Source organism: Macaca mulatta, chromosome 1 (assembly GCF_049350105.2).
Source record: "Macaca mulatta isolate MMU2019108-1 chromosome 1, T2T-MMU8v2.0, whole genome shotgun sequence".
NCBI classification, from domain to species: Eukaryota; Metazoa; Chordata; class Mammalia; order Primates; family Cercopithecidae; genus Macaca; species Macaca mulatta.
In genome coordinates this window covers 231,846,146-231,950,846 of record NC_133406.1, presented here as the reverse complement: position 1 = coordinate 231,950,846, position 104,701 = coordinate 231,846,146, and the positions used below count along the sequence as shown (strand labels likewise).

General features: G+C 48.7%; 1 protein-coding gene, 1 long non-coding RNA gene and 2 pseudogenes across 7 annotated transcripts; 1 reads left to right on the top strand and 3 right to left on the bottom strand.

Annotated features, from left to right (window-relative positions):
- Positions 1–32,622: 32,622 nt before the first annotated feature.
- On the bottom strand, positions 32,623–50,019 carry ENO1 (enolase 1). Of its 6 annotated transcripts, XM_077989848.1 has the most exons (13): positions 49,305–49,443; positions 46,579–46,672; positions 43,831–43,833; positions 43,618–43,713; positions 42,179–42,237; positions 39,725–39,794; positions 38,711–38,844; positions 37,878–38,100; positions 36,913–37,110; positions 35,588–35,789; positions 34,927–35,035; positions 34,578–34,636; positions 32,623–33,055 (listed from the first exon to the last, which is right to left on the bottom strand). In XM_077989848.1, exons 2-13 carry the CDS (start codon positions 46,661–46,663, stop codon positions 32,986–32,988), a joined length of 1,308 nt encoding a protein of 435 aa, XP_077845974.1. In that variant the 5' UTR covers positions 46,664–46,672; positions 49,305–49,443; the 3' UTR covers positions 32,623–32,985.
- A 4,165-nt stretch (positions 50,020–54,184) lies between these two features.
- LOC114674845 (U6 spliceosomal RNA) lies at positions 54,185–54,298 on the bottom strand (annotated as a pseudogene).
- Positions 54,299–58,153: 3,855 nt separating this feature from the next.
- Positions 58,154–87,339, top strand: LOC722141 (large ribosomal subunit protein uL11 pseudogene; annotated as a pseudogene).
- A 5,300-nt stretch (positions 87,340–92,639) lies between these two features.
- On the bottom strand, positions 92,640–96,268 carry LOC144336625 (uncharacterized). The gene is made up of 2 exons (XR_013408606.1): positions 94,692–96,268; positions 92,640–93,350 (listed from the first exon to the last, which is right to left on the bottom strand). It is a non-coding gene; the product is annotated as an uncharacterized LOC144336625 (long non-coding RNA).
- Between the last annotated feature and the right edge of the window lie 8,433 nt (positions 96,269–104,701).

Here is a 104,701-nt window from a genome sequence, read left to right as displayed (position 1 = left end):
GAGATGAGATTGCACCATTGTACATCAGCCTGGGTGACAGAGTGAGATGCTGTCTCAAAAAAAAAAATAAAATAAAATAAAATAAGGCCGGGCGCAGTGGCTCATGCCAGTAATCCTAGCGCTTTGGGAGGCTGAGGCGGGCAGGTTGCCTGAGCTCAGGAGTTCAAGACCAGCCTGGGCAACATGGTGAAACCCTGTCTCTACTAAAATACAAAAAATTAGCCAGGCATGGCAGCGTGCATCTGTAGTCCCAGCTACTCAGGAGGCTGAGGCAGGAGAATTGCTTAAACCCAAGAGGAGGAGGTTGCAGTGAGCCGAGATTGAGCCACTTCACTCCAGCCTGGGCGACAGAGTGAGACTCTGTCTCCAAAAAAATAAATAAATAAAAAATTTAAATTAAAAAAAGTTTTTAAGAGAGATGAAAAATGACATTGGTCAGAAACTCAGAAACGCACGAAGAAAGGATGAACATTAGAAAAGGATTAAGTGAAGATAAAATAATTTTACATGAAGTGACACAAAAAATCTAAGGAATAAATATATGTTGAAGGAGAAAGTTAACACACAAAAAGACATTTATGGAATGGCACCATTCATATGAATTATAAAAACATACTAAACAGGCTGGGCCCGGGGGCTCACGCCTGTAATCCCAGCACTTTGGGAGGCCGAGACAGGAGGATCACGAGGTCAGGAGATCGACACCATCCTGGCTAACACGGTGAAACCCTGTCTCCACTAAAAAATACAAAAAACTAGCTGGACGAGGGGCGGGCGCCTGTAGTTCCAGCTACTTGGGAGGCTGAGGCAGGAGAATGGCGTAAAAACCCGGGAGGCGGAGCTTGCAGAGCTGAGATCTGGCCACTGCACTCCAGCCTGGGCAACAGAGCAAGACTCTGTCTCAAAAAAAAAAATACAAAAATACAAAAATACAAAAAATTAGCCGGGCATGGTGGTGGGCGCCTGTAGTCCCAGCTACTCGGGAGGCTGAGGCAGGAGACTGGCGTGAACCCAGGAGGCGGAGCTTGCAGTGAGCCAAGATGGTGCCACCGCACTCTAGCCTGGGTGACAGAGCGAGACTCCGTCTCAAAAAAAAAAAAAGATGGCTGTGGCCTAGCATGGTGGTATGGGCCTGTGGTTCCAGCTACTCAGGAGGCTGAGGCAGGAGGATTGCTTGAACCCAAGAGGTCGAGGCTGCAGTGAGCTGTGATCGTGCCACTGCACTCCAGCCTGAGCGACAGAGTGAGACCGCGTCTCTAAAAAATAAATAAATAGGCTGTGCGCAGTGGCTCATGACTGTAATCCCAGCATTTTAGGAGGCCAAGGTTGGCAGATTGCTTGAGCCCAGGAGTTCAAGACCAGCCTGGGCAACATGGCAAGACCCTGCCTTTACAAAAAATACAAAAATTAGCCCAGCTTAGTGGCAAACGCCTGCAGTCCTAAGTACTGGGGAGGCTGAGTTGGGAGGATCACTTGAAGCCCAGGAGACAGAAGTTGCAGTGAGCCGAGATTGTGCCACTGTAGTCTAGCCTGGGCAACAGAGTGAGACTCTGTCTCAAAAAAAAAAAAAAAAGTGAAAAAGGCAGATAATATATTAGTATTATGAAATTAGTTTTGACCTCACAGACCCTGAGAAAGGGTCCCCAAACCTCACTTGAGAACTATTGATTAATCCAAATCAAGCTCAACAATGGGAAGTCGTCCTTCCAGTTGGGGCCTAATTGAAGTCCTGGCTTCCTGACTTGGTTGTGAGGTTCCTAGAATCATAGAGCCACAAAGCCACAGAGCCACAGAACGAATGTTTAGGGAACAGCAGGGCAAGTAACTAACATGAAACCAACTAGTGAGTCTCAACTACACACTGCTATAGACCGTGTGACATCATTAAGCACAGGTCTTTTTTATTGGCTTGCGCACTGCATTTTTTTTTTTTTGAGACAGAATCTTTCTCTGTCACCAGGCTGGAGTCATCTTGGCTCACTGCAACCTCCACCTCCCGGGTTCAAGAGATTCCTCTGCCTCAGCCTTCCTAGTAGCTGGGACTACAAGCACATGCCATCATGCCCGGCTAATTTTTGTATTTTATTTTATTTTATTTTATTTGAGGCCGATTCTCACTGTTGCCCAGGCTGGAGTGCAGTGGTCCGATCTCGGCTCACTGCAAGCTCCGCCTCCCAGGTTCACGCCATTCTCTTGCCTCAGCCTCCTGAGTAGCTGGGACTACAGGTGCCTGCCACCACGCCTGGCTAATTTTTTTGTATTGTTAGTAGAGACGGGGTTTCACTGTGTTAGCCACAATGGTCTCGATCTCCTGATCTCGTGATCCACCCACCTCGGCCTCCCAAAGTGCTGGGATTACAGGCTTGAGCCACCACGCCTGGCCAATTTTTGTATTTTAAGTAGAGATGGAGTTTCACCGTGTTGGCCAGGATGGTCTCAATCTCTTTTTTTTTTTTTTTTTTTTTTTTTGAGACGGAGTCTCGCTCTGTCACCCAGGCTGGAGTGCAGTGGCCGGATCTCAGCTCACTGCAAGCTCCTCCTCTCGGGTTCACGCCATTCTCCTGCCTCAGCCTCCCGAGTAGCTGGGACTACAGGCACCCGCCACTTCGCCCGGCTAGTTTTTTTTTTTTTTTTTTTTTTTTTTTTTTTTTTTTTTTTTTTTTGAGACGGAGTCTGGCTCTGTCGCCCAGGCTGGAGTGCAGTGGCGCGATCTCGGCTCACTGCAAGCTCCGCCTCCCGGGTTCACGCCATTCTCCTGCCTCAGCCTCCCGAGTAGCTGGGACTACAGGCGCCCACAACCGCGCCCGGCTAATTTTTTTTGTATTTTTAGTAGAGACGGGGTTTCACCGTGGTCTCGATCTCCTGACCTTGTGATCCGCCCGCCTCGGCCTCCCAAAGTGCTGGGATTACAGGCGTGAGCCACCGCGCCCGGCCTAGTTTTTTGTATTTTTTAGTAGAGACGGGGTTTCACCGGCTTGAGCCACCGTGCCCGGCTCACACTCTTTAAATGACTTTTTAAAATAAAAAAATGCGGCCGGGCGCGGTGTTTTCCCAGCACTTTGGGAGGCCAAGGCAGACAGATCACGAGGTCAAGAGATTGAGACCGGCCGGGCGCGGTGGCTCAAGCCTGTAATCTCAGCACTTTGGGAGGCCGAGATGGGCGGATCATGAGGTCAGGAGATCGAGACCATCCTGGCTAACACGGTGAAACCCCGTCTCTACTAAAAAATACAAAAAGCTAGCCGGGCGAGGTGGCGGGCGCCTGTAGTCCCAGCTACTCGGGAGGCTGAGGCAGGAGAATGGCGTGAACCCGGGAGGCGGAGCTTGCAGTGAGCTGAGATCCGGCCACTGCACTCCAGCCCGGGTGACAGAGCGAGACTCCGTCCCAAAAAAAAAAAAAAAAAAAAAAAAAACTAGCCGGGCGAGGTGGCGGGCGCCTGTGGTCCCAGCTACTCCGGAGGCTGAGGTAGGAGAATGGCGTAAACCCGGGAGGCGGAGCTTGCAGTGAGCTGAGATCCGGCCACTGCACTCCAGCCTGGGCGACAGAGCCAGACTCAGTCTCAAAAAAAAAAAAAAAAAAAAGAGTGTGATGTGGCCAGGTGCAGTGGCTCATGCCTGTAATCCCAGATTTTTAGAGGCCACGGCAGAAAAATCACTTGAGGCCAGCAGTTTGAGACCAGCCTGGGCGACAGAGTGAAACTCAGTCTCTATGAAAAATTTTTAAAAATTTTCCAGGCACAAGTGGCTCATGCCTGTAATCCCAGCACTTTGGGAGGCCAAGGTGGGTGGATTACCTGAGGTCAGAAGTTCAAGACCAGCCTGGCCAACATGGTGAAACCCCATCTCTACTAAAAATACAAAATTAGCCAGGCGTGGTGGTGGGTGCCTGTAGTCCCACCTACTTGGGAGACTGAGGCAGGAGAATCACTTGAACCTGGGAGGCGGAGGTTGCAGTGAACTGATATCGTGCCATTGCACAACAGCCTAGGTGACAAGAGCAAAACTTCTCAAAAAAAATTTTTTTTTTTTTTTTTTTTTTAATTAGCCATGTGTGGTGGTACATGCCTGTGATCCTAGCTACTAGGGAGGTGGAAGTGGGAGGATCACTTGAGCCCAGCGGTTTACGGCTGACGTGAGCCCTGATCTTGCCACTGCACTCCAGCCTGGGTGACAGAGCGAGACTCCATCTCAAAAAAAAAAAAAAAAAAAAAAAAAGAGTGTTGTCCACAGTTTATTTTATTTTTATTTTTATTTTTATTTTTAGGTTTTTTGAGACGGAGTCTCGCTCTGTTGCCCAGGCTGGAGTGCAGTGGTGCGATCTCGGCTCACTGCAAGCTCCCCCTCCCTGGTTCACACCATTCTCCGCCTCAGCCTGCGGAGTAGCTGGGACTACAGGCGCCCGCCACCACGCCCGGCTAATTTCTTGCATCTTTATTTTTTTTTTATTTTTATTTTTTTTTTTGAGACGGAGTCTCGCTCTGTCACCCAGGCTGGAGTGCAGTGGCCGGATCTCAGCTCACTGCAAGCTCCGCCTCCCGGGTTCACGCCATTCTCCTGCCTCAGCCTCCCGAGTAGCTGGGACTACAGGCGCCTGCCACCTCGCCCGGCTAAGTTTTTGTATTTTTAGCTGGGACTATGGGACTGCATCTTTAATAGAGACGAGGTTTCACCGTGGTCTCGATCTCCTGATCTCGTGATCCGCCCGCCTCGGCCTCTCGAAGTGCTGGGATTACAGGAGTGAGCCACTGCACCCGGCCTATTTTAATTTTTTTTTTTTTTTTTTTTTTTTTGAGACGGAGTCTCGCTGTGTCTCCCAGGCTGGAGTGCAGTGGCGTGATCTCAGCTCACTGCAAACTCCGCCTCCCGGGTTCACGCCATTCTCCCGCCTCAGCCTCCCAAGTAGCTGAGACTACAGGCGCCCGCCACCACGCCCGGCTAGTTTTTTGTATTTTTAGTAGAGACGGGGTTTCACCATGTTAGCCAGGATAGTCTCGATCTCCTGACCTCGTGATCCACCCGCCTCGGCCTCCCAAAGTGCTGGGATTACAGGCTTGAGCCACCGCGCCCGGCCTTTTTTTTTTTTTTTTTTTTGAGACGGAGTTTCACTCTTGTTGCCCAGGCTGGAGTGGAATGGTAAGATCTCAGCTCACTGCCGCCTCCGCCTCCTGGGTTCAAGCGATTCTCTTGCCTCAGCCTCCCGAGTAGCTGGGATTATAAGGCGCCCATCACCACTCCCAGCTATTGTTTTGTATTTTTAGTAGAGACAGGGTTTCATCATGTTGGCCAGGCTAGTCTCAAACTCCTGACCTTGGGTGATCCACCCGCCTCGGCCTCCCGAAGTGCTGGGATTATCCGCGTGAGCCACCACGCCTGGCCTTTTAAAAAAAATTTTAACACACAGGGTCTCACTGTGTTGTTCAGGCTTGAGTGGTGCATTTTTTTTTTCTTTTTTTTTCTTTTTTTTTGAGACGGAGTCTTGCTCAGTCGCCCAGGCTGGAGTGCAGTGGCACGATCTCAGCTCACTGCAAGCTCCCCCTCCCGGGTTCACGCCATTCTCCTGCCTCAGCCTCCTGAGTAGCTGGGACTACAGGCGCCCCTCACCACGCCCGGCTAATTTTTTTTTTTTTTTGTATTTTCAGTAGAGACGGGGTTTCACCGTGTTAGCCAGGATGGTCTCGATCTCCTGACCTCGTGACCTGTCCGCCTCGGCCTCCCAAAGTGGTGGGATTACAGGCGTGAGCCACCGCGCCCGGCCGAGTGGTGCACATTTGAAGAGAAAAAGGCATAAACAACTTTGTTTCCCAACATCTAAGGCAAGGTTTCTGATTCCAAGGATTCCTCGAGTGCCCAAAACCCCTGGAATTACATAAAGGGAATGCGAGGGTGTCGATGTATATCTGTGTATGTGTGTGCACGTGCGTGTGAGCAGCTGACACGTACATTTTTGGGGGAGGCAGAGCCACAGCACTTGATGGGGTTTCAAAGGGAGTCCATGTCTCAGAAGATGGCTACAAACCACTGCTCTGAAGGCAAGGTCATCCAGGGAACGGCTGCTTAGAGCTTTCCTCTCTCCACTGCGTGCGGGCTGGGGAATCTGGCCGCTGCTTTTTCTGCTCGCAGGCTGTCTTTCTGCACGCTCTCCACTGGTGCGAGGGTGGAGACTTCTCTCAGCTCGAGCCGTTTGCTCCACTGTCTCATGACACGAAAACAGATGCGCACGAAACAGCCCATTCATTAAAAGAATCACGTGAAGAATGACCTCCACCTGCGGAAGTCATCAAATAACAGAATAATTCAGGGCTGGAGGGGCAGGGAGGGGACATCTAGATGCGGAGAGCTCATTTGTCTTTTTGTTCTCGCAGTTTGGCTAAGAATGACCAAATGTTCATAGAAATATGAACCCTGTAAACATAGCATTTGAAACTCCAAATATTTTAATCCTTGAACATATATAGGATGGATAGTGTTGGACTAACTTCAGATCTGGGTAGCTAAAGATTTCTCTAATTGGGCCGGGCGCGGTGTCTCACGCCTGTAATCCCAGCACTTTGGGAGGCTGAGGCAGGAGGATCACAAGGTCAGGAAATCGAGACCATCCTGGCTAACACGGTGAAACCCCGTCTCCACTAAAAATACAAAAAATTAGCCAGGCGTGGTGGCGGGCACCTGTAGTCCCAGCTACTTGGGAGGCTGAGGCAGAAGAATGGCGTGAACCTGGGAGGCAGAGCTTGCAGTGAGCTGAGATCGCGCCACTGCACTCCAGCCTGGGCGATAGAGCGAGACTCGGTCTCTAAAAAAAAAAAAAAAAAAAAAAAAAGATTTCTCTAATTGGAAATAAATAGTAAAAGAAATTATATTTGAGACCAGGTGCTGCGGTGGCTCACACCTGTAATCCCAGCACTTTGGGAGGCCGAGGTGGGCAGATCACTTGAGGTCAGGATTTTGAGACCAGCCTGGCCAACATGGTGAAACCCCATCTCTACTAAAAATACAAAAATTAGCTGGGCTTGGTGGCAGGCGCCTGTAGTCCCAGCTGCTCAGGAGGCTGAGGCAGGACAATCACTTGAACCTGGAAGGCAGAGGCTGCAGTGAGCTGAGAACGTGCCACTGCACTCCAGCCTGGGCAACAGAGCAAGACTCTGCCAAAAAAAAAAAAGAGAGAGAGAAAAGAAAGAAATTATATTTCAGAAAAATAAAATCTCGTCTTTTTTCCTCTAACCATCTAAAGTTCAATACCATGATAACCAAGTTCTTTCATTCAGTTGTCTTTGCAGGTTCATGTTTATTAATCAGCTGTACTTTCCAAAATCATATTATTAGTGGAGGATTCTGAGTAGTGAAAATTAGTAGCTTGATGTCTCATCTAAATGCCAAAAATATGCAGCCGAAATACAGTTAAAAATAACTTTAATTGAACAAATGTTTGAAATAACTCATCATTTATTTTTGTATATTTCGTGACACAATGAAAAGATGTCATGGCCATTTCTGGAAAAAGAGATTTATCTGCCAAGAGGCATGTGTGCTGACCTTCAAATTCACAAGTGCTGAAACTGCTAATGACCAACGAAAGTGTTTCCTCTGAGTGGGATTCCATATCCCCCCAGACCTCTACTGCTGTATTCTGTTTTTACCTTGCAGCAATAAAAAGTAGCTCATTCTTGGTTTTTATCTGGCAAAATATCACAATTTAATTAAATTATTTTGGTCTGAGTCCAAAACAGTCTCTCCACAGTGTCCCGAAAGTTATAGGTTTTCTGACGGATGCCAAGACCATTAAGCCCACTTTATGATGATTGTACACCCATGTATCATGTTCATCTATATTTTACAGTTCATTATTTAACAGTGCTTATTTCAAAGGGTAAAGTCTTTATAGGATCATTTGGCTGATTCTTAACTTGGCTAATTTACAAATAATTTCACAAATATCTTTTTGTCACTGTTATTTGTCCACAAAGATCTGATCGAGAGTATGGAATCTTTACATTATAAATGCTTCACTGCTTTACCCAGATGCCCCTTATGGTTTCCTTATGACAAATAATGACCACTCTGTCAAATAAATGCAATACACATTCATAATGTGGTGAACTGATTTTTTAAACAACTCTTCCTTCTTTATACCTTTCAGAAATCAATAATCTAAGTTGTATTTCCTGCTCATTAATGCACAATAAAAGCCATCATATAAAAAAAGAAAGCTAAAAAAATGGAAAAAATAACAAAAGATCTTTTTCATAATAAAACATTTTGGGTTACTAATGAAACTAAAAGTATGAAAATTCTAAAAGTTTCATATACATGCAATAAATTATCCTAAAGACTGAAATGCATGTAATGTTTATAAGGCTGTTTTCTGGGCTGGGGAAATACACTAGGGACACTAGCCAGATCACTGGAATTCTAGCCAATGCCTCTTTTCATTTTTTATAGAGAAACACAAGTCGATTTTTGATGCTTATTAAAAAAAAAAAAAGTGATTCCTTGATTCACATCTTAAGTGAAAAATATAATTTATTAACAAAGGGTAAGAACATCAGAACTATCCATAATAATTGGTCTATCACACAAATATTTGTTCCCTTCCTACACAGGACTGTTTTCTGGGAGCAGAGAATCACTGTGGATTTAGCAAGGGCCTTGGAAGCCCCCAGGATGCTTTACACTGGATTTCATTAGCTACCTGGTATCTCTTTGTGGTTGATAAGTAAACTGCTGCATTTCTTTTTTTTCTTTCTCTTTTTTTTTTTTTTTTTTTTTTGAGACGGAGTCTCGCTCTGTCGCCCAGGCTGGAGTGCAGTGGCCCGGATCTCAGCTCACTGCAAGCTCCGCCTCCCGGGTTCCCGCCATTCTCCTGCCTCAGCCTCCCGAGTAGCTGGGACTACTTTTGCTGGGACTACTTTTGCTGGGACTACAGGTGCCCGCCACCTCGCCCGGCTAGTTTTTTGTATTTTTTAGTAGAGACGGGGTTTCACCGTGTTAGCCAGGATGGTCTCGATCTCCTGACCTCGTGATCCGCCCGTCTCGGCCTCCCAAAGTGCTGGGATTACAGGCTTGAGCCACCGCGCCCGGCCAAACTGCTGCATTTCTAACTAGAATCGACTGGGTCATCCCGAATTACTTCAGTCTAGTACTGCAGTTTTCCCAACAAAGACATGGAGGCACAGCAGAGGGTGAATCCACAGTTATCAAGCTGGGGATTAGACCAGGAAGGCTCCTTCCAGATAAAGTAGCTATCTGCCATGACTGTGGTGGGAGGGGCAGGTTAATGTAGAATATCACTTATCGCGGTACACAAAACTTCAGTTACTTGAAGAGTTAAATAGGCTGGGCACAGTGGCTCGCGCCTGTAATCCCAAGACTTTGGGAGGCTGAGGCGAGCAGATCTCTTGAGGTCAGGAGTTTGAGACCAGCCTGGGCAACACAGTTTTAAAATTCTACAAAAACATTTTAAAAATTTAGCCAGGTGTCGTAGTTCACACCTGTCATCCCAGCACTTTGGGAGGCCGACATGGGCAGATCTCTTGAGGCCCGGAGTTTGAGACCAGCCTGGCCAACATGGAGAAACCCCATCTCTATTTTAAAAAACACAGAACTAGCTGGGCATGGTGGCGCATGCCTGTAATCCCAGCTACTCAGGAGGCTGAGGCCGGAGAATCATTTGAACCTGGGAGTCAGAGGTAGTGAGATAAAATTGAGCCACTGCACTCTAGCCTGGGTGACATAGCAAGACCATGTTTCAAAAAAAATTTTTTTTAATTAAAAAATTAGCCAGGTGTAAGGGCACATGCCTATAGTCTCAGCTACTCAGAAGGCTGAGGTGGGAGGATCTGCCTGAGCCTAGGAGGTCAAAGCTGCAGTGAGCTATGATTGTGCCACTAGCCTCCAGCCTCAGAAGCCTATAATCTGGGAGGCCAAGGCTGGCAGATCACTTGAGGTCAGGAGTTCAAGACCAGCCTGGCCAACATGCTGAAACCCCGTCTCTACTAAAAATACAAAAATTAGCTGGGTATGGTGGTATACCTGTAATCCCAGCTATTCCAGAGTCTGAAGGAGGAGAATTGCCTGAAAGGTGGAGGTTGCAGTAAGCTGAGGCTGCACTCCAGCCTGAGCAACGGAGCCAGATTCCATCTCAAAACAAAACAAAACAAAACAAAAAAACAACAAACAGTTAAATATAACAAAATCTCTAAACATGGGTGAAATTTAGGTGACTGCTTACCTTCTCAGTCTTCCAACTGCCAAAGGTTGGAATGGCCCTGGGCCCAGTCCTCAGCTTTCTTTTCTTTCTCTACACTTGCAACTTGGATGCCAAATTCATACTTATGACTTTAAATAAAGCTATATACTGAAACTCCCAAGTATATATCTCTAGCCTTCTTCCTCAAACTCCAGATTCATGGATCTACATGCCTACATATAAGTCTGATGGACGTCTGATATGGTTTGACTGTGTCCCCACTCAAATCTCATGTTGAATTGTAGCTCCCATAATCCCCTATGTCATGGGAGGGACCTGGTGGGAGGTAATTGATTCATGGGGTTGGGTTTTTCCCGTGCTGTTCTCGTGACACTGAATAAGTCTCACGAGATCTGGTTTTATAAAGGGGGGTTCCCTGCACACGCCCTCTTGCCTGCCACCATGTAAGACATGACTTTGCTCCTCCTGCACTTTCTACCATGGTTGTGAGGCCTCCTCAGCCATGTGGAACTGTGAGCCCATTAAACCTCTTTTTCTTTATAAATAATCCAGTCTTGGGTATTTCTTGTAGCAGTGTGAGAACAGACTAATACAGCATCTTAAATTGATTAGGGCTAAAACCAAAGCCCAGCTTTCCCTCTCTCAAACCTGCTCCTTCCCTGGGTTTCTCCATCTTGGTGGATGGCAGCTCCCTCCTTCCAGTTGATGGAGTTGTTCCACAACCTCATCATCATTGTCGATCCCCCTCTTTTATACAGCCTGCATCCGAGCCATCCGCAAACCCCACCTTAAAAATAGGTCCAGGCCGGGCTCGGTGGCTCAAGCCTGTAATCCCAGCACTTTGGGAGGCTGAGACGGGCGGATCATGAGGTCAGGAGATCAAGACCATCCTGGGTAACACAGTGAAACCCCGTCTCTACTAAAAATACAAAAACTTAGCCGGGCGAGGTGGCAGGCGCCTGTAGTCCCAGCTACTCGGGAGGCTGAGGCAGGAGAATGGCGTGAACCCGGGAGGCGGAGCTTGCAGTGAGCTGAGATCCGGCCACTGCACTCCAGCCTGGGTGACAGAAGCGAGACTCCGTCTCAAAAAAAAAAAAAAAAAAATAGGTCCAGACCCTGACTACTCCTGATCACCTCGGGGGCCACTGCCCTGGTTCAGATCGCTATGGTCTCTCACCCAGCTTACAGCACCTGCTTCCTCATCTGTCTTCCCACCCTCCCACCAGCTGTTCTCACCAGGGATAGCAATTATTTTCCAACTTAGGCCTGGGCCCAGTGGCTCATGCCTGTAATCCCAGCACTTTGGAGGCCAAGGTGGGCAGATCACCTGATGTCAGGAGTTTGAGACCAGCCTGGCCAGGGAGGCAGGGAGATGACCCAACGCTCCTGATTCCCGTTGACTCTAAGCTGGTTTGCCTCAAGCTATGCATAAAGCCCCAGGTCCCTCCAACCTGGTGAAACCTCATCTCTATTAAAAATACAAAAATTAGCGGGGCGTGGTGGTGCTCACCTATAATCCCAGCTACTTGGGAGGCTGAGGCAGGAGAATTGCTTGAACATGGGAGATCGAGGTTGCAGTAAGCCAAGATTGCACCACTGCACTCCAGCCTAGGCAACAGAACAAGACTGTGTCAAAAACAAACAAACAAAAAAAACAATCAAAAAAATGAGAAAATGACAACTGAGGTCACATTTTGCCCTCCTCACTTCAGAGTCCTCCATTGGCTCCCATCTCATTCAGGGAAAACCCAGGGACGTCACCAGGGACCCACAGAGCCCTATGTGATGCGGTCCTATATGTGTTTTCTCCAACCTCATTCCCCACTGATCGTGTCCTGACCCACTGTGCTCCAGCCTCATTGATCTCCTGGTGTTATTCACATAAACCTTGCCTGGACTGAGCACCCCAGGACGTTGGCATTACCAGCCTCTGCCTGATGGCCCTGCTGTGTGTTGAACTGTGTCCCCTACCAAAGCTATGTCCAAGTCATAGCCTTATTTGGTGCTGTGGTCTGAATGTTTAGTCCTCAAAATTCAGATGTTGAGACTGAATCCCCAGTGTGATAGTATGAAGCGGTGGGACCTTTAGGAAGTGACAGGTCATGAGGGCTCCACCCTTGGGAATGGGATTCGTGTCATCATAAAAGAGGCCAGAGGTGGGAAGATTGCTTGAGCCCAGGAGTTTGAGACTACAGTGAGCTAAGATTGTGCCACTGCACTTCAGCCTGGGTGACAGAGCAAGAAAGTTCTTGTCTCAAAAAAAAAAAAGTGGGGGATGGGAGGGAGAGCATTAAGATAAATACCTAATGCATGTGGGGCTTAAAACCTGCATGATATGTTGATAGGTGCAGCAAATCACCATGGCACATACATACCTGTGTAACAAACCTGCATGTTCTGCACATGTATCCCAGAACTTAAAATAAAAGTTAAAAATTAAATGTAAAAGAAAAAAGAGGCACCAAGAAACCTGTGTGCCCCCTCCTCCACCATGTGAGGATGCATAGAAGGTGCCATCTATCAGGAGCAGACTCTTACCAGACTCTTAATCTGCTAGTGTTATGATCTTGGACTTTCCAGCCTCCAGAACTGTGAGCATTAAATGTATGTTGTCTATAGTTACCCAGTCTAAGGTATGGTTTTTTTTTTTTTTTTGAGACGGAGTCTTGCTCTATCGCCCAGGATGGAGTGCAGTGGCCGGATCTCAGCTCACTGCAAGCTCCGCCTCCCAGGTTCACGCCATTTTCCTGCCTCAGCCTCCCGGGTAGCTGGGACTACAGGTGCCTGCCACCATGCCCAGCTAGTTTTTTGTATTTTTTTAGTAGAGACGGGGTTTCACCGTGTTAGCCAAGATGGTCTCGATCTCCTGACCTCGTGATCCGCCTGTCTCGGCCTCCCAAAGTGCTGGGATTACAGGCTTGAGCCACCGCGCCCTTCCCGGTATGTTGTTATAGCAGCATGAATGGACTAAGACTTTTTTATTTTTTTGGGATGGAGTCTGGCTCTGTCACCCAGGCTGGAGTGCAGTGGTGCAATCTCAGCTCACTGAAACCTCTGACTCCTGGGTTCAAGCGATTCTCCTGCCTTAGCTTCCCAAGTAGCTGGGATTGCAGGCACATGCCACCACGTCCAACTAACTTATTTTTTGTTTTGTTTTGTTTTTGAGATAGAGTCTCGGTCTGTTGCTCGGGCTGGCATGCAGTGGCGTGATCTCAACTCACTGCTACCTCCACCTCCTAGGTTCAAGCGATTCTCCTGCCTCAGCCTCCCGAGTAACTGGGACTACAGACACATGCCACCATGCTGGGCTAATTTTCTGTATTTTTATTAGAGATGGGGTTTCACCGTTTAGCCAGGATGGTCTTGAACTCCTGACCCGCCTCAGCCTTCCAAAGTGCTGGGATTACAGTCATGAGCCACTGCACCCAGCCAACTTATTGTATTTTTAGTAGAGAAGGGGTTTCACCATGTTGGCCAGGCGGGTCTCGAACTCCTGACCTCAGGTGGTCTACCCGCCTCAGCCTCCCAAAGTGCTGGGATTACAGGTGGTGTGAGCCACCATGCCTGGCCTGGACTAAGACATTTTGGAATAAGGCTTTTGCAAATGTAATCAAGTTAAGAGGAGTCATACTGGATTAGCGTGAGCTTTCAATCCAATGATGATGATCTACTAAGGAGAGAGATTGAGAAACACGGAAGAGATGCACAGAAAAGAAGGCCACGAACTGATGGAGGTGGAGATTGGGGTGATGCAGCTGTAACCCTAAGGCAAGTGACCCTAAGGATGGCCAGCAGCTACCAGAGGCTGGAAGAGGCAAGAAAGATCCTCCGAGAGCCTTCAGCGCCTGCTGATGCCTTGATTTCAGACCGCTAGGCTCTAGGGCTGTGAGAGGGTGACTTCTGGTTTTTGTTGTTGTTGTTTATTTGTTTGAGGCGGTGTCTCACTCTGTTGCCCAAGCTGGAGTGCAGTGGCGTGAACTTGGCTCACTGCAACCTCTGCCTCCCAGGTTCAAGTGATTCTCGTGCCTCAGCCTACCCAAGTAGTTAAGATGACAAGCAGGCACCACCACGCCCGGCTAATTTTTGTATTTTTAGTACAGACAGGGTTTTGCTATGTTGGCCAGGCTGGTCTCGAACTCCTGGCCTCAGGTGATCCGCCCACCTTGGCCCCCCAAAATGCTGGGATTACAGGCGTGAGCCACCACACCTGGCCTGATTTCTGTTGTTTTATGACATCCAGTCTGTGGTCATTTGTTACAACAGCCACAATAAACTAATAGAGGTCTCCCCTCAATGTCAGATACTTCCTACTGCCACTTGGAGGGGGCTTGCGGGGAGGGCTGTGTGTCTCTGCTCCACACCTTTCTCTCAGGTCACCACAGCCCCAGCTGAGAGGACTCTCCCACAGTCTGGGCAGGGCCACAGGGTGATGTCCTCCTTCCCAGTTCTCTTTCCAATTCTCTCAGTGTCACATAGACTCCGCTGCTTCCCTAGGCTTTCCTTGTTGAGTTGTGAAAAAAGCAGATATTGCTTCTTGACCCCCTTACGTTCTATTATTATTTTTTCTTTCTTCCTTTTTTTTTTTTTTTTTTTGAGACGGTTTCCCTCTATTGCCCAGGCTGGAGTGCACTGACATGGACTCAGCTCACTTCAACCTCCATCTCCTGGGTTCAAGTGATTTTCCTGCTTCCACCTCCTGAGTAGCTGGGATTACAGGCGCCTGCCACCACGCCTGGCTAATTTTGTATTTTCAGTAGAGACAGAGTTTCGCCACATTGGCCAGGCTTGTCTTTAACTCCTGGCCTCAAGTGGTGATCCACCCACCTCGCCCTCCCAAAGTGCTGGAATTACCCACTGCGCCTGGCCAACTTTGAGTATACTTTGAGTATAAATCTTTGTAGGAAACCTTAAGAAGCATAACAACAAAGAAACCCTCCTACAAATGTTTCCAGGAAGAAAAAGCAGTGGTTGGAGGGACCTGGGGCTTTATGCATAGCTTGAGGCAAACCAGCTTAGAGTCCCCGAGAATCAGGAGCGTTGGGTCATCTCCCTGCCTCCCTGGTCACTGGTAGAGACATGGAGGAGGAAGGCTACCCACAAAGAGGCCAGATCGCAGCTGCACACAGGCTAGTGTCCGGGAGCTCACCCAGGGCTGCAGGGGAAGTGGCTTCGTCTCAAGCTGTGCTTAGGGCCCAGCTGTGGCTGTTCCCCGAAATCAACATGCTACCTTGACCAGATGATGCAACAATATGTCCAGACCCCTTTGCTCAGGTCTACACAGCAAGAACACAGGGCCAGATGGCAGTGCCAGCTCCCATTTGCACTCAGCATCGACTGCTCTGAGGCCCCAGCGGGAGAACATATGGCTCCAACACAAATGAAGACTGGCCAGGACCTCAGCCTTCTCCTGCCCGTGCCCTTGAACTGGTGCTGCTCCTCCTAGGAGCTCCACATCCCCCTTCCCTTTGCTGAGAACTTTCAAGGAGAGATAAGGGGAAGAGAATCCCAAAAGGTTTACCTTTGCCAAAATAATTGTTTGCCAGGAACAGCCTCTGCTTCTAAGGGCCAAGGCAACTGAGTTCTTAATAAGTCACCTTGTAATCTACTCTAACGAAACCTCCAGATACAGTAGGAACCCCAGAACACCGCCAACCTCTCCTGTTTTTACAAAGAAAGGAACCATTAAGACTGAACCATGTTGTGTTTCCAACTGAGGCTCAGAGAAGTTAAGTGACCTGGCCAAAGCCACACAGCCAGTGGCGGCAGGAATCAGTGCTCTGAGCAGTCACCCTTTCTCTAGTCGCAGCATATCATTCTTCTGGTGGGAAACACCAACCTCCCAGTCTCAGTCCGTGCTGTCAGGCGAGGAGCTATCCCCAGAATCTGAGGGTGACCATGTGACCCAGGCCTAATCAATCAGTGATTCCATCTCCCTTGGCCATAGTGATTGGTTCAAGGATACACACGTAACCCATTTTGAGCCTATGAGAGTCCGGCTTAGGGTTTTTTTTGGAACAATTGAGAGAAAGAAACTAGGGGTGCTGAGCTGAACCTACAGAGGTGCTGGGGCCACCAACCAGAGAGATGGATTGAGGCTGAGTCCTGATGTCATCGTCTCAGTCTCTGGACCCAGCTGTGCCTGAAGCCACATGTCCTTTTTGGTTTAAACTTCCTTGAATTGGTCACTGCTGTTGGTTCAGCAAATGAAAGATGCTGAACCAACTGGACCCCAAACTCACGCCCTCTTCCGACACTAAGTTGCCATCAGCCCAGGTCCACCAGACGAGGTTCGCCATCCCTGTTCCCCACGGGGAGCAGACGAACACATGGCCATGGCTTTGCTGTTGTTTTCGCCTTTGGATCAAACTAGCTCCAGGGACTTGGGAAGCACAGCAGAGCCCAGGGAGCTCTCCGCAGCACTCCCTCTGTGTCCGTCCCAGTCACCTGCTATAGCACAGCAGAGCCCAGGGAGCTCTCCGCAGCACTCCCTCTGCGCCCTTCCCAGTCACCTGCTGTATCTTCCCTCCTTTCCAGGAAGGAGGCAATTAGAGACCAGCGAAATGTAAGCTTCCATCCACCATGTCAAAGGAGACAGGAACATGGATCAGGACCCAAACGTGACACTTGATAAGCTTTGTATCTGGCATACTTTTGTTATTCTTGTCATCCCAGGGATGCTTTCTCATGGTGTCCAGGTAAAAAAAAGAAAGCCCTCATGAAGAAAAGAGAGCCAAAGTGGGGAGCCTGCCTATGCCAGCCTCTGCATGGATTTCCAGCATCACCGCTGGTTTGACAAATGCAGCTGCTCTGCCCCGGCTCATGTGTGACAATGTTTTTGGAAAGAGCTGCATCCCAAGGTCTCAAGTGCGGTCTGACGACACATCACCGTGTGTGGTTCCTGAGGGACTTTGCTCTCCAAACCTCATGTACCAATAACCCTGAGGAGACCTGGTCCCCATCCTGCCATGTGAGTGGGACTTAGGTACAGGCAAGATTTAATAAGTAGGCTGTCACTGTTATTTTGCAGGGATCAGTTAGAACAAAGGATACCCAGGCAGGCCAGGGCACACTTTTTTGGGGACTCATACATTTGAGGTCAGCAGTTAATTTCTAAGCCAACTCCCGGGTTCAAGTGATTCTCCTGCCTCAGCTTCCTGAGCAGCTGGGACTACAGGCGCCCACCACCACATCCGGGTAATTTTTTTTTTTTTTGGAGACAAAGTCTCAATCTTTCACCCAGGCTGGAGTGCAGTGGTGTGATCTCGGTTCACTGCAACCTCCGCCTCCTGGGTTCAAGTGATTCTCGTGTCTCAGCCTCCTGAATAGCTGGGATCACAGGCACCTGCCACCATGCCCAGCTAATTTTTTTGTGTTTTTAGTAGAGACAGGGTTTTACCATGTCAGCCAGGTTGGTCTTGAACTCCTGATCTCAAGTGATCCGCCTGACTCAGCCTCCCAAAGAGCTGGGATTACAGGCGTGAGTCACTGTGTCTAGTCTTAATTTTTTTGTTGTTTGTTTAGTAGAGACAGGGTTCCATCATGTTGGCCAGACTGGTCTTGAACTCCTGACCTCAAATGAGCCTTCGCCTCCCAAAGTTCTGGATTACAGAGTTGAGCCACTGTGCCAGCCCTAGGTCTTGATACTTCCGGGTTGGGGTGACATTAGTGTGGAGACATCACCTCTGTTTATCGGTGAAGTAAACTGAGAGTGGCCTTCTTTTAGGAGGAGGGGGCCACCGCCTACTTTGAGAGATGCCCCAATACATAGCTTCCCCTTAGGTCAGAGTAGGTTTGGTCAAACCTTTGTTTTTTCAGCAATTGCCTCTCTGCTCTGGAAGTCATATTTCTCTAGTACGAGGCGTATTTCTGCAGTGTCTAGGCCCTAGGAAGGTGTTGGCTAGAGACTTACAAAGGTCTTTTAACACTGCAAGCTCTTTCTGCCAAATACTGCAGCCCGTTTCTTACGGAGGTTGGCTGGCTGGCTTTGATGTTGGACGAGATGAGGCCCAACGTTCCATAAAAGCAGGGAAAAGGTGTGACCAAGATGACCAAGAGGAGAGACCCAAGGATCTGATCACTCCTGACCCCGCCTCGGGATGCCCTTCCCCAGACCAGGCACCCAGGGCCCCCGCCTTGTGTGGAGTCACTGATTCTCCCCGAATGGCCCTAGAGCACTCCCTCAAACAGGTGCTGTCACTCAGAGTGACAGAAGTCACTGCAGGACACCTGTGCAAATTCTCCCCTGAAGTCGCAGCCTGACCACAGGTGCCCTCCAAATGCACACTTAGCATAGAAGTGTGGTTCCCTTGGCCGGGCGCGGTGGCTCAAGCCTGTAATCCCAGCACTTTGGGAGGCCGAGACGGGCGGATCACTAGGTCAGGAGATCGAGACCATCCTGGCTAACACGGTGAAACCCCGTCTCTACTAAAAAATACAAAAAACTAGCCGGGCGAGGTGGCGGGCGCCTGTAGTCCCAGCTACTCAGGAGGCTGAGACAGGAGAATGGCCCGAACCCGGGAGGCGGAGCTTGCAGTGAGCTGAGATCCGGCCACTGCACTCCAGCCTGGGCGACAGAGCGAGACTCCATCTCAAAAAAAAAACAAAAAACAAACAAACAAAAAAAACAGAAGTGTGGTTCCCTTTAAAGCAGGTGCACGTTAACTTGGGCACTCACCCTGTGGCTGACTCTGCCATGCTCATTTCCAAAGTGGCCCCCGGGACTGGTCCCAGGAAGTCCCGTTCCCAGCCCTGGTTTGCTGGTTTTTCTGGCTCGTGGCTGGCCATGCCATACACAGCTGCACCTTCCCCGCAGCTTTGCTTCCCGGTGAGGCAGAGGCAGATACCAGGTGTTGCTGCTGAAGATCAGAGTTCGGTGCTAGGGCAGCCAGAGAGGGAGGGGAGCTGTGGCCAAGCAGAGAGGCAGGCAGGCACAGCAGCCGCTCTTCCCACACCTATTTCCTCCTCTGTCCTTTCATTCGCTGAAAGTCTGAACAAAAGACCTCAACACACAAGAAATCTGAGGGAAGGAGATGGTACCCAAAAGGTTCAGAAATCAAAGTGGGAGGCCGGGTGTGGTGGCTCCCAGCACTTTGGGAGGCTAAGGCGAGAGGATCACCTGAGGTCAGGAGTTTGAGACCAGCCTGGGCAACATGGTGAAACGCCGTCTCTACTAAAAATACAAAAATTAGCCAGGTGTGGTGACAGGTGCCTGTAATCCCAGCTACTTGGGAGGCTGAGGTAGGAGAATCACTTGAATGTGGGATGTGGAGGTTGCAGTGTGCTGAGATCGTGCCACTGCACTCCAGCCTGGGCGACAAAGCTAGACTCCATCTCAACAAGAACAACAACAAAGAAATCAAAGTGGGCCAAGGAAGAAGTCTGGCTTTGACCAGGTTCCATGGCCTCTGCTGTGCCTTATCCCAGCATCTGCGGTGACACAGGAGAGAGTGTTGACAAGGACGTGCTGTCCAGGAATCTCCCTTTATCCAGTGACAGCTCCATTCATCTCGCCCAACTTTGCCCAGAGCTCTGGGCTGGCTTCACTCTGGCTCTGAGTCCCTGTGAGCCACAGGGTACGGTCCACTTGCAACAGTAAACCTGTGCCAGCCAGCTGGGGCTGGAGAGCAGGAAGGGCTGGGATGATAGCCAGCCCAGCTGGGCAGCAGGGAGGCCATGGAGGCCCAGGGTCTCAGGGCAGCCCCACTGCGCCCCCTGGCGGCTGAGGAAAGCTCCTGGGCGCGCCTGGACCACCAGCTGACCTTCTGCACAGTTAAGGAGTAGCTGTGACTTGGCTTTCATATGCAGAAATAAATAAATAAATAAACAAATAAATAAATAAACAGAGTAGCCAGGAGGAGTAGCTAGGGTGAGGGCCTTGACCAGGGCTCCTTACATATCACCCCACCCCTAGCAGGCGGATACAGGGGCACCCTGCTCTCATGGCAGGGAAAGCCAAGCTGCACCTGCAGAAAGTTGGGGGAAGGATTACCCCCCTCGAATCCCCCGTAGAGAAAAGCTCCTCTCCAGCCCCGTGGCCCTCAGCCCTCAGGCATTGTATGTTCTGGCCAGGAGTCCTGGTTGTACACCGGCCGACCTAGAGCTTCCATTTTCACAGCCCTAGCCTAGCCTGGTGTAAGCTCGGGGAAGGCGGCAGTTGTAACAGTACTAACTGCACAGCGGTGCCCTTTCTTAATAATAACAAGAAGGACAGCTGGGGGTGGGTGTGTACTGGGAGTGGCCACGACCTTTGAGCACACTGTCTGAAAACACCACAATTTCAACAGTTGTTTTGTTTTTGTTTTTGTTTTTGTTTTGAGACAGAGCCTCACTCTGTCACCCAGGCTGGAGTGCAAAGGTGCGATTTCTGCTCACTGCAACCTCTGCTTCCCGGGTTCAGGCGATTCTCGTGCCTCAGACTCCTAAGTAGCTGGGGATTTCAGGCGCACGCCACCACGCCCAGTTAATTTTTGCATTTTTAGTAGAGATGGGGTTTCACTGTGTTGGCCAGGCTGGTTTCAAACTCCTGACCTCAGGTGATCCGCCCACCTCAGCCTCCTAAAGTGCTGGGATTACAGGCGTGAGCCACAGTGCCCGACCTTCAACAGTTTTTAAGGTGATCTGTTGGCAGCTAAGACTTAGAATTTTTTTTTTTTAAAGACATCTTTTCAACAAACAGTACTGGGACAACTGGATATCCACATGCAACCTTATATAAAAATGAACTCAAATGGCTCATAGACCTGAATGAAAGACCTAAAACTATTAGACTCGTAGAAGGAATCACAGGTGCAAACCTTTTGGAGCTTGGATTAGGCAATGGTTTCTTAAATACAACACCAAAAGCACAGCAACAACAACAAAATAGACAAGGTGGACCTCATCAAAAGTAAACACTCTTGTGCATCACAGGACACTATTGGCTGGGCATGGTGGCTCACGTCTGTAATCCCAACACCTTGGGAGGCCAAGGCAGGAGGACAGCTTGAGCTCAAGAGTTCAGGACCAGCCTGGGCAACATAGTGAGCCCTCATCTCTACAAAAAAATTTTGAAAAATTAGCTGGATGTGGTCCCAGCTACTTGGGGGGCTGAGTGAGAGGATCACTTGAGCCCAGGAGTCTGAGGTTGCAGTGAGCTATGACTGTTCCACTGCAAAAAATAAATAAATAAAAGTAAATTAAAAGTTAAATAAGACGCTATCAAGAAAGTGAAAAGACAACCTACAGAATGGGAGAAAATGTTTGCAAATCATGTAACTGATAGAATTCTACAACTCAACAAAAAAATACAAGCAACTCAATTCAAAAATGGGCAAAGGGCTGTGTGCAGTGGCTCATGCCTGTAATCCCAGCACTTTGGGAGGCCAACGCGAGCAGATCACCTGAGGTCAGGGGTTCTTGACCAGCCTGGCCAACATGGTGAAAGCCTGTCTCTACTAAAAATACAAAAAATTAGCTGGGCGTGGTGGTGGGCGCCTGTAATCCCAGCTACTCAGAAGGCTGAGGCAGGAGAATTGCTTGAGCCTGGGAGGTGGAGGTTGCAGTGAGCCGAGATCGTGCCACTGCGCTCCAGCCTGGGTGACAGAGTGAGACTCTGTCTCACACACACACACACACACACACACACACACACACACAAAGCAAAGGGCTAGGTTCAGTGGCTCATGCCTATAGTCCCAACACGTTGGAAGCCAAGGCAGGAGGATTGCTTGAACCTAGGAATCTGAGACCAGCAGCTGGGGCAACATTGTGAGACCCTCGATTCCATAGGAAAAAAAAAAAAAAATTAGCTGAGTGTAGTGGCACATGCTTGTAGTCCCAGCTACTTGGGAGGCTGAGGTGGGAGATCAAGGCTGCAATGAGCTACAAGTGTGCCACCGCACTCCAGCCTGGGCAACAGAGTGAGACCCTGTCTCAAAAAAAGGACTTGAATAGTCATGTCTCCAAGATTACAAATTGATGGCCAGGCACAGTGGCTCGCACTGGGAGACTGAGATTGGAAGACTGCTTGAGCTCAGGAGTTTGAGACCAGCCTGGGCAACATGACAAAACCCCGTCTCTACCAAAAAAATACAAAAAAATTAGCTGGGCATGGTGGCGCTCGCCTGGAGTCTCAGTTACTTGGGGGACTGAGGTAGGAGGATTGCTTGAGCCCAGGAGGTCGAGGCTTCAGTGAGCCCTAATCAAGCCACTGCACTCCAGCCTGGGTGACAGAGAGAAGCCCTGTCTCAAAAACAACACGAGCAACAAAAACAAACTGACAGTAAGCACATGAAAAGATGTTCAACGTCATTAGCCATTAGGGAAATGTAAATCAAACCCACAATGAGATACCCCTTCACAACCATTAGGATGGAATTTAAAAACACAGAAAACAGCTGGGCGCGGTGGCTCACGCCTGTAATCCCAGCACTTTGGGAGGCCAAGGTGGGCAGATCACCTGAGGTCAGGAGTTCGAGACCAGCCTGGCCAACATGGTGAAACCTACAAAATTTACTAAAACTATAAAACTACAAAAATTACTAAAACTTTACTAGAACTAAAACTTTAAAACTACAAATCTTTTTTTTTTTTTTTTTTTTTTTTTTTGAGACGGAGTCTCGCTCTGCCGCCCAGGCTGGAGTGCAGTGGCCGGATCTCAGCTCACTGCAAGCTCCGCCTCCCGGGTTCACGCCATTCTCCTGCCTCAGCCTCCCGAGTAGTTGGGACTACAGGCGCCCACCACCGCGCCCGGCTAGTTTTTTTTTGTAATTTTTTTTTAGTAGAGACGGGGTTTCACCGTGTTAGCCAGGATGGTCTCGATCTCCTGACCTCGTGATCCGCCCGTCTCGGCCTCCCAAAGTGCTGGGATTACAGGCTTGAGCCACCGCGCCCGGCCAAAACTACAAATCTTTACTAAAACTACAAAAATTAGCCGGGTGTGGTGGTGCACACCTGTACTCCCAGCTACTCAGGAGCCTGAGGCAGGAGAATCGCTTGATCCCAGGAGGCAGAGCCTGCAGTGAGCCAAGATCGCATCAATGCACTCCAGCCTGGGCGACAGCGTGAGACTCTGTCTAAAAAAATAAAAAATAAGGCTGGGCGCAGTGGCTCACGCCTGTAATCCCAGCACTTTGGGAGGCCGAGGTGGGCGGATCACGAGATCAGGAGATCGAGACCACCCTAGCTAACATGGTGAAACCCATCTCTACTAAAAATACAAAAAATTAGCCAGGTGTAGTGGCAGGCACCTGTAGTCCCAGCTACTCCAGAGGCTGAGGCAGGAGAATGGCGTGAACCCGGGAGGCGGAGCTTGCAGTGAGCCGAGATCGCGCCACTGCACTCCAGCCTGGGCAACAGAGTGTAACTCCGTCTCCCCCGCTCCGCCAAAAATAAAAAATAAAAAATAAAAAGTAAAAAATAAAAAATAAAAAATAAAAAAACCCAGAAAATAACCATTGTTGGTGAGGATGTGGAAACTTGGACTCCGTGAACACTGCTGGTGGAAAAGTAACATGGTAAACCCATTTTGGAAAACAGTTCAGCAGCTGAAATATAGAGTTGCCATATGCCCAGCAATTCCACACCTAGGTGTAGACCCATGAGAACTGAAGCCGTATGTTCACACACAAATTTATACACAAGTGTTCACGGGAGCATTATTCATAACATCCCTAAAATGAGAACAACACAGATGTCCATAGAACTGAACGGTGGCATGTGCCCGTAATCCTAGCTACTCTGGAGGCTGAGGCCTGAGGATGCCTTTGGCCCAGGAGTTCGAGGCTGCAGTGAGCTATGATTATCACTGCACTCCAGCCTGGATGACAGAGTGAAACTCCCTCTCCAAAAAAAAAAAAAAAAAAAAAAAAGCGATCATGCCATCTCAGAAAAAAAACAAAAAACATAACTTCTCTCCTTTTTTGTTTTAATTTTCTTTTTTATTTTTGAGGCAGAGTCTCTGTCACCCAGGCTGCATTTCAGCGGTAATCATAGCTCTCTGCAGCCTCGAACTCCTGGGCTCAAGGCGTCCTCCAGCCTCGGCTCCTAAAGTGTTGGGATTACAGGTGTCAGCCATCATGCCTGGCCTCCTCTTCATCCTGAGCACCAAAACGTCGGAACTCAGAGGTAGGTTGCTGTGTGCCTTATGTGAGGTACACTAAAACCACACGGTGTGGACCATGGGGCTCATTCATGTCTGGGGCACCTGTTGTGTACCAGGCACCTTTCTTGGTGCAGGATTCACTGCGGTCAGCAAAATAAAGTCTAATGGAGCTTACAGTATAATTAAGGAAGAAAAAATAAAAAGCAGATATATAACATTTCAGGTGGTGTTAAGTACCTTGCAGAAAATAAAACAGGGTATGGGGTAGAGCATTGGCTGGAGAAGGGCTGGGGTGTATGTACGTGCATTTTCAGGAGATGGTAGCACCGCTTTGCCTTGAAAGTGTTTCTCAAAGCCTCAAAGCCCCAGCATCCTAATAGTCTGGAAACCCATTAACCAGCAGATACACTTAAACTCTGCAGAAGTCAAGACCTCCCTAGCATTGTGGCTGAGCCAAAGTCAAAGCCAAACAGCTGCAGGGTCTCCTTTTTAATAAGGTACCACTTCACACCTACTAGGTTGGCCATAACTGACACATGCAAAATAGCAAGTAATGAGAATGTGAGGAAACTGGAACCCTGCTATATTACTCGTGGGAATGGAAAATGGTGCAGCCGCTGCGGAAGGCAGGTTGGTGGTTCCTCAAAATGTTAAACATAGAATCCCCACAAGACCCAACAACTCTACTCATAGGTATTGACCCTGAAGAACTGAAAGCAGGGGCCAGGTGCAGTGGCTCGTGCCTGTAATCCCAGCGCCTTGAGAGGCTGAGGCGGGAGGATCCCTTGAGCCCAGGAGTTCTAGACCAGCCTGGGCAACATAGAGAGACCCTGTCTCTATAAAATATTAAAAAATTAGCGAGGTGATCGCGCCACTGAACTCCAGCCTGGGCGATAGATCGAGACTCCATCTCAAAAAGAAAAAAATAAAAGTTAAAATGATAAATCTCGTCTTATTTTACTACAATTAAGAAAAAAGACAAGGACATTGTCTTGCTCAGTAACCTTTCCATAACAGCATCAGGAACCTGGCGAAAGGCTGAGATGGTGGCGGGGCTGTGGTCTTTCCTTAAAAAGGTGCAGTCATGGTGGCAGTCGGGTGGCCAGGAGACAGCCTGGAAGTAACCGTCTTCAGTTAGCGCCAGTCTCAGAAGTGGTGACTGTGCACGGGTGACGATGGAGGGTTTTTAATTGCTCCTGAATTAATGTGCTTACTTCTCACCCCTGGGGCGCCTGGGTTTAATTACTGTCTTAGGTCACATATGCAAATGAGTCTGCTATCACTCCTGGTCCCGGTGGACAGCAGCCCGCATTACCCAGCCCTTGCACATTGCAGCAAGACCAGCGGGAAGAAGCTGCAGTGCCCCTGGCCAGGCTGGCCTGTTAGAGCTGAATCCGATGAAGGTGATGTGATGCCTGCCCCCTGTGCTGGGTCTAGATGAACTGAAGAGTTCAAGGTTGCCAGGGGAATCCTTGATCCTTAAAGCACGGGGAGACCAGCTGTCAATGGTGGAGAAACCCCGGAAGCCCTGAATTCATGAGTACCTGGGTAGGGAGGAGTTTTACACAAAAGGTAAGAACTGGGAAGGCAGCAACCTGAAGAAGAGGCCATGGATGAGGGGTGCAGACCCAAAAACCTTGGGGGCTGGGCAGAGAGGGAAGAGAAGCAGGCAGGAGGGACCCCAGCTGCCTAAGGGGGTGGCCACCTGCTGCCTTCTGGGAATGCAGTGTCGTCCATTTTCCAATCTCTCAGAACCCAGAAACTAGGGCCAGGCACGGTGGCTTATGCCTGTAATCCCCGTACTTTGGGAGGCAGGAGGATTGCTTAAGCCCAGGAGTTGGAGACCAGCCTGAGTAATACAGCAAGACCTTGTCTCTAAACAAAAAGTTTTAAAATTATCCAGGCATTGGCTGGGCAAGGTGGCTCACGCCTGTAATTCCAGCACTTTGGGAGGCCGAGGCGGGCGGATCAAAAGGTCGGGAGTTTGAGACCAGCCTGGTCAACATGGCGAAACGCTGTCTCTACTAAAAATACAAAAATTAGCCGGGTGTGGTGGCGGGTGCCTGTAATCCCAGGTACTCAGGAGGCTGAGGCAGGAGAATCGCTTGAACCCAGGAGGCGGAGGTTGCAGTGAGCCAAGATTGTGCCATTGCACTCCAGCCTGGGTGACAAGAGCAAGACTCTTGTCTCAAAAAAATAAAATAAAATAAAATAAGCCAGGCATGGTGGCTTGTGCCTGTAGTCACAGCTGCTCAAAAGACTGAGGTGGGAGGATCGCTTGAGCCCAGGAGGCGGAAGATGCCGTGAGTCCTGATAAGCCGCAGCACTCACTGTGACACAGTGAAAAAACCGCCAGAAATTGACAATTTTACATGAAGTCAGTTTTTTTTTTTTTTAGATATTGGCAATTAATTAAAATAAACCACACACACAGAGTAGGCTGCCTGGGGAAGGGATTGGGTGGGGATTGAGTGGGAAGGGACCCAACGAACTTTTGGAAGTGCTAGAAATATTCTGGTTACCCAAGTGTATTTGTTAAAATATGTCACACTGATATGGTTAGGCTTTGTGTCCCCACCCAAATCTCATCATAATTCTCACAATCCCCACGTGTCGAGGGAGAGACCAGGTGGAGGTAATTAATCATGGAGCCAGTTTCCCCCATGCTGTTCTCCTGAGAGTGAGTTCTCACAAGATCTGATGGTGTTTAAAATTTTTTATTATTATTATTATTTTTGAGATGGAGTCTTGCTGTGTCGCCCAGGCTGGAGTGCAATGGCATGATCTCGGCTCACTGCAGCCTCCACCTCCCTGGTTAAAGCAGTTCTCCTGCCTCAGCCTCCTGAGTAGCTGGGATTACAGGCACCTGCCACCACGCCCGGCTAACTTTTTAGTAGAGATGGGGTTTCACCATGTTGGTCAGGGTGGTCTTGAATTCCTGATCTCCGGTGATCCGCCCACCTCGGCCTCCCAAAGTGCTGGAATTACAGGCGTGAGCCACCGCGCCCAGCAGATCTGATGGTTTTTTAAGAGGCTTTTCCCCCTTTGCTGGGCACTTCTCCTTCCTGCCGCCATGTGAAGAAGGTGCCTGTGCCCTTTGCCTTCCACCATGATTCCTGAGGCCTCCCCAGCCATGCTAAACTGAGTCAATTAAACTTCTTTCCTTTATAAGTTACCCAGTCGGCCGGGCGCGGTGGCTCAAGCCTGTAATCCCAGCACTTTGGGAGGCCGAGACGGGCGGATCACAAGGTCAGGAGATCGAGACCATCCTGGCTAACATGGTGAAACCCCGTCTCTACTAAAAATACAAAGAACTAGCCGGGCGAGGTGGCGGGCGCCTGTAGTCCCAGCTACTCGGGAGGCTGAGGCAGGAGAATGGCGTAAACCCGGGAAGCGGAGCTTGCAGTGAGCTGAGATCCAGCCACTGCACTCCAGCCTGGGCGACAGAGCGAGACTCCGTCTCAAAAAAAAAAAAAAAAAAAGTTACCCAGTCTTGGGCAGTTCTTTATAGCAGTATGAAAACAGACTAATACACACACCATACACTTCAAATGGACATCTGTTACTGAATGTCAACGATACCTCAATAAAGCTAATTAAACAGAAAAGGGAATTGGGAATGGGAAACTCACAGAAGCCCAAGGAGAAGTGTTGGGACCTAGAATCAATTTACAAGGGTTTTTTGTTTTTTTTTTTTGGAGTCAGGGTCTCACTCTATCGCCCGGGCTGGAGTGCAATGGCACGATCTTGGCTCACTGCAACCTCCACTTCCCAGGTTCAAGTGATTCTCGTGCCTCAGCCTCCTAAGTAGCTGGGATTACAGGCGCACACCACCACACCCATCTAATTTTTATACTTCTAGTAAAGATGGGGTTTTGCCATGTTGGCCAGGCTGGTCTCGAATTCCTGGCCTCAAGTGATCCACCCACCTCAGCCTCCCAAAGTGCTGGGATTACAGGCCGAAACACCTTCCTCCCCTTCCCTATGTCCTGCACCTCTTCTTATCTAAGTATATCGGCACCTGACTGTTCAGCTGAATCATTGTATTCCACACGGGAGCCCGAGTTAGTGTGATCATTTATAGTACTATGCGTGCTCATCCTTGAGTGGTCGTACCGTTGTGTTTTTAGCCCCCTTTTATGGCTGGAGAAACTGAAGCACAGTCGGGGGAAAAGCCAGAATCCAGAGTCACACAGCCTGGCTCTGTGTTCTCTGACACTGCTGCCTGCACCGTGGCTGCTATCGGGGAGCGGGTGCTGGGAACCTGCTGCTTCGGGGACAGCTGGTGTGGATGCATCTACAGGCCCTAGTAGGGAACACATTGCTAAGAAGCAGGCTCCTACAACAGCCCCGTGGACTGTGTTGGTGGCATTCAGAGGCCACCTTCCTGCCTCGGCTGCATTCATTCAAATGAAAATTACCAGGACTTTGGGCTTTTTAGGGAAAGCCTGGCTGCCTCTCATTGTGTCCTTGAAAGCTTGGCATTCTAGCCCTGCCCGGTTATCACCACCTCTGAAATTCATTTACTTGTTACACCAGTGGTTCTCAAGTCTGGCTGCACACCGGAGTCCGCTGGGGGTTCTCTAAAAAATACTGATGCTTTGGGTTCCACCCAGAGGTTCTGAATTAATTGACCTGGGGCGAGTCCTGCTATAGAAGCTTCAGAAGCCTCCCAGGTGATTCTAATGTGACCACGTTTCAGAATCATTGCTTTAAACTTTCAATTTACCTTTTTTTTGAAGACAGGCTCTCGCTTTGCTGCCCAGGCTGGAGTGATCACAGTTCACAACTCCTGGGCCCAAGCAGTCTCTCCACCTCAGCCTCCTGAGTAGCCGAGACTACAGGGGCCATGTCACCACGCCCAGCTACTCTTTTACTATTATTTTCAGCTGGGCGCAGTGGCGCACGCCTGTAATCCCAGCACTTTGGGAGACCAAGGCGGGCAGATCACCTGAGGTCGGGAGTTCAAGACCAGCCTGGCCAACATGGTGAAACCCTGTCTCTACTAAAAATACAAAAATTAGCTGGGCGTGGTGGTGCAGGCCTGTAATCCCAGCTACTCTGGAGGCTGAGGCACGGGAATCACTTGAATCCAGGAGGTGGAGGTTGCAGTGAGCTGAGATCATGCCACTGTACTCTAGCCTGGATGACAGAGTGAGATGCTGTCTCAGAAAAAACAAAATAAAACAAAACCAAACTCTATATATATAAATAGTTTTTTTTTTTTTTTCCAGCCCAGGCTAACTCCAGACCTATCTTAAATGTTTCACTGAGAATGGCTTTCTCGAAACGTATTCATGCTGCCTGTCCTGCTTCAGACGGGCTCCACAGGAAAGGACCCAGAGGTCTGCACTTCTGCTCGGCTCACATCTGCCAGTCAGCGTCAGGAATGTGCTTCGTTTCTGCTGGGTCAGGAAGTTTAGTCACAGTTGGCTTTCCTTATTTGGGGCCTCTGTGTCTCCGGGGTCAATGTGGTAAACCGCTCAGTCCAGCCTGCAATGGAAATAGCTCCAACCCCAGTCCAGCAGCCTCCTTTCAGGGTGGTGCCGACTGGAAGGGGTCCTGTCTACCTGTGTTTGCCATCTAACCTCAAGAGTGATAAATGAGGTTTACCTCACAGTCAGGAAATGTTGACATTAAACCAAACTGAAAAATACTCATGCAAACTCGAGGCCTTCGAGTTGAGATAAACAAGATGTAGAACATGCCAGTAACTGTGAGACCCAGTTCCATGATTTACTTCCTTCCGGGATCAGTTCTCAGATACCGGTCATGAAAACCTGGAAAGGGTTAGTGTCTGGGGTTTTATGTGGGATGATTGCATTAAGTTAGGCAGGAGAATGACTTTGTTACGGTCATCATCTGGCGATTAAGTATAGTTTAAGGAAATGTATATGGGTGTAGAGCTGACAAGGGGGGAACCACGATGGCTTTGATATGTCAATTTCACAAGTCACCAGTTATTCAATCAAATACTAATCCAGGTATTACTGTGAAGCTATGCTGCAGAAGTAATCAAAGTTACTAATAAGTAGATGCTGAGGAATTATCCTAATTACTCTAGATCTGCCCAACTCCATAAACGAGGTGTTTTTTATTTTTTTTTGAGACAGTTTCACTCCATCACCCAGGCTAGAGTGCAGTGGCGCAATCTCAGCTCACTGCAACCTCCACCTCCCAGGTTCAAGCAATTCTCCTATCTCAGCCTCCCAAGTAGCTAGGACCACAGGCACACACTACTCCAGGCTAATTTTTCTGGTATTTTTAGTAGAGACTGTTTTGCCATCTTGGCCAGGCTGGTCACAAACTCCTGACCTTAGGTGATCCACCCACCTCAGCTTCCCAAAGTGCTGAGATTACAGGTGTAATCCACTGTGCCCGGCCAGTGAGGTGGTCTTCAAAGCCGAGGTTTCAAGACAGAAATTTCACCTGTGAAATGGTAGCTTCACCCAAGCCCCTGGAGTTCCAGCCCGCTGCTGGCCATCATCCCTTCCCAACGGGCAGCCCTGTGAATTTCAGACATGCTTACCCAGGCTCCACAATCACAGAAGCCAGTTATTATCTTTGAGAAAGGCTCTCACTCTGTCACCCAGACTGGAGTGCAGTGGTGCGATTTTGGCTCACGGCAGCCTTGACCTCCTGGGCTCAAGCAATCCTCTGGCCTCAGCCTTCTGAGTAGCTGGGACCACGCCGACATGCCCGGCTAACTTTTCTATTTTTTGAAGAGTCAGGGTCTTGCCATGTTGCACATGGCCAGTCTTGAACTCCTGAGCTCAAGTGATCCTCCTGCCTCAGCCTCCCCAAGTGTTGGGATTACAGGCATGAACCACTCACTGCACCAGGCCATCAATTCTTAATATCCGTACCTCCCCTTACTGGTTCTGTTTCTCAGGTTAAATCCTGAGATAAAAAATGAACAAGAATGTCCACAAGAGGGCTCCCCAGATCCCTGACTGTGCATTGGAACGTGCAACTTAAGATACTTGTTTTAAGGAGAAAAATCAAGTAATAGAATGAGACCTCTTCAAGGTGCAGATGGCAACCAGTTTCTCACCTCTTTTATTTTTATTTTTTTGAGATGGAGTCTCACTCTGTTGCCCAGGGTGAAGTACAGTGGTGTGATCTTGGCTCACTGCAACCTCCATGTCCTGGGTTGAAGCGATTCTCATGCGTCAGCCTCCTGAGTAGCTAGAATTACAGGCACATGCCACTGCACCCGGCTAATTTTTTCTTTTCTTTTGAAACGGAGTCTTGTTCTGTCACCTAGGCTGGAATGCAGTGGCGCAATCTCGGCTCACGGCAACTGCCACCTCCTGGGTTCAAGTGATTCTCCTGCTTCAGCCTCATGAGTAAATGGGACTACAGGCGTCTGCCACCATGCCTGGCTAATTTTTGTATTTTTTAGTAGAGACAAGGTTTCACCATATTGGCCAGGCTGGTCTCGAACTCCTGACCTTGTGATCCAGCAGCCTCAGCCTCCCAAAGTGCTGGGATTACAGGTGCGAGCCACTGCACCCAGCCTCATTTTTGTATTTTTAGCACAAGCGGGGTTTTGCCATATTGGCCAGGCTGGTCTTGAACTTCTGACCTCAGGAGATCCGTCTGCCCTGGCCTCCCAAAGTGCTGGGATTATAGGCATGAGCCACCCACCACACCTGGCTTTATCTCTCTCACTTTTAAATAAACGTATTCTCCGCACCCTGTGTTCAGCATTACCCTAGAACAGTACTTTCTCCAACATGCAAGTTTTCCATCTGCATAATCCAATGCAGCAGCACCAGCTACAAATGACAGCTTCGGAGCACCTGAAACCCGAAGCTCGAGAAACCGAGGAGTGGAATTCACTCATTCAAATCAGGTCCTGGGGTCTTCTCGATGCCCTTCTACCTTCCTGCCCAGAGTTCCCTTTTAATCCTTCTTTCACCTGCTTTCCCCAGGAAGAGACCCTATGCCAGCTCTTCCCAGGATGGTCACCTTCACCCTGGAGTCTTTCTGGTCTGAACAATATGGCTGTGTAACCTAGCAGCTACCATCCTTAAGATAATCTACAAATAGGCCTGCATTTGAAGTTTCTTCCAAACAAGGTGTCTCGCTCTGCCTCCCAGCTTAGACTCCCTGTTGTGACCCCACTACCCTAGAGGGACCGCGTATGTCTCTTTTCTTGCCTTTGCCTCTAGTTCCCTTCCCAAGGACCCAGGAAAATGTCCTCAATGGATCCTCATCCCTTGCTGTTACGACACCAAACCTTAGTTCTCAAAGGCCAACACCCTTTCGCCAGGCCCCCTGAACATGAAGGACAGACCCAGATTGTTCCAAACATACACAGGCACACGGAGTATTCTCATGGGTCACTGAGGCTTTTTATTTTAAGCACAAAACCACCAGGCATCTTGCCTGTGGCCACCCCGGAGATGACACGAGGCTCACATGACTCCAGACACTTGGTGGAAAGTAAGGCGAGAAAAACAGTGATTTGGGCCAATTACACGACGGCAAAGCTAGAGCTGCCAAACAGGGCTCCGGGGAGCTCGGTTCTGTAGAAGTTCTAAGGAAGCGGCACGGACTCCACGGCGGCGGGTGAGGGGCGCTAACTAGCAGGGACCCCTGCAAGCGTTGGTCGGGGCCTCAAGCTGCCCGAGCTGACACAAGGGGAGGGGTCTATTTAGCCAACAGGTGACCGAAGGGCTTGCCTGCCCACAGCTTACTTGGCCAGGGGGTTTCTGAAGTTCCTGCCGGCAAACTTAGCCTTGCTGCCCAGCTCCTCTTCAATTCTTGGGAAGGAGAAAGATAAAAAGATGGGGAGGAAAAAAGAAAAGTCAGACCTCAAGTTGTAAGTTTTCCCATCCTAGATGTGGTCAGACACAGCCCCACTCCTGGGAAGTTGAGAACACAGAATCTGTCCACCTTCTTCAAACCCTCTAAACTTGTGCTTCTCTGAGAAGCCAGATTTGGGAGGCCAAGGTGGGAGGATCACCTGTGGTCAGCCTGACCAATATGGTGAAACCCCGTCTCTACTAAACATTCAAAAAAGATTAGGCAGGCATGGTGGTGGGCACCTGTGATCCCAGCTACTTCGGAGGCTCAGACAGGAGAACTGCTTGAACCTGGGAGGCAGAGGTTGCAGTGAGCCAAGATTGCACCGCTGCACTCCAGCCTGGGCGACAGAGCGAGATCCGTCTCAAAAAAATACAAATAAATAAAATTCCGCAGCAAAAAAGAATGGAAGTCTGAAGCTATGACTGCCCCACTGCACTCCAGCCTGAGTGACATGGCAAGACCCTGTCTCAAACAAACAAAATAACAAAAAAGCCCTGTGTCTACTGTTCACCTGCTTCTTTGTGTGTGTATGAAAATTCCCAGGATACAGTTTTAATGAAGGGGTAATAGGGGAGAACTTAGGAAATGGGTGTTCTGTTTCCCTACAAGTCCAGAAAATAACTAAAAAGGGGGTTTGTATCCCAGTGGTGCCTGAGTCAGTGGGGGAGTGGTATATTATATTATTGGCCGGGTACAGTGGCTCACGCCTGTAATCCCAGCACTTTGGGAGGCTGAAGTGGGCGGATCACCCAAGGTCAGGAGTTCGGGACCAGCCTGGCCAACATGGTGAAGCCCCATCTCTACTAAAAATTACAAAAATTAGCTGGGTGTGGTGGTACGCCTGTAATTGCAGCTACTCGGGAGGCTGAGGTGGGAGAATTGCTTGAACCTGGGAAGCGGAGGCTGCAGTGAGCCGAGGTCGCACCATCGCACTCCAGACTAGGCAACAGAGCGAGACCTCATCTCAAAAACACAAAAACAAAAACAAAAAGTGGGTGGCGGGGGGACCGGGGGACAGGGGGACAAGTCTGGTGTTCAGGGGCTTCTCAAGGACACAGACAGGAAAGGGAGACCAGAACAGCCCCACAGCACTGAGAAGTGGAAACCCAGCCATGTGCCCTTTGACTTTTTCCTCCTCTCTCCAAGCCCTGGCTCCATATCCAAAACGGTTAAATGTGCTGAAACAGATCATGAAGGGGCTCTCTGAAAGCTCTAAGAAAGTCATGGATCAGCTGTCAAAGGGGGTCCCAATCTCTCTTACGGGAAGAGGGCAGCACTGTGCGGAGGAGGTTTCTGCCTCTGATGGCACTGCAGGGGTTGGGGTCTAGGCCTGCTCAGGGCCTGGCTGGCTGCACTGTGCGCCTGCCCCTGTACCTGTTCCCAGAGCCAGGAGCTCCTGGGGGAGGGCAGTGCCTACACTGAGTGCAGCCCCAGCGGGTGAACCACAGGCCCCTTGTTCTCCAGAGCCCTCCTTACCTGAGGAGCTGGTTGTACTTGGCCAAGCGCTCAGATCGGCAAGGGGCACCAGTCTTGATCTAGGAGAAAAGAAAAGCCATTTGCTTATAGTGGACAGGCTTTGCAGGCATTTCTGGCAGGGAGAGGGTGTGATGTCAGAGAGAGAATTTCTAGAGGATCTGAGCCTAGGAAAGGAGGGGCTACAACATACAAGCAGGGCCCTCATGCCCCCATTCTGTTCAGGCTCAGAAACCAGGACAACAACTCAGCGGACATGAGCAAAACAGGGACAGACACGGATCTTCACTGGTTTTGGGTCTTCCAGCAAGTTGAGGTCAGAGAGAAGAAAGGAGGAGACGCTCATTCTTACCTGCCCAGTGCACAGCCCCACAACCAGGTCAGCAATGAAGGTATCTTCAGTCTCCCCAGAACGATGAGACACCATGACGCCCCAACCATTGGCCTGGGCCAACTTGCACCTAGAAGCCAAGAGACAACCTGGATGGCATGACCCCATTTTCTGGTGCCACAAACCCCAATGCCATTACCCCTCGGTGCCAGCAGGAAAGCAGTGGAGGGGCTGTTAATGGCTAAGGCTCTCCATGCCTGGGCTCTGTCAAGAGCACAGAGGACAACCCTCACCCTCCTCTGAACTCTTCCACCCCCAGGACCTTCTTAGCCCTCTTCATAGTTGAAACACTGGGTTCAGCCTCCCTTGATGGGAGAAAGACTAGTGTTCTCTGACTGAGCTCTTCACAGAATACATCTGCTTGCTATGTTGCCCAGGCTGGTCTTGAGCTCCTGAGCTCAAGTGATCCTCCTGCCTTGGCCTCCCAAAACGTTGGGATTACAGGTCCAACATTTTGGGCCTGTAATTTAAAAGGGTCCCGAGTTCAAACACAAAACCTGTTAAAATCCCAAGGTGTCCTACATTCTGGCCAGCAGGATTCCCCATCGACAGAACAAAAGGGCCCTTTTCTGATTCACAAGCCGTAGCTGCGGGAAAGCTGCTTGCCTGGGAAGACACTTACGCCTGAAGCGACTCGGTCACGGAGCCAATCTGGTTGACTTTGAGCAGGAGGCAGTTGCAGGACTTCTCGTTCACGGCCTTGGCAATCCTCTTTGGGTTGGTCACTGTGAGATCATCCCCGACTACCTGGATTCCTGCACTGGCCGTGAACTTCTGCCAAGCTCCCCAGTCATCCTGGTCAAAGGGATCTTCGATAGACACCACTAAGGAGAGGAGGTACACGCCTCATCAGTGTGATCCTCCCAGTGTGCTCCTCTGCAACGCCCAGCCTTGCTTCCCCCTAGACTTGCTGCTCGCCTGGCCTCACACTGCCCAAAATTATAGGACAGGGATGGCTCCCCAACTGATCCTTGAAACAATGTGCCCCACCAACCTACTCCTGCAGCAGGGGACAAGTCACCCACAATCCTGGGTCAATAGATCTAAAACAAAAAATCTCACTGTCACCCAGGCTTGAGTGCAGAGGTGCAATCATAGCTAACTGTAGCTGCGAAATCCCGGGATCAAATGATTCTCCCACCTCAGCCTCCTGAGTCGCTGGGACTACAGGGGTTTCCCACCCATTCAGCTACTTATTTTAATTTTTTTGCAGAAATGAAGTCTTGCTATGTTCACTAGGCTGATCTCAAACTCCTGGGGTTCAAGTGATGCCGTTTTAGTCTCTCCAAGCGCTGGGATTCCAGGCGTAAGCCACTATATGCCCAATCTCAAAAAAACTTTTTAAGACCTATATAAGAAGAGAACACTTATTTGTCTAGGGTGGTTTGAGTTTAGTGCCACTGAAAATCAGAATGGAGCCAAAGACTCAGAAGTGAAAAGACCTGAGTTTGGGTCTTGGCTCAACCTTGACTAAGTTGTTTAGGGTAGTGGTTAAATGCACAGACTCTGCAGTCAGATTTCCTGGTCTGAATTCTTGCCCCACTATTTGCTGTGTGCTCTCGGGCAGATTATTCAACCAGCCCATCAGTTTCCTCTCCTGTAGAAGTCACAGTCCCTATCCTGTGTACACACAGAGCCTAAAATGAATATTCCCAGCTCACAGGAAGCATAATACATCTCTAACAAGTGGCTATTCTAATTCTGAAGGCTTGGTTCCCTCGCCTGTCTAATGGAGCACAGACCGCTGCTGGCACCTGAGCTCCTTAGCTACACAAGAACCTCTGTGAAGCCCTGTGTACGTACAACTGGGGGGAAGCCCCCTGATGAATCCCCCACGGGAGCCAGAGGTTCAGACACACCCTCCCCATCCCCAGCCAGCCAGATGCTCCAGCTGCCATGCTACAGGTCAGTGGCAGGAAAGGAAGATGGCACTCCAGGAACACTCACCTGGGTAGTCCTTGATGAAGGACTTGTACAGGTCAGCCAGCTGATCAGGTGAGATGTACCTGCTGGGGTCATCGGGAGACTTGAAGTCCAGGTCATACTTCCCAGACCTGAAGAACTCGGAGGCTGCTACGTCCATGCCAATGACCACCTTATCAGTGTAGCCAGCTTTCCCAATGGCAGTCTTCAGCAGCTCCAGGCCTGGGAAGAGATGGTGGCAACAGGTTTGGAAAACAGGTAGGTTCCCTTCAACAGCTGTTACACATGGACTGTAACACAAAGGTCAAGAGGTGTTCAGGCCCCAACCAGTAGTTTCAACAACGTCAGTTACTTTTTTTCTGCTTTGGGGCAAGAAACCATGGGCCAGAGCTCCTGGTGTAGACTAAATGGGAAATTCAGCACAGCTTCCAAGAAAGTAGCCTTTCTCCCTGACAAATGCTCCCAAATTTAGTGCCCAGGAACAGCTGTCCTGGCCAAGATACAGTTACAGTAACCAGCTGAGATCAGCTGTCTCAAGACACAGGCCTTAAATAGAGCTGAAGCGGGATCCAAGAGAAAGCCCAGTGGAGGCAGCCCTGGGTGGCAGGATCCTCCTGCCAGGCTGTGCTGTTGAGAGTTCAGGCTCAGGGTCTGCCATCCATGGCTAAGCTGTCCTGCCAGCAGGACAGATGGACAGACACCTGGCTCCCCAAGCTATTAGGTATTGCTTGAGCCCAGGAGGCAGAAATTGCGCCACTGCACTCCAGCCCAGGCGACAGAGACTCCGTCTCAAAGAAAGAAAAAAATAAGTAAAATCAAATGAAGCTCCCCTTTCCCTCCTTAAAACCCTGTTTGAAGGGTCTTGATCTTTACAAACTACAGGTGGAATGAAAACCTTTTCCACAGAGGCAGGTGTGGACAACCCCTGCACAGAGGGAGTTGGTGCTGCAGGGCTGGGTGGGTGGGTGGGGATTCCCCAGAGCCTTTACCTTCTTTATTCTCCAGGATATTGGGAGCAAACCCGCCTTCATCCCCCACATTGGTGGCATCTTTCCCGTATTTCTCCTTGATGACATTCTTCAGGTTGTGGTAAACCTCCGCTCCAATGCGCATGGCTTCCCTGAAGTTTGCTGCACCGACTGGGAGGATCATGAACTCCTGCATGGCCAGCTTGTTGCCGGCATGAGAACCGCCATTGATGACATTGAAAGCCTGGGGAGAGAACAGAGAAGCATGGCACCGGGCCCAGAGAGCCCCACAGGGCAACAGGCCCCTCTGGTCCTACCATCCCCATCTAGTTCACAGATGAGCCCAAGACTTGCTCCTTGAGGAGCATCAGTGGGGTCAGGGTGGCCATGAAATGCTCACCAGGTCTCTGACTCATGTTTTTAGAGACAGGATCTGACTATACTGGTCTTGCCCAGGCTGGTCTCAAACTCTTGGGCTCAAGTGATCCTCCTGCCTCAGCCTCTTGATTAGCTGGGACTACAGGTGTGCACTACTGCAACCAGTTCATACCAGGTCTATTTTGATAACTGCAAATTCATGATCATCAGGAGAAACGCTAGTGACTATGTCAGCTAATGCTCACAGCCTAGCAAGGAAAGTACTGCTGTCATTTCCTACCCGAGCCTCCACTGCAAATGAAGGACCTGGGGCACAGGCAAGTTGAATTACCTGCTCAAGGTCACACTTAACAAGGGGCAGAGCTGTGCTGGGAGAGTCACATGTGTTAAGAGATCAAGGCACAGGAGGTCTTGGTCCCCAAGAGCAAGCTGAAACCCCCAACTCCTTGCTTGGGAAGTTCCAATAAACCACTCACCGGGACTGGCAGGATGACTTCAGAGTTGCCAGCCAAGTCAGCGATGTGGCGGTACAGGGGGACCCCCTTCTCAACAGCACCAGCTTTGCAGACGGCGAGGGACACCCCCAGAATGGCGTTCGCACCAAACTTAGCTAGAACAGAAGAGAACCGAGTGGAATGAAGTAATTTCTGACTCACCGGCTTTTCTCCTGCCATCTCCTCCCCCATCACACTGTTACTAGAAATGCAAATAGCATTCCCTGTGGACTCACCACTGCTTTTCCCCTCTAAGAGAGAGCCCAGCTCTGGCCAACTATAGGAACTGCTGAATTCATTATAAGGAGCAAAGCTGTTCCGAGTAACCGAACTGACAGGCTATTATCACCTGGTTTTGCTCCTGATACTCGAAAGTGTGATTTCTCTTTTTTTTGTTTGAGATGGAGTCTTGCTCTGTTGCCCAGGCTGGAGTGCAGTTGCGTGATATCGTCTCCCCCATTCATGCCCTTCTCCTGCCTCAGCCTCCCGAGTAGCTGGGACTACAGGCGCCCGCCACAAGGCCACAAGGCCTGTATAATTTTTTTTTTTTTTTTTGAGACGGAGTCTCGCTCTGTCGCCCAGGCTGGAGTGCAGTGGCTAGATCTCAGCTCACTGCAAACTCTGTCTCCCGGGTTTACGCCATTCTCTTGCCTCAGCCTCCTGAGTAGCCAGGACTACAGGCGCCCGCCACCTCGCCCGGCTAGTTTTTTTGTATTTTTTAGTAGAGTCGGGGTTTCATCATGTTAGCCAGGATGGTCTCGATCTCCTGACCTCGTGATCCGCCCATCTCGGCCTCTCTAAGTGCTGGGATTACAGGCGTGAGCCACCGCGCCTGGCCAAAAGTGTGATTTCTTAAGAGTGACGCAAAGAAATGGGAGGAGACGACAGGCTCATTTAGCTTGTCACTAAGATCATGGACCTCTTCCTGAAAGTTGTTAAAGTCTTTAGGAGACTTCATGATCTTCCCCAGTAAAGATGCCTCCTCGGGCCACTCACATTTATTTTCTGTTCCGTCCATCTCGATCATCAGTTTGTCAATCTTCTCTTGTTCTGTGACGTTCAGTTTCTAAGAGGGAGAGGAGAGAATGAGGGGTTGGTGTCACTCTTATCTGCACAGCCTTTGCTCCCCTACCATGGAATCTGACTTTGGAACTATGTAAAATAAAAATCAATTCTGTGATGTTTGTTTTATAAGCAAAAAAAGTGGAGGACAAAAATCAATGGTGAGACAAAAAACTGCCTTCTGCTTGCTTTGATGGTGTTTCATTCACCCAACAATGAAACAGAGATGGACGCTCTCAGACACAATGCTTGTGTCACAAAGGTAATGGTCTACCCAGGGAGTCCAAAGTGACTTTACACCCAAGAGAATTGTCAGGTATGTGCTATGTAAACCACCGCTACGAAGGAACATGGCTTTCATGGGCAATAAATAAGCAAAGCTCATTGTTCACTCAAGCAGGCTGAGCCCTTGAAAGGTGGGCTCTGCTGCTCACTCTTGGCTAACCTCAAAGATTGCAAATCTCCATCCTCTGATGGGAGGCATGATTTCTGCAGGTAGTCTGAAATCACTTAGCCAAGTGTCTAATAATGGATCAAAATGAGTTAAAGTAACAAAACTGATGTACTAAGAACTGGCTCAAAAGTAATCCAATAAAAACCAGCATTACTTTTTAATTTTTTTTTTAACTTTTTGAGACAGAGTCTCCCTCTGTTGCCTAGGCAGGAATGCAGTGTCACGATCTCAGCTCACTGCAACCTCCACCTCCTAGGCTCAAATGATCCTGCAACCTCAGCTGGGACTATAGGCATGCGCCACCATGCCTGGCTAAGTTTTGTACTTTTTTTTTTTTTTTTTGCAGAGATGGGCTTCGCCATGTTGCCCAGGCTGGTCTTAAACTTCTGGCCTCAAGGAATCTGCCCATCTAAAGTGTTGGGATTACCGGCGTAAGCCACTGCACCCAACCAAAAATCAGCATTCCATTTTAAACTTACTAATATATTAACAAGGCATTATTTTTATCTATAATATTCTTGATATAAAAAAAAAATGCAAAGAAAATCAGCTTTGATCCCATCATGCTGTGCTAGCAACTTGGTGTCTTTTGCAGCTTTGTCAAGGCATCGCTGGAACAGGCAGGCAGTTACCCAGGCACAGCCTCAGAGGCCAGTTCTCACCAACAGTTTGGTATGGTATGTTTCTCCCAGGGGGAAGAAAATGCCGGGGGATGTCCTGCTCATCATGTGAGTCACACTATGTAGGGATATGAAGGGACAGAGAACAAGGTATATGTGGAGTTTCCAGGAGACTGGCAGAGGGTGTTGCAGGCAAAACAGTAACAAGAAATTTCGTCTGGGGGCCGGTCAGGCAGGGAGTAATTACAGAGAGTGCCACAAAACCCAGGCTTAAACCAACAAGTGGGGGACAGAGACAACAAAGGAGCTCCTCCTCTTCCCTGTACAGAATGAATTCATGGAGGAGAGGAACTAGATTCAAGAACAGATGGAGGCTGTGGCTGGGCTTGGACTGGGCCTAGAGAGTTTTGTTATTTTTATTTTTTGAGACAGAGTCTCACTCTGTTGCCCAGGCTGCAGTGCAGTGGCGCAATCTCTGCTCACTGCAACCTCCGCCTCCCAGCTTCAAGTGTTTCTCATGTCTCAGCCTCCCAAGTAGCTGGGACTACAGGGGTGCGCCACCACGCCGGGCTAATTTTTGTACTTATAGTAGAGATGGGGTTTCACCATGTTGGCTAGACTGGTCTCCAACTCCAGACCTCAAGTAATCCACACACCTCGGCTTCCCAAAGTGCTTGGATTACAGGTGTGAGTCACTGTACCTCGCCCAGAGCATTTTTAGACAGGGCTTTTCAAACCAGTCCCATCTGATGAGTGCCACAGGAATTACGGAGGGACGGGCCGAAGGGAGGGTAAATGATAATAAAAACCTGCTGAGTCAGGTGGGTTGCTAGGTCCCCAGCCCTACTTCACCTCCAGCAGCTCTACTTTTATGTTTGACATATTGAGGTTTCCAGGATGATTTTACTTAACAGGAAGGAACTCCACTGCTAAAGTCAGTAGAACTATAGTAAATAATTCCAACATCCATGAGAAATTAGTCACCGTGGACACTACCACAAACACCCCTGAGAAAGCACTCTTAAAATCTGGATCTTAATTTCCCCAAAGGTCCAGAGAGTTGCAGAGGCGAAAAACCTCAGGGCTCTAAGTGTCTCACTCTTCTGATGCAATTCCATCTGCTCCCAGAAGTGGACTGTGAGGCAGCAGGCAGGTTAGACTTATGTCATGCACGGATTGTTCTCATGCATGACAGGGAATCCAATCGGCTTCTGTAGCTCTCAGAATAAGCTCTTCCATAAACAGGAAAGCCCCTGGGATTGGGAGACGCTCTGGTGGCATTAGACACATTAGTTATCAGGAGGCAGGTCCTACCTTGCTAACCAGGGCAGGCGCAATAGTTTTATTGATGTGCTCAACAGCCTTTGAGACACCTAGAAGGAACAATCAAATCAAATTACTTGACATTAATTTTAAAACCAGGCTTGAGCAGCATTGCTAGAGAGAGCCACTGTTAAGGCTGACCCGGAAGCCCACCAAGGGACCTTCCATGGGACCTCTTACCCCTCTCCCCTTCCCCCCAGAATCGGAGGACTTTCCGGCCTAGTCTGAGTGCTCCTACCTAGGACCCCAGAGGGTTAGAGCCACACAAACAGCAGCTGGCTCAGAGCGATCTGACCGGTTAGTTTGCAAGACCATGCACTGGAAACACCAGCCGCAGACTAAAGGCTGTCCAATCAGTTACCTGAGTGCACAGGGCTGGTGCCAGGAACTCATTAATATACTTAACAGGTCTGGAGACGCCTGCCCAGCAGAGGAGGATGAAGAAGGAAAAATGAGAGAGACTCAGAAGAGAACCAGTGATTAAGGACTGCGAGTGAGAGACAGCAAGGGAACAGGAAAGCAGAGGAGAGCATTTAGGGGGTCATGAGTTCAATCTTCCACAAATGCTGACTTACTGAGCACTCATTACCATCAAGGCACAGCACCATCCTGCTCTGGGTAAGTCCCCACACAGGCCATTAAACAACGGTGACATGGTAACATGTTGGTGTGTGGACACTGCTTCTTATAGCATTAAAGCAGGACTGAACACCCAGCACCACCACTGCGACACCAGCCCAGTGTTTCGCAACCTGATTTCATCATTGTCCCTCCCCTGCAGCCTCTCTGGAGTTTTCCGGGTCCCCCACGGAGAATGTGTGATCTAGCCCTGTGTGCTTTTCTGTAATTTGGCCACATGTTCTATCTCTAGAAAGGTCAATGTTGCACACACACTAAGTCAATTTGAATACAGCCAGAGGCTGGCTCTGCCACAGAGAGGACTCCTGTGAGTCAGTCAACAGGAAAATCAGACTAAATGACACATCTGCAGCTCACCATTAAGGGTAAGCCATTGGCTAGACCTTCCCTGGATACTTTCTTGCCCTTGAAGAGGCTGATGATCTGAAGGGCCCACAGAAACCCCCTGGGAGATGGGGAAACTTTTCTTTAGTTAACAGGCCCTGTTCTCATCCTTGGGTTCCTGTCCTAATCATGAAGGAGTATTTCACAGACTGGGGACAAACTGCAATAGAAACAAGCATTGAAACTCTCGACCCAGAGCATGCAGGCTCAGGAACCCTGTAATCCACACACCAACTTTCCTGTCCACGTGGTGGTGCACTGCTTCCATCAACATCATGGGTTACGGTAGGTTTACCTGCCATAAACCTGCAAATGCAAGCCCCACCCAGAGAGAAGGACAGGACTGGGCAAGGCCAGGAGTGGGGCTGGAGGCAGGGAGGCCATGGGCTGTGGGTTCTAAGGCTTACCCTTCCCCATATAGCGAGTCTTATCATTGTCCCGGAGTTCTAGGGCCTCATAGATACCAGTTGAAGCACCACTGGGCACAGCAGCTCTGAAGAGACCTGGATGAGAAGAAAAAAAGTCATAGTAGCAATTCAGAAATCCAGTTCCAGCACAATCCCAAGTCCCCTCCCGCCCACAAATGCATTTGTCATCAGGGAGCTGTTTCTTCCTCCTACCACCTGCGTGAATTAAACACTCTGGTCTGTTCTTCGTGCCTCTCACATATTTATGATCCTGTACTGCAGACTTTACTGCAAAGATGACTGATTCCTCTAGCAGAAAGAAAGTGCTCTATGGCAAAGCCTACATGCCAGCTGGGGGTCTTGTTAAAATGTAGATTCCGACCCAGGAAAATATGTGTACCTCACAAGCTCGCGTTGGTGCCCTGTGGATTACCCCAGCAGCACTGCCCAAGAGAAATCCAATGCAAGTCACACAGGGAACTGAAGATGTTCTGGTATTTTTTTTTTTTTTTTTAGAGTCTCGCTGTATCCCCCAGGCTGGAGTGCATGGGGTGATCTCGGCTTACTGCAACCTCCATCTCCTGGGTTCAAGCAATTCTCCTTCATCAGCCTCCCCAGTAGCTGGGATTATAGGAGCATGCCACCACGCCCGCCTAATTTTTGTATTTTCAGTAGAGAGAGCGTTTCACCATGTTGGCCAGGCTGGTCTTGAACTCCTGACCTCAAGTATCTGCCCATCTCGGTCTCCCAAAATGCTGGGTTTACAGGCGTGAGCATCACACCCAGGCAGGTACTATATTGATGTTAAGCATAAAATCAAGGGAATTTAACTGGTTCAGGAAGAGTATCTAGCTCATTTGCTTCAGTTTGGACAATGCTAAATCCTATTTTGGGAGTTCTATGCCCAACTGGAAACTGGCAAACAGGATAGATGTGGGGGGAAGGAATAAACATAATAAAATGCAGTTTAATAAATGTAAGAAAGTTCCATTCATTTCAATTTCAAAATGTCCGCCTCCCAACAATCTTTTAGCGTCTGGGGTCTTTTGTTGCTTTAAAGTTCATTAGGCCGGGTGCGGTGGCTCAAGCCTGTAATCCCAGCACTTTGGGAGGCCGAGACGGGCGGATCACGAGGTCAGGAGATCGAGACCATCCTGGCTAACATGGTGAAACCCCATCTCTACTAAAAAATACAAAAAACAACTAGCCGGGCGAGGTGGCGGGCGCCTGTAGTCCCAGCTACTCGGGAGGCTGAGGCAGGAGAATGACGTAAACCCAGGAGGCGGAGCTTGCAGTGAGCTGAGATCCGGCCACTGCACCCCAGCCTGGGCGACAGAGCGAGACTCCCTCTCAAAAAAAAAAAAAAAAAAAAAAAAGTTCATTAATTTCTAAGCAGAAAGTTCCACCCATTCACTAAGCAAACCAATCTTATTGGATGAAGGGAATTCTCAGCATCCTGTGAGAGCCCTCAGGATTCCCCATAAAGCGAGTGTCCTGGAGAAAACCCACTGTGCTTGAGAGCCACACAGCAAGCAGCCAAAGGCAGAACACAGGCATTCTTCAGAAGCCCAATGAAGTCGGGCCTCAAGGATCCTTTCTTCCTGAGGGGTAGGGGAGGTGCAAGGGGAAGGGAAGGGCTGGGGTTCCACTGCCAGGCCTGTGACTCACAGACGATGACTCAGCTCCGACTGGCAGTTCTCTGGGAGTTTAGCACCACTGAGTGATTCTGCCTGAAGCTCCTTTGCCAACCTCACCCACTCTGTCCATCGCACCATGTGCTGAAAGTAACACAGGGCTACAGAGGCACTGGATTTTCTTCTTAAAAGAAGGAGTTTAGGCCGGGCGCGGTGGCTCAAGCCTGTAATCCCAGCACTTTGGGAGGCCGAGACGGGCGGATCACGAGGTCGGGAGATCGAGACCATCCTGGCTAACATGGTGAAACCCCGTCTCTACTAAAAATACAAAAAACTAGCTGGGTGAGGTGGCGGCGCCTGTAGTCCCAGCTACTGGGGAGGCTGAGGCAGGAGAATGGCGGAAACCCGGGAGGCGGAGCTTGCAGTGAGCTGAGATCCGGCCACTGCACTCCAGCCTGGGCGGCAAAGCGAGACTCCGTCTCAAAAAAAAAAAAAAAAAAAAAAAAAAGAAGGAGTTTCACCATTCTGTTATTTTTTCATAAGAAAACTCCTCCTATGGGGACTGACAGCCAAGCAAAAATGAGAGCCTCTGCACTATTCCAGAGCCCACAGGTAAAAACTGTCCTTGATCCTTGCTAAAGAGTGATTTCTAGACACAGAGATAAGGGTGCTACATTCATGTCTACTGGCCCTCCCTTCATCTCTTTCCCTCATGGTATCACCTTACTTCATGAGGGAAAAGTATGGTAATACCTTACTTCAGTGAGCTATCACCTCAACTGACTTAGGAGTCAACTTATGTGGTTTTAAGCCAAGAAGCTGGCAGGGTCAGACGTGGTGGCTCACACCTATAATCCCAGCACTTTGGGAGACTGAGGCGGGCGGATCACCTGGGGTCAGGAGTTCGAGACCAGCCTGACCACTATGGTGAAACCCCGTCTCTACCAAAAATGCAAAAATTGCCGGGCGTGGTGGTGCACGCCTGTAGTCCCAGCTACTTGGGAGGCTGAGACAGAAGAATTGCTTGAACCCGGGAGGCGGAGGTTGCAGTGAGCTGAAATCATGCCACCACACTCCAGCCTGGGTGACAGAGCAAGACATCTCAAAAAACAAACAAAAAGCCAGGAAGCAGCAAGACACTGGCTCCATGCCTGAAAATCCCCCAACCCTCACAGTCAGGAATCACAACCTACTAGCATATGCAGATACAAAAAAAGCTTATATATATATATATATTTTTTTTTTTTGCCTAAGGCTCCAGCATTTGTAGAAAATTTGTAAAATGAAGCGAGGTAGAAGCAACTCTGGAAACGAAGGTGGCACATACCTTTTGAGGTGAAGAGATCAACCTCAACAGTGGGATTCCCACGAGAGTCAAAGATTTCCCTGGCATGGACCTTGAGAATAGACATGGTGAATTTCTGTAGGAGAAACACACAGTTCATGTTTTCCATAAGCCATAATGCTGTATTTGCTCACTCATTCAAGGAATCACTTCTGAGGTTCATGGACTACAAACAATCGGCATTGGACTAAATACTGGATGTAGGAAAGTTGATTAGGGTGGGGGAAAAAGCCTGCTGGAAAGCAGTGGGAATTCTCCTAAGTAAGTAGTTAGGGCCGAGCTCCGAAAGGCCTTAACCTATTTATGCCTAGTGTTCCATTACTGGAACGCTAAGTGTGTGGAGTTATTTTTATCTGACTGCTCAAGTCATCACCAAGGCCTGATTTTTCACAAAAAAGATTTGCAACCTCCGGCATAAATGGGTTAAACCACAGCAACTGAGGTCTTGTTCTGTAAGCAAAAAGGAAAAAAAAAAAGAGAGAGGGAGAGAAAGCCCACAAATGTGTATGCCCAGGGAGAATCAAATCCAAATAGATGAATGTGTTGCTGGATGCAGAGCAGCCAAAGAGCTGTCTGAAACTGGCTATTGTCATGAGTGAACAATGAGGCCTGGCATGGGAATGGAAAGGAACCAAGAACAGACATGAAGGTCACAAGCAAAACCACCTAGGGCGAGGCCAAAAAGAGGGTGGGGGGATGAGGGGAAAATCTGGCTTGTAGCAGAATTAAAACAAAATAGCGAATTAAGTTTGGACATAATTCTTCTGATTAAATTTGAAGTAGCAGCACAATATTCACTTAGTAGGTATTTAATAATCAGAAATTCTGAGTTTGGAAGTCAGGAATAATAAAGTCCTTGGACCATGAGATCTTGGCTACCGCCACTTCCTGGGACTTTCCAATTTCACAGTACTCCGGACTTCAGTATTGTTATGTCATTAATGACAACATCTTTATTTTAATTACTTTTTTAAGAGATGGGGGTCTCACTATGTTGCCCAGGTTGGTGTCAAACTCCTGGGTTCAAGTGATCCTCCCCTGCCTTGGCCTCCCAAAGCATGCTAGGATGATTATAGGGGTGAGCCACCAGGAGCAGCCAATAAGACATCTAAGTTTGGGCAGATTTTTAACTTGCAAAATTATTTACTGAAGTCACTTCTGTGGCTTTGTTGTCTTCGTAACAATGGAGTTTTATTCATTAGCCAAGAAAAAGGTACTTAGTTTTTATCTATTAGGTTCCAAAAAGGCAAATTTGTTTAAACATATTTAAGTTGGCCAGGCGCGGTGGCTCAAGCCTGTAATCCCAGCACTTTGGGAGGCCGAGACGGGCGGATCGCGAGGTCAGCAGATCGAGACCATCCTGGTTAACACGGTGAAACCCCGTCTCTACTAAAAAATACGAAAAACTAGCCGGGGGAGGCCGAGACGGGTGGATCACGAGGTCAGGAGATGGAGACCATCCTGGCTAACACGGTGAAACCCCGTCTCTACTAAAAAATACAAAAAACTAGCCGGGCGAAGTGGCGGGCGCCTGTAGTCCCAGCTACTCCGGAGGCTGAGGCAGGAGAATGGCGTGAACCCGGGAGGCGGAGCTTGCAGTGAGCTGAGATCCGGCCACTGCACTCCAGCCTGGGCGACAGAGCAAGAGCGAGACTCCGTTTCAAAAAAAAAAAAAAAAAAAAATCCTTCTTGGCCGGGTGCGGTGGCTCACGCCTGTAATCCCAGCACTTTGGGAGGCCGAAGCGGGCGGATCACCTGAGGTCGGGAGTTGAAGACCAGCCTGACCAACATGGTGAAACACCGCCTCTAATTAAAAAAAAAATTATACACACACACACACACACACACACACACACACAAAATTAGCCGGGCGTGGTGGCGTATGCCTGTAATCCCAGCTACTCGGGAGGCTGAGGTAGGCGAATCGCTTGAACCCAGGAGGCGGAGGTTGCAGTGAGCCGAGGAGATCAGGCCATTGCACTCCAGCCTGGGAAACAAGAGCAAAAAAAAAAAAAAGGAAATCCTTCTCAGATCAGGGCCCGACGTCTGATGGCCAGCCGGGGAGCCGCTCTTGCCCAACTTGGGCGAGGTCGCCTGGAGGGCTTGCCAATGATCTAACGGCTCTGCGGCAGATTCCTCAAGAAGAGGTGCCTTCTCGAAATGAGTCACCGCTTACTGGGCCGAAGCGCGGGCCGCGAGTGCAGGAGAGAGGCGGGGGCTGCCGGTGGGGGAGGGGGTTGCAGCCTCGTGGGCATCTCCTCTCTCGCCGCCCTCCTCCATTTTAGGGAGGGCCTGGCCTCAGTGGGCACCACCGCTATGTCTGCGTCCATCCCAAAAACCTTACACTTGGCTACGATGGAAAAGCAACTTCCACTCCCAACTCCCGCTGTGCTAAGCGGCTCGCGTGTGCAGCTCCCGACCTTCCCCGACGGTGATCCTGCCCCGCAGTCTGTAATCACGTGTTGATCTGCACTTTCCCCTCCAAAGAAATCGGGACCCAGCACGTGCACCTCGCCTTGTGCCCCCGTCCCGGGCCTCGGGGTGAGCGGGGGTGCCACTTCCCACCCAGGGAGTCGGCTCGCACGCGCCCCCGACCCCGCCACGCCGGGCCTGTTGGCGCGCAGCCTCCCTCTGAGGGGAAAGAGCCCCGCAAGCCCAGAAAAGCCCTGCGCCGCCTGCCCGTTGCTCAGCCCTTCCCTAATCGTTACCTAGCCGCTGGGTCTCGTGGCCTAGGAGAAGAAGCGGCGGGTGCAGCAGACACCGAGGTGAGTGTGAAGCCGGCGAGGTCTGCAAGGTCTATGCGCTCCGGCTCCCCACACCTACTGTCCGCGCCGCACTCGGACTTCCTGCCCAGCTAAGGCGGGCCCCACCCACTTCCCGCCTTCCAGACACGCCTCCTCAGGGCCGCCTCGCCATTGGTCGGGAAAGCCGTCACTCGTGCTCTCACCTCCCGGAAAGGGGTGAGACTGCGGCGGCTGCAGCCGGGAAAGGGGGGGTGACGACCCGCGGACGTGAGGCGGGCGGAGTTAGGGTGCCCCGACTACCCAGCGGCCCTGTGGTGGTGCGAGCGAAACTCTAGCCCCAGATAGGACCCGTAAGCCGAACTGAGGTGTGCGGAGCCGGGGCCCCGGGTGAGAGCCTGGGGCGGCGTGGCGGGCATGAGAGCTCGGGGCTCCGTCACGTACTGCGAGTCCCGCACGCACTCAGCGTCGCTCCGGGGCCGCGCGTCCGGTCCTCGACCTTGCTGACGACTTTGGCAGCCCGCGCCTGCCCCGGCTCTCCTGCCCCGCCCCTCTTGTCCTGCGCCGCGATCCGGGAGACCCCGTTGGCGTCGAGTCGTTGAGAGGCTACGCGCCTCGGCCCCACTCCGGCGTTGTGTCGCGGGCCCGGCCGCAGCGGTGCGCCTCCGGGGCCACGTGCGCCGCCTGCGCCTGCGCGCTGCCCCCCAGCCGCGCCCGTCCGGCCGGGCTCCGCCTGGCACCCGCCAAGGTGACCCTGTCCCTTTCTCCTTGCTGCGGTGAGAATCAGGCCGAGATAGCCAAAGGAAGGTTCACTTTCCTTTAATTCTACCTCCTATTTCTTGAGTGCCTCCTAGGTGTCTGGCGCGCCACCACATGCTTCCCCAGTGTTAATTCATTCTCTAGCCCATGTTAATGTTGCATCTGAAATTTCACATCCCCCTCAGTCCCATCTAGGGAACTAGATCAAACCTACCTGGATTCTTGTGAACCATTCATGTAAATTATTTGGAACTGGAATTTCACATAGACCCGGGGAATTTCTCAAAGTTCAAGACGGGTCATATTCCATGGAATATGGAAGGAGTTGGTGGAGTGATTTCACCTTTTTGATCGAGAACTGATAGCCATTAAAACTCAGCTCCGCAATAGATCCCCCCGACTCCAAGGGAGGGCTGAAATGATCACTTCGTTTTCTGTTACGGTGACTTTTATATTTTTCAACATTATTGCTGGTCACTAAGAGAACTAAAACATCTCCTGATTTTCCTCATTTCCTTGCAAAGAGATGTTCAAATATGTACTTGAATTTAATTATTTCTTCTGGTCCGCTGCAAAAACTACTTTTCTTTCTTAACCCCTAGCGTTTTTGTCCTCTTAGCTACTGGCAGGTTTCCATGGCGTTGGTTAAAAGTGAAGGCCTACTAAGTACATAGTATTTGCTTTCCAGTGGGTAAGAAGCAAGAACTTTAGGATTAAATTCAGCAAAATGATAATAATAATAATAAAATTTTGCAAGCAGAGTTTGTGATTTCACCAGCAATACACTAACGTTTTTGGCTACTGAAAACCACTATCTCCAGCCCCATGACTCAGCAGCTAAATCAGCCAACATCTCCTGCTAAGGACTCCAAGAAATCAGGCACTTGGTACTCTTACTTTCAGAGCAGTTCTAAGGCGTGGCCCTGAAAGGGCTCCAAACAATCTTATTTTACATTAAAATGGTTAGAGAGATAAAGATACTCTGCTGTGGCCAGAACCAGTAAATCTAGCAGGAAATGAGAGGCAGAACATGATCCCAGACTGCTGCTGTTGCAAGATTCTTGGAGGCTGCAGCACCACATTCTCAGCCGGCACTTCGACCTCACATTGTAGCTACAATGTTAATGATTACTGGAGATGGCCTGAAGTCTTTTTCAAAATTCACAGGCTGCGAAATGCCTTCCCTGTTTCCATAGCTCCTTAGGCTTTGTTAGCAGCCTGTGGGGTTCACATTTGCTTGTAGTCAGCACAAGGGCATTGCATTTAGTTATTATTTCTCACTTGCTGTAAGCTTGTTGAGCAGGTTTATTGGTGGGGGGCAGGTGGGGAATAACTGTCCAAAGCTATCAGAATACCACACTTTGAAGCACTGTAGGTAGCACATGCACGGTGTCTGCAGGTGGCCAGCATCAAGGGAAAGTGAATCTACTATGACCTGTAACTCGCTTGAATTACTGATTCTCTTTGTGACACGTATGTAAAAACCACTGGTCAGCTTGAGAAAGTGATCTTTATGAAAGAAGGTCTCCAGCCAGATAGGGAACTTCTGGGTTGGAGAAGGAACTCTGGGAAGGTAAGATACCAGATGAGTGCAGAAGCGGATCTAGGTGGATGGTCCCTCCTCATAACAGATCATAAGGTTTTGGTGTTTGTGTATCACTTAATATTTCACGTACACCAGAGACCACATGAAGTGTATATAAATGTCTGTGTACCCACATTTCGCTTAAGAAATGGAACACTAGGCTGGGCGCGGTGGCTCACGTCTGTAATCCCAGCACTTTGGGAGGCCGAGGCGGGCGGATCATGAGGTCAGGAGTTCAAGACCAGCCTGACCAACATGGTGAAACCCCGTCTCTACTAAAAATATAAAAATTAGCCGGGCGTGGTGGCAGGCGCCTGTAGTCCCAGCTACTCAGGAGGCTGAGGCAGGAGAATCACTTGAACCCGGGAGGTGGAGCTTGCAGTGAGCCGAGATCGCGCCACTGCACTCCAGCCTGGACGACAGAGCAAGACACCATCTCCAAAAAAAAGAAATGGAACCCTAGAGTCCAGGCTCAGTGACTCACATCAGTAATCCCAGCACTTTGGGAGGCTGAGGCAGGAGGATTGCTTGAGCCCAGGAGTTCCAGAACAGCTTGGGCAACGTGGGGGAGACCCCATTCTCTGTAATAAATAAAAAATTAGCCAGATGTGATGGCACATGCTTGTAGTCCCATCCCAGCTACTTGGGAGACTCAGGTGGGAGGGTCACTTGAGCCCAGGAGGTTAAGGCTACAATGAGCTATGATTGTACCGGTGCCCTCCAGCCTGGGAGTAAAGAAAGACCTGTCTCAAAAGAAGAAATGGGGCTGGGCATTGTGGCTCACGCCTGTAATCCCATCACTTTGAGAGGCAGAGATGGGTGGATCACATTAGGTCAGGAGTTTGAGACCAGCCTGACCAACATGGTGAAACCCGGTCTCTACTAAAAATATAAAAAATTAGCCAGGTGTGGTGGCACGTACCTGTAATCCCAGCTACTCAGGAGGCTAACGCAGGAGAATTGCTTGAACCTGGAAGCCAGAGGTAGCAGTGAGCCAAGATCACGCCATTTCTCTCCAGCTTGGGCAACAAGAGTAAAAAAAAAAAAAAAAAAAAAAAAAGAAATGGAAAGTTTAAAAAAAAGAAAGAAAGAAAAAGAAATGGAGGCCGGGTGTGGTGGTTCATGCCTGTAATCCCAGCACTTTGGGAGGTTGAGGCAGGTGGATCACCTGAGGCCAGGAGTTCAAGACCAGCCTGGCCAACATGGTGAAACCCTGTCTCTACCAAAAATATAAAAATTAGCTGGGTGTGGTGGTGAGTGCCTGTACTCCCAGCTACTCTGGAGGCTGAGGCAGGAGAATCATTTGAACCCGGGAGGCAGAGGTTGTAATGAGCCAAGAGTGTGCCACTGCACTCCAGCCAGGCGCTAGAGCAAGACTCCTTCTCAAAATAAATAAATAAATAAATAATAATAAAAAAAAAGAAATGGAACATTAGTAATGTCATTTAGGTCCCCTGTATGTTCTTTGACCCCAGAGATAGCCACTATTCTAAATTTTGTGTTTTGTTATTCCGTTGCTTTTTAAAAATGATTAAAAAAAATTTTTTTTTAGAAGGAGTCTCACTTTTTTTGCCCTGGCTGGAGTGCACTGGCACAATCTCGGCTCACTGCAACCTCTGCCTCCTGGATTCACGTGATCCTCCTGCCTCAGCCTCCCGAGTAGCTGGGATTACAGGCGCGCACTACCACGCCCGGCTAATTTTTTTTGTATTTTTAGTAGAGGCAGGGTTTTACCATGTTGGCCAGGCTGGTCTCGAACTCCTGACGTCAGGTGATCCACCTGCCTCGGCCTCCCAAAGTGATGGGATTACAGGCATGAGCCACCGCGCCCGGCCTATTTTATATTATTTTATTTTATTTTGTTTTATTTTTGAGACGGAGTCTTGCTCTGTCACCCAGGCTGGAGTGTAGTGGCATGATCTCGGCTCACTGCAACCTTTACCTCCTGGGTTTAAGCAATTCTCCTGCCTCAGCCTTCCGATTAGCTGGGATTACAGGCTCGTGCCACCACGCCCAGCTAATCTTTTGTAGTTTTAGTAGAGGTGGAATCTCACCGTGTTATCCAGGATGGTCTTAATCTCCTGACCTCGGCCGGGCGCGGTGGCTCAAGCCTGTAATCCCAGCACTTTGGGAGGCCGAGACGGGCGGATCACGAGGTCAGGAGATCGAGACCATCCTGGCTAACACGGTGAAACCCCGTCTCTACTAAAAATACAAAAACTTAGCCGGGCGAGGTGGCAGGCGCCTGTAGTCCCAGCTACTCGGGAGGCTGAGGCAGGAGAATGGCGTGAACCCGGGAGGCGGAGCTTGCAGTGAGCTGAGATCTGGCCACTGCACTCCAGCCTGGGTGACAGAGCGAGACTCCGTCTCAAAAAAAAAAAAAAAAAAAAAATCTCCTGACCTCGTGATCCTCCAGCCTCGACCTCCCAAAGTGCTGAGATTACAGGCGTGAGCCACCGCACCTGGCCATATTTTGTTTTTAAATATATGTAAAAAAAATATTATAAATATGGAACATTTCACGAATTTGCATGTCATCCTTGTGCAGGGCCCATGCTGATCTTCTCTGTATCATTCCAATTTTTTTTTAGTATGTGTGCTGCCGAGTTTTCAAATAGTCATGCTAGGTTGGCACTCCTCAGGGTGCCCAAAAGAGAGAAGTAAAGGGGAGGTGATTAAGTAAGAAGGCCCAGGGGAGCTGGGGAAGCCAGGAGCAGGCACCCTGAGAGCAGAGTTCCCCTGAGCAGAGGTAATGAAGGGGCACCCAAGTGAGAGGTGAGGGAGAACAACTTCTGGAAAGTCTGTCTCAGCAGGCATCAGAGGAAAGCATCTCTATTTGGCATCAAAGAGCTCAGCATGGCCTCCCTCAGGGCCCCAGCGCCTTTATCTTTGGCATGGGTGTGATAATAGCCTCAGGGAGGTTGCCAGTCTGGGAATTACTGCTTCAAGCTAGAATGGACGCCTAGCAGGCACTAATATCCCTAAATAGTATCTGCAGGAAGTTATCCAACCAGTTTTCTTTTCACGTGTCTCTGTTCCCTCCCTCTTTTTCACAGAATTCTTAAGGTTGTTACCGAGGTTCTTTTTTTTTTTTTGAGATGGAGTTTTGCTCTTGTTGCCCAGACTGGAGAACAATGGCTCACCACAACCTCTGCCTCCCAGGATCAAGTGATTCTCCTGCCTCACCCTCCCTGGTAGCTGGGATTACAGGCATGCGCCACCACACCCAGCTAATTTTGTATTTTTAGTAGAGACAGGGTTTCTCCATGTTGGTCAGGCTGGTCTTGAACTCCTGACGTCAGGTGATCTGCCCTCCTCGGCCTCCCAAACTGCTGGGATTACAGGCATGAGCCACAGCGTCTGGCCACTGAGGTTTCTTAAGGTTGTCACAGCATCACTTAGAGGCAGGAGTGCTGGCCCCTGTGCCCCTGGGATGGCCCTTGTCTTGAGAGGAGGAGAGGTCAGATGACGATGCTGAGTTCCAGAAGGAAAATCAGGAGCCGGGTTCTTCAGAAGGTAGTAGTCCCGAGTGATTTAGGCGTGGGGAACAGGGTTTCGCCACGCCTTCAGGCACACCACAAGATAATGAGAAAATTCTCCCTGCATATATCACAGACCAATAAAGTTGCTGGGCCAGGCACAGTGGCTTATGCCTGTAATCCCAACACTATGGGAGGGCAAGGTGTGCAGATCACCTGAGGTCAGGAGTTTGAGACCAGCCTGGCCAACGTGGCAAAACCCCATCTCTACAAAAAAACAAAAATTAGATGGGTGTGGTGGCACATGCCTGTAATCTCAGCTACATAGGAGGCTGAGGCAGGAAAATTGCTTGCGTCCAGGAGGCAGAGGTTGCAGTGAGCCGAGATCTTGCCACACTGCACTCCAGCCTGGGCAACGCAGTGAGACTCTGTGTCTAAATAAATAAATAAATAAATAAAATAATGTTGCTGAGGCCCTGTTACCTGCCAGACACCAGGATGCTTGTACGTGTAACCCATTTAATCTTGTAAGCAAATCCACGAGCACACTCCATCTGATGGTCTCCACTTTGCGAGGGGCAGAGAGGCAGCAGCTGGTGGCTGAGGTGCCAGAGGACCAACCCAGGCAGCCTGGCCCCCAGTCCTCGCCCCCAGCCTCAGCATTGTGTTCCTCCAAGATGAAGATTGTTCGTCCCCCTAGTCCTCGGATTCCAGTAAAATGCTACACCACCACCCTGAGTCCAAGGAGCCTTGTCTTGATTTGCATGTGTGTACCACAACTACCTAGAATTTAGCTGTAGCAGCTTCAGGATTTGAGAAACATGACTTAGGAAGCTTTCGGGCCTGCCGGATTCTGTATTCTCTCTAGAACAAGTTTGCAGTCCGAAGGAGAGGCAGCTTGCAGTCAGAGATGCCAGTTACACTGTGTCAGCATTGGAGTTCCAATGATAAAATGTCCCCCACCCCATACTCAGGTTGATGTTTCTGGCATTTCCTAAGCAAACGGGTAGAAATTTTCTGATTTTTGACTGGGCCCGGTGGCTCACACCTGTAATCCCACACTTTAGGGGGCCAAGGAGGGCAGATCACCTGAGGTTGGGAGTTCGAGACCAGCCTGACCAACATGGTGAAATCCTGTCTCTACTAAAAATATAAAAATTAGCTGGGTGTGGTGGCGGGTGCCTGTAATCCCAGCTACTCAGTAGGCTGAGGCAGGAGAATCGCTTGAACCCAGGAGGTGGAGGGTGCAGTGAGCAGAGATAGCACCACTGCATTCCAGCCTGGGCAACAAGAGAGAAACTCTGTTTCAAAAACAAAAGAGACTTTCTGATTTCGCACAAACACATTACAGTTCCCTTGAAGTGAAGTCCTTGGAAGTAAAGTCGCACACCTCCTACACTGGAATTCTCTGGCTAACTGGGGTTTTTGTTGTTTGCTTGTCTTGTTACCTGGTGGTCAGGGAAATGCTGAGGAGAGAATGGATTTCAGCACAGCATTTGTTAGAGCCTCTTAGGTAGTTCTTGGGGCTAGGAGAGAAATGGAGATTTCTCTTCCGCACTTTGAATGGAAAAGCAAGTGGGTAGATTTCTAACTGGCTGAATGAGTCTCCTTAAGGTACTGATCTCAAAAGCAAAGGTAGGAGACTGGATGAAACTGATAGGCTGACCATGGTGGCTCACACCTATAATTCCAGCACTTTGGGAGGCTGAGGCGGGCAGATCACCTGAGATCGGGAGTTTGAGACCAGCCTGACCAACATGGTGAAACCCCATCTCTACTAAAAATATAAAAATTAGCCGGGCGTGGTGGCAGGCGCCTGTAATTCCAGCTACTCAGGAGGCTGAGGCAGGAGAATTGCTTGAACCCAGGTGGTGGAGTTTGCAGTGAGCTGAGATCATGCCAGTGTACTCCAGCCTGGGTGACAGAGTGAGACTCTGTCCCCCCAACACTCTCACCCAAAAAAAGGTGGGGCCTTTGGCAGGTGATTGAGTCCTGCCTTCATGAATGGGATTAAGGTCCTCATAAAAGAGGTTGGAGGGAGCTGCCTTTCTCTTCCGCCATGTGAGGGCACAGCATCTATGGAGCAAGAGCAGAAAGCAGGCCCTTGCTTGATACCAAATCTGTGGGCGCCTTGATCTTGTGTTTCCCAGCCTCCAGACCTGTGAGAAATAAATGTCTACTATTTGTAAATGCCCAGTCTAAGGAACTGTGTTTTGGCAGCCTAAATCATAGTCACAGGCTGTAGATAAACTTGAAGTTTTGGGAGAGGACGTTATTCCACCTACTAGAGCCTCTCACTCTGCAGGGTCTCCCCACATGGCTTCTCATCATTCAGTAGTCTATCTAGCCCAGGGCTTGACAAGCTATGGCCTAAGGTCCGAATTCTGTTTTTATCAATGAAGTTTTGTTGGAACACAGACACACTCATTTCCTTTCTTTTTTGAGACAGGTCTCACTCTGTTGGCCAGGCTGGAGTGCAGTACTGCCAGTCATGGCTCACTGCAGCCTCAGCCTCCCAGGCTCAAGTGATCCTCCCATCTCAGCCTCCCAAGTGACTGGGACCACAGGTATGTACCACCATGCCAGCTAAATTTTTTTTTTTTGACTTTTTGGTAGACACGGAGTCTCCTATGTTGCCCAGGCTCCATTTCTTTACATATTGTACATGGCAGCTCTCAAGCTGCAATGGCAAAGTCCAGTAGCTTCAACAGAGACTGCAAGGCCCACAAGGCTGAAAATATTTACTATTCAGCCCTTTATAGAGAAAGTGTCCTCACCTGTGGTCCAGCCCAGCTTCTCACACGGAAGCTATAGCCAAAAAACAAATGATCCAAGAGGGCCAGTCCCAGCGTGCAAGTGCTGATGGCCTCTGTTGCTCATGTCTCATTGGCCAAAACGGGTCCCACGGTCAAGCCCAGAGTTAGGGTGGTAGGGGCTACCCATGGGCCTAGATACTAGGACCCCCCACAACCCAAGAGAGCCTACCACGGGGTATGGGAGTTGCTGAAACAGGTAGGCTCAACAAGGAGACTTTTTCCTTCTTTCCTTCCTTCCTTCCTTCCTTCCTTCCTTCCTTCCTTCCTTCCTTCCTTCCTTCCTTCCTTCCTTCTTTCCTTCCTTCCTTCCTCCCTTCCTTCCTTTCTTTTTTTTTTTTTTGGACAGAGTCTTGCTCTGTCACCCAGGCTGGAGTGCAGTGACCGGATCTCAGCTCACTGCAAGCTCTGCCTCCCGGGTTCACGCCATTCTCCTGCCTCAGCCTCCTGAGTAGCTGGGACTACAGGCGCCTGCCACCATGCCCGGCTAATTTTTTTTGTATTTTTAGTAGAGACGGGGTTTCACCATGTTAGCCAGGATGGTCTCGATCTCTTGACCTCGTGATCCGCCCGTCTCGGCCTCCCAAAGTGCTGGGATTACAGGCTTGAGCCACCGCGCCCGGCTCTTTCTTTCTTTAAGACAGGTTCTTGCTCTGTCACTGAGGCTGGAGTGCAGTGGTATGATCAGAGTTCATTGCAGCTTCAGCCTCCAGGGTTCAAGTGATCCTCCCATCTTAGCCTCCTGAGTAGCTGGGACCACAGGCACGTACCACCACGCCTGGCTAATTTTTTATTTTTATTTGTTGGTAGAGAGAGTCTCACTTTGTTGGCCAAGCTGATCTAGAACTCTTGGATTCAAGCGATTCACCATCTTGGCCTCCCAAAGTGCTGGGATTATGGGCGTGAGCCACTGTGCCCAGCCGATGAGGAGACTCTTGCCTTGTGCCAGGGAGAGACCATGGTGGCCCCGTAGGTCTTGTAGGTTGTGGCAGTGGATGTGTGAGAAGTGATTGGATTCCAGATAAATTTGCAAGCAAAGCTGATAGTTTTGGCTGGGCACAGTGGCTCATGCCTGTAAATCCCAGCACTTTGGGAAGGCAAGTTGTGAGGATTGCTTGAGCCCAGGCATTTGAGACTTGGAGTGGTAGCATGTGCCTGTGGTCCCAGCTATTCAAACAGCTGAGGGCGAGTATCCCTCGAGCCCAGGAGTTAGAGGCTGAAATGAGTTATGATCGTGCCATTTCACTACAGCCTGGGTGACAGAGTGAGACCCTGTCTCTTTTTTTTTTTGAGACGGAGTCTCACTGTGTCGCCCAGGCTGGAGTGCAGTGGCCGGATCTCAGCTCACTGCAAGCTCTGCCTCCCGGGTTTTTACGCCATTCTCCTGCCTCAGCCTCCCGAGTAGCCGGGACTACAGGTGCCCGCCACCTCGCCCGGCTAGTTTTTTGTATTTTTTTGTAGAGACGGGGTTTCACCGTGTTAGCCAGGATGATCTCGAACTCCTGACCTCGTGATCCGCCCGTCTCGGCCTCCCAAAGTGCTGGGATTACAGGCTTGAGCCACCGCGCCCGGCCTGAGACCCTGTCTCTTAAAAGACAAAATGACGCCGAGCGCAATGGCTCACACCTGTAATCCCAGTGCTTTGGGAGGCCAAGGCGGGTGGATCACGAGGTCAATAGTTCAAGACCAGCCTGACCAATATGGTGAAACCCCATCTCTACTAAAAATAAAAATTAGCCAGGTGTGGTGGCGGGCACCTGTAATCCCAGCTACTCGGGAGGCTAAGGCAAGAGAATCGCTTGAACTTGGGAGGCAGAGGTTGCAGTGAGCCGAGATCACGCCATTGCACTCCAGCCTGGGCAACAAGAATGAAACTCCATCTCAAAAAATAAAAAATAAGCTGGGCATGGTGGCTCACGCCTGTAATCCCAGCACTTTGGGAGGCTGAGGTGGGCGGATCACGAGGTCAGGAGATCGAGACCATCCTGGCTAACACGGTGAAACCCTGTCTACTAAAAACACAAAAAATTAGCCAGGCGTGGTGGCGGGTGCCTGCAGTCCCAGCTACTTGGGAGGCTGAGGCAGGAGAATGGCGTGAACCCGGGAGGTGGAGCTTGCAGTGAGCCGAGATAGTGCCACTGCACTCCAGCCTGGGTGACACAGCGAGATGCCGTCTCAAAAATAAATCAATAAATAAAGTAAAACAAAACAGAAAAACAAATAAATAAAAGGATCACTCAAGGTGTGGTTGCTCACACATGTAATCCTAGCGCTTTGGGAAGCTGAGGGAGGATCCTTTGAGTCCAAGAGTTTGAGACCAGCCTAGGCAAATTGTGAGACCCCATCTTGTGTCTACAAAAGTTTAAACTGTTAGCTGGGTGTGGTGGCATGCACCTATAGTCCTAGCTACTCAGGAGCCTGAGGCAGACAAATGTTTGAGCCCAGGAGGTTGAGGCTGCAGTGAGCGGTGACTGCGCCATTGCATTCTAGTCAGGGCAACAGAACGAGATGCTGCCTCAAAAAAATAAGAAAGAGAATCCTGTCCAATGTGAAGTTCGTACTCTGGGGAAGGGTCCTTGGTTCTGAGTAATAAGCACACATAGGGCCCCTCTTAGGGAGGCAGGATGTGAGGGACACAGGAACACACCTCCCCAAGTCCCCCTAGGAAGACAGCAGACTTGAGATCTGAACTGCACTTACTGAAGGACTATTATGCAATAAAGGGAATAGACCTAGTCTCTGTGGCTCCAGAGATGAGGACGACTACAGAGAGCATTCCCAGGGAGACTGAGGGCATCTCAGTTTCAGAGAAGAAACCATTTCCAAGATGACGTGGTGTTCTCATGTCATCTTGGTTCAGGAGAGGCTGTTCAGGAGAGGCTGGGGGCCCTCTGTAGGAGGGTCTGGAGAATTCCAGCATCTGAAGGCTGCAGTTTGGGGTTTTACCATAAACACACACACACACTAGAGATATGCATATGTGTATAATATATAAGGCAAACTAAAATTAACTTACTTTCCATTCTTTTGAGCTCTTTAGAATATCTCTGAGATTATTTGTGAAACCTCAAGGTTAAAAAGATAACGACAAGAAACAAGGCTAAGAATCAACATCCCAGGCTCCTGCCTCTTTTCTATTAACCATAGAAATTAAGTTCAGCAAAGACAAAGACGCTTCTGTTACCTCCCAATTAGTCTGCCCTGTTTGGACACAGTCCCAGACCTCATACCCGGGAGCCTGTGCATGGACTCCTGGCAAGAGAGGCGCCATCCCGGGCCCAGTGCCAAGGTTCCTCTTTCGGTCCTGTCCTCAGGATGTCCTTGGGCTCCCTCAGGACAGAGGCTCTTCCTCCTCCTGCCAGCTCCTCAGATCCCAGCTCCCGAAGCAGGGGCTTGTGTCTTGCCAGTGCTTCTTGTTTTTCTTTATTTTTTATTTTTTTTTGAGACAGAGTCTTGCGCTCTCAAAAAAAAAAAGAAAAAAAAGAAAAAAAATTAAATGGGAAGACTTCAGCTATGACAGGAAATATCTTCTCCATTTACATAGGGCGTATGCCGAGTACATGGATTTGTAACTTTATTTCATCCTCTTCATTTACCTAGGGTGTATACCAAGTAACCAATGGAAACCTCTAGAGGGCATTTAAACCCCAGAAAATTCTGTAACAGGGCTCTTGAGCCATTATGCTCAGCCTGTGAGTACTTTCTTTCCTTATTCCTTTTTTTTTTTTTTTTTTTTTTGAGACTGAGTCTCGCTCTATCGCCCAGGCTGGAATGCAGTGGTATGATGTCGGCTCACTGCAGCCTCTGCCTCCTAGGTTGAAATGATTCTCCTGCCTCAGCCTCCTGAGTAGCTGGGATTATAGGCGCCCGCCACTACACCCGGCTAATTTTTGTATTTTTAGTAGAGATGGGGTTTCACCACGTTGGCCAGGGTGGTCTCAAACTCCTGACCCCAAGTGATCTGTCCACCTCGGCCTCCTAAATTGCTGGAATTACAGGCGTGAACCACCTTACCTGGCCTAAGGAGAGAGTCTTTGGTCAAGAGATACATACCTTGTTTGAGTTAGAGAGTCGCTCCCAGTTTGGGAGTGTTTTTATTTATTTGTCTATTAATTTATTTTTTATTTTTAAAATTTTATTTATTTATTTAGATAGTTAATTAGTTTTGAGATGGCATCTTGCTCTGTCGCCCAGGCTGGAGTACAGTGGCACGCTCTCGGCTCACTGCAAGCTCCACCTCCCGGGTTCACACCATTCTCCTGCCTCAGCCTCCCGAGCAGCTGGGACTACAGGCGCCCGCCACCACGCCCAGCTAATTTTTTGTATTTTTAGTAGAGATGGGGTTTCGCTGTGTTAGCCAGGATGGTCTCGATCTCCTACCCTTGTGATCTGCCCGCCTCAGCCTCCCAGAGTCTTGCTTGGGATTACAGGCGTGAGCCACCTGTAATCCCTGTAATCCCTGTGTTTTTAGACGTAGGGTTACGGGAGAGTGTCCCCCCTTCCCCTTTGCTTTATATATGATCTACTCAGAAAGGCCCCTCACGCAGCAACATTTATTAAATATCTTCTACCCACCAGCTCAGTGCTGCGGATTTGAAGGCAAGTTAGATGTAGTCCCTGCTTTAAGACACTCAGGCAAGCTGAGCAGACAGAATCACACACAAAGAGGACACAAAATGGAGTGTTGAAGGGGTCCAGAATATGCTACTGTGGCAGAAGAATTATTTTGAGCTGAAGGTATTTGAGAATAGATACTTTTCCTGAGCTCCCTTATCTGGCCAAAAGCAAAGGCTTCCAAAAGAACTCAAAATCCCCTCCTGGGAGCAACCAAGAAAGATTGACTGATTCTTTTATTTTTATTTTTACTTTTTTTTAAAAAAAACAAAACAGGGTCTTATTCTATCACTCTATCACCCAGGTTGGAGAGCAGTGGTGCGATCGTAGCTCACTGCAGCCTCAACCTCCTTGGCTCAAGAGATCCTCCTGCTTCAGCCTCCCGAGTAATCGGGGACTATAGGCATACGCTACTGAGTCTGGCTAATTTTTGTATTTTTTCTAAAGATGAGGTCTTGCCATGATGCTCAGGCTCGTCTCACGCTCCTGGACTCATGTGGTCCTCCTGCTTTGGCCTCCCAAAGTGTTGGGATTACAGGTATGAGCCACCACACTTGGACCAAGAGTGACTGACTCTTAAAGTCATCACACCCAGACAGACATTGTCACAAAACTGTAATTGCCCTACAGGTTCTTTCTGCCCACTGCACAGACAGCACCAATTCCCTGAGACCATGATATTGCAGTAGAGAAGAAGTTTTATTAACACAGAGCTAGCCAAGCAGAAGGACCTGAGGTATTGCTCAAATCAACCTCTCTGAAAACTCAGAGGCTGGAGTTTGTATGGATAGTGTGGTGGGCAGGGAGCTGCTGACAGCGTGCTGCCATCGGTTGGGGATGAAATCGTAGGGGTGTGGGAAATGGTCCTAGTGTGCCGAGCCCACCTTTGGGTGGGGACACAGGACAAGTTGAATCATGACTCATGGGTTCAGGTGGGGTCAGTTGGTTGCCAGAATGCAAAAATCTGAAAAACATTTCAAAAAAGCAATCTTAGGTTCTACAATAATGATGTTACCTATAGGAGCACCTGGGGAAGTCACAAGTCTTGTGACCTCTGGCCACATGACTTGTGAGCAGTAAAGGATTATAGAAGCAAGGCCAGCTTTCTCGCGCGGCCGGTAAGGAAGAAGCGCGAAGAACGGTCAGTCATGCCGGTGTGGTGGCGGCGGCGGAGCCTGTGGGCCCGTAGCTGGGCTCTGCGAGGTGCAAGAAAGCCTTTGAGGTGAAGGTATGTGAAAGTCACTGTGACGAATGTTTTCCAAAAACTTGTAGAAGGCTGTGAAAAAACTACTAGGATCGCACGTCATGTATTGAGCATATAGGTTGCTGTAGATGAATGTTCTTAGCTGTCATGTTTAAAAATACTTCTGCTTCATTGCCTCAAGTGTGGCATGCAACATTTTGGAAGGAAAATTGAAGACTTGTTCAAGAAAACATGAACAGAAGCAAATGATGAAAATGAGCATTTTACTTGATGTTGATAACATCACAATAAATTATGGAGAAAAATACGTATTTGGCTGTTTTAATTGCTGAACAATAAAGTGTTTTCTTTTAAATTAAAAAAAAAAAAACCCAAAAAAAGAAGCAAGACCAGGTGCAGTGGCTCACACCTGCAATCCCAGCACTTTGGGAAGCTGAGGCGAGAGGATCATTTGAGCCTGGGAGTCTGGGACCAGCCTGAGCAACACAGGGAGATCTTGTTTCTACAATTTTTTTTTTGAGACGGAGTTTCGCTCTTGTTGCCCAGGCTGGAGTACAGTGGTGTGATCTCAGCTCACTGAAACCTCTGCCTCCTGGGTTCAAGCACTTCTCCTACTTCAGCCTCCCAAGTAGCTGGGATTACAGGCATGTGCCACCACACTCAGCTAATTTTGTATTCTTAGTAGAGATGGGGTTTCACCATGTTGGTCAGGCTGGCCTTGAACTCCTGATGTGCCCGCCTTGGCCTCCCAAAGTGCTGGGATTACAGGCGTGAGCCACCATGCCCTGCCTTCTACAAAAATTTTAAAAAATTAGTGGGGTATGATGGCATGCACCTGTAGTCCCAGCTACTCTGGAGGCTGAGAAAGGAGGATCTCTTGAGCTGGAGAGGCCAAGGCTGCAACAATAAGCTATAATGGTGCCACTGCACTCCAGCCTGGGTGACAGAGTGAGATCCTGCCTTAAACAAACAAACAAACTGCACCTACTTTTTTTTTTTTTTTTTTTGAGACAGAGTTTCGCTCTTGTTGCCTAGGCTGGAGTGCAATGGTGCCATCTTAGCTTACTGCAACCTCCACCTCCCTGGTTCAAGCAATTCTCCTGCCTCAGCCTCCCGAGTAGCTGGGATTACAGGCATGTGCCACCTCGCCCGTCTAATTTTGTATTTTTAGTAGAGACGGGGTTTCTCCATGGTGATCAGGCTGGTCTCGAACTCCCGACCTCAGGTGATCTACCCGTCTCGGCCTCCCAAAGTGCTGGGATTACAGGCGTGAACCACTGTGCCTGGCCCTGCACCAACATCTTAACATAATTTAGGCCTCTCCCATAATCCTAATCTTGTGGCCTTTCGTTCGTTTTACAAAGGTGGTCAAAGGTGGTTTTCTGTCCCTGAGCAAGGAGGGGGTTAGTTTTAAGGCAAGACTATTATCATCCTTGCTTCAAAGTTAAACTGTAGACTGAATTCCTCCCATGGTTAGCTTGGCCTATGCCCAGGGATGAGTAAAGACAGCCAGCTTGTGAGGCTAGAAGCAAGATGGAGTCAGCCAGGCTAGACTTCTCACTCTGTCACAATCTGGGCAAAGGCAGTTTCAAAACCATCATATCTTCCATCTGTTCTCCTTGGGACCCATTTAGTTTTACTAAAAGTCATTTGTTTTTCCTTAGGGGTCCTTCCCTTATTAAGCCCCGATTTCAAACTGCCTCGTTGGGCCATATTTTTCTGTGAACTTCTATACCTACATGAATAAAGATCTTTTCTCTTGCTAACCTGTCCTTTGTCAATTTAATTTGCATACTCCAAGTGCTGAACCTAATAAAGGAAAAGTTTTTCCTCGACAGTGTCAACTAGGGTGGCAATACTGGTTTCTGATTTGTGTTGAAATATGATTCAAGCTACACACTCTAAATTTATCTTGTCATTCCTCTGAAGATCAAGGTTCATTTATTTATTCTTCAACAAACATCACTGAGGGCCTATTAAATGCCAGGCCAGGCATTGTTTTAGGAATGGAGAATAGAACAGAGAACAAGGCAAAGTTCTTGCTTTCATGGTGTTACTCTCTGGTGCAGGAGGCAGATGACAAGCCAGTAAATGCCTAGAGTGGAAGCTGGTGCTGATGCTGTGGAGAATATTGAAACTGCCATTGCAAAATCGTAGCTGAGACAATGAAAGAGATCTGACCTAACCAATTCCATCTTGCTTGTAACCTCCAAGCTGTTCTTGTTCATTCCTGGGTGTTGGCTGAACTGACTTTGGAAGGAACTTAGTTTATAGTTTAAAACAAAGGGCCGGGTGCGGTGGCTCACGCCTGTAATCCCAGCACTTTGTGAGGCCGAGGCGTGTGGATCATGAGGTCAGGAGATCGAGGCCATCCTGGTGAACATGGTGAAACCCTGTCTCTACTAAAAATACAAAAAAATTAGCTGGGCGTGGTGGTGGGTGCCTGTAGTCCCAGCTACTTGGGAGGCTGAGGCAGAATGGCATGAACCCTGGAGGCAGAGCTTGCAGTGAGCCAAGATCACGCCACTGCACTCCAGCCTGGGCGACAGAGCGAGACTCCGTCTCAAACAACAACAACAACAAAAACAAAGAGGATAACAGCTCTTTCCCAAAACGAAAGAGCTGGGAACTAGACTGCCTTTATAGGACTAACAAATTAGCCACGAGATTAGAAATTAAGGTTTAGGGGCCGGGCGCGGTGGCTCACGCCTGTAATCCCAGCACTTTGGGAGGCCGAGGTGGGCGGATCACAAGGTCAGGAGATCGAGACCACGGTGAAACCCCGTCTCTACTAACAATACAAAAAATTAGCCGGGCGCGGTTGTGGGCGCCTGTAGTCCCAGCTACCCGGGAGGCTGAGGCAGGAGAATGGCGTGAACCCGGGAGGCGGAGCTTGCAGTGAGCCGAGATCGCGCCACTGCACTCCAGCCTGGGCGACAGAGCGAGACTCCGTCTCAAAAAAAAAAAAAAAAGAAATTAAGGTTTAGGAGTCATGCAGTTGGAGGCTACAAGATTCTGACCCTCCCTAAACTGCTCCTAAGACCAGTGCTTGAGATACGTTGCAGACCCTGCCTTGATGGATCAGGTGGCACCACCCAGATGGATAAACTGGCTCACCTGATCTTGTGGCCCCCACCTAGGAACTGACTGAGCATAAAAAGATAGCTTCAACTCCCTATGGTTTCATCTGCAATCCAACCAATCAGCACTCCTGGCTCACTGGCTTCCCCCACCCACCAAATTATCCAGAAAAACTCTGATCCCGGCTGGGCGTGGTGGCTCACACCTGTAATCTCACCACTTTGGGAGGCTGAGGCAGGCATATCACAAGGTCAGGAGTCTGAGACTAGCCTGGCCAATATGATGAAACCCCGTCTCTACTAAAAATACAAAAATTAGCTGGGCATGATGGTGCCTGCCTGTAGTCCCAGCTACTGGGAGGCTGAGGCAGGAGAATCGCTTGGACCCAGGAGGCCGAGGTTGCAGTGAGCCAAGATCACGCCACTGCACTCCAGCCTGGGCGACAAAAAGAGACTCCATATCAAAACAACAACAACAACAACAAAAAGTCTGATCCCTGAATGCTCGGGGAGACAGGTTTGAGTAATAATAAAGCTCCGGTCTCCTGCACAGCTGGCTGTGAGTCAATTACTCTTTCTCTCCTTTTTTAAATTTATTATTTTAATTATTTATTTTGTCATTTTTATCATTTTAACTTTTTATTTTATTTATTTATTTTTTTGAGACAGAGTTTCGCTCTGTCGCCCAGTCTGGAGTGCAGTGGCATGACCTCAGCTCACTGCAACCTCTACCTCCCGGGTACAAGCAATTCTCCTGCTTCAGCCTCAAGAGTAGCTGGGATTACAGGCATGTTCCACCACACCCGGCTAATTTTTGTATAAGGCGTCTAGGTTGAAGGCCCAGCTTTGCCTACAGCAGGTCAAATATCTAGGCCCAATCTTAGCCAGAGGGACCAGGGCCCTCAGCAAGGAACAAATACAGCCTATACTGGCTTACCCTCAACCTAAGACATTAAAACAGTTGTGGGGGTTCCTTGGAATCCCTGGCTTTTGCCAACTATGGATCCCTGGATAGAGAAAGATGGCCAGACCACTCTATGCTCTAATCAGAGAGATCCAGAGGGCAAATACTCATCTAGTAGAATGGGAACCAGGGGCAGAAACAGCCTTCAGAACCTTAAAGCAGGCCCTAGTACAAGCTCCAGCTTTAAACCTTTCCACAGGACAAAACTTCTCTTTGTACATCACAGAGAGAGCAGGGATAGCTCTTGGGGTCCTTACTCAGAGTCGGGGGACAACCCCACAACCAGGGGCATACCTAAGTAAGGAAATTGATGTAGTAGCAAAAGGCTGGCTTCACTGTTTACGGGTAGTTGCAGCAGTGGCCGTCTTAGTGTCAGAGGCTATCAAAATAATACAAGGAAAGGATATCACTGTCTGGACTATTCATGATATAAATGGCACACTAGGTGCCAAAGGAAGTTAATGGCTATCAAACAACCGCCTGCTTAGATACCAGGTGCTACTCCTTGAGGGACCGGTGCTTCAAATACATACGTGTGCAACCCTCAACCCTGCCACTTTTCTCCCAGAGGATGGGGAACCAACTGAGCATGAATGTCAACAAATTATAGTCCAGACTTATGCCACCCGAGTTGATCTCTTAGAAGTCCCCTTAGCTAATCCTGACCTTAACCTATATACCGATGGAAGTTCATTTGTGGAGAATGGGATATGAAGGGCAGGTTATGCCATAGTTAGTGATGTAACTGTACTTGAAAGTAAGCCTTTTCCTCCAGGGACCAGCGCCCAGTTAGCAGAACTAGTGGCACTTACCCAAGCCTTAGAACTGGGAAAGGGAAAAAGAATAAATGTGTATACAGATAGCAAGTATGCTTATCTAATCCTACATGCCCATGCTGCAATATGGAAAGAAAGGGAGTCCCTAACCTCTGGGGGAACCCCCATTAAATACCACAAAGAAATTATGGAGTTATTGCACACAGTGCAAAAACCCAAGGAGGTGGCAGTCTTACACTGCCAAAGCCATCAGAAAGGTGAAGGAGAAAAGGCAGAAGGAAACCGTCGGGCAGATGCTGAGGCCAAAATTGCTGCCAGGCAGAACCTCCCATTGGAAATACCTACAGAAGGACCCTTGGTATGGAACAACCCCCTCCGAGATTAAGCCCCAGTATTCCCCGACTGAAACAGAATGGGGACTTTCTCGGGGGCATAGTTTTCTCCCCTCGGAGTGGTTAACGACAGAAGAAGGAAAGGTACTTATACCTGAAGCTAACCAGTGGAAAATACTTAAAACCCTCCACCAGACTTTTCATATGGGTATTGAAAACACTCATCAAATGGCCAAATCCCTATTTACAGGGCCGAATTTCCTCCGGACCATCCGACAGGTAGTCAAAGCCTGTGAGGTGTGCCAAGGGAATAATCCCTTGGTCCATTGTAAGGCTCCTTTGGGGGAACAAAGAATAGGTAACTATCCCAGAGAGCACTGGCAGTTAGACTTCACCCATATGCCTAAGTCAAAGGGATTTCAATACTTGTTGGTCTGTGTTGATACCTTTACAAATTGGATAGAAGCTTTCCCCCGCAAGACAGAGAAGGCTCAGGAAGTGATTAAAGTCCTAATTCATGAAATAATTCCTAGATTTGGGCTCCCCCAAAGTTTACAGAGTGACAATGGTCCGACTTTTAAAGCCAGAATAACTCAGGGAATTTCCAGGGCGCTAGGGATACAATATCACCTTCACTGCGCCTGGAGGCCACAATTCTCAGGGAAGGTCCAGAAGGCAAATGAAACACTCAAGAGGCACTTAAGGAAACTAACACAAGAAACTTCACCTCCCATGGCCTACTCTTTTGCCCATGGCCTTGTTGAGAATCTGAAATTCTCCTCACAAAATGGGGCTCAGTCCATATGAAACGCTGTATGGACGACTTTTTCTCAGAAATGACCTCCTCCTTGATCAGAAAACGGCCAACTTGGTCAAAGATATAACTTCTTTGGCAAAATATCAACAAAACCTTAAAAACCTACCTGAAGGATGTCACAGAGAAAAGGGAACAGACTTGTTTCAACCAGGAGATCTAGTGTTGGTCAAATCTCTCCCCTCTACCTCCCCATCTATGGACTCTTTGTGGGAAGGACCATACTCGGTAATCCTCTCTACCCTCACTGCAGTTAAGGTGGCAGGAGTGGAATCTTGGATTCACCACACCCGAGTTAAATTTTGGACACCCCTTGAGGAACCTGAGGGACTGTCAGCTTAGGAATCCCAAGATCATCCAGACCAGCCTTGATACACCTGTGAACTGCTGGAGGACTTGCATCTCCTATTTCAGAAGGAAACATTCCAGACTAAAAAGGCTCCTACCACTGATCCTGAAGAAAAACCCCTTCCTCCTTAAAAATATAAGTGAAAACCTACATAATCTTTATCTTTAACACCTCTCCTTGCCCCTTTAATGGAATCCTTTTACTATTTCATCATATTGTTAAGCAGCGTACTAACCATACTCTTTGCAATAGGACTATATACTGTAGCCCCTGCCAGGAAGAAAATCCTAGTCACATCAACCTTCTTTCTATCTTCCTTCCTTCTGACAGCAATTTACTCCTACCTTTAACTCAGACTGGATAAAATGATCTCGTCTTCCAGAGCACACTCTTTACCTTCCTATTTACTCTTTGCCTATCTATCCCTCCTGCTTCCTTGGATACCTCATACAATCACCCCTCTCCTTCCACCAGCTCCTAATTACCTCTATAAGACTCTCAACTTAACCCACTCTCTGTTAAACTAGTCCAATCCTTCCCTGGCAAAGGACTGTTGGCTTTGTATCTCTCTATCAACCTCTGCTTATGTTGCCAGTTCCATTCCCGCAAAAAATTGGGTCTTTATCAATTTAACCTACCACCCTCGTTATGAAGGAAAAGACCCTTTCCGACTTCTAAATATCCAATCATTAGCCGACTTCCCCATCTCTGATAGGACCAAGAATACCCTAACAGGATGTGCAATACAACTTTTACGTTCTTATATTTCCAACCTCACCTGTTACACAAGCAGTGAAAAGCCCGTACACAGCCCTGTAACTACGAGTGCCATCTTAATTTTCCAAGCCCCTTTATGCATCCAACACAACCTGTTATCAGGCCTGCCCCTGGGGCACCTACTACCGCATCAGTGTAATTACACCCTACAACTTCAAGCCCCAACTAATCATAGTAACTTCCGAGTTACTCAAACAGCTCCATTCAGACAGCTTGTCTGCTTCTCAAGGCCTCCAAAAATCATCACCTCCTCCCTGCTTAACAAACAGTCCAGGTTTTGTAATGGCAAACATACTCCCTGCATGACCATTCACCCCTGGGCCCCCTGCAGCATTCACCACCACTAGTGAATGCCTTCTCATCCCCTCTTTCAATCACTCTCTTGAATGGTTCCTAGCAGACACAAAATGATATTTTTCTCCAATGGGAAAATAGAACACAGGGAGCCACTCAGTTTGCTCCCAACACCCCTTTCCAGCTGCTCACTGGAGCTACCTTGGCAAGTACTCTACAGGTATGGGAAAATGAAAACAACAAACTCACACACCTTTTTAACATACAACCAGTTCTGTCTACCCAGCCAAGGTATATTCTTATGTGGAACATCAACCTATATCTGCCTCCCCACTAACTGGACAGGCACCTGCACCTTAGTCTTCCTAAGTCCCAACATTAACATTGCCCCAGGAAATCAGACCCTATCAGTACCTCTCAAAGCTCAAGTCCGTCAGTGCAGAGCCATACAACTAATACCCCTACTTATAGGGTTAGGAATGGCTACTGCTATAGGAACCAGAATAGCTAGTTTATCTACTTCATTATCCTACTACCACATACTCTCAAAAGATTTCTCAGACAGTTTGCAAGAAATAGCGAAATCTATCCTTACTCTACAATCCCAAATAAACTCTTTGGCAGCAGTGACTCTCCAGAACTGCCGAGGCCTCAATCTCCTCACTGCTGAGAAAGGAGGACTCTCACCTTCTTAGGGGAAGAGTGTTGTTTTTACGCTAACCAGTCAGGGATAGTATGAGATGCTGCCTGGCGTTTACAGGAAAAAGCTTCTGAAATCAGACAACGCTTTTCAAACTCTTAAACCAATCTCTGGTGTTGGGCAACATGGCTTCTCCCCTTTCTGGGTCCCATGGCAGCCATCTTGCTATTACTCACCTTCGGGCCCTGTATTTTTAACCTCCTTGTCAAATTTGTTTCCTCTAGGATCGAGGCCATCAAGCTACAGATGGTCTTACAAATGGAACTCCAAATAAGTTCAACTAAAAACTTCTACCGAGGACACCTGGACTGACCCGCTGGCCCTTTCACTGGCCTGAAGAGTTGCCCTCTGGAGGACACTACAACTGCAGGGCCCCTTCTTTGCCCCTATCCAGCAGGAAGTAGCTAGAGCAGTCATCACCCAATTTCCAACAGCAATTGGGGTGTCCTGTTTAGAGGGGGGATTGAGAGGTGAAGCAAGCTGGGCTTCTGGGTCAGTGGTGACTTGGAGAACTTTTCCATCTAGCTGGAGGATTATAAATGCACCAATCAACACTCTGTCTAGCTAAAGGATTGTAAATGCACCAATCAGCACTCTGTAAAAATGCACCAATCAGCGCTCTGTGTCTAGCTAAAGGATTGTAAATGCACCAATCAGCGCTCTGTGTCTAGCTAAAGGATTGTAAATGCACCAATCAGCACTCTGTAAAATAGACCAATCAGCAGGATGTAGATGGGGTCAAATAAGGGAATAAAAGCTGGCCACTCAAGCCAGCAGCGGCAACCAGCTTGGGTCTTCTTCCTCACTGTGGAAGCTTTGTTCTTTCACTCTTCACAATAAATCTTGCTGCTGCTCACTCTTTGGGTCTGCACTACTTTTCTGAGCTGTAACACTTAATGTGAGGGTCTGTGGCTTCATTCCTGAAGTCAGTGAGACCACGAACCCACCAGGAGGAACAAATAATTCCGGATGCGCCACCTTTAAGAGCTGTAACACTCACTGCGAAGGTCTGCGGCTTTATTCCTGAAGTCAGCGAGACCATGAACCCACCGGAAGGAAGAAACTCGGGACACATCTGAACATCTGAAGGAATAAACTCCAGCGAGACCAAGAACCCACCGGAAAGAATAAATTCTGGACATGCCATTTTTTTTTTCTTTGAGACGGGGTCTCCGTGGCACAGTCTTAGCTCACTGCAGCCTCAACCTCCTGCACTCAAGAGATCCTCCTGCCACAGTCTCCTGAGTAGCTGGCACACAGCCATGCCCCACCAATTTTTTTTGTAGAGATATGGGTCTCACTATGCTGCCTACACTGGTCTCGAACTCCTGGGCTCAAGCAGTCCTCCCAAAGTGCTGGGATTATAGATGTGAGCCACTATTCTTGGCCTCTTTTCTTCTTTTATCCCTCCACATATGTCTTTTTTTTTTTTTTTTCCTGAGATGAAGTCTCACTCTTGTCCCCCAGACTGGAGTGCAATGGTGAGATCTTGGCTCACTGCAACCTCCATCTCCCGGATTCAAGCGATTATCTTGCCTTGCCCCCACAAGTAGCTGGGATTAGAGGCGCCCACCACCATGCCTGGCTAATTTTTGTATTTTTAGTAGAGACGGGGTTTCACCATGTTGGACAGGCTGGTCTAGAACTCCTGACCTCAGGTGATCCACCAGCCTCAGCCTCCCAAAGTGCTGGGATCATAGGCGTGAGCCACCGTGCCTGGCTGTAGTGTTTTTTTTTTTTTTTTTGACGGAATCTCACTCTGCTGCCCAGGCTGGAATGCAGTGGTGCTATCTCGGCTCACTGCAACCTCTGCCTCCCCAGTTCCAGTGATTTTGTGCCTCAGCCTCCAGAGGCTGCTGTGATTACTACAGGCACACACACTACAGGCACACACCACCACGCCCGGCTAATTTTTGTATTTTTAGTAGAGACGGGGTTCACCATGTTGCCCAGGTTTGTCTCAAACTCCTAGCCCCAGGTGATCTGCCTGCCTTGGCCTCCCAAAGTGCTGGGATTACAGGCATGAGCCACTGAGCCCGGCCTCTATATAAGCCCTAAGTTCTAACTGCTCCTCTGAGTTACTCATTGCTGAGTTTCCCTTGCATGTGATTCATGAGTTTCCAGGAAAGGGGTGGGTAATTTCCAGAATGAGGGTTCCTCCCTTTTTAGACTATATAGGTAAACTTCTGGGCCAGGCATGGTGGCTCACGCCTGTAATCTCAGCACTTTGGAAGGCCAAGACTGGCAGATCACTTGAGGTCAGGAGTTTGAGGCCAGCCTGGCCAACATGGAGAAACCCTGTCTCTATGAAAAATACAAAAATCAGCTGGGTGTGACAATGCACTCCTGTAGTCCCAGCTACTCAGGAGGTTGAGGCGGGAGAACCCGGAGGCAGAGGTTGTGGTGAGCCAAGATTGTGCCACTGCACTCCCACCTGGGTGACAGAGCAAGACCCTGTCTCAATAAAATAAAGTAAAATAAAATAAATGAAGAAGGAAATAGACTACATAGGCTAACTTCTGGATGTGGCTGTGGCATTTATAAACTGTCATGGCGCTGATGAGAGTGTCTTTTAGCATGGTAATGCATTATAATTAATGTATAATGAGTAGGGAGGACTACTAGAGGTCACTTTCATTGCCATCTTGGTTTGGCTGCTTTGGGCTGACTTTTTTTTTTTTTTTTTTTTTTTTTGAGACAGAGTCTCACTCTGTCACCCAGGCTGGAGTGCAGTGGCACAATCTCGGCTCACTGCAACCTCCACCTCCCAGGTTCAAGTAATTCTCCTGCCTCAGCCTCCTGAGTAGCTGGGATACAGGCGCACGCCACCATGCCCTGCTAATTTTTGTATTTTTAGTAGAGACAGGGTTTCACCATGTTGATCAGGCTGGTCTTGACCTCCTGACCTTGTGGTCTGCCTGCCTTGGCCTCCCAAAGTGCTGGGATTACAGGCGTGAGCCACTGCACCTGGCCTGGGCTGACTTCTTGACCACATCCTATTTTATCGGCAGGGTCTTTATGACCTGTATCTCATGATATCAATCCTGCAGACCTCATCTCTCTCTCTCTCTTTTTTTTTTTTTTTTTGAGACAGAGTCTCACTTTGTCACCCAGGCTGGAGTGCAATGACACCATCTTGGCTCTCTGCAACCTCCGCCTCCCAGGTTCAAGCAATTCTCCTGCCTCAGCCTCCCAAGTAGCTGGGATTACAGGTGTGCACCACCATGCCTGGCTAATTTTTATTTTATTTTATTTTATTATTATTTTTTAAGATGGAGTTTTGCTCTTGTCACCCAGGCTGGAGTGCAATGGCAGGATCTCAGCTCACTGCAACCTCTGCCTCCTGGGTTCAAGTGATTCTCCTGCCTCAACCTCCCAAGTAGCTAGGACTACAGACACTTGTCATCACACTGGCTAATTTTTGTATTTTCAGTAGAGATGGGGTTTTACCATGTTGGCCAGGCTGGTCTGGAACTCCTGACCTCAAATGATTCATCCACCTGGGCCTCCCAAAGCACTGGGATTACAAACATGAGCCACCGCGCCTAGCCTCCAAGTAATTTTTGTATTTTTAGTAAAGACGGAGTTTCACCATATTGGCCAGGCTGGTGTTGAACTTCTGGCCTCAAAGTGATCCACCCACATCAGTCTCCCACAGTGTTGGGATTACAGGCGTGAGCCATTCTACCCAGCCAAAGAGTTCCGCTTTCATGTACTTACTGTAAATCTTACCCTTAAGTGAAAGCCTCAACATTACTGAAACACATACTTACCACAAATCCTGCCCTTATGCAAATTCCCTAAGCTATATAAGCCCTGGGTCTTGGGGTGTAACATTGCAGGGATCCACCATGTCATCCGGAGGCTGCCTGAGACATGGTTTCTGTTTGTAAGTCCCTATTAAATGTTTCCTTCTGATCACTGTGTTGGTCAGCCTCTTTCTTTGGCCTCTCAGCTCCCTGGGCCTTTAGGGGTGGGTTTGCATAGACCTGCTCACCACAGTACAGTGCTTCATACTTTTTTTTTTTTTTTGAGATGGGGTCTCACTGTGTCGCCCAGGTTAGAGTGCAGTGGTGCCATCTCAGCTCACTGCAGCCTCCGCCTTCTCAGTTCAAGCAATTCTCCCACCTCAGCCTCCCAAGTAGCTGGGATGACAGGGGTGCACCACCACACCCGGCTAATTTTTGCATTTTTAGTATAGATGGGGTTTCACCATGTTGGCTAGGCTGGTTTTGTTTTTTGTTTTTTGTTTTTTGTTTTTTTTTGAGATGGAGTCTTGCTCATCGCCCAGGCTGGAGTGCAGTGGCACCATCTCGGCTCACTGCAAGCTCCACCTCCCGGGTACACGCCATTCTCTGGTCTCAGCCTCCCGAGTAGCTGGGACCACAGGCGCCCACCACCACGCCTGGCTAATTTTTTGTATTTTTAGCAGAGACGGGGTTTCACCGTGTTAGCCAGGATGGTCTCGATCTCCTGACCTCGTGATCCGCCCGCCTCGGCCTCCCAAAGTGCTGGGATTACAGGCGTGAGCCATCGCGCCCGGCCGGCTAGGCTGGTTTTGAACTCCTGACCTCAGGTAATCCACCGGCCTTGGCCTGCCAAAGTCCTGGGACTACAGGCATGAGCCACCGCGCCCGGCCTTAGTACATTTTTTGTTGAATGGATGAAGTGCCTCTCCGTAATGGATGTTTGGGTTCAATTTTCTGGCTCCCTCAAACCCGCCTTCTGAGTCTCAGACCCTCTCCTTGTCCGTACCTATCCATGCGGAGATCGGAGGTGTGGTGTTGCGATCCATACATACTGGTTTGCATCCGCGGTTCCCGGTTCCTAACTCCCACAGTCCTATGATAATGTTGGAGCACTTGAGGCCTTAGGAAACAGAACCTCTCCTCTGAACTTCTCCTGTCCCTCTTTCACCGGTCCAACCAGGATTCTAATCTGATGTGGGTCCAAAGACCCTCATTCCAGAGAGGGTCCTGCCCCATACCCTAGAGCAAGCCTGTTCAACCCGCAGCCCAGGATGGCTTTGAATGCAGCCCAACAGATATTCATAAACTTTCTTACAACATTGTGAGACTGTTTTGCAATTTTTTTAAAAGACCTTCAGCTATCATTAGTGCTAGAGTACTATGTGTGGCCCAAGGCAATTCTTCTTGTTCCAGTGTGGCCCAAGAAGTCAAAAGATTGGTCAGCCCTGCCCTAGAGGAAGGAGTGCTCAGACAGAGGCCAAGAAAAGTCTGAACAGACAGGCCTTGCAGGGGTTTAGATCATGGGCTTTTTGCCCAATCACATTTCTACACAATTATCAGTCGTGCCCGTGTAATGAAGCCTCCATAAAAAAGCCAAGAGGACTGGGTTTGGAGAGGTTCTAGATAGCTGAATACATGGAGGTTCCTGGAGGGTGGTGAGACCAGGGAGAGCATGGAAACTCTGCCTCCCCTAAACCCCACCCTATGCATCGCTTCATCTGTATCCCTTGTGAATCCTTTATAATAAACTACTAAACATAAGTAAGTGTTTTCTTGAGTTCTGTGAGCCATTCCAACATATTCATCAAACCCAGGCTGGGCACTGTGCCTCACCCTGTAATCCCAGCACTTTGGCAGGCCAAGGCGGATGGATTACTTGAGGTCAGGAGTTCGAGACCAGCCTGGCCAACATGGTGAAACCCCGTCTCTACTAAAAATACAAAAATTAGCTGGGCATGGTGACACACACCTGTAATCCCAGCTACTCGGGAGGCTGAGGCAGGAGAATCGCTTGAACCCGGGAGGCAGAGGTTGCAGTAAGCCGAGATCCCCCAACTGCATTCCAGCCTGGGAGACAGAGTGAGACTCCATCAGAAACAAAACAAAACAAAACAAAACGCCAAAGAGGCGGTCGTGGGAACCCCAAATTGAAGCCAGTGAGTCAGAAGCTCTAGAGGCTCAGACTTGTGACTGGTATTGGGGGAGATAGTCTTGCGGACTGAGCCCTCAACCCCTGGAATCTGATGCTATCTCCAGGTAGATAGTGTTGAAATTGAATTGCAGGATACCCGGCTGGTGTCCACCCCCATACATTTGGTCACAGAAGTCTTCTTCTGTGTTGATTGTTGTGGTGTGAGAATAGAGGAAAAACATAGTTTGGATAGAGTTTTTTTCTGACACAGATGGTGATCTTCAGGACTCCACCTGCACCCATGAGATTGTGAAGAAGTGGACCCAGCCTTCACAGGCGTCCAAGTTACCTTCCCCATGGAGACTTGTTTTACAGATCGCAAAAGACATCTGCATTTTTGTATGGCTCCAGCAGGATCTCTCTGCTCTACGAGGATTAATGAGCCAGTCACATCTCTCCCCAGCTTCCTGGACCAATGGCGCAAACCTAGTTCAGAAACCCAGCAAGCTGCCTGAGGCAGCATTAGCCAGGCATCTGTGGTATGCAAGTTTTGGCACTGGTTTGTTATTTGGATGTTCTTCTCCTTCAGGCAGAAATTTACAAAGCACTCATGCTCCAAGTACCATGGCAGAGAGAGGTGAAGCAAATTGTGAAAACTTCAACCTCAGTATTGAGTTTCTCCTTGACTTGTGTTGAAGCCAATGATGGCAAGGGATGTGGATGACCTGGATGTTTTCTCTTGGGATCCACCCTCTCACAGGTGTTCCTCTAAGCATTTTGCAGGATGAGAAGTTGAAAAGGGAGGGGAGAGATCCCCTCCCCTCCCCTTCCCTCCCCTCCCATCTCCTTTCCTTTCCTCACAGGGTCCTGCTCTGTTGCTCAGGCTGGAGTGCAGTGGTGTGATCTTGGCTCACTGCAACCTCCACCTCCTGGGCTCAAGTAATCATCTCACCTTAACCATCTGAGGAGCTGGGACTAAAGGCACGTACCACTATACCTGGCTAATTTTTATATATTTTTTTGGTAGAGACGGAGTTTTGCCATGTTGTCCAAGCAGGTCTTCAACTCCTGGGCTCAAGCAATCTGCCTACTTCGGCCTTACAAAGTGGGTACTGATTTCTCTGCAGCTTATGGACACACCTTCAATGGGGGCACCAGTGGAGGCACTTTAGCTTGTAATCTCCATCAACATCTCCCACAAGACACCTCCCCAAACTTGATCTGGTTTGGGGAGTCACTCCTGTCTGGAGGAAAACATCTCGAATTTAGCCCTCGAGATTACACATATTAAGTTCAACTAAGTACGAACTCAAGATATATTAAATACAATTTCCAAACACACCAGCCATCATGAGTGAGAATCAGCAGAAACTATGAATGACAGACTTAGGCCACTTCAGGTTTTTGGAGTGATCAGATACAGATTATTTTATTTATTTATTTATTTATTTATTTATTTATTTATTTATTCATTTGAGATGGAGTCTCGTTCTGTTGCCCAGGCTGGAGGGCAGTGGTGCGATCTCGGCTCACTGCAACCACTGTGATTCTCCTGCCTCAGCCTCCCAAGTAGCTGGGATGACAAGCGTGCAACAGCATGCCTGGCTAATTTTTGTATTTTTAGTTGAGATGGGGTTTTGCCGTGTTAGCCAGGCTGGTCTCGAACTCCTGACCTCAGATGATCCACCTGCCTTGGCCTCCCAAAGTGCTGGGATTACAGGCATGAGCCATCCCGCCCGGCCAGATACAGATTATTTAGTTGTAAAGCAACTGTTCTGGGTCTTTCTTTTCTTCCTTCCTTTCCTTTCCCTTTCTTTCTCTTTCTCTTTCTCTTCCTCCCTCCCTCCCTCCCTTTCTCCCTCCCTCCCTCCCTTCCTTCCTTCCTTCTTTTTTTGTTCTTCTTTTGAGATGGAGTCTTGTTCTGTTGCCTAGGCTGGAGTGCAGTGCCACGATCCAGGCTTACTGCAGCCTTCACCTCCTGGGTTCAAGTGATTCTCCCACCTCAGCCTCTCGAGTAGCTGGGATAACAGGCACCCACCACCACGCCCAGCTAATTGTTGTATTTTTAGTAGAAACAGCATTTTGCCATGTTGGCCAGGCTGGTCTCAAACTCCTAACCTCAAGTGATCCTCCTACCTTGGCCTCCCAAAGTGCTGGGATTGCAGGCGTGAGCCATTACGCCTGGCCCTGGGTGTCTCTTTCGATCTCATTGCTCCTCTGAGCCTCCTATACAGAGATTCTGGCGCTACTGCACACCATGTGTTTGTGTCCTCTACGTTAAACTTATTTTTCCTGGCTAATGTGGTCCAGACATGTTGGAAGGGATTCTAAAGTAATAATCCTGTGACCACGTGACTGTCAGAATAATTCTTTTCTAAAGAAAAGGATCTTCATTACATGCCTACCCATCTCTGTCACTACCTTTAATACCACCTCAGATATCTCTTTTCATTTCCTGCAACCCTTATTGCTTCCATGGTATCAGGCCCCTTGACATTTCATCATACTAGTTTTTTTCCATTTTGTAGCTGACTGTCTCACCAGTCACTCCTGTGTGGAGGAAAACATCCCCAGTTTAGCCCTTGAGATTACACTTATTAAGTTCAACTAAGCACAGACTCATGATACACAATTTCCAAACACACAAGGAAGCCAGCCTTGATAAGTGAGAAACTATGAACAACAGACTTAGACCTTTTTAGGGTTTTGGAGAAATCAAATACAGATTATTAAATAACTACTCATGGATTTTTTTGGGGGGGATGTTTTTTGATTTCTTTTTTTTTTTTGAGATGGAATCTTGCTCTGTCGCCCAGGCTGGAGTGCGGTGGCGTGATCTCAGCTCACTGCAACTTCCATCTCCTGGATTCAAGTGATTCTCCTGTCTCAGCCTCCTGAGTAGCCGGGATTACAGGTGCCCACCACCATGCCAGGCTAATTTTTGTATTTTTAGTAGAGACAGGGTTTCAACATGTTGGCCAGACTGTTCTCGAACTCCTGACCTCAAGTGATCCACGAGCCTCGGCCTCCCAAAGTGCTGGGAATACAGGCGTGAGCCACCGTGCCCGGCCCTGATTTCTATTTTTAATAGAGACGGGGTCTTGCTATTTTGCCCAGGCTGGTCTTCAACTCCTGAGCTCAGGCAATCCTTCTGCCTTGGTCTCCCAAAGTGCTGGGATTACAGGTGTGAGCCACTGTGCCCAGCCAAAATTTTTTAAAAATGAGTTTAAAAATGAGCAATAAGAAGGGATCTTTTTATTTTTATTTTTATTTTTTGAGATGGAGTCTCGCTCTATGGCCCAGGCTGGAGTGCAGTGGCCGGATCTCAGCTCACTGGAAGCTCCGCCTCCCGGGTTCCCGCCATTCTCCTGCCTCAGCCTCCCAAGTAGCTGGGACTACAGGCACCCGCCACCACGCCTGGCTAGTTTTTTGTATTTTTTTAGTAGAGACGGGGTTTCACCATGTTAGCCAGGATGGTCTTGATCTCCTGACCTCATGATCCGCCCGTCTCGGCCTCCCAAAGTGCTGGGATTACCGGCTTGAGCCACCGCGCCCGGCCAAGAAGAGACTTTTAAAAATGATCATGCGTTCTCTGATGCAGAACCAGGGCTGAGCTCACACTAAAGGCCTTTCCACACTTACCACATTCATAAGGTTTCTCACAATGGGTTCTTCGATGCCTAAAAAGGCTTGTACTCCAAACGAAGCTTTGCCCATATCCTTCACAGTTTTGAGGGCTCCTTTTAAAGACGTTCTGATCTTTTTCATTTAATTTATGCCCAAATTCACAGAATTCTCTGCCTTCAGAATCCTGTAGAACGTTCTCTCTGAGACTGCTAGACTCTTCTGTCAGTGGTTCAAGTTTTGCTGTAATTCCCTCCTCTGACGCTGGCTTTCCAATCTTGGTCTTGTTCTCACCATCTCGACTTGGTCACTGGATTGCTGTGGAGCCTCACACCGGGCGAACCTGCCATCGCCCTGTCTGCTCCTACGGCACAATCAGGAGCTGTGCTATGTGCTCTCCTGGCTCTGCTTTCCAGGAAACAGAAGTAGATGTAACACTTTGAATTTCTGCATTGTGATCTGAATCAATGACTCCTGTTTGTACTTCTACTCCTTTTAAATTTAAACTAGACCTACCTAGAAGTAATCCTACTGTCCCCACTGGCATCATCTGACTGGAGACAGCAACATTCTTTAACAGTCCCATTACAAAAGGAGAACCTGGTCCATATTGATTAATAGCTCGCTTAAATTCTTTGAGTAATTTAAAAGAAAAAGGCTCAAATGTAGCAATAATATTTCCCTGTTGATCTGGGGGATGTATTCTAATACGGAACTGCCAAGCCTCTATATCACCCTCTCTTCTAGCTTGCTGAATTCCTGCCTGAATAGAACTGAGAGCGGTTGCTTGAGGCACTGCTCGAACTGTCACTGGGGCAACTATAGTGTCCTCCGGAAAAGAAAGATCTGGAGGGTCAGGCCACTCTTTTTCTTCAAAATAAGGAGGGGGTACAGAAGGGTAGGGATGAACCCCTTCCGCCTTTGCCGCTTTAGCTTGCAAACAAACCTGCTTTGTCACCTCTTCTGTTACTTCATTATACTTTCCTTCCTCCTTATCATCAGCGTGAAAAGGTTCCAAGATGGAACGAAGCAGAGCCCACACTTGTCCCATTGTTACCCTGATGCTTCCAAGCTTCCCTTCTTACTCACCACAGGGATTGCTTAAGAGTACTCAGGTGTCCTCCAGCTTAGTTCCACGTTCTCCAACTGTTGCTCCAGCGACCCTTTGACCTGGGTTTGAGCCCCCACGTTGGGTGCCACTTCCCAAGACCAGCTCAGTCGTGGAGACCCTAACCCAGTGGCGCTAGAGGAATTAAAGACACACACAGAAATACAGAGTGTGGAGTGGGAAATCAGGGGGCTGACAGCCTTCAGAGCTGAGAGCCCCGACCAGAGTTTGACTCACATGTTTATTGACAGCAAGTCAGTGATAAGCATTATTTCTATAGATTATAGATTAACTAAAAGTATTCCTTGCGGGAACCAAAGGGATGGGCTGAAACAAAGGGATGGGCTCTGGCTAGTTATCTGCAGCAGGAACACGTCATTAAGTCACAGATTGCTCATGCTATTGTTTGTGGTTTAGGAATGCCTTTAAGCAGTTTTCTGTCCTGGGTGGGCCAGGTGTTCCTTGCCCTCATTTCAGTAAACTCACGACCTTCAGTGTGGGCATCATGGCCATCATGAACATGTCACGGTGCTGCAGAGATTTTGTTTATGGCCAGTTTCGGGGCCAGTTTATGGCCAGATTTGGGGGCCTGTTCCCAGCACTCTGTCTCCTGGGTTCAAGCAATTCTTCAGCCTCAGCCTCCTGAGTAGCTGGGACAATAGGTGTGCACTACCATGCCTGGCTAATTTTTAAATTTTTTTGTAGAGACAAGATCTCGCTCTGTTGCTCAGGCTGGTCTCGAACTCCTGACCTCGTTATGCCCCCTCCTCAGCCTCCCAAAGTGCTGGGATTACAGGCATGAACCACCACACTTTTTATTTTCTGTGGAGACCAGGGTCTCACTGTGTTGCCCAGAAATTGTTATATATCAAACACATCCACAAACTTCTTACTAAATACTTATGTTAATTATAAGAATTTGCAGATCATTTGGTTTTGTTGTTTTTTCTTTGAAACAGAGTCTTGCTCGTTGCCCAGGCTGGAGTGCAGTGGCACAATCTCAGTTCACTGCAACCTCCACCTCTTGGGTTCAAATGATTCTCCTGCCTCAGACTCCCGAGGAGCTGGGATTACAGGTGTACACCCCATGCCTGGCTAATTTTTGTATTTTTAGTAGAGACAGGGGTTTCTCCATGTTGACAAGGCTGGGTCTCGAACTCCTGACCTCAAGGGATGTACTCATCTTGGTCTCCCTAAGAGCTGGGATAACAGGCGTGAGCCACCGTGCCTGGCCTAATCCTCTGAATTTCTTAACCTCTCATGGTTTTTCTCTTTGTCTCTCTGCACTGCATTCTGGCTAACTTTTTCTTTTTTTTTTTTTTTTTTTTTTTTTGAGACGGAGTCTCGCTCTGTCGCCCAGGCTGGAGTGCATTGGCCGGATCTCAGCTCACTGCAAGCTCCGCCTCCCGGGTTCACGCCATTCTCCTGCCTCAGCCTTCCGAGTAGCTGGGACTACAGGCGCCTGCCACCTCGCCCGGCTAAGTTTTTGTATTTTTAGTAGAGACGGGGTTTCACTGTGTTAGCCAGGATGGTCTCGATCTCCTGACCTCGTGATCCGCCCGTCTCGGCCTCCCAAAGTGCTGGGATTACAGGCTTGAGCCACCGCGCCTGGCCCTGGCTAACTTTTTCAGTCAGTCTTTCTGGAGGCCAATCCTGTTTTCAACTGGGTCTAATAATCTGCTTTTTAACTGAAGGGGTGGCCTACCCCTCCACATCTGTTTCTCGTTAGGTGGAACGAGAGACTTGAGAAAAGAAATGAGACACAGAGACAAAGTATAGAGAAAGAAGAAGTGGGCCCGGGGGACCGGCGCTCAGCATACAGAGGACCCGCGCCAGCATGGATCTCTGAGTTCCCTTAGTATTTATTGATAATTATCTTTACCATCTTAGACAAAGGGAAGTGAGAGGATAATAGGATCATCATAGGGAGAAGGTCAGCAGTAAGACATGTGAATAAAGATCTCTGTGACATAAGTTTAAGGAAAAGTGCTGTGCCTCGATATGCATAGGCAAACATCTCCATAAACCTTTTTAGTGCATAAAGAGCAGCATTGCACTAGCAAATTCCACCTTTCACCCTAAGGTGGTTTTCTCCTTTCTCAGTAAACAGAATATACAATCGGGTTTTACACCGAGATGTTCCATTGCCCAGGGACGGGCAGGAGACAGACGCTTTTCTCTATCTCAACTGCCAACAACCGCCAAGAGGCCTTCTACCATCTTACACTAGTCCTCCTCAGCACAGACCCTTCATGGGTGTCAGGCTAGGGGACGATCAGGTCTTTCCCTTCCCACGAGGCCATATTTCAGACTATCACATGGGGAGAAACCTTGGACAACACCTAGCTTTCCTAGGCAGAGGTCCCTGCGACCTTTGGCAGTGTACGTGTCCCTGGGTACTTGAGATTAAGAGAATGGTGATGACTTTTCACCAGCAAGCTGCCTTCAGGCACTTGTTTAACAAAGCACACCCTGGCCGGGCGCGGTGGCTCAAGCCTGTAATCCCAGCACTTTGGGAGGCCGAGACGGGCGGATCACGAGGTCAGGAGATCGAGACCATCCTGGCTAACACAGTGAAACCCCGTCTCTACTAAAAAATACAAAAAACTAGCCGGGCGAGGTGGCGGGCACCTGTAGTCCCAGCTACTCGGGAGGCTGAGGCAGGAGAATGGCGTAGACCCGGGAGGCGGAGCTTGCAGTGAGCTGAGATCCGGCCACTGCACTCCAGCCTGGGCGACAGAGCGAGACTCCGTCTCCAAAAAAAAAAAAAAAAAAACAACAAAGCACACCCTGCACAGCCCAAAATCCTTTAAACCTTGAGTCACCACAGCACATGTCTCTTGCAAGGACAAGGTTGGGGGCAGGGTCACAGATTAACAGCATCTCAAATACAGAACAAAATGGAGTCTCTTATGTCTACTTCTTTCTATATAGACACAGTAACAAACTGATCTTTCTTTCTTTTCCCCACATTAACCCATTCATTTTCATTTCTAAAAGTGATGTTTAGTTCTTGTTTTAAAATCAACATGCTCTGGCCAGGCACAGCGGTTCATGCCTGTAACCCTGGCAATTTGGGAGGATGAGGCAAGCGGATCGCTTGAGGCCAGGAGTTGGAGACCAGCCTGGCCAACATAGTGAAACCCCATCTTTTCTAAAAATACATAATTTAGCTGGTGTGGTGGCACATGCCTGTAATCCTGGGATCCAAGTGTCCCGGGATCACTTATGCCTGGGCTGTTGAGGCCAAAAACAAAACAAAACAAAACAAAAAAAACTTGAGGTCAATCTGACTTTTTCTCTTGCGCCCCACATTCACTTCCTCAGTAATTCTTCTTGACTCTACCTTCAAAAGATACATCTTTCTGTGACAATCATGTCGCACTGCACTCCAGCCTGGATGACACAGACCCTGTCTCAAAAAAAAAAGTGGGGGAGGGAGGGGAAATATGAATATGCATATTTGTGTGTTTATTCACATATTTAAGGAGAAGCAAGCAGCGGTCACAGAAGCATCGTTCCTAACTTGTCTCATTCTTGCTGCTCCCTTCTTCTGCTTACTTGGGATCACCCCTAAGTAAGCCACTTCTCCTAAGTTCTTGCTGCCTTCTGGTCTCCAGAGTTCCTACACTAAGACATTCATCCTGTCCAAAGCCTGCTCCTTTCCCTGTCTTTTCCATCTCAGTAAATGGGCAGCTCCAGACTTCCAATTGCTCAGGTCAAAAACCTTGAGGTCAGGCTGGGTGCAGTGGCTCAAGCCTGTAATCCCAGCACTTTGGGAGGCTGAGGCCGGTGGATCAATTGGGGTCAGGAGTTCATGACCAGCCTGGCCAACATGGTGAAACCCCATCTCTACTAAAAATACAAAAAACTTAGCTGGGCATGGTGGCCCATACCTGTAATCCCAGCTACTGGAGAGGCTGAGGCATGAGAATCACTTGAACCCCGGAGGCGGAGGTTGCAGTGAGCTGAGATGGCGCCCCTGCACTCCAGCCTGGGTGACAGAGCGAGACTGTGTCTCAAAAACAAAACAAAACAAAACAAAACCAAAAAAATTTGAGGTCAACCTGACTTTTTCTCTTGCACCCCACATTCACTTCCTCAGTAATTCTTCTTGACTCTACCTTCAAAAGATACATCCTTCTGCTTTCAGCTCAAAGGAGTCCAAGGTGCGACTTTCTTCAGTCATCCTGAATCTGAGTTCATCTGACACCAGCCGCCTCCACCATGCTGTCAAAGTTTGACCCCAGTGAGATCAAAGTCACATACCTGAGGTGCACTGGGGTAAAGTCGGTGCCAGGTCTGCGTTGCTTCCCAAGATCGGCCCCCTGGGTCTGTCTCCAAAAAAGGTTGGTGATGACGTTACCAAGGCAACCAGTAACTGGAAGGGCCTGCGGATTGCAGTGAAACTGACCATTCGGAACAGACGGGCCCAGATTGAGGTGCTACCTTCTGCCTCTGCCCTGATCATCAAAGTCCTCAAGGAACCACCAAGAGACAGAGAGAAACAGAAAAACATAAAACACCGTGGAACTACCACTTTTGATGAGATCGTCAACATTGCTCGACAGATGCGGCCCTGATCTTTAGCCAGAGAATGCTTTGGAACCGTTGAAGAGATCCTGGGGACTGCCCAGCCTGTGGGCTGCAAAGCTGATGGCCGCCACCCTCCTGACATCATAGATGACATCAACAGTGGTGCGGTGGAATGCCCAGCTAATTAAGAAGCACAAAGGAAAATATTTCTTTTTTTTTTTTAATTTTTTTTTTTTTTGAGACGGAGTCTCGCTCTGTCACCCAGGCTGGAGTGCAGTGGCCGGATCTCAGCTCACTGCAAGCTCCGCCTCCCGGGTTCACGCCATTCTCCGGCCTCAGCCTCCCGAGTAGCTGGGACTACAGGCGCCCGCCACCTCGCCCGGCTAGTTTTTTGTATTTCTTAATAGAGACGGGGTTTCACCGTGTTAGCCAGGATGGTTTCGATCTCCTGACCTCGTGATCCGCCCGTCTCGGCCTCCCAAAGTGCTGGGATTACAGGCTTGAGCCACCGCGCCCGGCCGAAAATATTTCAATAAAGGATCGTTTAACAGGCTAGGCTCAGTGGCTCAGGCCTGTAATCCCAGCACTTTGGGAGGCCAAGGTGAGGTCAGGAGTTCTAAACCAGCCTGGCCAACATGGTAAAACCCTGTCTCTACTAAAAATACAAAAATTAGCTGGGCGTGGTGGTGCATGCCTGTAGTCCTAGCTACTTGGGAGGCTAAGACATGAGAACCACTTGAACCCGGAGGCAGAGGTTGCAGTGAGCTGAGATTTGAGCTGAGATTGTGCCATTGCACTCCAGCCTGGAGTGAGACTCTGTCTCAAAAAAAAAAAAAAAAAAAAAAAAGGATTTTTTTAACAACTAAAAAGAAGAAAAGATAAAAAAATATATATATATAGGCTCCAGGCTTCAGACACATTTCTCTAGGTGCTTCTCACCGTTTCCGGTGCTGCTCACGTGTGCTGGGTCTGCATTACCTCTTGCTTGTGTCAGCATGATCGCTTGCTAACTTACCACCCTCCTTCTGTCCTGGGCCCCCATAGCTTGTTCTGTGCACAGATTGCCCAGCTTAGTGACACCATCAGATCACTGTCTTCTTCTGCTCAAAATCTGCCAATAACTTCCGGAGAAAATCCAAGCATCCTACCATGTCGATAAGGCCCTCCAGCATCTGCACCTCCAGTCACATTCTGACCTAATTTCTTCTTCTTATCTTCTCATTGTCTCTAATGTTGACATATTTGAGGAACAGGAGAAAGGGCAGTGTGGCTGGACCAAGTAAGTGAGTGAGTGGGAGAGAGGTACAGGGAAGGGTTACACACGGAAGCATGTCTTGTGGACCTCCCTCTGAGAAAGAACTGGCCATTCAGCTGGTGAGTACAGTTAACTGGTGGCCTACAGGTTTTCATCTTTCTTTGTCTTGTTTTTTTGAGACAGGATCTCACTCTGTACCCTGCAGTGGTACAATCGTGTCTAACTGCAACCTCTATCTACTGGGCTCAAGCGATCCTCCTGCCTCAGCCTCCTGAGTAGCTAGGATTACAGGCACATGCCACCATATTTGGTTAATTTTTTTTTTTTTTTTTTTGAGACGGAGTCTCACGCTGTTGCCCAGGCTGGAGTGCAGTGGCGCGATCTCGGCTCACTGCAAGCTCCGCCTCCCGGGTTCCCGCCATTCTCCTGCCTCAGCCTCCTGAGTGGCTGGGACTACAGGCGCCCGCCACCGCGCCCGGCTAATTTTTTGTATTTTTAGTAGAGACGGGGTTTCACTGTGGTCTCGATCTCCTGACCTTGTGATCCGCCCGCCTCGGCCTCCCAAAGTGCTGGGATTACAGGCTTGAGCCACCGCGCCCGGCTATTTGGTTAATTTTTAAGAAGTTTTTTTTTTTTTTTGGTGGAGAAAGAAAAAAAAATGTTGCCCAGGCTGGTCTGAAATTCCAGGGCTCAAACAATCTTCATGCCTTGGCCTCCTAAAGTGCTGGGATTGCAGACGTGAGCCACTGCACCCACCAGGCCTCGAGTTTTTGAGCCAAGGCCATGCTCTGTCGGGGCAGCTCCGAGACAGTGACTAAGTGTGCTGGGGTACCAGGCCTGGTCATCTCTGCCCAACGGGCTGTCCTGATGGCCCCTATTTGCTCCAAAGCTTCCCATTGGGTTAGCCAAGATGGTTCTGCATCATCATCTGAGACTCTCCCTGATAAATCCCACTCCCTCCAGCTGCTACCCCCAATACACCCTTTTATTTTAATAGTTTTTGGGGAACAGGTGGTTTTTTGGTTACATGGATAAATTCTTTAATGGTGATTTCTGAGATTTTGGTACCCGCGTCACCCAGGCAGCCCACATCATACCCAACGTGAAGTCCCAATACACCTTTTTTTCTTTTTTTTTTTTTTTAAGACGGAGTCTTGCTCTATTGCCCAGGCTGGAGTGCAGTGGTGTGATCTTGGCTCACTGCAACCTCCACCTCCTGGTCCAAGCGATTCTCCTGCCTCAGCCTCCCGAGTAGCTGGGACTACAAGAGAGCACCACCACGCCCAGCTAATTTTTGTATTTTTGGTAGAGATCGGGTTTCATCATGTTGGCCAGGCTGGTCTCGAACTCTTGACCTCGTGATCCACCCACCTCGGCCTCCCAAAGTGCTGGGATTACAGGTGTGAGCCACCACTCCCTGCTCCAATACACTCTTGCATTCCTAAGTCCACCTGAGTGCTCACTTCCTGGAGGACCCCACTGACTCAACCATCTGGAGAGGAGAGGTGGACGGGTATTGGATCCTATAGGACCTTGTGGGCCATGGTGAGGGGTTTGAATTCTGTTCTGGTTCTAATGGGAAACCACTGCATAGTTTTAAGGAGAGAAGGGCAATGGGTTCGGTTTTTTTTTTTTTTTTTTTTTTTTTTTTTTTTTTTTTTTTTGAGACAGAGTCTCGCTCTGTCTGTCCCCCAGGCTGGAGTGCAGTGGTTCGATCTCTGCTCACTGCAACCTCTGCCTCCTGGGTTCAAGTGAGTCTCCTGTTTCTCTTTCCTGTGTAGCTGGGATTACAGGCATGCACCACCATGCCTGGCCTGGATTCACCTTTAGAATGCTTTCCCTGGACTGTAGAAAATAGGAGTGAACACAAGAACCTGGTGGTGATCTTTCAGGAGAAAGATCCTGCTTGGACTAGAGTTGCAGCAGCTAAAGTGCGAAGCGATGGTTGGATTCAGGACATGTGTTTGGAGGGAGAGCCAGCAGGCTTACTGATGCGTGGGATGACTAGTATGAGCTACTGGTGGTAGCATTTGCTGAGATGGGGAAGAGGAGGAGGGGAATGGAGCTGGAGAATGAGGACGGGTGGCAGGTTGGAGATGCCTGGTAGACCTCAGGGGAGGCTGAGAAGGTGGTTGGGATTACAAGTCTTGGAAGTGGGAGAAGAGGTCAGGCTGGAGACAGACATCTGGGAGGTGATATTTAAAGCAGCAGAGCTGGCTGAGACTGAGGAGAGAATGTGCCACCATTGAGCACAGAAGGAAATGGGCGATTTCCTCATCGATACTCTATTATGGTACATGCAAAATACTGAGTGTATTTCAACAATTAAAACAATGAGGTTGGACAAGTGTGGTGGGGGAGGTGGGGGAGGTGCGGCAGGGATCACTTTCATTCAGCAGTTCGAGACCAACCTGGGCAACCTGGCAAAACTCCGTCTCTACAAAAATACAAAACTTAGCCGGGTGGGCTTGGTGTCCTGCCTGTGGTCCCAGCTACTCTGGAGGCCGAGGTGGGAGGATCGTTTGAACCCAGGAGGAAGAGGTTGTAGTGAGCTGAGATCACACCACTGCACTCCAGCCTGGATGTCAGAGCCAGACTCTGTCTCAAAACAAAACAAAACAAAACAAAACAAAACAAAACACAGCACCAATGAGGTTGATCTACAGTACAACATGGAAAAGTGTCCATCATACAGAAAGTGAAAAAATCAAACCTCTGAACCATGTGTGTAATAACCCAACTGCGTGTGCGCGTGACTTTGTGCATCTGGAGTCTACAGAAGGGCATGGCCACGTCAACAGCGGTTCCCTCTGCAGAGGGAGCTGGAGGAAGGACAGGAAATGGAGGGATTTGCTTTTGCCTCTCTACACATTGCTTGGATATTTTATTTATTCCTTCATTTTATCTCACTTCATTTTGCTTTGTTTTTTACAAAAGGCATGTATTCCTTGTAGTGTACAATTTCCGGAGCCCACACCTGTTTGCCTGTAGCTGGGACTCAGATCAGATACAGTCAAGGGTGGCCAGGCAAGAGGCAGTGACATCCTGTGTTCCCTGGGGCACATCCCAGAAGGGGACCATGGGGAGCAGGAAGGTGGGGACTGAGCCGCTAGTGGTACATCCGGGTTTTCCTCTTCAGTTCCTCCCTCCTCCGCCTATGAACCACAATCTAGGCAGACCCCCTACAGAGGCCGGGAGGGTCCACTCTTCTTTCCCTTTTTCAAGGGGAAGGGTTTGTTTTGGGAGGAGTTCTCTCGTTAGGCAGAGTGGTCCCAGGGCTCCGGAGGTAAATACAAGCACTCCACTCTCTTCAGTCTCTTTTTACATTGTCTTTCCCAGTGGGGTGTTAAGGGCTGGCCAGGGCATGCTTCCAAAAGTTCCTTTGATTATTTGGAAAAAGCCTTACATAATTCAACCCCAAGGACTCGAGAGGTGAATCGAGTGTTCAGGAATCAAGTGGACAGTGGCCGAACAGAAAGTTCCAATTTTGTGAATAGTGTTGTTTTGATTAATTAACCATCTCCGTCTCCCGGTGAGGGGTCTCTAAAGACTGGGTGGTAAAAAAAGCAAACAAAAAATAACAAAAACCTCCCAAAACTGAGCAGTAATGTCTCTGCCTGTCCTGGAGGGCCCCTCGGGTAGGTTTTACATGAGCTCGGGTGTCTTGAGTGAGTCCACAATCTGGGAGGCAGGCAGTGCCAACTCAGAGGACCATAGTGGGTGGGAGGCTGGGTCGGGGTGACCCTCAGGGGACCCTGGTCCACCGGTTGGCCAACTTTGTTGTCATCTCTGAGGTTCGGTTGATTGAAAGTGGCCCAAAGACACAGGGTGATTAAGGTCTCTAGAAGGTTCTTGCTATTCTCACTGAGTATTTTAAAACTACATTTTATCAGGTGGGAAACTCCTCAGAAATCATCCCAGTGTTCTTCTTTCTTCTTCTTCTTTTTTTTTTTTTTTTTTGAGACTGAGTCTCGCTCTGTCACCCAGGCTAAAGTCCAGGGGCGTGATCTCGGCTCACTGCAACCTCCGTCTCCCAGGTTCAAATGATTCTCCTACCTCAGCCTCCTGAGTAGCTGGGACTACAGGTGTGCGCCACCACACCTGGCTAATTTTTGTATGTTTACAAAAATTAAATGGGGTTACAAAAATTAAATGGGGTTTCACCACGTTGGCCAGGCTGGTCTCGACCTCCTGGCCTCAAGTGATCTGCCATCCTTGGCCTTCCAAAGTGCTGGGATTACAGGTGTGAGCCACCGTGCCCGGCCATCCCAGTGTTATTCTTATTGATTGCTCTGTGTGTGTGTGTGTTGGGGTGGGTGGGTGTGGGTGTGTTTTCTTTTCTTTAAAAAGTTTCTAAAATTTGAATCAGAGTCTTGCTCTGTTGTCCAGGCTGTAGTGCAGTGGCATAATCATGGCTCATGGCAGCCTCAAACTCTTGGCCTCAAGCAATCCTCCCATCAGTCTCCCCCAATCCTGGAATTTAACAGGTTGGCCAAGAGCAGTGAGCCATTGCACCCAGCTGTGTGCATGTTTTCTAAAAAGTGCAGATAACTTACTCCCTGGTTTGTTTTCTTAGTGAGCTCATATTGTCTACCTTCTAAAGACCAAAGCGTCAGGACTGCAGAGCCCCATTCTGGCTTTGGCAAACACGTGGAGTGAGATTGGTTTCCACCTGAGAAATAAACCTGGTTTCCCTCCGGGCATGCTCCTCTCCTGCGTGTTACCTACGTGGTAGGGAGATGGTGTTGCAGACTGCAGAGGCTCACCCCCTAGAGGGAGAACTTCCTAAACTAAGCTGAGTCCTGGTGTCCTGTGTTCCCTTGAAACACTCTACAGAGGCTGCCTTGGGGTGTCTCTCTCAGAAAAGACTCCTCCAGGCAGTGAGGAAGGCAGGACCTGGCAGAGGGAGAACCCAGTGTTGCTGGAACTGAGGCCGATTCTGCAATGAAGCTCTGGTCCCAAATTGAGACATGAGGTCTGGGCCTTTGCATCCCTGTTTCTTTTTACTTTTACTTTTACTTTTCTTTTTTCTTTTTCTTTTTGAAATGGAGTCTCACTCAGTCGCCCAGGCTGGAGTGCAGTGGCTTGATCTCAGCACACTGCAACCTCTGCCACCCGGGTTCAAGTGATTCTCCTGACTCAAGCCTCCCGAGTAGCTGGGATTGCAGGCGCGGGCCACCATGCCTGGCTATTTTTTGTATTTTTAGTAGAGACAGGGTTTCACCATGTTGGCCAGGATGGTCTCGGTCTCTTGACCTCGTGATCCACCCACCTTGGCCTCCCAAAGTGCTGGGATTACAGGCGTGAGTCACTGCGCCCGGCTTTTTTTTTTTCTTCTTTCTTTCTTTTGAGACGGAGTTTCGCTCTTGTTGCCCAGGCTGGAGTGCAATGGCTCCATCGCGGCTCGCTGCAACCTCTGCCTCCCAGGTTCGAGCGATTCTCCTGCCTCAGTCTCCTGAGTAGCTGGGATTACAGGCATGCGCCACCACACCCGGCTAATTTTGTGTTTTTAGTTTCTCCATGTTGTATTTTTAGTAGAGACGGGGTTTCTCCATGTTGGTCAGGCTGGTCTCCAACTCCTGACCTCAGGTGATCCACCCACCTTGGTCTCCCAAAGTGCTGGGATTACAAGCATGAGCCACCAGGCCCAGCTCTTTTTACTTTTCAAAACCATTGCTACTTGAAAATTAAAATGACATCCGGGCTCACTGGATTCGCTCATACAAAGGCAGGGGCATCTAGACCGTAGACAGTAATCTGTGCTGGTTCAATGGCCTTGAACACTACTCATTTCATCAATGAAAAAATCATTCTTAGATCTCATTGTGCTAATTAACAAACCATCTGGTATGGATTGGAGATAGAGCTAGAGTGGCTTTTGTTGAGTCTTTCAAATGTAGGTTCTAATCACCCCTGGAATTTTGCGCTCCCAATTCCGCAGCACTGACTGCCCCTAGAAAGCAGATTAAAGCTAAGTGACACATACAGCTCGTGCTGAAGGGTTTTGAAGTAAATTACAGGCACCATAACACCCTTTTCAAGCTCTGAGCTCTTGAGAAGACCACTGAGCTCAAAGTTAGTCCAACAAATAATGTTCATCACACACAGCATCTTCTGTTTAAGAAGGCAGGACATTGGCCGGGTACAGTGGTTCATACCTATAGTCCTAGGACTTTGGGAGGCTGAGGCTGGCAGATCACTTGAAGTCAGTAGTTCCAGATCAGCCTGGCCCACATGGTGAAACCCTGTCTTTACTAAAAATACAAAAAATTAGCCAGGCATGACGGTGTGTGCCTATAGTCTCAGCTACTCGGGAGGCTGAGGCATTAGAATTGCTTAAACCCGGGAGGCGGACATTGCAGTGAGCCGAGATCATGCCACTGCCCTCCAGCCTGGGCAGCAGAGCGAGACTGTATCAAAACAATCAAGTAAAAATGGTTGTTATCAACATGGTGGGTAACATATAAACCAAACAAGCCAGGAAATTGAGCACTCAGTTTTAGAAAATTTTTCATCCAAAATGGTTAACAGATTTATAATGAGAGTTTAAAGGGGTCATCTCGAGTTTTCTAGAACGTTCATTTATGCCAAGCAGCTCCTTCTCCACTGATGTCAAAGATATTTTACTGTAGACGGCACCAAATATACCCCTTCATTATTTTCTCCTTTTAAAGAAAACAGGACAAATTAGTGACCTGGAAGGTCTGGATAAAAAACACATCAGAGAAATCATTGTTTTGAGAGTTCTTTTCAGCTTAATTAATTCACATTGGCTGCTCAAATTCATTTTAGGTCTGGAGGCGATTTTCAAACAAAATGTTATGACAGAGATCATAACAAAGATTTGGAGCAAAGATTTCTGTTTGCTGAGCTGTCACTCAAGCTAAACAGATAGCAACAGGGAATCTTTAGGCAAATTAACTTTCCCCTGAATGGGTTCTTTTATCCCGTCCATCTGCATTCATTCCCGTGGGTACTTGGAGACCGAGCTAACAAGTCAGATATACATAATAAAGAAAATTGCCCAAGGGAAAAAAAAATCAACTGTTCATTTGGGAAAATGTGGTGCTAGTCTAAATAAAATTCTCTATTAATTTCAAGGGATCTAAAAATCTATCACCAGTTCTTCAAAAAGTTAAACAGACTTATCCTATGGCTTAGCAGTTACATTCCTAGGTATGCACCCCGAAGAACCAAAAACAGGTAGTCAAACAAATACTTGCACACAAATGTTCATTGAAACACTATTCTCAGCAGCCAAAAAGTGGAAATTACTCAAAATTCCATCAACAGATGAATGGGTAAACAAAATGTGGTGAAGACGTATACAACAGAATATCATCCAGCCATGAAAACAAATTAACTACTGATGTGTGATATAATGTAGATGAACCTCAGAAACATGACGCTAAGTGTTAGAAGCCAGACAAAGGTCATGATCCCATTTATATGAAATTGATGAATGATCCCATTTATATGAAATATTCAGAATAGGTGAATTTATCAAGACAGAAAGCAGATTAGTGGTTGTCAAGGGATGGCGAGGGGGGAATTAGGAATGACTGCTAATGAGTACGGTATTTTATTTGGGGTAATGAAAATGTTTTGGAACAAGATAGAGGAGCTGGTACACAGCATCTGTGAATGTACTAAATGTCACTGAAGTGTACTTTTAAAAAAGGTTAATGGCCGGGCGTGGTGACTCATGTCTGTAATCCCAGCACTTTGGGAGGCTGAGGTGAGAGGATCACCTGAGGTCAGGAGTTGGAGACCAGCCTGGCCAACATGGTGAAACTCCATCTCTGCTAAAAATACAAAAAAATTAGCCAAGTGTGGTGGCAGGTGCCTGTAATCCCAGCTACTCAGGAGACTGAGGCAGGAGAATCACTTGAACCCAGGAGGCAGAGGTTGCAGTGACCTGAGATCTTGCCATTGCACTCCAGCCTGGGCAACAACAGTGACACTCTGTCTCAAAAAAAAAAAAAAATGGTTAATGTGTCCAGGCACAGTAGGTCAAACCTGTAATCTCAGCATGTTGGGAGGCCAAGGTGGCAGGATCGCTTGAGCCCAGGAGTTCAAGACCAGCCTGGCCCACAGGATGAAACCCTGTCTCTACTAAAAATACAAAAATTAGCCGGGCATCGTGGCACACGCCTGTAGTCCCAGCTACTTGGGAAGGTGGGGCAGGAGAATCACTTGAACCTGGGTGGCAGAGGTTGCAGTGAGCTGAGATTGCACCATTGCACTCCAGCCTGGGATACAGAGCGAGACTATGTCTCAAAAAGAAGAAGAAGAAAAAAAAGAAAGTCCTGGCATGGTGGCTCACGCTTGTAATCCCAGCACTTTCGTAGGTCAAGGCAGGCAGATCACGAGGTTAGCAGTCTGAGACCATCCTGGCCAACATGGTGAAACCCCGTCTCTACTAAAAATACAAAAATTAGCTGGGTGTGGTGGCGTGTGCCTGTAATCCCAGCTACTCGGGAGGCCAAGGCAGGAGAATCACTTGAACCAGGGAGTTGGAGGTTGCAGTGAGCCGAGATCGCACCACTGCACTCCAGCCTGGCGACAGAGTGAGACTCTGTCTCAAGAAAAAAAAAAAAAAAAAAAAAAGGGGGCTCATGCCTGTAATCGTAGCACTTTAGGAAGCTGAGACGGGAGGATTGCTTGAGCCCAGTAGTTCAAGATCAGCCTGGGCAACATAGCAAGACCCTGTCTCTATAAAACAGGAAAAAAAAAAAGGTTAATGTTATATTAGATTACTTTAATTTTACCCCAATACAAGTTTGTAAACAAATCAAGTTCTCTGTAAACAAGTATTTGATGGTCTGGAAAATGGGAGTTCCTCAATATCCAAACAACCATTTCTGGGCAGCTTCCTGACCATCCGGTAGGTTTCTTGGTCCAGCCCTGAGTCTCCTTGGCAATGCAGCAGGGAGACACCAGGCTCATTCCTCTTTCCTTGTGGTCTTGTATCTTTCCATCCCTCAGCCCTCCACAGACCCAGCTGTTTGAAATCACACCCTGGATCTTGTATGAAGCAAAACCCAAAAAACAGGGCCAGGAGTGGTGGCTCATGCCTGTAATGCCAGCACTTTGGGAGGCTGAGGTGGGCAGATCACTTGAGGTCAGGAGTTCAAGACCAGCCTGACCAACATGGTGATACCCCACTCTACTAAAAATACAAACATTAGCCAGGCACAATGGCTCACGCCTGTAATCCCAGTACTTTGAGAGGCCAAGGTGGGTGGATCACCTGAGGTCAGGAGTTTGAGGCCAGCCTGATCAACATGGTGAAACCTTGTCTCTACCAAAAAGACAAAAATTAGCCGGGCATGGTGGTGTGCACCTGTAATCCCAGCTACTCGGGAGGCTGAGGCTGGAGGATGGCTTGAACCTGGGAGGCAGAGGTTGCAGTGAGCCGAAATCACCCCACTGCACTTCAGCCTGGGTGACAGAGCAAGACTCTGTCTGAAAAACAAAAACAAAAACACAACAAAAATTCTGCATGGTATTTTTCTGACCACTGGGTGTCATGAGCGTACAATAAATGCTTCAGCTGGAAAAACTGCATATTTACAGGACTGCCTTCAATATGGTGGTGGTTCTCCTGACTGCAGGGGATGTGGCCTTCAATAATAATAAGCCCTTCAAAAGTTGCTTTGTTTTTGCAAGCATGACATTGAGAAGCAAAGAAAATGTAGACAATTGAAGATAAGCAAAAACACAGCACTGGCTGCTTTTTTGTGTTTTCCATAATATTTCAGTGGAGCAGCTGTTATGGGAGTAATATAAAAATCTAAAGTAAGGCTGGGAGCAGTGGCTCACCACTGTAATCTCAACACTTTGGGAGGCTGAGGCAGGAGGATTGCTTGAGGTCAGGAGTTTGAGACTAACCTGGGCAATATAGCAAGACTCTGTCTCTATCAATGCAAAAAAGAAAAAAAAAAATCTAAAATAAAGTATTCTTAGGGACACCTCTCAGGAATTGTAACTAAGAGATGGGCAAGGTGGTACATGCCTGTAGTTTCAGCTACTGAGTTTCAGGCTGCAGCGTGCTGGGATCGCACTTGTGAATAGCCACTGCTCTTCAGTCTCGGCAACATAGCAAGACCCTGTCTTTAAAAAAAACAGTTCTGAAAGAAAAATGAGCAACCTTGAACCCTTTGGCCTCAGACAGTACAGGGCTTGTTCACCTAGAAAGTTAAAATAAAGAAAGCAGGCTGGGCACAGTGGCTCATGCCTGTAATTCCAGCATTTTGGGAGGCCGAGGTGGGTGGATCATCTGAGGTTAGGAGTTCAAGATCAGCCTGACCAACATGGTGAAACCCCGTCTCTACTGAAAATACAAAATTAGCCAGGCATGGTGGCGCATGCCTGTAATCCCAGCTACTCAGGAGGCTGAGACAGGAGAATCATTTGAACCTGGGAGGTGAAGGTTGCAGTGAGCCGAAATTGCGCCACTGCACTCCAGCCTGGGCATCAAGAGCAAAACTCCTTCTCAAAAAAAAAAAAAAAAGAAAAAGAAAAAAAAGCAAGCAAGCAAGCAAGCGGTTGCTCATCTATATCCCAATGACTGGTCTTTTAATTTTATTAGAGAGCAACTTCCTTGTCAATCGCCCTGAACAGAGTTGATCTCACTTCAGAGCAGTATGATTATGAATTTTCAGTGATACCAAGTTTTGGCACCAGCACTTCCTCATTGATAAAAGTACTCTTGGTTTCTTCTTTCAGCTGGGATAGCTCAGAGAGGCCTAAACGTGCAAACCGATACCTTTATTTATTCTTCTTGGCTGTGAAAAATCGTCCATTATAAGAACATTGTTAACATTTTTTTGTGGGGGGCGTGGGGTCAGAGTTTTGCTCTGTTGTCCAGGCTGGAGTTCAGTGGCACGATCTCAGCTCACTGCAACCTCCACCTCCCGGGTTCAAGTGGTCTCCTGCCTCAGGCTCCTGAGTAGTTGGGATTCCAGGTGTCTGCCACCAGGCACAGCTAATTTTTGTATTTTTAGTTTAGACAGGGTTTCACCATATTGACTGGGCTGTTCTCAAACTCCTGACCTCAAATTATCTGCCCACCTCAGCCTCCCAAAATGCTGGCATCACAGGCGTGAGCCACCGTGCCCAGCAACATTTTTTTATATAATGTGTTTTTTTGAGATGGAGTCAAGGCTGTCGCCCAGGCTGGGGTACAGTGGCACAATCTTGATTCACTGCAACCTCTGCCTCCAGGGTTCAAGTGATTCTTATGCCTCAACCTCAGCCTCCTGAGTAGCTGGGATTACAGGCATGTGCCACCATGCCCAGCTAATTTTGTATTTTTAATAGACATGAGGTTTTGCCATGTTGGCCAGGCTGGTTTCAAACTTCTGGCCTCAAGTGATCTGCCTGCCTTGGCCTCCCAAAGTGCTGGGATTACAGGTGTGAGCCACAGTGCCCTGCCAACTTTTTTTGTTTTGTTTTTTTAATTAGGAAGGAAGGTCAACAAGTTAAGTCGGAAGTAAATCAGGGCTCTTGATAGGTTAAATCTAACACTTCCAAGGACACCAGGGTCATTTATACCCACGGGGTCTGCCTACAAGTTATAAGGATTCTAATGTATTTTATGTTAGAGATAGGGTCTCGCTAAGTTGCCCAGGCTGTATTTGAACTCCTGGATTCAAGGAATGCTCCTGCCTCAGCCTCCCAAATAGCTGGGACTACATGCGTGTGCCACTGGGCCCAGCTTAATTGTTCTTAAAAGCCTATCTATGTTCATGAAGGTCAAAGTGTTGAAATCTGGCTGTACAAGTTGGCTCACATCTGTAATCCTAGCACTTTTGAAGGCTAAGGTGGGTGGATCACTTGAGGCCAGGTGTTTGAGACCAGCCTGGCCAACATGGCAAAACCTCATCTCTACTAAAAATACAAAAAATTAGCTGGGCATGGTGGTGTGCTCCTGTAATCCCAGCTGCTTGGGAGGCTAAAGCAGGAGAATCTCTTGAACCTGGGAAGAGGAGGTTGCAGTGAGCTGAGATCATGCCACTGTTCTCCAGTCTGGGTGACAGAGTGAGACTCTGTCTCAAAAAACAAAAAACAGGCCGGGAGTGGTGGCTCAAGCCTCTAATCCCAGTACTTTGGGAGGCCAAGGTGGGCCAATCACCTGAGGTCAGTGTTAGAGACCAAGTTACCCCTCCCTTCCCCTATAAGCCTCACAAACAGCTCTTGTAACTCCTCCATGAGGCTGCTAAACTGCTATAACTTCCTCCTTAGACTGCCCCCATCACCCGTCTTCTTTGTTCTATGCCAGTAATTGTTTTTGCAAAATTTTAAGAGGCCTGGCAAACAGACCCAGGATGTGGTCGCACCTAGAAAATTCCCAAGCCTTTCCCCCTCTATCAACCGCCCGCTTTGCTAGCCTGGGGCTGCCTTCTCTGACTGTTTGTAAAGGAGCAGCCCGGGAGGTTAATAAACTTGCTGGCCTGACTTTGGGTCTACTTGTCTTACATTTTAGTGCCAAAACCCGGGAAGGGGATAGGCTCTGGCTGGGCATCCTTAAAGGACTCTCCCTCTCTCTCTCTCTACTCCCCACTGCCATCTCCCCCTCTCCCGGCTGACCTTCCCTTCCCAAACCTGCCAAAGACCTAAAGGATCTCCTAGACTCTTCCATTGCTGGCAACTGCATCCACCATCAGGGCCTCCACAGGGGTGAGTAAGAGAGACCCTTGCCATTTACCCGGAACCCTTGACCAACTATTTCTTGCCTGAAAGACCCAACGCTGGACCAAGGGCTTCCTCCAGCCTCCAGGCCTTTGGTTCCTCCATCTCGGGGATGCCTGATTTGGGGGTTACCTCCCTTCTCCCGGCACGATCGGCAGGACAGGGGACACCTTCTCCCGCCGTTCTTGTCATTGGCAGTCTCTTCTTCCTCTACCCTCTCCTTCCCTTCACTATGGGAGCCTCTCAGTCTACCCCTTCCAAGACTATCCCACTTGGGTGTCTCCTGCACAATGTCAATGCTCTCTGCCTCTGCTCAGAGGTCCGTCCTAAGAGGCTTATCTTTTACTGTAACACCACATAGCCTCAATATAAATTAGACAGTGGTTCCCAATGGCCTGAAAATGGCCCTTTTGATTTCAGTGTACTCAGGGACTTAGATAACTTTTGCCACCGCAATGGAAGCTGGTCTGAGATTCCTTATGTCCAGGCTTTTTTCACCCTCGGTTGCTACCCTTCTCTTTGCCGGTCCTGTTCAACCTTCCAAATCCTCCTTGCCTGCTCCAAGCCCGACTCATCTTCTGCTTCCCTCCTGTCAGCTCCAACTGACTCCTCTTCTTTTGACCCTGCTGACTTTTCCATTCCCCAACTGTACCCTAATCCTCCTCCCCATCACCCCGACCCTTCACCATATGCCCCAGCTCCAGCTCTGTCCCCTTCTCCTCCTCTCTCAAACCACCTGGCTTCAGACTCTAAGTCCTCTCTGTCTCCACTTCTTACCTGCTCCCAGACCCAGCATGCCCAATAGCCAGCTTCCTTACTCCCACTCCGAGAGGTCGCAAGAGCTGAAGGAATTGTCCATATCCACGTTTCTTTCTCTGTTACTGATCTTTCCCAAATCAAAAAGCATCTTAGGTCCTTCTCCCCTGATCCAGATACTTATATCAAAGAATTTAAATATCTCACCCAGTCTTATAAACTTACTTAGCATGATCTCTATATTATTCTCTTTTCTACGCTCCTTCGGGAAGAGAAGGAAAGAGTGTGGCTCTCAGCCCAGGCACATGCTGACGACCTCCATTGGCAAGATCCTACTAAGCCAGTAGGGGCTGCAGCAGTACCCCAGGAAGAGCCTTCCTGGGAATACCAACCCACAGACCCTGGCCAAGTGTCCCATAACCATATGGTTACTTGCCTCATTGTAAGCCTTAATAAAGCTGCTCATAAAGCTGTAAACTTTAAAAAACTCAAAGAAATTTCCCAGAGGGCAGATGAAAACCCTGCTGAGTTTCTTTCCCACCTTACAGAGGCTCTCCAAAAATATACCCATGTCGATCCTACCGCCTGTAAAAGGACTATTGTCCTCAATACTCATTTTATTTCCCAATCAGTCCCAGACATTTGGCGCATACTTAAAAAGGCTGAGGATAGCCCTCAAACCCCACAGCAAGACCTCCTTAACCTGGCTTTCGAAGTCTTTCATAACAGGGTTGAGCAAAATAAATGAAATAAAGCCCAAAGAGATTGTGCTAAATACCAGCTTCTAGCAACGCCTATCCATCAGCCTAGGCATAGTACCCAAGGGCACAAAAGATCCAATAGCAGCATCCCTCCCAGGCCTTGTTTCAAGTGCGGCAAGGAAGGCCACTGGGCTGGGGCATGTCCTAGTTCACGAGGGCCAAAGAGCCCTTGCCCGGTTTGTCAACAGACAGGTCACTGGAAATCTGACTGTCCCCTCAACAAGCAGACAAGCCTGTCCCTCCAGACTTCCACCTCTTCAGCAACACAAAGGATGAAGAGCTGCTTGCACTCCCACAGCAACTTGGCCTGGCTGCTAAAGATTGACAAGGCCCAGGGCCCCAGGCCCCATCTGCCATCACTGCAACCTCTGCCTACCAGGTTCAAGTGATTCTCCTGCCTCAGCCTCCCGAGTAGCTGGGACTATAGGTGCCTGCCACCGCATCCGGCTAGAGACCGGTTTTCACCATCCTGACCAGGCTGGTCTCGAACTCCTGACCTTATGATCCACCCGCCTCGGCCTCCCAAAGTGCTGGGATTACAGGCATGAGCCATCACACCTGGCCAAGGATGCCTTCTTCACCATTCCTTTATACCTGGATTCCCAAGACCTCTTTGCTTTCACCTGGACTGACCCTGACATCCTCCAGTCACAACAACTCACATGGACTGTCCATTCTCAAGGCTTCAGGGATAGCCCTCATTTATTCGGACAAGCTTTAGCCCAGGACCTCACCTCCTTAGACCTCTCTCCTAGCCATCTCCTTCAATATGTGGACGACCTTCTCCTTTGCAGCCCTTCTCTAAAAGACTCTCAAACTCACACAGTGACTCTTTTAAACTTTCTTGCTGCCAAAGAGTATAGAGTTTCCCCTTCCAAGGCTCAGCTCTCCACCCCCAAAGTGACTTGCTTAGGAGTTCAACTTTCTCCTGGGGCCCGGGCTATGACCCCAGCCTGAGCAGCACTCATAAACAATCTGCTCCCGCCTTCCTCCAAAAGCAAAGTCCTTTCCTTTCTAGGGCTGGCATGCTTTTTTAGAATATAGATTCCCAACTTTGCCCTTCTGGCTCACCCCCTCTATGAAGCAGCCAAAGGCCCCCTCAACGAACCCCTAAACCCCTCATATACTCCCCAATTTCCACAAACTCCAAACCATTCTTGTCACTGCACTGGCTCTGTCCTTATCTGATATCACCCAGCCTTTCACTCTCTATACTGCTGAGAACCAAGGAAGAGCCCTCGGTGTACTAGGGTAACAGAAAAGAAATCCTCCTTCCTTTGCCCCCGTAGCCTACCTCTCTAAACAACTCGATAACACAATCAAAGGATGGCCTGCTTGTCTTAGGGCTTTAGCAGCAGCAGCCATTCTAGCTCTAGAAAGCAGTAAACTAACATTCAGCCAAAACACCACCATCCACAATCCTCATAATCTATAAGATCTCCTCTCCTCCCGAGCATTAAGCTCCCTTCCTCCTTCCCGGATTCAGTCACTCCACGCTCTTTATCAAAAATACCGAATTCAGCCTTGCCAAGAGTGCTACCCTCAACCCAGCATCCTTCCTGGGAATACCTTACTCCCTGTATCCTCTTCTCCTCCTACTCATTCTTGCACTGACATCCTAGACCACCGGTAGCCACATTTCCCAAACATTTCCTCCGAGCTTCTCAGCGACCCTGATGACCAGCTATTGATAGATGGCTCCTCTTCTGGGTCCACTGGCTCCCGCAAAATTGCTGGATACGCAGTTGTTTCTCTTGACTGAGTAATTGAAGCCAAACCCCTACCTCCAGGAACCTCCTCCCAAAAGGCAGAACTTACAGCTTTCACCGGAGCCCTAACCCTTTCCAAAGGCAAATGAGTCAACATTTATACAGACTCCAAATATGCCTATCACATCCTTCATTCCCATGCCACCATCTGGCAAGAGAGGGGATTCCTTACTGCCAAAACGACCCCCATCACTAACAGCCCCCTTATTTACCAACTCCTTCAGGCTGCACACCTCCCAACTCAAGCAGGAGTTCTACACTGTCAAGGACACCAAACAGGATCAGATAACATTTCAGGAGGGAACAGAAAAGTTGATGAGACAGCAAAAGAAGCCTCCCTTTCGTCTGCCCCTGCGTCTCTCCTCCTCATTGTCCCTGCAATCCAAGCCCAGTATTCCCTCACTGAGAGAGCTTCACTACTACAACAAGGGGCTCTGCC

Coding starts and splice junctions, on each gene's coding strand:
- ENO1 (XM_077989848.1), bottom strand. CDS start 46,663: ATGTCTATTCTCAAGGTCCATGCCAGGGAAATCTTTGACTCTCGTGGG. Junction 38,845..39,724: donor GGACGGAACAGAAAATAAAT/GTGAGTGGCCCG, acceptor CTTCTGTTCTAG/CTAAGTTTGGTGCGAACGCC. Junction 34,637..34,926: donor TGGGGCTGTGCACTGGGCAG/GTAAGAATGAGC, acceptor CTTTTCTCCTAG/ATCAAGACTGGTGCCCCTTG.